The 130882-nt window shown below is 35.4% G+C and overlaps 1 pseudogene; it reads left to right on the top strand.

Annotated features, from left to right (window-relative positions):
- Positions 1 to 10117: 10117 nt before the first annotated feature.
- On the top strand, positions 10118 to 111462 carry LOC116645998 (annotated as a pseudogene).
- Positions 111463 to 130882: the final 19420 nt, after the last annotated feature.

Below are 130882 nucleotides of genomic sequence, written 5' to 3'. Positions count from 1 at the left end.
AAAAGAATAAAATGGTAATAGCAATTATACACAGCAATAGAAAAGTCATTTCCTAATTTTTTTTTTTATAAAAAGAAAGAGATTTTATTTTTGTGGGGAGCAGTTTTAGGTTCACAGTAAAATTGAGCAGAAAGTGGAAAGAGATCTTGTATACCCCCACTCTAATACAAACACAACATTCCCTGCTATCAACATTTCCTACCAGAGTGGTACATTTATTTCGATCAGTGAACCTACATTGGCATATCATTACCACCCAATGTCCACTGTTTACATTGGGGTTCACTCTTGGTGTCATATATTCCATGGGTTTTGACAAACATAAATGATGTGTATTCACCACTATAGTATCATACAGAATAGTTTCACTGCCCTTTAAAAAAGGTCAGCTTAAGCTAAAATTTATATCAAATTCCAAAGGTCTTCAAGTAGCAAAGACAGTCATGAAAAAGAAGAAGAAAATTGGAGGACTTAGATTACTTTATTTCAATACTTTCTATAGAACTACCAAAATTTACAAATTGTGATATTTGCATAAAGATAGACAATAGAACAAGACAGAGTTCAGAAAAAGACTCACAATTATAAGATCAATTGATTAAAATTAGGCAATGATACATTTGAATGGAAAAGATATTTTCAGCAAATAGTGATGGAACAGCTGTTTTGTACATGGGTAAAATAAACCTCAAACCATACACAAAAGTTATTTGATACAAATCATAGATCTAACAATATGAAACTTCTAGGAGAAAAAAATAGGAGAATATCCCCACAATCTTGAAGGAGGCAAAGTACCTCTAGAAAGCACTAACCAAAAACAATTTATAAATGGACTTCATAAAAAATCAAAACTTTTACTTAATAAAAACAGAAAGAAAATTATACATGCTACAGACTGTGAGAAAATATTTGCAAAATATATATATATTTTTTTAATTTAATTTATTATGTTAGTCACCATACAATACATCATTAGTTTTTGATGTAGTGTTCCATGATTCATTGTTTTCGTATAGCACCCAGTGCTCCATGCAATATGTGCCCTCTTTAATACCCATCACCGGGCTAACCCATCCCTCTACCACCCTCCCCTCTAAAACACTCAGTTTGTTTCTCAGAGTCCAGTCTCTCATGGTTCGTCTCCTCCTCCGATTCCCCCCCCTTCATTTTTCCCTTCCTTCTCCTAATGTCCTCCGTGCTATTCCTTATGTTCCACAAATAAGTGAAACCATATGATAATTGACTTTCTCTGCTTGACTTATTTCACTTAGCATAAGTGAAAATAGCCAAACTGTGACTCAGCCATGTTGATGTAAAAGTTGGGTATTCATCCTTTCTGATGGCTGAGTAATATTCCATTGTATATATGGACCACATCTTCTTTATCCATTCATCTGTTGAAGGGTATCTCGGCTCTTTCCACAGTTTGGCTATTGCAGACATTGCTGCTATGAACATTGGGGTGCATATGACCCTTCTTTTCACTACATCTGTGTCTTTGGGGTAAATACCCAGTAGTGCAGTTGCTGGGCCATAGGGTAGCTCTATTTTTAATTTTTTGAGGAACCTCCACACTGGTTTCCAAAGTGGCTGTACCAACTTGCATTCCCACCAATAGTGTAAGAGGGTTCCCCTTTCTCCACAACCTCTCCAACATTCATTGTTTCTGCAAAATATATATTTGACATAATATATAAATGACTTCCAGAACTCACTAATATCAAAATAATAAACCCATTTATTAAAGGTCAAAAGGTTGAAAGACTTGGTAATGTACATCAAAAAAAGGATTTATGAATAACCAGTAGGGATAAGAAAATGTGCTTGACATCGTTAGTCTTCATGCAAATACAAACATACTATTATATACACCATAGAATGATAAGAAAACTGACCACTGTAAATGTTGGTGAGGATGTAAGCAACCAAATTTATCATATGGTGATAACATATGATATGTTATGATATATGGTAAATTCCTATCAAGGGAGTAGAATAAAATGGTAAAACCTCTTTGGGAAGTGGTCTGGCAATTCCTCATAAAGTTAAGCATGACCTACTACTCAGTATTTATACAGGAAAAGTAAAAACATATGCACAAAAAATGTGCATGTTTTGAAGTATGATCATAGCAGCTTTGTTCAAAATAGCCAAAATCTGTAAATGAACCAAATGTCCACCAAAAAGAGAATAGATTTTTCTAAGATTTATTTATTTTAGAGAGAGAAAGAGAGGGGAGGGGCAGAAGGAGAGAGAGAGAGAAAAGCAGAATCCCCACTGAGCCTGATGCAGGGCTTGATCTCAAGACCCTACATCAAAAACTAATGGTATATTGTATGGTGACTAACATAACATAATAAAATAAAATAAAATAAAAAAAGACCCTGAGATCATGACCTGAGTTGAAATCAAGAGTCTGACGCTTAACCAACTGAGCCACCCAGGTGTACCAAGAATAGATTTTTAAAAATATAGCTTACCCATCAAATGGAACACTATTCAGTATTAAAAAGGAACTAATAATGTACATACAACATAATGGGCAAACCTCAAACCATAGTAGTTGTCAAGTTGAGACAATTTGGCTCCCCTCCCCCAGTATATTGGCAATACTTGGAGATATTTTTGGTTATCACAATGGGCAGCAGTGGGACATGCTATTGGCATTTAGTAGGTAGAGGTCAGGGATGTTGTTAAGCATCTTACACATAGGATACCCTCACAACAAATAATTATCTGTCTCAAAATATCAATATGCTGCTTGTTAAGAAAGCCTGAGTTTTGCTGAGAAAATGAAGGCAGACAAAAAAGTGCCTATTTAATTATTCCATTTAAAAATGTTCTAAAACTGGTGAAACATCTATGTTGGAATAAATCATTAAAAAACTTGCTTCTTTAAAGTATAGGGCAGGGATTGATTGGGAAAGAAATGAAGGATGTTCTGGGGTAAAGGAAATGTTCTATATTATCAAATAAGAACAAATCTGGACTTAAGTAAGCAGAAATTTCGTTTGAAAGGATTATTGCAATAAAGGAAGGGGGCTGTTAAAAAAGGGAGAACACTAGGACCATACAGTCTGAGTATCTCAATGGGTATTCAGAAAAGGGCTTTTCTTTTATAGGGAATGAAAAAAATAAGTGGAATGATCTGTTGAACATTTTGTTAGACTGACATTTGTTGGATGGCCTTAGAAATCCAGCACTTGATGACGAATGGCTAATAATATAACAAAATAATTACTGAAGGCTGAATAAGGGAGTAAAACTGAATCTTAAGGCCTCAGGTTTACTAATTAAGAGGATGCCAGTAACGAACTATAGAAAAGAGGATGCCAGGATATTGGCCCTGATGTCTCTCTAGATGGCAGAGTGAAGGTATCATCATTACCCAACACATTTCTTTATTTGTATCTATTTTGCAAATATTTTTTAGTGATGACATAGATATCGGGGTTGTTTCAGAGACCACATGCCCAGCAGCCACTTTTGACCACTGTACAAGTGTCCCCTCTCAAAGTCAGACTCTCATGCCATGCCTAATGGTTGTGAAAGAATGTTCCTTGGAATTCTTGCAGTTTTAGGGTGATGATATTGGTAGTTTCAGTGAGATTGTCCATAATTCTTGTTACTTTCTAGAACAAATATTGAAAAATGTTGGAGTTTTAATATACTTTCTAAGTGGCTCACCCAAAGAAGGCTCCAGGCGAGAATGTTGCCTATGCATGATCCTCAATAGCAGGTAAATCCTCTAGTTTTACTCACAGTTCCTTGGCTTTGCATTTCAAGGACTCTTCACAGCCAATGAAAAGGGAGAGTCACAGTTTCCTTTAGAAGCTGGAATCTTCTGTAAGTAAGTGGAGAGGTTTTAGATTGGTTAGTTCTGTTGGAACTAAAAATAGGTCTAAGTCAGAGGTATCAGAAAGGTTAAGATGAAAGAAAGGACATTGTGGTTAAAGACCTTGTAAGGGCTAATGAGATTATCTAGATAGGAGGATTAGGTCCAATAGGAAGGTAGATACCAATAAAATTGGTTTCCACAGGCAAAATAAATATTACTGGGGGTTGTCTAAAGAGAGTAAAAATAATTATTAAGTAACTTTCCAGTTCAAGCTCTGCAGAATCAGGCTGAGATTTTGTTTCTTCTAAGAATGGATCTGGAGATGTGAGTTTTAAGGAAAAGGGCATCAAATTGTAAACAAGTCTAGGAACACAGGGAAGGGGGTTGATGTTCTGAAGAACAGTGTTAGAAACCAGGTGGGTATGTAAAATTGAAAAAGGCAGTGGATACTAGGACTTAAGAGCTGATCAAGTAGTAATTCCCTCCTAAAGAAGGACTCAGTGAAATTGCTATAAAAACACAAGTTTCTATAAACTTAAGAGACAAGGATATTTAAAATATCAGGGCCCTCTTCAGAAATAAATTCATGGATAATCAACTGATCTTCAACAGTCTACTAAGGACACACAATGGGGAAAGGATAGTTTCTTCATTAAATAGTATTGGGAAAACTGGATATCCACATGCAGAATAATGAAATTGAACCCTTATCTACACCATATAGAAAAATCAACTCAAATTGGATTAAATACTTCATTTTTAAAGATTTTATTTATTTATTTGAGGGAGAGAGGTGAGCGAGAGAGAACATGAGCCAGGGGAGGGGCAGAGAAGCAGACTCCCCGCTGAGCAGGGAGCCTCGTGTGGGACTTGATCCTAGGACTCCAGGATTATGACCTGAGCTTAACTGACTGAGCCACCCAGGCATCCTGAAATACATATATCTGATAAAGAGTTAATATCTAAAATTTATAAGGAACTCATACAACTCAATAGCAAAATTAAAAAAAACCTTAAGAAACCCCTAAAGATGGGCAAAGGACTTAAATAGACATTTCTCTGAAGAGTACATACAATTGGCAAACAGGTATATGAAGAGTCTTCATTATCACTAATAATCAGTGAAATGTAAATCATAACCTTGGTGAGATATCACTTCACACCTGTTAACAGTGTCTGGCTATAATCAAAAGGACACAAGATGAGAAATTCTGGCAAGGATTTAGAGAAAAGGGCACCTTAGTACACTGTTGGTGAGATATAAATTGGTACAGCTATTATGGAATACAGTATGGAGATTCCTCAAGAAATTAAGACTAGAACTACCACACCTTCCAGCAATTTTATTTCTGGGTATATATCCAAAGGAAATCAAATCTGGATCTCAAAAAGTTTTCTGTACACCCATGTTCATTGCAGCATTATTTACAGTAGCCAAGGTATGAAAACAATCTAAATGTTAGTCAACAGATGAATGGATAAATAAAATGTGGTCTATATATACACAATGAAATATTATTCAGCTTTAAAAAATAAAGGAAATCCCACCATTTGCAATAGCCTGGATGAACCTGGAGGACATCATGCTAAGTAAAATAAGCCAGACACAGAAAGACAAATATTGCATGATCTCACTTATATGTGGAATGTAAATTAGTCAAACTCATAGAAGCAAAGAATAGAATGGTGGTTTCCAGGGGTGGGGAGAAGAGGATATGGAGAGATGTTGATCAAACATTATAAAGTTTCAGTTATGCAAGATGAATAAGTTCTGGAGATCTATTAAACAGCATGGTGACTACAGTTAACAATAGTGTATTATATACTTGAAATTTTCTAAGAGGGTAGATCTTTAGTGTTCTCAGCACAAAGAAAGAAAGAAAAGAAAATGGTAACTATGTGAGGTGATGGATATATTAATTAGCTTGATTGTGGCAGTCATTTCACAGTATATACATATATCAAATGGTCGTGTTGTACATCTTAAATATATACAATTTCTTTTTCTGAGTTTACCTCAGTAAAGCTGAAAAAAGTATTATGGCCTTCTGTAGCTTATAATTGTGATTGTAAGCAGAGTGTATTCCAAGAACAGTGTAAAGCTGGAAGATCATGTCTATAGTATTGTTTCCAGGTAGGGGAAGGAGTACTTGTGGAAAGCTGGAAAACTCTAGGAGCACATAACCAACAATCAGAGCTAAGGTTATAGGTTATAGGTATAAGCTGGGTAAAAGAATGCCATAATTTGGGGCGTCTTGGAAAGGATGGAGGAATGATCAGAAGAGGAACAGCTTGGGTAAAGGGGAGAGTAGGAAAATAATACAAGTGGAGAATCATCATGGAAAGCTGTGGAGAATTAAGTGGATGTCAAGGATGATGGTGGTAACAGAGAAGAAAGATGCAGCAAAGAAGGAAAATGAGAATGGTATAGATAGGAAGCAGACACTGAGAGGTCTTATTCTGACATTTTCAGTAGAATCTGTGTGGAGATGTCATCTGCTTGATCTGCAGTTCTTAGGAAAGCTGTTTACTTCATGAAGCCTTCTATTTCTTGGGCTCTTGGGAGGGCTTCAGTTTAAGATCTCCAGGTGGAGTAGATTTCCATTCTATGTATATCTTGTGCCTTCTTAATTGTGTGATGTGGAAACAGGGTTAGATCCCCTGAAGTTTGGTTGGAGTGATAGTGGTAAGAAAGATGGTGGGGTGCCTGGGTGGCTCAGTTGTTAAGTGTCTGCCTTCAGCTCAGGTCATGATCCCAGAGTCCTGGGATCGAGCCCCCCATCAGGCTCCTTGCTCAGCGGGAAGCCTGCTTCTCCCTCTCCCACTCCCCCTGCCTGTGTTCCCTCTCTCGCTGTGTCTCTCTCTGTCAAATAAATAAATAAAATCTTAAAAAAAAAAGATGGTATAGATGCCCTACCAGAGTATTTCAAGGTTAGTTTTTTGGTGATGTCATCTCCAGAGGAAAAAGTGTCCAGTTTCTAGATTGTGAAGTAGTTTTGGTGACTGCAGGAAAAGCAACCCTAACTTACTTACTTACTTACTTACTTACTTATTTATTTATTTATTATTACATTTGGTTAGCAAGTATTTAGTATATAGTTTTTTTATGTATTTATTTATTATTTATTTTTTTATTATGTTCAGTTAGCCAGTATTTAGTACATCATTTTTGATGTAGTGTTCGATGATTCATTAGTTGCATATAACACCCAGTGCTCATCATAACACGTGCCCTCCTTAATGCCCATCACCCGGCAACCCTAGCTTATTAATAATAAATGTAGGTATAGTTAATAAGTCCCTCACAATTTTAAGAATATTTGAGTTAATTAGATTGAATTCTTTTATCGCCCATGTGGAGTATGGATTTCTTACAGGCCTGCCAGTAATTATTTCCTAGGCGAATAAAGGTGAGGTTCAGTAAAAGAGGACCTGAGACTAATCAGGGCCAAAGTCAAGATGTTGGGCCATGAAAGATTGAGTTCTTCCAAGAGTTTTGCAAATTTTAGTTTTAATTGTCTGGGCACTCAATCATTTCAGATAACTAGGTGTGGTAAGGACAGTGTTATTTGTAGGACAAAGGAAGAACTCAGATTTCTATGGTAACTTTACCAGTGAAATAAATTCCCTGTTCACTTGAGAGGGCAAGTGGAATGCCCTAGGTGGGGAAAATTCCTGCTACAGAAGTGTGACAGTAGTAATAATGGCCCTTTTACATGGGGAAGCTTCTAGCCACTGAGAGGACATGCAAAAAATGGTAAGGAGAGCCATCAGATTTAGGGAGTTAAAGAAAATCTAATTTTCAATGGAGAAAGGGTACCACTGAAGGTGTGGCTCTCTTCCTTAATCTACCCTTACAGCTTTGCCAAGATTTTGGTTTTTGGCAGATGTGGCAAGAGAGTACCACTTGTTCCAGGTAAGGAGTGAAGTTTACATACCAAAATTTGTGGAAAAATTGATTTTTTCCCATGATTGGTAATCTTGTGAAGGTCATAGGGCAAATTTGGAGTAAGGGAACTGAGTAGAGATGAAGTGGTCTTCTGGGTGTCTCAGAATCTCATCTGAGTGGATACAATATCCATTTTGTTTCTAATTGACCTTTTAATCTTCAGGAGCCTTAAAACAAGAGATTTTGATTTCCTTGATTAGAGGATCAGGTGGTAAGTGGAATGAATAATATCTTGTCTGATTATAATGGGATTAGGACAGATTTATAAACTGCTAACTCACATATTATAAGCTAATGAGTTTCCCCTTGCCTCAAGTGTTTTATTGCCAATATGAGCATTGATTTTGAGTATAATCACCTCTTATGGTAATAATAAGGCTTTAGAAGGTCAGCCAACTATTTCCCATTTTTGATTGGTGTTCTAGCTGCACTCATAAATCCCTTGGCTTTCCATAACATACTGAGTCATGGAATACTCCAGGCAATTCGTGTAGACATTAACTCTCCTATCTTTAGCTAAAGTAGAAGCTCTGGCAAATCCATGAATTTTGCTATCTTAGTTGATTTTGCATTAGAGGTTCATATTCTACAGGGTTTTGGAAATTTGTGATGGCATATTTTACCTGGAAACACTGTTTTGATCTGTGGAGGTATGAACCATCAGCAAAGAGAATGGGATCTGGATCTACAAGAGGAATTTCAGCAAGACCAGGGTGGGGATGGGTTGAAGTTTGGGTGGCTGCAATGCATTTCATGTGATCACTCTGCAGTCAGAAGAGAAAGGTTATGGGATTAAGATTTTAAAAACACTTTAAGAATGTGAGAAACAGTAGAAAATAATGTTAAAAATAGAAGCAATATGGATCTCACTAGAGAAGGGAAGAGTTTGAAAAATGTTGCATATTTTCAGTCAGGAGAAAATTTTGGACAACATGGGGTGTATGAATATTCAAAGTATGACCTAGCACATAAACTGTGGTTTGAGCACAGATCTAGAATGAGGGTAAGTATCCAATGTGCCTCTGGTTCGCATTATGATTCTGAGATGCTTAAAGTATGTCCTTTCTTACAAACAAATAGAAAAAAGGGCAAAGGAATTTGGGAGCTCCAAATTGAAGGCAGAGGAGAGGGAGATTTTTAAGGATTCAAATGCTCTTCACATATTGAGACCCATTGTATGGATTCAGACACTTGTGCCTTCTTAATTAACATAATTCAGATTATGTTTCCATAATCATATAAAGGAAATCTTATAGTAGAGAAATTAGGAATCAACATCCTACAATAGCTAATCAATCCCAGAAAGCTTGGAATTTATCTGTTCATTTCAAATACAGGCTAATTCAGAATGACCTTGGTACACTCTGGGGACAAAGTTTTTCCCTTAAGGAAGATATCATGTCCTAAATAATGAGCCTAAGGACTGCAGTATTGTATTTTTTTTTCTCAAAACTTTATACCCCTTTCAAGCCAGAGCTTCTAATAGGTATTTGCCTATCTGTCAGTGAATTATCAATTTTACTGGAGAAAAGAATGAGGTGATCTACATATTGAAGGAGTGTTGAATTATGTGGGAAAATAAAATCCTTTAAATTAATTTAATACCTGAGGAAAAATAGGTGGGGGCTTCCATAAACCCCTGAGACATAACACTGCAAACACGTTGTTTTTCCAAAGTGAAGGCAAATAGGTCTTGGAAATCATAGTGGAGGAATATACTGAAGAAGCTGGAACATAAGTCCACAAGAGTGAAGTAATGGTAACAGGGAGTATAGAAGTGAGAAGGCTATTAAATTTGGGACTAGAAGGAATCTAAGTCTTAGTAGTTTATTTTTGGCCCCCAGGTTTGGAACCAACGGATATTCTTTTTGTTAGGCTTTTTCACAGGAACAGTTGGGGTATTACAGAAGCTTGAGTAGGGACCAGGAATTCTTTGCTAAAAAGTCCTTAAATAATAGGTCTAAAACCTTCAATTGCTTTAAGTTTTAAAGAATACTGGGGTAGCTTAAGGAGGGACATAGTGATACCTATTTCCACTTTCAAGGACTCTGATTGTCAAAATATATTCTGTGTCGGGGCGCCTGGGTGGCTCAGATGGTTAAGCATCTGCCTTCGGCTCGAGTCATGATCCCGGGGTCCTGGGATCGAGCCCCACGTCTGGCTCCTGACTCAGCGAGGAGCCTGCTTCTCCCTCGCCCTCTGCCTCTCCCCTGCTCGTGCTCTCGCTCTCTCTCTGTATCTCTCTGTTTCAAATGAATAAATAAAATCTTAAAAAAATATATATATTCTGTGTCTGTTGATCCTATATCCCAAAGAGACTCAAGAATATGAGCAAACATATTCTGAATGCAAGAACTGTCAAGGGATTGGGGAAGTACAATGAGAGCAAGGAAATTCGGGGTGACAAAGCTGTTAGAGAAAAGGTGAGTAGGGGAGGATTCCAGGTCTTCAAGAGTTAGTCCTTCAGGGGGTGCCTGGGTGGCTCAGTTGGTTAAGCATCTTCCTTTGGCTTGGGTCATGATCCCAGGGTCCTGGGATCGAGCCCCGCATTGGGCTCCCTGCTAAGCATGGAGCCTGCTTCTCCCTCTCCCTCTGCTCCTCCCCCTGCACATTCTTTCTCCTGTTCTCTCTCTCTCAAGTAAATAAAATCTTTAAAAAAAAAAAAAGAGTCCTTCAGTAGAACATACACATTAATATTCCAATTAGGAAGTAAATATCTGCCTAACAGATTAACAGTTTGTAGAATTATCTATGTTGGGTGTCATGATCATGGAGTCCAAGAAATAGAGAAAGTAGTTTAGAAAGAGACAAATCATGTTTATCTAACACCACCACCAGGATGGTTTGTGTACTCTGAGCCATCATGGTGGGGAATTGTAAAGTATTAAGGGTGGAATAGGTGGCTCCAGTGTCTACGAGGAAGTTGGTTGGGAGCCCACTGGCTGGGAATTATTTTATCCAGTGTGTTTAAGAGTATTTGGGGGCAGACAGAAGCAGATCCCTTTGAGAGAGTCATTGAGACTTCGATTTATTTTTCTTTTTGGTTAATCTTTAGTCCAATAAACCTTTTTCCTTACAGTATCTACAGGTCTTCTGATCTATGGGAGATTGAAGGGAAGCTGAGGATGGCTTAAAAGTCCTTCGTATGATTACCCTCAATTGGTTTCAGTTGGAGAGCCATGAGTAAATACTTTTAGATTAAGTTTTAGTAGCCTGTACATCTTCATGGTATTTTGCTAAAGCATGGATCTCAGAGAGGGATGCAATTAATGCAGTATTTTTAATATGTTCTCTCAGTTCAGCATGGAACCCATTAACAACACTGGTGACTAAAGTGAATGTCATGTGATCATTTAGGATTCTATCTGAATGATTCTTCCAAATGTTTTCTAAGCAGTGCCTACAGTTAGAAACTGATCCATCTCTTTGCTGTCTGCACTCCTGAATCTTTGACTATTTACTTTTAGATGGGAATGTAATCTAACATTTTTCCTTTTATTTCCTTATCCCTGTTGTAGGTTATGGATATATTTTGGTTTAATTGTAAGTCATCATTAATTTTGACACATTTGGCCTTAAGGCCATAGGACCACAAGGCCATAGGGACATCTTCAAGTCCTTGAAGAAGTTGGACTAATTGGCACAAATCAGGAAGCTCAGGAAAATATACCACTAGCAGTAACTTAAATTTTATAGAAAATTCATCCCTATTCTTTTTTGGATAAGGGAAATCCTTTATGATGGCATATAAGTCAACTCAAGACCAAGGCTTGACTTGTTGTGGGGGCTGGCAATTGAGGTTCTGTAGCTTCTTGTCCATGGGAACCCAGCACTGGGGGAACAGAATCAAGGACTTGAATAACTGTAGGAAGTTTGAGGGCTGGAAAAGCAGTGTTAAATTCAGGAAAGGCAGGTAAATACAAGGAGAGTGGAACCTGGAAGTGAAGGAGACAGAAACAGATTTGGAGGAGCTGAGGATGAAGGAGAGGGAATTGAGGAACATGTAAGTGCTTTTGTGTTTGGAGTGGGTGATAGAGCAACAGTTGAGGTTGGCAGATGATCCTTCAGAGACCGAATGGACTCAGATAAGATAGACTAATATTACCAAATAGGCTGATTAAGCTTGGACCGAGAAAGAAAGTACTTATTCACCTTCCTAATACCATGAGAAATATGCAAATTGTTCAGAGGGCGTTTTGGATTACCAGGATTCAAGGGACCCCCAGAGATGAACACATTTAGGGCAATCACAAGAATCCTAGAGAGTCATTCCAGTTCCAAATTAACCTTAGTGAAATAATGTTACATTTAGAGATGTTTAACTGAATTAGTGCCATAATGTTGAAGCATAGTCAGTGGGAGGAGCAGAGGGAGGGCAATTGATAGTTAGAGGTCCCCATGGGATTAGAAAATGGAATCAGAGCTAAGATCTTAAATGAAACAGTAAACAGTCCTGCTTGATTAATTTTCCAGCACAATGTTCTGGTCAGAGAAAATCCCCACCCCAAGCTTCCCATCCCTGCCAAGGAAATTTGTTCAAATGATCTCCAAATTTAAGAGCAAAGGAAAAACCAGGAGAGTTCACACAGAAGGGCCAAAGAAAAGTTTCTTAAGGAATCAAAGTAACTCCTTACAACAGATAGGACATGGCAGAACACTGGTTTGAGAGTGGAATTCATCAAATATAGTTGAATTGCTGAACAGAAGACCAGTTTGAAGGACCTACAAAGTGCCATTACTGCCACAGAGATGGTGGGAGTCTGTAAATGAGGCCCATTCTCCATTGGAGTCAGGGCACCAATAACTGTCAAGTGAAAATAAATCCAGATTTTGGTAAGGAGAGTACTTGAAAGACTTAATTGCAATAAGGGGAGGAGGACTATTGCAATAGGGAAAATTTTCAGACCATAAAATCTGCAATCATCTCAAAGGTTAGGCAGAAACGGCTTTTCTTTTTAGGGAGGAGTGAACAAGGCTTAGGGCTAGAAAGGACCAGGTAGAGGAAAGTGGGAGGAGAGAGAGGTGTGATTGAAAAAAAGATCAGAGACGATTTTACCCTGAAGTCAGCCTATTTTCAGAAGGGACCATTAAGCAGGGGCTACATGCTGATTCAGGGTAAGAGTGGGTCACAGTTCAGGAACCTAGGGAAGGAGAGAAACTTAACCAAAGTTTATGTAACAAATATTTGGTTCTGTTTGATCAGTGGGGACAAAACAGTTTAGCTAATCATTTATGAGGCAAAGAATGGACATTTGGAGGGTCTGTGTTTTTCCTTGTCATATAGGGGCAAGGGGACATTTATGAGTCTTAGGTCATATAAGGAAGGTTATTTCTTTGTGGTAAGCTGTTTCCTATAACACAAATGGGTGGGAATATTTCTATCTTTCTTTCTTATTATTGAAGTATAATTGACCTACAATGTTATATTGGTTTTAGGCGTACAATATAGTGATTTAACAATTCTATACATTACTCACTGCTCACCACAATAGCTGCAGTCACCATCTGTCACCATATGTTATTACAGTATTTGACTATATTCCTTATGCTGTGCCTTTCATCTCCGTGACTTATTTTATAACTGGAAGTTTGTACCTCTTAATCCCTTTTATCTATTTTGCTCATGTGCCCACCCACCTCCCTTCTGGCAATCACCAGTTTGTTTTCTGTATTTAAGAGTCTGTTTGTTTTTTATTTGTTTGTTTTGTTTTTTAGATTCCACATATAAGTGAAACTATATGGCATTTGTCTTTCTCTGACTCATTTCACTTAGCATAATACTCTCTAGGTCCATCCATGTTGTCGCAAATAGCAAGATCTCATTCTTTTTTATGGAGGAGTATTTTTCCATTGTATATACATACCACTTCTTTATCTGTTCACCTATCAGTACACATTTCATTCCCTCTCTTATCTTGGCTATTGTAAATCATCTGCAATGAACATAGGGGTGCATATACCTTTTCAAATTAGTGTTTTCATTTTCCTTGGATAAATACCCAGTAGTAGAATTACTTGATCATATGGTATTTTATTTTTAACTTTTTGAGGAACCTCCATACTGTTTTTCATAGTGGCTGCACCAATTTACATTCCTACCAACAGTGCACAAGAGTTCCTTTTTCTCCACATCCTCATCAACACTTATTTCTTTTTGTTACTAGGCATTCTAACTGGTTTGAGGTAATATCTCATTGTGGTTTTGATTTGTATTTCCCTGATGATGAGTGATGAGCATCTTTTCATGTGTCTGTTGACCATCTGTATGTCTTCTTTGGAAAATGTTTCTTCAGGTCCTCTGCCCATTTTTTAACTGGATTGTTTGTGGGTTTTTTTTTTTTTGGTATTGCGTTCCTTATATACCATTGGATATACCATTGGAAAATATCTTCATCCATTTACTAGGTTGCCTTTTTGTTTTGTTGATGGCTTCCTTTGCTGTGTAATTTTTTTTTATTTTGGTGTAATCTCAAAGTTTATTTTTGCTTTTGTTTTGCCTGAGGAGACATATCCATAAATATGTTGCTAAGGGCAATGTCCAAGAGATTACTGCTTATGTTTTCTTTAAGGAGTTTCAGGTCTCACATTTAGGTCTTTAACTCATTTTGAGTTTATTTTTGTGTATGGTGTAAGAAAGTGGTCCAGTTTCATTCTTTTGCATATAGCTGTCCAGTGTTCCCAACACCATTTACTGAAAAGACTGTTTTTTTTTCCCCATTGTACATTCTTGCCTCCTTTGTTATACATTAATTGACCATATAGGCTTGGGTTTATTTCTGGGGTGTCTATCCTATTCCATTGATAAATGTGTCTATTTTTTGTGCCATTACCATACTGTTTTGATGACTACAGCTTTGTAGTATATATTGAAATCTGGGATTGTGATACCTACAACTTTGTTCTTTCTTAAGATTGCTTTGACTATTCAAGGATTTTTTGTGGTTCCATACAAATTTTAGTATTATTTGTTCTAGTTCTGTGAAAAATGCTATCAGTATTTTGACAGGGATTGCACTGATTCTATAGATTGCTTTGGGTAGTATGTACATTTTAAGGATATTAATTCTTCCAGTCCATTAGCATGAAGTATCTTTCCATTTGTGTGTATCATCTTCAGTTTTTTTCATCATTCTCTTATAGTTTTCAGAGTATAGGTCTTTCACCTTTTTGGTTAAATTCATTCCTAGGTATTTTATTCTTTTTTGGTGCAATTGTAAATGGAATTGTTTTCTCAGTTTCTCTTTTTGCTACTTCTTTATTAGTACATAGAAACACAACAGATTTCTTTATACATTAATTTTGTATCCTGTGACTTTACTGAATTCATTTATCAGTTTTAATAGTTTTTTGGTGGAGTGTTTAGGATTTTCTATATATAGTATAATGTCATCTGCAAATAGTGGATTTTACTTCTTCGTTACCAATTTGGATGCCTTTTATTTCTTTTTGTTGTCTGATTGCTCAGGCTAGGACTTCCAGTACTATGTTGAATAAAAGTGGTACAAGTGGACATCCTGATCTTAAAGGAAAATAGTTCAGTTTTTCATCATTGAGTATGATGTTAGCTGTGGGTTTTTCATGTATGGCCTTTATTATGTTGAGATATGTTCCCTCTAAACTCATTTTGTTAAGTTTTTATCATTAACAGATGCATTTTGTCAAATGCTTTTTCTGTATCTATTGGGATGATCATGATTTTTATCCTTCATCTTGTTCATGTGATATGTCACATTGACTTGCAAATATTGTACTATCCTTGCATCCCTGGAATAAATCACATTTGATCATAGTGAATGATTTTTTAATGTATTGTTAAATTTGATTTGCTAATATTTTGTTGAAGATTTTTCCATCTATGTTCATCAGAGATATTGGCTTATGGTTTTCTTTTTTATAGTGACTTTATTTGGTTTTGGTATCAGGGCAATGCTGGCCTTGTTAATAAATTTGGAAGTTTTGGGTGTCTGGGTGGCTCAGATGGTTAAGCGTCTGCCTTCGGCTCAGGTCATGATCCTAGGGTCCTGGGATCGAGTCCCGCATCGGGCTCCCTGCTAGGCGGGGAGCCTGCTTCTCCCTCTGCCTCTGCCTCTCTCTCTCTCTCTCTCTCTGACTTTCATGAATAAATAAAAAAAAAAAAATAAAAAATAAATTTGGAAGTTTTCCTTCCTCTTCCATTTTTTTGGAATAGTTTGAGAAGAATAGGTATAAACTCTTCTTTAAATGTTTGGTAGAATTCACATGTGAAGTTATAGCATCCTGGACTCTTGGTTGTTGGGAATTTTTAAATTACTGATTCAATTTCATTGTTAGTAATTAGTCTGTTAAAATTTTCTACTTTTTCCTGATTTACTTTGGAAAATTGTATATTTCTAGGAATTTATTCATTTCTCCTAGGTTGTCAAATTTGTTGGCATACATATATTTTTTCATAATATTCTCTTATAATATTTTTGGTGTTTCTGTGGTGTAAATTTTTATTTCACCTCCTTCAGTTCTGATTTTATTTATTTGAGTCTTCTCTCTTTTTTTCTTGATGAGTCTGGCTAAAGGTTTAAAAGTTGGTTTCATTGATCTTTGCTATTGTTTTTTAATCTTTATTTCACTTGTTTGTGCTCTAAGCTTTATTATTTCCTTCCTTTTACTGGCTTTGAGCTTTGTTTTTCTAGCTCCTGTAGGTGCAAGGTTTGGTTGTTTATTTGAGATTTTTCTTGTTTTCTTGAGTTAGTCCTGTCATTGCTATAAACTTCCTTCTTAGAACTGTTTTTGCTGGGTCACAAAGATTTCAGACTGTTGTGTTTTCACTTTCATTTCTGTCTATTTTTTTTCATCTTTGAGTTTTCCGTTGACCCATTGGTTGTTAAGTAGCATGTTGTTAACTTCCATGTGTTTGTATTTTTTCCAGTATTTATTCTTGTAATTGATTTCTAGTTTCATACCATTTTGGTTAGAAAAGACACATGAATTGATTTCAGTCTTTTTGAATTTGAGACTTGTTTTATGGTATAACATGTGATCTGTCCTGGAGAATGTTCCATGTGCACTTGAAAAGAATGTGTACTCAGCTGTTTAGGGATGGAATGTTCTATATATATGTATGATAGGTCCATCTGGTCTAATGTGTCATTCAAAGGCTCTGTTTGTTGATTTTCCATCTGGATGATCTATCCATTGATGTAACTAGGGTATTAAAGTCCCCTACCATTACTGTATTACTGTCAATTTCCTGGGGAAATTTCTTTAATTGTATCTGTTTATAGGATCACAGGGCCTGAGTAAAAACAACATTGTCAATATCTTGATAGCTGTATACATTACACCCATGTATTATAAGCTATTGTCAAAGCTCATCAATCTGTTCATTTAAGATCTATATATTTTATTGTATGCAAATTTTCTTCTCTAAGAGGGTACTAAAGAGTAGGAATATTATGGATATATGTGTGTGTGTATGTGTGTGTGTGTGTTTATGTGTAGCACTGAGGAAAGGAAAACGGAATACTTTCCATTCTAATGATTTAAAAGAAAAAGAAAATGATCAATGATGATCTCAGAGATGTTGTATTTTTTGACAGTCAGTTTTTCTGGAAACTTCCAAGGTGTCCCTGTGAAATAAAATTCTTTTGAAAGATCAATATACATTGACAAACCAGGGGCTGAAACTTTTGTAAAAAATCATAATCTATATTCTGCATCTGTATTCAGGCCTGAATTATCCATGCTGATTATCTGCTTTGATCTACATTACTGGGTAATTTCTTTCATTGTGGCTAACTTCTTTTCATTCAGATCATATTCACATATGCAAACTGAATGGGCCACCCTCCTGACCCATATGATTATTTTGGCTGTCCTTATGATCTGTGCAGGTTATTGCATGATTAGTCCAGCTGTGACCAACAGTGCAGATTTTAAAGATGGAATTATTGAGTCTGCACATATACTGACCCAGTCATGTGCTGTTCACTTTTTCTCCTTAGAATCCATATTATTTGTTTTTTCTATTTATACTGATGAAAGAAATGGACAGTTAATTCCCAGTTCACTGTATGCTGTGAGGATACAGTAAGTATTTTAAGCTAAATGTTTCATTTGGTGTTGTATTTTATAAATAATAATGACCCAATTACATATTTTTGCATTAATAGAATTTTGAATCATTATACTTTATATGCAGTTCATTTTTTACCCTAATAACATAACATTTCAATCCCAATTTCTCATTTTCATTAACACTAGGACAATTTTCTTTGTGAGAGTTAAAAAGATAAATATAATTGTAGGTTTTATAACTTGAATAATGGACTTTTTCCTTAGATTTTCTAAGCAATAGCTCAACTTTTTAAAGAGCACTTCTTATGCTAATCCAAGATTTAAGGCATCTCTCCATGTTGTTTGAGGACTGGATAAATAAATTTTTTGTGGTTTCTTTTGAGCCAGCATAATTTATATTTTCCCTTTTACTATATTTGGTGGATCCAGGAAGACACACACCTCTTTGTCTTAAGTGACTATTATAGTTAACATTGTCTTCATGTTCACATCTTTATATTCTTTTAAGTTTTAATAATAAATTACTTAAAGAAAGGGGATATCTGTAAAAGTTAAATATGTGTTAGCTTTTTCCATTGTATTTTTCTATTACTGTTATATAGCTACTGTGTTTATGGCCAAAGTGAAGATTGATGTAGGTTCAGGTACACTGATGATTACAATTGCACAAAACAAGGAGTTTTCAATTCCCATGGAATTTCAGCCATCCTGTTAGTTGTTCCTTCCTATGAGTATGCACACTCTTTCAACTTTGAAGTGTGAGATTCTGACCATAGATGAATAATGTTCCAAACTGTAAAGTTATGATTAATCCATAACTTTTTATGACTTTGCAGAATGATGCAGAACTGCATCATTCTGCAAAGTCATAAAAAATTATGGATTTCATAGTCAGATTTCTTAATGCCTGAAATCAGATTGGTCATGAGTCATCCTAGAGAGGGCTTCCATAAAAGAAAAGAAAAAAAGGTGGGGAAAGATGTGTTATTTTATTTTGATTGTTGTTCTGTATTTGTGGGCCCCCCTGGTTAAAGGACATCTGCTTAAGAACAACAGAGATTCTTTTAAGTTTAGAAATCATGAAAGTTATTTTAAAAAAAGCAATTTGCTAAGAAGTACTTATTTCACTTTATGGAATTAATCATATGTAAATACCTAACAGCCTCAACTTCAATATACACTACAGGTATACAGCAGGGTAAAAAAAAAAAAAATCATACTGCATGGTTGCTAATTCTGATTTCTAACAGTCATGGCATAATCCATATCCATAGGAAGCAAAAATCTATACTGCTCTTTTCAAATTACAAAGACCAATGGGGGAGAGAGAAAAATACATGCAATTTTGCAGTTGCTTCCAATTGTTTTCTGATACTAAAAGTGGAAACCCAGTTATTATGGCCCTTTGTCAAAGGATGCACAATGAGTCCTTACAGAAAGTGTACTAAGAATAATTGAGCCTCTGACAGTAAGTGCAAAGACTTCCTGAAAATGGAGGAGTAAAGAGAAATGAGTTATCTTGAAGGGAAAGAAAGAATTTAGCAAATTGTTCTGGAGCCTGTTAAAGGTTAAGTTTCAGAAAAGTTTATAATCATGACTTTCACACAAATATAAAATGAACACATGTTAAAGATATTCTTTAACTCATTAATTAATAAGGAAATCAGTAAGATGTTACGACTAGTTTAAAAGAGATTTCAGGGAACCACCCATATACAAGCAATAAGTAATGCTTAAAAACATTTACAATGAAATGTAAAAGTGATTTATAGTGGGAGAGATCAATTGCATTTCTGCTGGACAAAATTTACTTATATGTCTGTGGATAAGAGTCATTTGTATTGATATCTATGTGTGCTTATACAATGTCTAGCTTTCCTTTGAAGACATTCAGCAATTTTTTAGAACCCTTATCCTGAGAAAAGTGGCCAGTAGAAAAACACCCGTCAAGTACTAAAAAAACTTTTGCAAACTGCAATTAATATCTAAATATAATATATTGCTTGATATAAATCTTCTTCATGACTCCAAACTTTTTGTAAAATATGCTACATACAGAGATGATGTAAGCGAGTGATTTTTTTTTTTTTTTCCCAGTAATCAAGGAACACAGGCTGAGTTGCACATCTGCATATTAGGTAACAAAAAGAAGACAAGAGCAGTGAAATGTAAGATCTGGAGTTTGCTAGTGGAAGGTACTAGGAACAAGACTTTACCATGAGAAAAGAAATTCTAGGATATTTACATAAGTCTGGAGGAGGCAAGTGAATTTCCCAAAGAATTAGAGATCTTAGACTTGAATCAATTATATATAAATGTGAAATAACAAGAGTGGTTTTAATTGCCATCTGTATTTCAGTGCTTTTGTTGTTAATTAGTAAAACTTTTTACGAGTGTATTGGCAAAATCCTTAGTATTGAATGATTAAGATGATCTCTTTTCTACCCCAGTTTTTATTCCATCAGTCTAGTTGAGCACACCAACAGTGTCTTCCTGTTTATGTGCTTCCCTGGCTTGTGCAAGTTGTATTATTTCAGGCCGAGAGCTTCTCTAGGTCACCCCATCAAATTTCTTTACTTCTAGAGTTATTTCTTGTCTCATTTCAAACATCCAGGAAGTTATTTGCCTGTGGGATTGAACTTCGACTCACCAGTTGAAGTAACACTTTGCTGTTTTGTGGTTTTATGCCAGCTACATTTGTGTGTATGTGTGTTTGCATGTTATAAAGTATCTTGCAGAGTTGCTAGATTGCAATAACATTTAATTCCCTGACCATACCTGCCTTGTTTACTGCTGTATCCCCAGTGTATAATGTAGAGCCTGGCACATGGTATGTTAAAAAAATCCTAGTTTTGTAAATGCATGCAGTAAAAGGTCACAACCAGAAGTTGTTTACAAAGCTAACTCTAGGGAAACAGATGGCAGATAGTGTCAGATTTTTTTTTCTCTTTCTATTCAGAGAATGGACATAGTGTACTTGAGGAAAACGAATCAATTAATAAACTTGAAGCAATCCTTTATGACTTTCTTTCTTTTTTATTTTTTTATTTTTTTTATTTTTATTTTTATTTTATTTTATTTTATTTTTAGAGAGAGAGAATGAGAGAGAGCACATGAGAGGGGGGAGGGTCAGAGGGAGAAGCAGACTCCCTGCCGAGCAGGGAGCCCGATGCGGGACTCGATCCAGGGACTCCAGGATCATGACCTGAGCCGAAGGCAGTCGCTTAACCAACTGAGCCACCCAGGCGCCCCCTCTTTTTTAAAAAGATCTATTTATTTTTGAGAGAGAGAGAGTGAGCAGGGGGGAGGGGCAGAGGGCAAGAGAAACTTAAGCAGAATCCACGCCGAGCACAGAGCCCGACACAGGACTCAATCCCATGACCCTGAGATCACGACCTGAGTCAAAACCAAAAGTTGTATGTCCAACTGACTGTACCACCCGAGCTCTCCTCTTTTTTTTTTTTTTTTTTTTAGAGAGAGAGCGTGTGAGAGCTCGAGGGCATGGGGGCACTGAAGGAGTGGGAGAGAAAGAATCTTAAGCAGGTTCCACACTCAGCATGAAGCCTGACACAGTTCTTGATCTCACAACCCTGAAATCATGACCTGAGCTAAAATCAAGAGTTGGACACTTAACTGACTGAGCCACCCAGGCACCCCTATGACTTTCTAATATATATATATTTTTTATATTTCAAGATGGTATTGCAGGTGGTTTGAATAAAATGTCCATGTTCAGCAATTTTTTTCAGCACATGTGATTAATATTAGTCCCATGACTGTATTTTGACAAATAGAGCCTGTTTATAAAGTGGCTGCCAGTGTGAGAAGTACACTTACAGAGTGTGGATAAACATAAGGCTAATAGGCTGGGCTTTCTGGTGCTGTAGATCATGGACTCAGTATAACTTAAAACATGCATACTTACACATACATATATATAACGTCCTGACTTTTAATACATTAAGAATGATGAGAAACAACAAAATGGTTTGATTCCTCTTAGCACATGGATGGCCTTTCAGAGTAATACTCCCTCTCACTCTCTGATATTAGCACATGTCACATTCTTTACTTCTAAGAGGCAGAGTATTAAACAGTTGAGACAGAAACATTTATGATGACGATCAGCAATACAATGAGCAGGATAAATTTTGTGTCTTTTTTTTTTTTTAAAGATTTTATTTATTTATTTGACAGAGAGAGAGACACAGCGAAAGAGGGAACACAAGCAGGGGGAGTAGGAGAGGGAGAAGCAGGCTTCCCGCGGAGCATGGAGCCCGATGCGGGGCTCGATCCCAGGACCCTGGGATCATGACCTGAGCCGAAGGCAGATGCTTAACAACTGAGCCACCCAGGCACCCCTAAATTTTGTGTCTTAATAATATGAGCCAAAATTCTCACTTAAGAATGTGTTTTCCAGGGACACCTGGGTGGCAGAGTTGGTTAAGTGTCCGACTCTTGGTTTCAGCTCAGGTCGTGACCTTGGGGTCATGAGATTGAGCTCCATGTCAGACTCTGTGCTCAGTGGGGAGTCTGCTTAAGTTTCTCTCTCCCTCTCCCCACTCTCTCTCTCTCTCTCTCTCTGTCTCTAAAATAAATCTTAAAAAAAAAAAAAAGAATGTCTTCTCCATTGCTTAAATATAGTCACTTTTCTAAATGGAGCCCAGGTAGTTCTTCCCTGAAAGATGAGGAAAATTTACAAATTTGAACTTTTTCAGGCCTTACAGCCTAACTTGGGGTGAAAAACAATATGGTATCTTAATATTGTCAAGTGGAAAGAGCTTCAATTTATAACTTCCTAAAAGATGGCTGCTCTGGCAATACTGGCCTGTCATCTGACCTGCATATGGAAAATCTAATAGTGAGTTGGGTTTTGAGTCAGACTGACTGAACAGGGTGATGTTGCATTCTTAGTCTCCAAAGCTTACAAGTAATCATACTAGTTTTCCATTGAAATTTGTCATCGAAGTACAAAACATCAGTTTATGAGATCAGAAAAAAGATAGGACAATGAAGGTCACAGAGCCTACATTCTGTGTCTTAATTAAATATTTTCTGACACAAACATTTTTCCCCTAGGCCAAGTTCATTTCAGTGAAGAACACTTTAAAAGTCTTGTATAACAAGCAGCTTCTCTATAAATAAATATGATTTTTAATAAAAGCCAAAGAAGTAAACAAGCAACAAGTATATTTTACTCTTGTCCAATTCTAATAAAGTGATGTTATCAACATAAATGAAGACAAAATTTTATACATGCCAAACCTCTCATATAGTTACTTGCTAATTCTACACACATTTGGTATCATCATAATTAAGGACATATTACTTTTATTTTATTTATTTTTAAATTTTTGGACCTTTTTATTTTTTTAATTTAAATTCAATTAGCCAAGGTATAGTACATCACTGGCTTTTGATATAATGTTCAATGATTCATCAGTTCAGTATAACTTTTAAATCTCAGATTAGTAAAGTTTGGTTGCAGTAAAATACGATAATCTGAAATAAGATGACCAGCATCAATTTTAAGGAAATTGTTGAGGTCTGTCTTTTTTTTAAGGTTTTATTTATTCATTTCAGAGAGAGAGAGAGCACATAAGCAGGGGTGAGGGGCAGAGGAAGAGGGAGGAGCAGGCTGCTGGCTGAGCAGGGAGCCTGATGTGGGACTCTTTCCCAGGACCCTGGGATCATGACCTGAGCCGAAGGCAGATGCTTAACCTACTGAGCCACCCAGGCGCCCTGAGGTCTGTCTGATGCCTATTATCAAGTCCATCAACCTTTCATTACCATTATTATTTCTTCTAACATATAACCATTTTTTTTGTTGTCATATGACTACCAAATGATCCATTACAGCCCCCTATATAGGTCTTTCCTTCTTTCTGACACATTATTAAACAAATACCAGAATTGTATTGTTCTTTTGCCACTCCTTCATATGCTGTCCCTCCTTATATTTTGTCAACTTACTTCTTAATAAAACTGATTAGCATATTTGTTATATATCATTTATAGATATTGAAGTATTAGTATATTACCCTTCCCAGTTGACTAGCATGTATTATATAGAGACCTTCTGTGTGCAACACCAAAAAATTTTTAAAAAATATCTCTAAATTTAAGCATTATTGCATCCAGTGAGGGATATGCTCAAGGGGAAAATGGGACCATTAGAACACATAATATACACCATATAGTCAATGTAGATGCAGAAGATTATATCGCCTATATTCTATTTGTTAACAATCCCATTCTGGCTCTTTCCCTTCTGGATCATAAAAATTTGCACTATTCCTGCTGGCCTTCTTTTTAAATCCACTCCTTAGCTTTATAAAACAAAAAGCATTGTAGTTTTTCCATGAAAAAATCTCCACGAAAAGGAAAAAATAGTCCCTCTCTACAGATACAAAAAAAGGACATTCTTTCTTCATCTTAAAGCTTTTCTTGCTTAAAATTTTCCATACATCTGACAAAAATATTTAGGGCACCCTGAAACAAGATGGTTGCTAAAGCTTTTAAATGCTAACCTTTAAAAAGTTTGTAATTCTAATTGGATATCTAACTTAGTAACTGCAGCCCCAGTAATTCTGTTTAAATGGACATCTCTGTCTGATAGCTATAAACTTATCTGTTTTCTTTGCTAGGCCAGAAAAGCCTCATTCATATTTCACTTTTCTCTTATATTCATGGGGAATCCAAGTCTCTGTGGATTTCTTATTTAAAAAGAGTGACTGAGGGGTGCCTGGATGGCTCATTCGGTTAAGTGTCTGACTCTTGATTTCGGCTCAGTTCGTGATCTCACCATTGTGAGATCGAGCCTGGCTTCAGGCTCCATGGTCAGCGTGGAGTCTGCTTGAGATTCTCTCTCTCTCTCTTCCCATGCCCCTCCTCCTGCTTGCTCTCTCTCTCTCTCAAAATAAATAAATAAAATCTTTAAAAAAATAAAAAGAGTGAGTGAACTTTTTATCATTCAAATTAATAACAGTTATAGTGGGGACATTAGCACAACTCCCTAATATTTCCAGTTTTTCTCTTTTTGGGGATACTGAAGCATTGCATGGTCCTATTCCCCTTTAAAGCTGAGAGGGGCCACATGACTTGCTTTGGCTAAAAAAGAGTGAGTGGAAGAAATATGTACTACTTTCAGATGAAAGTAAGCAAGAACTTTAACTTGGTTGACCAACCTGCTTTTTACTCTTTCATGACATAAGGTGTCATAAAATCCATGCATTCTGGAAAGCTGAGCCAACACATGGAAGACAGCTGAACTGGAATGTCAGTCAGAAATGCAACATACTTTGTACAAGATACTTTTATTAGATTAAGCCACTGAGATTTGGGGGCTGCCTGTTAATACAGCAAAGCTCATCTTTTGCTGCCTCTATCTTCTATACCTGTAAAATATCTATGGTGATTATTAGAATATGTTTGAATATAGCTGAACTTACTTTATCAAATATTAAATGCTGTGTTCTGATTAGGTGAAATTTGGAAATCTCTTAGTATCATGGATTTTTAAATTAGCACAAGTATTTGAAACACAGAGAATAGTATATAAGCATGGCAGTGATAGGACACGTAATTTAGGAAGCTTGCTTTACTGTTTACAGTGCATCTATCTGGGCACCTAGCTAGCTCAGTCAGTAGAGCATGACACTCTTGATATCAGGGTCATGAGTTGAAGCCCCATGTTGGGCGTGGAGCCTACTTAAAAATATAAAATAATATAAAGTGCATCTATACAGTCTTTATTATCCTGAAATATTTAGTTCATTGAATACAATAGCATTATAGTAGAGAAAACATCATGAATAGATAAGATGTAGTTATTCATTTATTTTTTATTTATTTGTTCACCAGGAAAGTTTTTCAGTGTGTTCTTTTATTTGTAAACATCTCCTTGATAACTAAGAGACATTAAATTAAAAATTAAACTGACTTTGCCAGGTGATAAAATTCTGATCCATAATAAACTTTGTGTATGAATAAACAGCAGATCTGTTTTTTCCATCCAAGAGGTATTTCTTTACATTTCTAAATCCAAGTGTCTCAATATTTACTCCTTGTAGAATTTTTATAAGTGTATAAAGGTAAATGTGCAAATAGTCAAAGAACTATAAGAGGGTATTGTGGATTATTTGCAATGATGACTAGAATTATTCTCTCCCATTACCCATGCCCCTTTGAAATGTGACTTTGTAGCTCATCCCATCAAGAGAAAAATTCTGTTCCCCACCACACGGATCTAGGTTGTTCTTGTGACTTCTTTCACAGATAGAATGCAGCAAGAGTGACCTGACAGTTATAAACCTAGAACTCAAGAGGCATGGCATGCTTCCACTCACTCTCTTGGAACTCTGTCATTATCAAGCAATGACCTCCAAGATAACCTGTTGAGTGATGAATGACATGTAGCTCAGCCACCCTCGTCCCTGCCACCACCTATTTGTCCTATCTCCAGACATGTGAAGGAGACTATCCTATAAGAACCAGCCTATGGCCAACATATTTGCTAAACAAAGACATAGGAGCAAACCATCCAATATCAGTCATGGCTGGCCCAGATCAGCAGAACTGCCAACTCAGTCATAGGTTCAAGAACAATGACAAATTATTGCTTTAAGCAAATATATTTTTTATTCTCAATGCATAATTATTGATACAGACCATTATTTTTTTTAAAGATTTTATTTATTTATTTGACAGAGAGAGACACAGCGAGAGAGGGAACACAAGCAGGGGGAGTGGGAGAGGGAGAAGCAGGCCTCCCGCCGAGCAGGGAGCCCGATGCAGGGCTCGATCCCAGGACCCTGGGATCATGACCTGAGCCGAAGGCAGACGCTTAATGACTGAGCCACCCAGGCGCCCCAATACAGACCATTAATTTATATAGTTATCCTGTTTTTGTAAGATTTGGATAGCTGGAATGACATGCAACAGTGTGTGAAAATTATGGATATAAAATTAAAATATGTGTTCAGATTATACATAGAATCATTAGCATCATGACTTGGTGATTGATGGCCAGAAAATATAAGATATTTAAAATTAGTCTGGTATGCTATATAATATTAACAGAGATGTTTAGAAAAAGGTCAAAATTTATCTTAATTCTTTGAAAAGTGAAAAAATCAGGAATTATTAGAAAAGCATATTTTATATAATCCTCAATTTTTTTTTCCAACAGAGTTTTCTTATCTAAATATTTACTCAAAAAGAGCAAAAAACAATGGGAGTCTGGTAAAATGAAATATTATTCTTTCTTTCTCTCCTCATTTAATTTAATTATCCATAAGAGATCAATAAAACATCCAAATGGTAGGAATGTACCTGTAGACAGGAGGGCACAAGGAATTCTGGGAGCAAGGACCCATGTAGAAGTTGTAAAGAGAAGTACAAAGCTACAGACTTTGGTTATAGTGATTTACTAAATAATCTCCAGTTACCTGAAAGAAAATACAGCCAAAAAGGAATATTAAATACATCTTTGAAAGGTAACATGGAAAACACCTCATGATAATGGTCTCAATTTAATGATGTTTCCATATAGTCAAAGCTTACTTTTTAAATGAAAAAATAGATTAATATTAGCCATTTTGCATAGGAAAAATTAAAAGTGTTATATACATGCCAGCCTGTTATTGTTTATTTATTTAACATATTTTAACCTGAAAATTTGATTCATTTTATTGTCAAATCCAATAATTTGAGGGTAATAATAATTATAACAGTTATATTTACATAGCTCTTTCCATTTCATCTAATTTAAGGTTCAAAACAATCCTTTGAAGTAGATACTTTATTATCTGAGCAAACACTAAGGCACAGAGATGTTAAGTAACAGAGCTACTAAGGACTCAAATTAGGGAGCGAGGTTCTGGATTCTGTGTCTAACACCGACACCCTAAAGCAGATACATGGAGCAGTGTGGAGAGGATGATACTATGTTCTCATTTAAGTCAAAGTGTTAAATGTTGCCATAACGGACTAGCTATGTCTTTCATGGATGAAGAAGGATAGAATGGCAATACTTGTGTTTTATATTTACTATTCCTCTGTATAAAGTAGTATAGTATTTATGCATATCTATTCAACTTGTGTGAATATGAGTCATAGCAGTTTTCATTTGCTTTTGAGATTTTTGTTCCTTTTTTTTTAACCTTTTTCCCCCTCTGTTTTTCAAGTTATCAGCAGGATCTGTTCTGTGCTGTCTGTAAACCAGATTTTAACATCTTCCTCTATTTTACTGATCATAGTCTACCCTTCATTATGATTTATGCATATCATTAATAAAAATTGAGAAAACACAAACATATTTTGAAATTATTTGGTGAAATGTTTATTATAATTAAGCATATTAATTGAGTTAAATAAAATAGCTGATCCTGTGTGCCTACTATACTGAGCTAAGAGAATTACATATATTTCTACGTAAATACTTCACCATAGTTCACCAAGAGGATGCAGGGGGAGATGGGGGTACATGGTAACTAGAGTTAAAATGGTTGAGGAACTTAAAATTTGCAGAAGACAATTTGAATTTGGCATTATAGAAAACTAATTGAGCTGCTTTTCCTTAGGATTTGAAATTGGAAAAGCCTTCGTTTGAAGCCAGGGAGCCCAGTTCTTGATCAGTGCATTATGTTGCCATTCAAGGAGAACACAAGTTTCCTCTTGGAATATTGTATCAGTATTTTGTGTGCTTAAAATTATTTGGCTCTTCACTCTTGTTTTGGGGCATTGTGTGTCAGAATTTGTAGATACAAAAATCTGATTTCTGAACCAATTAGTTGTCACTTTAATAACAAAAAGGCAACATAATGGATATGGAAACAATCTTGTTCAATTTTATATTACCTTACTATAAAGGGAAAAAATGGTTTTAAAATGCAAATATTTGGAATCTTTGTCAAGTACTCATCATCACAAAGAAGGAAATATAGTTTTTTACTACCATGGCCCTAAAGAATATGCCTTACACAGAGTAGGTGTTTAATGTGTTCACAGAACACATACAAATAGTTACACACATGTGCACACATATACACACATAAGTATCTTTTTTAAATATTTAAATCTATGATACAAACCATGTTTTCTTTTTTGCAAATCGAGATACTCAAAATGATGATTTATGAGTAAAGAGAAAATGTTATAGCATTGAAGGGATTAAGAAATGCTTTGATTTCTGTGAAAAGAGCTATCACATACAGATTTACAGATAAGGTGCATAACATAATTCAACAGACTGCCTAATGTTCATGGGAGAGAAAAAATGGAATGAATTTTTAAAGTTTGATTTAATCAAAGAGATTATAACTGGATGTGAAGGAGTGCCATGATTGAAAACAATCTTGTTTCTTAAAAGTGAACAATCTGTAGTAAAAAGAATATACTCAAATTAGATGAATGGTAGATTTTGTACTCTAATAAGCAGTCTTTATAGTGGAATCAACTGGAATCAGCAAAACAATTATTGGAAATCTATGTATGAGATAATGGTCCAGGGCCAGGTATAATTCTTTATCCTTTGTTTTATTTAAAATGGTAAAATTTTACTCTTCATGGATAGAAATACAAATGGAAACTTCCTGTAACATTAACAGTTTGATTTGATTCATTCTCTAAGAAGTGAGAATGTCCGTGGATTCACTTATCTATTTTATATCTGAAAGCACATATAATTTCAGTCCCTGCAAAAATCTGTGTGAGTTTTGTCTGAATGAACATCTAGTAGTGACTTATTCACACATCCAGTTAATCCTTTTGGCATTTATAGCATTAGAATTGTATTAAAATGAGGATAATAATTTTCATGTTTAATCTAGTGTAGTATCTAATGAGTGTCATCTCTAATATTTGTAAAATACTAGAATCCAATAATATCTTAGCATTATGACACAGCTCTCCAATAACATCAGTGCTTTTATTGTACATATGCTAATGGAATGTCATATGTTAATGAATCCTTCTTTTTATGTTGGATATATTGACCTGAAACCTAACCAGCTAAAGGATGGTGATTGGGAAAAGCCCTTTTATTTCCCTCACATAATGTTGTTTATTTATGTACTTCTGTAGGCTTTAGAAATGTTAGATATGGATCTACTAAGTACAAAAGGAAATTGGAGTTTTATTGATTGCAGTTTCTTTTTTTTTTTAATTTTATTTTATTATGTTATGTTAGTCACCATACAATACATCATTAGTTTTTGAGGTGGTGATCCACGAATCATTGTTTTCGTATAACACCCAGTGCTCCATGCAGTACGTGCCCTCCTTAATACCCATGACTGGGCTAACCCATCCCCCCACCCCCTCCCCTCTAAAACCCTCAGTTTGTTTCTTAGAGTCCATAGTCTCTCATGGTTCATCTGTCCCTCTGATTTTCCCCCCTTCATTTTTCCCTTCCTTCTCCTAATGTCCTCCATGCTATTCCTTATGTTCCACAAATAAGTGAAACCGTATGATAACTGACTTTCTCTGCTTGACTTATTTCACTTAGCACAATCTCCTCCAGTTTCTTAAAGTCAATAGACAAAATCTAAAGAACAGTGGCTGAATTATTTTTCTAGGTAGACAATTTAAAGTTCTCCTTTGTGAGCTTTTATTTTCTTAGTTATTTTGATTCTATTTGCCAGGCATCCATACCTTCACCTGAATCCTAGTACTGGGTCTTCATTTAGTCATGCCTCGACTAACCCAACTATTTCTTCACACTGAGCAAACATATGAGAACCCCATGACCATCCAGTGGAACACACATGTCCTAAGTCCAAATCCATTGAACTCCCTATTCCCTTCACTACATAATAGGTTCACATTAAAAATATGTAGTAAATTGACCTCCAGGGAAGATGGTAGAGTAAGAGGAACCTAAGCTCAACTCGTCCCACAGATAACAACTAGATAACACTTACATCAGTGTAAATAACCCAGAAAATGACCTGAAGACTGGCAGAAGACCCTCCGCAGCTAAGTGTAGAGAAGAGGCCACATTAAAGAATGTAGGAAGAGAAGAGACATGGTCCGGACCTAAACAGACACATGGGACTATCTGTGGGAAGGTCACCATAGGTGCAGAAAGGGGAGAGGACCAGACCAGACCCTCATAGCAAGCACATCAGGCACAGGGAACCCGCATGAAGACCAGAGGGGCATGATTTCATGGGTTTTTACAGTCAGTGGGTCTCAACACCGAGAACTTTAAAAATCAGTGGGCTTGGCTCTGGGAGAGCCAGGAGGGCAAGAGGAAACTGAGTCCCTGCCCTTAAGGAGACAGCACAACAAGCAGCCCCACTGAGATGCAGCATAGAAACAGTAGTTTGAGGGCGCCTGGGTGGCTCAGTCGTTAAGCTCTGCCTTTGGCTTAGGTCATGATCCCAGGGTCCTGGGATCGAGCCCCACGACGGGCTCCCTGCTCAGCAGGGAAGCCTGCTTCTCCCTCTTCCACTCCCCCTGCTTGTGTTCCCTCTCTCGCTGTCTCTCTCTCTGTCAAATAAATAAATAAAATCTTTAATAATAAAAAAAAGAAACAGTAGTTTGAAAATGAAAAGGAGGGAGATTTATTTACTAATCTCAAAGCATATGCTGGAAGGACACAGATCATTGGGAGACCTCCCCAGGAACGAAGGAGCTGGTGGGCACCATTTCCCTCCTCCACCCCCCAGCCTAGACATAGGGACACCTGCCGGAACCAACACAGCACCCAAACTCTCCACCTAACTCACTAACAACAGGCCCACTGCTGAATTCTCCTGCAAAATGCCCCCTCCAGCCAGGCCCCAGCTCCAAGTCCCCTCCCACAGGAGACCATGCAAAGCTTGCTAACACTGTGCACCCCAACCCCATGTTTTCCTGTCGACCCGCCCCGTCCAGTATGCCCTTGGTCAGACCCCATCTAAAGCAGTACCACAAGCCTGTCAGTGTGCAAGCAGCCCTGACGGGCCAACACCACTCCAAAATGACTTGGGCCCTGGGGAGAGGGGACAATAACCACACACACACACCAGTCTGACTACAACCCCAGCCGTGGGCTGGGGGCAGACATCTGGTATGTCTTCAGGTTCCACTCACCAACTCCAAGCTTCTCAGGGATAACACAGGGACAGTGCCCAGCAGTACAGTGCTACTGTATCTCTGGAAAATGCCTGGTCTGACTCAACTTAAGCCCAAGGGGGCCCCAGACTGGCCCACTAACAACACAGGGACTAAAATCTTCCCACAACAGGCAGAGAGCCATTGTAGATGACTGGACTGAAGGTAAAAGTGGCTAAGCCACAACACCGGGGTGCATGCAACACACATAGGAGATATCCCTGAAGTGCCAGGTTCTGTCAACAGGGCACACTGCACTGCAGGGCAAATATTGGGAAAAACCTTAATAATGCCCATACAAAGAAAGCGGTTGAATAGACTATGGCACATATGCAGAAATGAGTACTAAAAAGGTATAAAAAAGAATTTTGGAGATTTTTATGACTTGACATGGATTAATTTCCAGTATATATATTGGTAAGTGAAAAAAACAAAGTACAAAAAGTACCTGTAGTAGGCTGTCATTCATGTAACAATGAGGATGCACACAAGCACGCTCAACATAATTATGGAAAGGACAAAATAGAATCTGATGAGATTGATTACCTATAAGAGGTGGGTGGTTGTAAGAATGGAGGATGAGAATTGGGTAGTAAGGATAGAAGGGTGACACTTCTCTGATGATACCTATTAGTATAGCTTTGACTCTAAGCTGTGTTAATGTTGCACATACTCCCAAAATAAATAAAATTAAGAAAGAGTTAAAAGCAACCCAAAATATGGGAACCAAAAAAATAGAATGCAAACAGTAATAAATGAATCTAACCCTATTATAATTGAAACTTATAGCCATACTGAAGGGAAAGAAGAAAAGAACTAACCCAACTAATTTTGAAAAACAGTAAATGTATCCTGTAAGGCAAAACAGAAACTGAAACACAAATACTCTAGTTAATAAATTTGCACTCAAAAGAGTATGAGTTAGAAATACTAAACTACAATATGTATATACTAGAAATAAGTAAATATTTTGTGGATAATGGGAATTGGGTTTCTCAATGTCAGAGAAAGTTGTTACAAATAAGGAACGAGAGAAGACTAAAATGGACCCTAGATGTTCTATTGGAATTGGATGTGTCAGTATGAAATAATGGGTATTACTATATATACTGATCAATAGATTTAGAAATAAATAAAGATGATTGTGTGTGAAGATGGATGGATGGATAGATAGATAGGTAGATAGATAGAGAGAGAGATTTCTTAGCTCTGTCTGATGAATGATCTAGAAGCAATGACAACCCAGTAGCAATAAATGGTCAAACTTAGTGCTACTGTCTTAGTTTTTAAATACTATTCTCTAATTAAAGGAACCAAGGATTCTTGGAGAAATAGTTGATACCTGGGAGAGAGTAAGGAAAAGGGAAGATGATATTTCTTGGTACTTCTGGTACTGCCAGAAAGTAAGAAATCACTAAAAAATGATGGGTTTGCAGTAGGATGAATGTTTGTATTCCATCAAAATTCATGTGTTGAAATCCTAACCCCCAATGTGATGGTATTAGGAAGTGGGGTCTTAGGGAGGTGATTAGGTCCTGAGGGTGGAGACTTCATGAATGAGATTAGTGCCCTCATAAAAGAGACCCCAGAGAACGCTCTAAATCTGCCATGTGAGCATACAATGAGAAGTTAGCAGTTTACAACCTAGAAGAGGACTCTCACCAGAATTAGGCCATGCTGGCACCCTGGTCTGGGACTTTCAGTGTCCAGAATTGTGAGAAATAAGTATCTGTTATTTATAAGGCACCCAGTCTATGTTTTTTTGGTATAGCAGCCCAAACAGGGTGTATGACTAAAAGGTACACAGAAGCCAACTTCTTGGAGTTCCTAATGACCCATATGGGAATAAACATCCATGAGTCCATACTGACATAAATAATCATGTAAATAAATAAATAACGGGGGGGGGGGAGGGACAGCTCTTCCTTACAGTAGAATTCCAGTTATTAAGTACAGGAAAAAATGATAGAAAATCATAATTAGGTAAATACTGCAATAATAATTTTTTTTTTTTTAAAGATTTTATTTATTTAAGACAGAGAGAATGAGAGAGAGAGAGAGAGAGCACATGAGAGGGGGGAGGGTCAGAGGGTGAAGCAGGCTCCCTGCCGAGCAGGGAGCCCAATGCAGGACTCGATCCAGGGACTCCAGGATCATGACCTGAGCCGAAGGCAGTCGCTTAACCAACTGAGCCACCCAGGCGCCCTGCAATAATAATTTTTATAAGCAGGAATCATTAATGGTTACTAAAATTTGTGGGTAAAAGCAGGCGGGACACGATATTTATAGTCTTAGCTTATCATCATAAAGTATACTTATTAATGACAAAGGCGGAAAAATTGGCCAATACAACCTAAATTAAGGGACTAAATTAACATAACCAATAATAATACATGTTGATATCACATAGCCCCAGAAATGATGCACTGGCAAAGGGACATTGTCACTTCTGTTGTATTTGTGCCAAAAATGCATAATCTCTATCTAATCATTTTACAAAATAATTGGCCAGTAATCTTTAAAAGTGTCAAGATGTTGAAAGACAAAGTAAGGCTGAGGAACTATCATATAATAGAGGACTTAAGGAGACACAAAAATTTCTGTGATCCTGAATTAGAATCTAGACTACAGAAGAGGCATAAAGTAGAAAACTGGGCAAAAATAACTCTAGATTAGTTAATAGCATTGAATCAGTGTTAATTTCCTGATGCTATAATAAGGTTATGTAAAATAAAACCATTTTGGTTTAGCTCAATTAAGGACATTTAGGTATCTACTATTTTTGCAACTTTTCAGTAAAATTTAAAATACTTAAAATTTTAAAAAGTAAAAAATCATTCTGTGTTAAATAATAAATCAGATGAGCCTCAAGAACAAGACATAAGTCATGAGTTTTTGGATAAACTAGAAATATGCTATCCCTATATGATGAGCCTTTAAAATTTTATATTACAAACATAAGAAGTATTTCAGAAAATAAAAGTCATTATAATTAAAAATTATATATATGATAAATAATATTTACAACATATTCATATTCAGCAAACAAGAATTAGAAAAATATAATTCTTCAATATATTATTCTCCATATAACAAAATATCAACATAGCTATAATTTATTCTGTAATAGCAAGTTCATAAAAATGTAGATTTAACAAAAATAAGATAACTATTATATTTAGAGATAACATTTGAATCTGTAATTTTCAGTTGAGGAATATTTCAAATTTCACATTATGTACATTGTCCTATGAGTTAGGAGAAATATTGATATTATTGCAACTTTCATATTTTCAATTCAAAATTTTGGAGTAAGTCCTTAAAAACTTATTTTGGAGTTTTGGGTTTTATTTTCCCTGAGTAGCTGACTCATTCAAAGTTTGATATGAAATGCTAATGTCACCTCCATATCCTATTAAAAAAATCTCTGTCCTGCCAGAGGTATTTTTTCATGTAACATTCTGCCTCATAGCAAGAAGTAAAATAAATCAAGTCACACTTACATAACACTTTTCCTCTAGAGAGCCTAAAAAGTTTCCACAATTATTTCACAGTTCAGATATTTTACCTATATAAATAACATCTGTCTGAATGTTTTATTATATATATTTTCTGACTTACCATCGCCTTCTCATTTAACTTACTTATCATCATTTTGACTAATGTGTTCCTCCTCTCCTAGCTTTCTTCTCTGTCATCTTTTACCATGTCAGACTTATTTCTCCTTCCTTTAATTTCTTTCCTTAGCCATATTCTGATCCATTGTCCTGTGTAGCACTGCTTGCCTGAAATAACTTATTATTTTCTAAATCGGAAATCTACTTCCTTCTCTTTGGATGTGACCCACTTATTCTGGAACTGCTTTCAAAAATTGGAAAAGGACAATAATAACTGTAGTTCTTAGACACTTTCAGGATTATGTATTTATTGTATTTATAGTTTTGTTTTTTCATATAACACATTTAATGTAAATTTATGAATTCGAGCAATTTTGGAAATTGATGTTTTTGTTAGATCAAACCATTGGCTATTTTTTTTTCAATGTAGCATACCATAGCAACTAGACTACCAGAGGTCAAATCCTGCCTCTAACACTTGATATCTGTGTAGACTTGGGAAAGTTAGAAAAACATGTTAGTAGTTATAAAGCAAAAGAAATGATTTCTTGAAACTAAAGCAAAAAAATCTACAATTAATAAATGGTATATGATTTTTTTAAAAAAATGAACAAGGTCCACTTCCAGTAAAAGTGGAGTAACTTGCATAATAATCCTCTCACAGATAATACCTATAAACTCCGGATAAAATAGGAAAACAAACAAAACCAAAATGAAGCAAACAAAAACACTTGTTAAAATAATGGAGAATAATCAAAAGCAGGCAGAAACTCAGAAAGTGGAAGGAATCCACACTTGGAAGAAGGGATTTACACTGGGTAACATTAGAGTTTAAACAGCTTTTTATAAGAGCGGCCACCCCATATTATGGACAAGATGAAATCACTAGGACTCAGAAATAAAGCTGTTATCTTGTTGGCAAAAGCAGTCAGAGAATGGAGGTTAGGGCTGCAAGAACATCTAAAATGTGATGTAGGAAATCAGAAAACAAAGTGAACCACAGAAGAGAAAGCATCAAAATATGCATAAGATCATAGAAGAAAACAAGAAAAGAAGGCTTAAGGAACTGAGCAGACATTTCAACTACTTCCCACAACAAAGAAGACAGATTTGACAGCCTTTTAAAACAAAAAATAAAATCAACATTCATCAGAGGAAGATAAAATCAGAGTATTTACAATGTAACATTCACAAGTCAAGCAAAGAAATGGGAAAATGTGACCTGTAGTGAAGAGTCAAAGAGTAAAAGCAGTTAATAGACACAGACTCTGAGGTAACTCAGATGTATTATTTTTTTAAGATTATTTATTTATTTATTTGGAGGGGGAGGGGCAGAGGGACAAGCAGATTCCCTGCTGAGCAGGGAGCCTGATATGGGGCTCCATCCCTGGACTCTGGGATCATGACCCGTGTCGAAGGCAGACACTTAACTAAGCCACGCAGGTGCCCCAACTCAGATGTTTTAATAAACAAACTAGGACTTATAACTATTGTAAATGTGCTTCAGTATTTTAAGGAAAAAAAATGGTCTAAATGAGTGAATAGATATAGAAAAATAAGTGGACACAGAAAAATAACAGAAATTCTAGATTTAAATGTACAAAATACAAAATTAAAAATCTCTTTAAAGGATTAACAGGAAAAAGGAGATGACAGAAGAAAAAGTCAGTGAATTTAAAGATAGATCAACAGAAAGAATAAAACCTGAAGAAAATGGAGGATAAAGAGTAAAAAGAAATGAACACTACTTCAGTGATATGTAGGACAATATCAAACAGTTTAACATACATGTTTGCACTCCCCAAAGGAGAGAAGAAAGAGAATGGGATAGAAAAATATATGAAGGCATAATAGCTGAAAACTTACCAGTTTTATGAAAAACTCAGACTGAAAAATCCAAGTGTCCCATCAAGCCCAAAGAGGAATAAATAAGAAAATCAGATCTAAGTACAGCATATCTGATTTCTCATCAGAAACAACAGAGGCCAGATATCAAAGGAATTACATATTTAAAGTGCAGGAAGCAAGAAAAAAAGTCAACCTATAATTTTATACCCAATGAAAATATCTTTCAAAATACCTATCTTAAGATGGGTGGCTCACTTGGTTAAGCGTTTGCCTTCAGCTCAGGTCATGTTCCCAGAGTCCTGGGATCAAGTCCCTAATCAGGCTCCTTGCTCAGCGAGGAGCCTGCTTCTCCCTCTGCCTGCTCCTCTCTCTCTCTCTGACAAATAAATAAAAGATCTTAAAAAAAGATAAATGAAAACTGACAGAATTTATTGCCAGCAGAAATAGAATACAAAAGTTTCAAAAGAAAGTTCTTTGGTCTAAAGGGAAATTGTACTAGATGCAACTCAAATACACAGAAGGATAAATAACACAGACATGGTGAATATATGGAGAAATTTAGTGTTTTCTTTTTCTAAAATTAATTAAAAGTATTTAAACCTTTCCAGGAGAAAAATACAATATTGTGAGATTTATAATTTATGTAGATGTAATACATACCATAATGATAGCTTATAGGGGCGCCTGGGTGGCTCAGTCAGTTAAGCATCTGCCTTCGGCCCAGGTTATGAACCCAGGGTCCTGAGATCCAGCCCTGCCAAATAATAAATAAATAAATAGATGATAGAGAAAATCTTTAAAAAATAATAGCATATAAAATGGTTACTGAATTTTCTGTGAAGTGGTGAACTATTAACTTTGAGTGAACTTTATAACTTAAGTATGAACATTTTAATCCATAGAGAAAATACAGTAAAAAAAGAATAATGCAAAGGGGGTATTGCTAAAAGACCACTAAATGAATTGCAATGGGTTTTAAAAAATACTCAAACAATCATAAAGAAGGCAGTTAAGAAAGAAAAGAAAAACGAACAGATGGGCTAAATAAAAAATAAATAGTAAAATAATAGATACGACTCAAAACATATCGAGAAAAAGAGTAATATCACAAATGCAAGTTATTTCATAATGATCAGACTTAATACATCAGAAAAATATAAAAGTGACAAAGTGTATTTGCTTATTAAAAGAGTTAAAAAATGCATTGTAAATGGGTTGAATTGTGCCTCCCCCAAAAGAAGATATGTTGAAGTCCAAACCCCAAGTGTCTTAGAATGTGACCTTTTTGGAAATACTATCATTGTGGATATAATTACTTTTGTTAGCATGAGGTCATACTCAGGTAGGATGTACCCTTAATCTAATATGACTGGTGTCTTTATAAGAAGATGGCCATGTGAAGACCCAGAGACATAGAATACCATGTAAAGATGGAGGCAGAGATTAGAGTTATGCTCTACAAAACAAAAAATGCCAAGGATTGTTGGCCATCCCTAGGATTCAAAGAGAGGCCTGGAACAATTTCTCCCTTAGATCCCTCAGAAAAAAATCAACACTGCGACAGTCTGATTTCAGATTTCTGACCTCCATAATGTTTAACAGTAAATTTCTGTTGTAAGCCATTAAGTTTGTGATACTTTGTTATGGTAGTTTAGGAAGCTAATACATACATGAAACAAAAAGTGACACAATCAAAAAAGCTGACGAATCCACAAAGTTAGAGTTTTATTATACCTTTACAAGTGATTGATTAGCAAAAAAAAAAAAAGTAAGAATTTAGAAGAGATAAAAACATTCTTTTTTTTTCATCTTAATCAACCCAACCATATTGGCTTTAATCATCCACTACAATCAATAATTTTAGAATACACATACTTTTTAGGTTCACATAGAATGTTCAATAAATATAAAAATATTTAAATACTACAGATTATCATTACTAGCCACAAGGGAATGTAATTCAAAATAATAAGAAAAAACATAAAATCTTCAAATATTTAGAAGTTGATCAAGACACTTTAAAATTCCCACATGTTAAAGAATAAATCATAGAAGAAATAAAATATTTCAAGCTAGATGACAATAAAAATAAAACATCTGCTTTTGTTATGGAACAAGTCAAGCAGAAATTACAGGGAAAGTTGTAGCTTTATTTTTTATTTATTTTTATTTTTTAAAGTTTTTATTTTAATTCCAGTTAGCTAACATACAGTGTTACATTAGGTTCACATGTACAATATAATGATTCAACAATTCCATACATCACCCAGTGCTCATCGTGGCAAGTGCACCTCTTAATCTCCATCACCTATTTAACCCATCCTCTTATCTCCCTCCCCTCTGGTAACCATCTGTTTGTTCTCTATAATTAGGAGTCTGTTCCTTGATTTGTCTTTCTCTCTCTCTTAGATTTTTCCCTTTGCTTGTTTTGTTTCTTAAATTCCACCTGTGAGTATTGTATTTGTCATACAGTATTTGTCTTTCTCTGACTTATTTTGCTCAGTATTATACTCTCCAGCTCCATACATGTCATTGCAAATGGCAAGATTTTGTTCTTTTTTATAGCTGAGTAGTATTCCATTGTATATATATACTACATCTTCTTTATCCATTCATCAATCGATTAACACTTGGGCTGCTTCTATATCTTGGCTATTGGAATAAAGCTGTAATAAACATAGGGATGCATGTATCCCTTTGAATTAGTGTTCTTGTAATCTTTGGGTAAATACCCTGTAGTGTGATTGCTGGATCATGGCGTAGTTTTATTTTTAACTTTTTGAGGAAATTTCATACTGTTTTCCCGGGTGGCTGCACCAGTTTGCATTCCCACCAACAGTGCATGAGTGCTCCATTTTCTCTATATCGTTGCTAACACATGTTGTTTCTTGTGTTGTTGATTTTAGCCATTCTGACAGGTATGTGATTATATCTCATTTTAATTTTTTAAGTATGTATAATTAATTTTTTATTATTAACACATAATGTATTATTTGTTTCAGGGGTATAGGTCTGTATTTAATCAGTCTTACACAATACACAGTGCCCACCACATACCCTCCCCAATGTCCATCACCCAGCCACCCCATCCCCTTACCCCCTCCCCTCCAGCAACCCTCAGTTTGTTTCCTGAGATTAAGAGTCTCTTATGATTTGTCTCCCTCTCTGGTTTCATCTTGTTTCATTTTTTTCCTCCTTCCCCTGTGATCCTCTGCCTTGTTTCTTAAATTCCACGTATCAGTGAGATCATATGATAAGAAAGTTGTAGCTTTAAATGCTTATATTGAATTATAAGCACTAGTGGTTTGATTTCTGTTTCAAGAAATCAGAAAAGGGGAGAGCAAATTAAATCTAAAATAAGAAAAAAAGAGGAAATAATAAAAAATAAATGATATAGAACACAGATGAAAAGAGAAAATTCGATAAAACCAAAAGTTTATTTTTCTGAAAGAGTAATAAAATTGTTAAATTGCTATCAAGAATAATCAGAGAAAAAGCATAATTTACCAATAACAGAAGTAAAAGAAATTATATCACTACATAGCCTACAGACACTGAAAGATAAAAAGAGAATTTTTTAAAAGCATTATAATAAATTTGATTACTTGGGTGAAAAGGACAAATTTGCCAAAATCACAGTTTTCGAAAGGTGACATAAGAATTAAGAGAAAATATGCATAATCCTAAATTTATTAAATAGGTTGAATTTTGGAAAAAAAAAAAAAAAGATCTAGGCCCAGATGGTCTCAGTGCAGAATTCTATAAATCACTTAAAAAGAAAATAATATCAGGGATGCCTGGGTGGCTCAGTCGGTTAAGTGTCTGCCTTTGGCTCAGGTCATGATCCCAGGGAGCTGGGATCGAGTCCCACATTGGGCACCTTGCTCGGCAGGGAGCCTGCTTCTCCCCCTGCCTCTGCTACTCCCCCTGTTGTGCTCTCTCTCTCTCTGACAAATAAATAAAATCTTTAAAAAAAAAGAAGATACCAATCTTACAAAACTATTTTTTTATTATGCTATGTTAGTCACCATACATTATGTCATTAGTTTTTGATGTAGTGTTCCATGATTCATTGTTTGCGTATAACACCCAGTGCTCCATTCAGTACGTGCCTTCTTTAATACCCATCACCAGGCTAACCCATCCCCCCACCCCCCTCCCCTCTAGAACCCTCAGTTTGTTTCTCAGAGTCCATAGTCCCTCATGGTTCGTCTCCTCCTCCGATTCCCCCCCCTTCATTCTTCCCTTCCTGCTATCTTCTTCTTCTTCTTTTTTTTTGTTTTTAACATATAATGTATTATTTGTTTCAGAGGTACAGGTCTGTGATTCATCAGTCTTACACAATTCACAGCACTCACCATAGCACATACCCTCCCCAATGTCTATCACACAGCTACCCCATCCCTCCCACCCCCCACGACTCTAGCAAAACTATTTTTAAAAATCGAGGAAGTAGGAAAATTTAGCAACTTGTAATAGGACACCAGCATAACCCTGTAACAAAACCTGAGAAGATCCTAAAACAGAAAAATTGCACAGCAATATTTGTCATGAACCTAGAAGGAAACCTTTTTATTTTTAAAGATTTTATTTATTTATGAAAGAGAAAGAGAGAGTGAGCACAAGTGGGGGAGAGGGGCAGAGGGAGAGGGAGAAAGAAGTGGCTCTATCCCAGGATCCTGGGACCATGACCTGAGCCGAAGGTAGATACTTAACCGACTGAGTCACTCAGGTGTCCCTAGAAGCAAACCTCCTTAAAAATAAGAAAATTGAATCTAATATTATATGCTTCATGACCAAGTGAGATTCATCCCAGGAATGTATGGTTTGTTTAACATTCAAAAATCAGGTAATATTTTTCTCCACATTAGCAAAATAAGGCAGAAAAACACTTGGTTGTTAAATAGAGAAAAAAGCTATTAAAAATGCAATACTCATTTATAATAAAAACTTGCAAAAACTAGGAATAGAATATTTTCTCACTTTGATATAAGTTATGTATGAAATTCCTTCATCTAAAATTATGTTGCAAAAGGGCGCCTGGGTGGCTCAGTCGTTAAGTGTCTGCCTTCGGCTCAGGTCATGATCTCAGGGTCCTGGGATCGAGCCCTGCATCAGGCTCCCTGCTCCGTGGGAAGTCTGCTTCTCCCTCTCCCACTCCCCCTGCTTGTGTTCCCTCTCTCGCTGTCTCTCTCTCTATCAAATAAATAAATAAAATCTTTAAAAAAAATAAAATAAAATAAAATAAAATTATGTTGCATAATGAAATATTGAAAACATACCTCCTAACTTCCAAAATAAAGGAAGGGTGTTTAGCCTAAACACTTTTTTTTTAATTCAACATTCTCTGGAAGCTTAAGCTAGAACAATAAAGCAAGGACAAAAAAATAAAAATCTGAAGGTTGAAGAGGAAGATGTAAAATTGACTATATTAACAATGTGATTATATGTAAAGTCCTATATAAAAAGTCCTAAGAAATCAACAAAGCAATGAGTATAATTGAACTTAGCATAGTCATGGTTTATTAGGTCAATATATCAAAATCAGTCGTATTTCTCTATACTAGCAGTGGTAGCGCCAAAAGGACTGCTATACTAAAAATTACAAAGCATTAATGAAAAATATTAAAGATGACCTAATTATATGAAAAGATATATCATTTTCAAACGTTAGAAGACATTATTTTTAATATGTCACCTCTTCACAAATTGATATATGTAGAATCCATTTCAATGACAATAATAACCCCATGAATCAACCAGAACTCATATATTGCTGGTGGGAGAGTAAAATAGTATTACTACTTTGGTGTACTATTTAATAGTTTGTTATAAAATTGAACATACACCCAATTTAGGTGCCAGCAATTTCAATTTAGGTATTTATCCTATAGTAAAGAAAATACATGTTTACAAAAGACTTGTACAGGAAAGTGCATCACAGCTTTTTTCCTAATTATGAAAAACTTTACAAACAATCCAATTTTCCATTAACATGAGACTGGATAAACCAATTGTAGTATATTAATATGAGAAATAAGATTCTGTAATTAAAAGGAACAAATTATGCATTCCTTCCACCATAGGAATGAATCTCACAGACATCATGCTGCACAAAAGAAACTGGTTATAATAGCACATGCTACATTATTCCATTTCCATGAAGTTCTAGTATAGATAAATCTAATCCATGTTGAAAGCAATCATCAAATAAGTTGTTTTTTTGGAAAAGGGAATTGATTGGAAAAGGGCATGAGGGGATATTCTGGGGTGATGAAAATGTTCTATATCCTAATTTATTTGTGGGTTATACAGTTACATATATTTGTCAAACTCATTAAATTGTACAATGAGGATTTGTATATTTCACTATATTTAAAAATAAAATATTGAACTATAATTAGTAGGGTGATTTTCAGCAGTAGCATGGGCTTGTCAATTCTGAAATTATTTTCTGTGTATTCTAGACAAGTAAATATATTGCAGTTAATTGGGATACAAGTTTCTCACTATTGGAGAATGGGGTTGCTGATAGGAAAAAAGGAAGATATACCTTGTACTATTGGACTGGAATCGGAAGTTTTTATATAAACTTAAACTTCTTGCTAAGAGACTTAAGAAGGAATGACATATGAATAGCAAAGAGCATACCCAGGACATTGACCTTGGTTTCTAAACACCATTTATTCAGGGCTAAGATAGGAAAAATGCAAGATGAGCCTAGAACATCCTTTTACACCAGAGAATAGTAAAGACTCAAAGAAATACGGATATATCAAAAGAACACAAGAGACTAACCTGAAAATATATGAACTCAAAATAAATAATAGTATTTATGGGTTATAATTGATTAAAGGAAATAAAAATCCATTAGTCCATGCTGTTGAATAAATAATCAAATGGATTAGGATTTACAACTTTCAATTAATGCACAAATTTTATAGGGTAGGAATCATAGGCATTTATTTGATCTTATAATTATGTTGCAAGTTAGGAATAATTATTTGTGTTATACATATGAAAAATAGAGACTGAAATATTTTGAGTAAATTTGTAAATAATACATACTTAATGCTAGGCAATCCAGGATTTATATGCTACTCTGTCTTACTCTGAAACTTAATTTTCTCTATTCTGTACCATCCTTTCTCTTAAATAAACAGCTAACCTATTGGTTCACTGAATTGACTTCTTTTGAAACAACTTCAGTTAATATCTGAAAATAAACTTTTTTAAAATAAACTAGAAAAAAATACGAAAAACTCTACCATTCCATCTAACAAAAACAGTATTAAGTATATAAAAGTACTCCCTATCTTGGAATTCTAATAGCAAGAAAATCTGAACACTTTGGAAGATTTAAATTTTTTTGAATGATTTCCTGGTTATGAAGATATCCATAGTAATACCCCTCCATACACACATATACACATACGTAGTTCACATATATGCTTTAACCTCTTTTTTTAAAATGAAATAATTGTAGAAATCACTCATTTTGAAACACTGATAGGATGGATTGAGTCTTTTTCTTTCAGAGAATCTTCTCTCCATGTTTTCAGGTGGTTTCTTCATTGGGTTTTAAGTGCAAACTGGCTACCCCAAGTTTGCCTGTCTAGAACCCATGTATTTTAAAAGGTGTTCCAACCAATATGACTCATAAGTGACCCTAATGTATCTACTTGGAATTGCTAAAAAAAAATATGATTTGTAGTGAATTCAGATTCTAAGAGAGATGACAACCTAGACTGCAGAACTCCCAATATGTTTAGAGGTTCAATAAAAACATTTTAATATATATAATAAATGGTTTTGTTGTATGACCGAACTTTAAGCTTTGAGTTACTTTTAAATGACTAACTGCAAACCAGTTGTAGGGTACATCATTTTGCTAGTAAGTCTATTTTTACATTAAATACACATGATAAAATATTTGTAATTTCTATTTTCTTATTGGCATAACATGCAAAATTGATTTTGCATTCTAGATTTGTCATTTACCTATTTTAATAACCAGTCATATTTGTGATTTCCCAGATCTCACAGACACCTTAAAGTATTTGCTTTTTACAGACATCTTTACTTTTAAGCACTGCCGACGTTCAACAAAAAAAAAGGAAATTAAAAGGTAAAAAAAAAACCTGAATATATATACACATAAACTATAGATAACTACCACTAAATATTTTGCGTATATAATCAGAAAAAATGTGAGAATACAAACATTTCACCTATAAAATTGGCCCTTGCTATTTCATACATCTTGTGGAAACTCAACACAGCTCTAATCTACTAGCTTCTAAAAGTTCCTAATTTGGACAATTCACTTCCAATTTAGCAAAATGTATTACATCCAGAAAAAAAGTCTATTTACTAACACTTTTCTCAACTATATACAACTAATCTTTCCAGTCAGAAACATTGAGGTTTTTCACCAACAGAAACTCAACAACAACAACAAAAAATACTTGAATTTCTACTGTTTTCAACATCAGAAATATATTTTATGAATTTAATTTAGTAAATATTAGCAAGGTTTACCTCTTTATTGCTAAGTTTTGAGGTATTCATAAGTTCCTTAATTTCTAGGTTTAAAAAATTCTTTTCATGACTTTTTACAGCAAGGTGTTCTGTTTTCTTGATCACTTAATCTTACCGAGTTCAAGGATAAAATCTTGTGTGTATGGGTGGTGCGTGTGTGTGTGTGTGTGTGTGTGTGATGTGTATATGTACCCGAGTGTTCTCTGATTAGATCATAGCAATACAGAAGAAAGTCTAGAGTGAACCTCTTTCTTTTCTAAAACTGTTAGTCTCTAAATTTTAAGTGGCAGTCAAGTCTAAAATGGCTTAATACACAAACCATGCCTGAAACACTCTAGAATTTCAATATTCCCAAAATTTAAAAATGAAACATTTCTACATTGATGTATCAAGCTTCTGATAAAGTCTTTCTAAGTGCAGATTAGGCAGTGATTTCAAAAATGAAGGAAAAGATCAGAATCAAAGTACTGTCAAATAATTCTATTCAGAAAGTAGAGCCATCTGGTTGTATATATGTAATTTAGGGCCTTTCTCTAGATGTGTTCCCTTATTCTACCAGGCAAAATGTTATTTCCTCATCAGCTTAGACCCACTAAAATAATTAATAAAGGAGAAAAACAGATTTGTTTTTCCCCTAAAATATGCACTCTTTATTACTTAATTTCATTGGCATAAAGCAGTATAGTATTTATATTTCTGAATATGATTTTGAAAAAAATCACAAAACAAATATGTATAGGATACTATTGATGTCCCTTTCAATACTTTGTTGGTTACCTGAGTAACATTACAGCTGAGAAAAATGCCTAGCATGCTGAAAGCTTTCATTCAGAACACCTGTGTCTATATTTTTTCTTCTCTGTCTGAAGGATTTGTCCAAGAATATGGAGCTTGCTCAGTTGCAAGCTGTTCATGTTGGGTATTTAAGCCCATGCATCTCTTCCCATACAACTCTCAGTCAGTAAGGGATGGGAATCAATAAAGAAGTGCCTACAGCTGCTTCAGCTGTACCAGCTGCCCTGGCTACCAGTGAGGTAATTCCAAGGCATGTTCTATGTGGTACCTCAGAGGACCCCTTTTGGACTAAGTCCCAGTTTCTCTCAACAACAACAACAACAACAACAAAATGTACTTGTTTCCACATCCTTTTTTGACTTTTCCTTATTTTTTGCTATATCTTCCTCATTCGTTTCCTTCGATCACCTCCAAATAAATGATCTATACTCAAATCTTTGTTTCACCCTTTGCTTTTGAAAGAACCCAAACTAACAAAGTGTTTACCCAACTTAGTTAGAGAAGTTAATATCTATGGATGCTTTCATGGTAAAAAAGAAGGATGCAAGTTCTTATTTGTAGTGAAATTTCAATCACCGTTACCAACTCCCTGAGCCGGGTCCGTGCCCTTTTCTGTTTCACTTCCTGTGCAAGAGGGATGCATTACATATCTGGGAAGTTCGATCCAATGCTTCAAAATCCTATGATATACTCTCCTGTAGTAATGCTGGACTCACGCTGAAAGCATTAAACATTTCCATCTCATAAAGGGAAGTCTTTGTAGCAAGTTTTCCTAAAGGTTAATAGTTTGCAGCCCTGAGAGATTTGTGTAAGATATACTAAAAGAGCTTGCATTGACAAATAAAGAGAACAGTAAAGACCTAATAGGAGATGCACACTACAAGGCTCTAAATGGCACTTATAATCACAAAATTGTGCCTGGATTTACATGTGTCATCAAATTTCTTCATGACTTGACATTTAGCTACTTCTAAAAGCCAGTCATCTTACCAGGGAAATATATTTTGATAAAGGAGAATTTGAATTTATCTAAATCTTTTCAGTCTTCTCACTACACAGAAGGCCTTCCAAAATGTATGAAATCATTGGTCAGTGGTTACTTCCTGTGGAATACAGATCTCTGACTCCTGACAACAAAGTGTTGGGATCATCTCATTTAATGATATAGTTTATAACGTACCTTTTATTGCCTGCTTGGTTTTTGACAGATGCTAATTTCATAACCCACTGAAATGAAGCAAGAGAGTTTCTCGTTACTGCCATATTTTTTGTGTGTTCTTTCTGTTCATTTCCACTTTTTTGTCATTTTATGTCTATACAACTTGCATAAGAACGTCCTTCTGAGCATCACTAATACTCTGCTCTTCATAGCAAGATCTTTAAGATCTAACTCAGCAGACAACTGATTTCATTTTCCATGTTACTCTTATCTAGTCTATTGCACTGAAGGAAATATACATCTTTAAGATTTTGACTGTCAGATGTTGCAACACCTTGAATGTTTTGCTGTTGTACCAGGCACTTAAGACTGTCATATTAAGACTGAAGTGATGTTGTACAAACACTGTTAGTGTCAAATCTCTTTTGTATTGAATATTATCCTCTGCATGTCCTACATTGCAGTCAATTATTTTCAGCCCATTGACAGTTTTAAACCCCCTTGGATTAAGCACCTTGCTAATTAGTCACACCATGAAAGTTCTACTGAAATGTGAGGGTCTGTACAACAGGATGCCTCTAACGTGTTTGACACTAACCTGTCTGTTCCACTTCTCTGAAGGAAATATGGGCATATACTGCAAAATATCTCCTTCCAATAACATTTTGCTGGCAAACTATCCCTTTGATTTTAGTGCTTCAAATTGATAGAATATGTTTTTACATCATACAGTATTTCTGGCCAGTGTTTATATGTGACTTTTCCCTTGTAACTAAATGCATTTGAAAAAAAATGATGATAAAGTCTTGAATTACAGTCCTAATTCCATTGGTACAACATCAGAACCATGAGGAAATATTTTGAAATCCATATCAAGTATCAACAAGGGCAAGAACCTATCTATTTTGTTTGACATTCCTAGATCACTAATACCTAAAGTATGTGTTCAGAAATGTTTTCTAACTAAGTAATTAATTTAAAATGGATTACTGGGCCCCCAAACCTTTCATGTCCTATTCACAGTGAAAAAGTCAATTTTCCAATATTGCTTATAAATTAGGTTGATAATTTTCACATTTCAACTTAAATCCTCCCTTCATTCTTAGATGACATGGCCCATATTACTATTGCACTGTAGGTCTCAAATCAATCTGTGAGTTAGCTTGCTGGTATGTGCATGATGCAATGGCCATTAACGGCATTATAATATTCAAAAGAAATAACTGAGAGAAGAGTCCAGAAAAGGCCCTGAAATTTTTATGAATGCGGTTTTCTGTAGTCAATTACTTTGGTCAGTACCATCATGTAGGTGCTAAAAGCCATGTCTTTTTGGTCTCTGGGGCTCTCTTGGAATTTTCCCAGATCTTTGGGAATCTCAGTATTGTGTTTTATGAACATTTCTCTTTATATCTGACATACCAGAACACAGACTAAAATAATAAAGACACAGATTATTAAAATAAATACTATACAACTTGAAAATGTATTTTGAATTTTATTATCTATATCCATGTATGATAAAGTATATTGTAACATAAATGTGCTGTAATTATTTACCTGCAGAATGCCCTAGAACACAACATAAAATCAGCATTATGTTCCATGGTTCATTTTATAGAAAATTACTGGACCATCTCACTTTATCCCAGTCTTGCCTTTTACCCCATTTCAATTTCTAAATCTCCCCCACTTTAACTATCATAGTTTGATTTCTGCTATTTGTTTGTTGTTAGCCCCTTTGTTCAGCTTTTCTTGTTTTCATTCTCAATGCTTTCTTGCATTTACTGCCTGGATCTTCCTCCTTCCAGCCACTGATCCTGGTAATTGCTACACTTAGACAAGCCCAACTCCGTGAAGGTAAGGGAAAATTTTCTCTCTCTCTCTCCTCCTGTCTCTCTGTCTCTCTCTTTCTCTCTCAGTATCTCTCTCACAATGTAGTTATCTTATTTTTATTTAAAAGATTCTTTTTCAAACAAAATATGCATAATTCTGATTCCTAAAAAATTAATAGTAAATTCAAGACAATAATCTTTGTCAGTTTAGGTGCACCCAGAAACAAACACAAAGATAGAAATAAAAGTGTAAGAGATTTACTGGGGGAAATGCCTGTGAAGGAAGAAGTGGCAAGGAAACAGGAGTAGGAAGGGAGAGACATAGACCATGAATCAGATCTGACACCAATGAAAAGAGAGTTGAAAAGAAGGAAGATTAGATAAGAAGAGCCCCAGACTATATTTCAGATCTTCATATTACCCACTATAGGAGTCACACACTGAGCAGGAATGGGCATGCTCTAGTTAGTACCTTTGTTGTGTTCAGTCATTGGCTAGAAGCAGTCCTAGGGAGAGCTTGCCTTCAGTGTAAACATTGCGGTGAATTTCACAGGTGCTGCAGCTGGAGGCTATCAGCTAACTTCATACCTTGCAGCTGCCACATATTCTAATATTGAACCATTTCTTTATCAAATATTTTGGAAGGGTCTAAAACATGGTTTTAGGCACTAGGGAAATAGCAGTGAACAGAACATGATATATGATATCCTTTCTCTCCTGGAGATTACACATAGAGAGGGGAATAGAAATTAAACAAATGAAGAAGTAAATTTATTATATGACAGATGATGACAAGTGATACGAAAAAGCATGAAACAGGTTAATGGTAGTAAGGATATAGCTTACTACTTTACATAGGGTATTGAAGAAAACCCTTTCTGAACATGCAACATTTTAGCAGAGACACAAAAGAACCTATGGAGACTCGCAAATATCTGAAGGAAGATGATTCCTGACAGAGGGAAAAACAATTGCAAAGGCCCTGAGGCAAGAATATGCAGAGTTAATTGGAAGAACAATAAGGAGACTTCTGTGTCTAGGGCCTGGTGACTGACTGAAGAAAAAATTATGTCACAAGGATAAGATGGAATAAGCTGGATAAGATAACTTCAGTTAGGGTGGTAGCATTGGGAAGAATAATAATTGGTTGGATTTTTTATTTTAAATTTTTTGAAAGAAACTGACAAAGTTTACTGATGCATTTGATTATGAATTATCAGGGAAGAATAGTTGAGAACACCTCCAGTATTTTGGTTTGAGCAGCCAGTAGCATAGAAATACACATTCTCTGTGTTGAGGAAGACAGTGGGAGAAATAAGTTTTACTGTCACTATCACTTTGTTTTTGAGGGACTCTTGGGTGGCTCAGTCAGTTAAGCCTCTGCCTTTGGCTCAGGTCATGGTTCGATGGTCCTGGGATCGGGTCCCAAATTGGGCTCCTTGCTCAGTGGGGAGCCTGCTTCTCCCTCTGCCTGCCACTCCCCCTGCTTGTGCTTTCTCTCTCTGACAAATAAATAAATACAATCTTTAAAAAAACGAGTGATGTTTTTGACATGTTAAGTTGAAATGTTTACTTTATCACTTCAGTGAATAATAGTGTTTTGATATATAGCCAAAAATGACAGCAGTAAGGCCATTCTCATAAAGACACATTTTAATTATGTGTTTAATATTTTAGTGTAATATCAGTGTTATCATCAAATTTATTTTTGTGCTTTTTCTAGTTATATGTAATTAAGACTGTCCTGAATCTCACAAATACGTAGTTTTGTTTCCACTTCTACTAGTTTGAAAATGGAACGTTATAAAGGCCTAAAATTAAAAATAAGGAAATGGTAGATGAAATTTTCTTCATCAGAAGATCTTTTTTTAATTTGCAGCAAATATCCAATGTGTATTGTTTATACATATTACTCTTTTTTTTAAGTTAACATAGTGTTTTATTAGTTTCAGGTGTACAATATAGTGATGCAACACTTCCATACCTCACCAGATGCTCGTCATGAGAAGTGCTCAACTTAATCCCCATCACCTATTTAACCATCCCCCCACCTCCCCTCTAGTAACTATCAGTCTCATCTTTCTAATTACAAGTCTGTTTCTTGATTTGTCCCTCTTTCTTCACTTTTTTCCCTTTGTTCATTTGTTTTGTTTCTTAAATTTCACATATGAGTAAAGTCATATGGTATTTGACTTTCTCTGACTTATTTTGCTTAGTATTATACTCTCTAGCTCCACCTATGTCATTCCAAATAACAAGTTTTCTTTCCTTCTTTATGGCTGAGTTATATTCCATTGTATTCTTTTTTTTATTTTTTACTTTAAATTTTAGGCGGTTAATATACAATGCAATAATAGTTTCTGGAGTAGAATTCAGTGATTCATCACTTACATACAACACCCAGTGCTCGTCATAACAAGTGCCCTCCTTAATCCCCATCACCCATCTAGCCCATCCCCCACCCACTTCCCTCCATCAACCCTCAGTTTGTTCTCTATTTTTAAGAGTCTCTTATGGTTTGTTTCCCTCTCTCCCTGTTTTCTTTGCCCCCTTCCCATAGGTTCATCTGTTTTCTTTCTTAAATTCCACATATGAGTGAGATCATGTGGTATTTGTCTTTCTCTGATGGACTTATTTCATTTAGCATAATACTCTCTAGCTCCATCCATGTCATTGCAAATGGAAAAATTTCATTTTTTTTCACTAGCTGAGTAATATTCCATTGTGTATATATACTACCTCTTCTTTATCCATTCATCAGTTGATGGACATTTGGGCTCTCTCCATAGTTTGGCTATTGTTGATAAAGCTGCTATAAACATCAGGGTGCATGTATCCCTTCGAATCTGTATTTTAGTATCCTTTGGGTAAATACCTAGTAGTGTCATTGCTGGATCATAGGGTAGTTCTATTTTTAACTTTTTGAGGAACCTCCATACTGTTGTCTAGAGTGGCTATACCAGTTTGCATTCCCACCAACAGTACAATAGGGTTCCCCTTTGTCTGCATCCTGACCAACACCTGTTGTTTCTTGTGTTGTTAATTTTAGCCATGCTGACAGCTGTGAGGTGATATCTCATCGTGGTTTTGATTTCTATTTCTCTGATGAGTGATGTTGAGCATCTGTTCATGTGTCTGTTAGCCATCTGGATGTCTTTTTTGGAAAAGTGTCTATTCATGTCTTCTGCCTATTTCTTAATTGAGTTATTTGGTTTTTGGGTGTTGAGTTTGATAAGTTCTTGGTAGATTTTGGATATGAACCCTTTATCATATATGTCATTTACAAATATCCCATTCCATAGGCTGCCTTTTAGTTTTGTTGATTGTTTCCTTTGCTGTGCAGAAGCTTTTATCTTGATCAAGTCCCAATAGTTCATTTTTGCTTTTGTTTCTCTTGCCTGTGGTGATAGGTCTAGTAAGAAGTTGCTTTGGCCGAGTTCAAAGAGATTGCTGCCAGTGTTCACCTCCAGGATTTTGATGGTTTCCTGTCTCACATTAAGGTCTTTCGTACACTTTGAATTTATTTTGTGTTTGGTATAAGAAAGTGGTCCAGTTTCATTCTTCTGCATGTTGCTGTGCAGTTTTCCCAACATCATTTGTTGAGTAGACTTTTTCCCATTGGGTATTCTTTCCTGCTTTGTCAAAGATTAATTGTATAGTTGTGGGTTCATATCTGGGTTTTCTGTTCTGTTGATCTGTGTGTCTAATTTTGTGCCAGTACCATACTGTCTTGATCACTACAGCTTTGTAATATACCTTGAAGTCTGGAATTGTGATCCCCTCCAGCTTTGCTTTGTTTTTTCAAGGTTGCTTTCCTATTCAAGGTCTTTTGTGGTTGCATACAAATTTTAGGATTGTTTGTTCTAGCTCTGTGAATAATGCTGTTGGTATTTCGATAGGAATTGCATTAAATGTATGGATTGCTTTGGGTAGTATAGACACTTAAGCAATATTTGTTCTTCCAATCCATGGACATGGAATGTCTCTCCATCTCTTTGCATCATCTTCAATTTCTTTCATCATTGTGTTATAGTTTTCAGAGTATAAGTATTTCACCTCTTTAGTTAGGTTTATTCCTAGGTATTTTATTGGTTTTGGTGCAATTGTAAATGGGATTGTTTTCTTAATTTCTCTTTCTGCTGCTTCATTATTGTTGTATAGAAATGCAATAGACTCATGCTTTTTTTTATTATGTTATGTTAATCATCATACATTACATCATTAGTTTTTGATGTAGTGTTCCATGATTCATTGTTTGCATATAACACCCAGTGCTCCATTCAGTATGTGCCCTCTTTAATACCCATCACCAGGTTAACCCATCCCCCCACCCTCCTCCCCTCTAGAACCCTCAGTTTGTTTCTCAGAGTCCATAGTCTCTCATGGTTCATCTCCCCCTCCGATTTCCCTCCCTTCATTTTTCCCTTCCTGCTATCTTCTTCTTTTTTTTTTTTTTAACATATAATGTATTATTTGTTTCAGAGGTGCAGGTCTGTGATTCAACAGTCTTACACACAAAAAAAGATATGGTAATAACAATAAAAAAAAGAAATGCAATAGATTTCTATATGTTGATTTTTGTATACCACAACTTTACAGAATTAGTTTATCAGTTCTAGCAATTTTTTGGTGAAGTCTTTCTGGTTTTCTATATAGAGTATCATGTCATCTGCAAATAGTGAAAAGTTTACTTCTTCCTTGCAAATTTGGATGCCTTTTTTCTTTTGTTGTCTGATTGCTGTGGCTAGGACTTCTAATACTGTGTTGAATAAAAGTGGTGGGAGTGGACATTCTTGTCTTGTTCCTGACCTTAGAGGAAAAGCTCTCAGTTTTTCCCCATTTATGATTATATTAGCTGTGGGTTTTTCATAGATGGCCTTTATTATGTTGAGGCATGTTCTCTCCAAACCTATGTTGTTGAGAGTTTTTATCATGAATGAATGTTCTTTGTCAAATGCTTTTTCCTCATCTATTGCAATGATCATATGGTTCTTATACTTTCTCTTATTTATGTGATGTATTACATTGATTGATTTGTGAATATTGAACCACATTGCAACCTGGGACTAAATCCCACTTGATTGTGGTGAATGATTTTTTTTAAATGTTTTGTTGGATTTGGTTTGCTAGTATTTCGTTGAGGATTTTTGCATCTATGTTCCTCAGGGATATTGGCCTGTACTTTTTTTTTTTTTTTTTGTGGTTTTGGTATCCAGGTAATGCTGGCCTCATAGAATGTATTTGGAAGTTTTCCTTCCTGTTCTATTTTTTTGGAATAGTTTGAGAAGAAGAGGTATTAACTCTTCTTTAAATGCTTGAAGGAATTTTCCTATGAAGCCATCTGCTTCTGGGCTTTTGTTTGTTGGGAGTTTTTTTGATGACTGATTCAGTTTCTTTGTTGGTTATTCATCTGTTTAAATTTTTTATTTCTTCCGATTTCAGTTTTGGTAGGTTATATGGTCCTAGGAATTTATTCATTTCTTCTAGGTTGTCCAATTTGTTGTCATATAGTTTTTCATAATGTTTTCTTATTATTGTTTGTATTTCTGTGGTGTTGGTTGTTATTTGTCCCCTCTCAGTTGCAGCTTTATTTATTTGATCCCTTTCACTTTTTTTCTTGATAAGTCTAGTGAGAGGATTATCCATTTTATTGATTTTTTTTTCAAAAAACCAGCTCCTCATTTCATTGATCTGTTTTATTGTGTTTGTTTTGTTTTGTTTGTTTTTTTTAGTTTCTATTTCATTTGTTTCTGCTCTGATCTTTAATATTTCCTTTCTTCTGCTGACCTTAGGTATTGTTTTTGTTCTTTTCCTAGCTTCCTTAGGTATAAGGTTAATTTGTTTATTTTGACACTTTTCTTGCTTCTTGAAGTAGGCCTGTATTGCTATAAACTTTCTCAGAGCCACTTTTGCTGCATCCCAAAGGTTTTGGACCATTGTGTTTTCATTTCCATTTGTTTCCATGTAATTTTTTTTTATTATGTCCATGTAATTTTATATTTCTTCTTTTATTTCGTGGTTGACCCATTCATTGTTTAGTAACACATAACTTAACCCCCATGTATTTGTAGTCTTTCCAGATTTTTTCTTGAGGTTGACTTCTAATTTCAAGCCTTGTGGCTTGAAAAGATGCATGATATAACTTTGATCTTCTTGAATTTATTGAGCCTTGTTTTGTTGACTAATATGTGATCCATTCTGGAGAGTGTTCTGCATGCACTTGAAAAGAATGTGTATTCTGCTGTTTTAGGATGGAATGTTCTGAAATTTCTGTTAATTCCATCTGTTCCAGTGTGTCATTCAAAGCTATTGTTTCTTCATTGATTTTCTGTTTAGATGATCTGTCCATTGATGTAAGTGGGGTGTTAAGTCCCCTAGTATTATTGTATTATTATCAATTAGTTCCCTTATGATTGTTATTTACTGTTTTATGTATTTGGGTGCTCCCAAATATTTGGTGCATAAATATTTATAACTGTTATATCTTCTGTGTTGGATTGTCCCCTTTATTATATCTTTCTTTGTCTCTTGTTACAGTTTTTGTTTTAAAGTCTAGTTTGTCCAAAATAAGTATTGGTACGCTGTCTTTCTTTTGACATCCATTTATGTGATAAATGTTTCTCTTCCCCATCACTTTCTATCTACAGGCATGTTTGGGTCTGATATGAGTGCCACATATAGGCCACATATAGATGGGTCTTGTTTGTTTATCCATTCTGTCACCCTTTGTCTTTTGATTGGAGCATTTAGAAGGAATTATTAGAAGGAATTATTGATAGATTTGTATTATCATTTTATTATATTTTTTGTATTTTTTTCTGAGGGTTTTCTCTCATCCTTTTTGTTTTTCTCACCTTCATGGTTTGCTTATTTCCTTTAGTGATATATTTGGGCTTCTTTCTCTTTATTTTTTGCAAGTTCATTGGTGGTTTTTATATATGGTTACCATTAGGCTTGTATATAACCTTTTCTGCATATAACAGTCTATATTAAGTTGATGGTTGTTTAAGTTTGAACACATTCTTTTCAAGTCTCCCCTCCATGTTTTAGGTATATGTTAGTATATATGTCCTTTGTCTTGTGAGTTCCTTGACTGATTTTTTTACAGAAATATTTTTACTGCTTTTCTGTTTCCTGCTTTATACTCTCACTTTTGGTCTTTCTCTTCCGCTCAAAGTGTTGCCTTTAATATTTCTTGCAGGCCTAGTTTAGTGGTCACAAACTCCTTTAGTTTTTGTCTAGGAAACTATTTCTCCTATTCTGAATGATAGCCTTGCTGGATATAGTATTCTTGGCTGCAGATTTTTCCCATTTAGCACTTTGACTATATCGTGTCACTCCCTTCTGGCTTGCCTAGTTTCTTTCTGTGAAAAATCCCCAGCTTGCCTTTTGTGTTTTCCCTTGTGTGTTACTGTCTTCTTTTGTCTTGCTGTTTTAAATTTTTTTTCTGTATCACTATATTTTGCCAACTTAAGTACAATATGTCTTGATGTGGATCTGTTTTTGTTCATTTTGATGGGAATGTTCTGTGCTTCCTGGATATATGTTTTTTTCTCCTATTAGGGAAGTATTTTGCTATTGTTTCTTCAAATACATTTTCTGCCCCCTTTTCTCTCTCTTATTCTTCTTTTCAGACTCCTGTAATAAGAATATTATGTTTGATGGAGTCACTGATTTCGCTAAGTGTATTCTCATTTTGCATAATTATTTTTCTCTTGTTTCAGCTTGATTACTTTCTGTTACTCTGTCTTCTAGGTCATTAATTCATTCCTCTGCTTCTTTCAGCCTGCTGTTCATTCTGTCAAGCCTGTTTGTCATTTTGTTTATTGAACCCATTATCTCTACTATGCTGCTCCTTATCTCTGTGTTAAGGGTCTCACTCATGTCTTCCCCTCTTTTCTCAAATCCAGTGAGTATCCTTATGATCATTACTTCAAATTCTCTATCAGGCATGTTATTTATATCTGTTTTGCTTAGGTCTCTGGCTGTGGCCTTGTCCTGTTCTTTCATTTGGGATAAATTTCTCTGTCTTCTCATTTGGTCTGCCTTTCTTTCTCTGTTTCTGTGTGTTCAGAAAGTCAGCTGTATCTTCTGTTCTCGAAAGTAGTGACTTTATGAAGAGGACCTGGAGTGCCCTGCAGTGCAATGTCCCCCACTCACCACAGCCTGGCACTTCAGGAAAGTATCCTCTGTGTGTTGCTTATGCCCTACTGTTGTGTGTGACTCATTTTTCCTTTCAGTGCAGTCATCTATACTGCCTTTCTGCCTGTGGTGGGCTGTGCTTGCTCTCTGTGGTGTTAGTGGGACCCAGGCAGGCCAGCTCAGAGGAGGCTTACCCACTGGGGAACTTGGGAGTGGGGCAGTGTTGTTAGCAAAATTTGTGCTGGGCCACTAGTCCTATGCTGGATTTGGTAGCACTGGGGCAGCCGTGGGTATAAGGCTAGTCACAGTGCATCATGATGGCTGCATGCGGCTGGGCTCAGCATGCAGCTGGGTGTAGCAGCTGGGTGCTGTGTTAGGTGGCAACAGTGCACCAGGAGCCTGGGCATGGTGTGCACACATAGCTTTAACAAAATTTGCCCTGAGCCCTGGGCCAAGGCTACAAATGGCTGTGCAGCCCTGCCCCTAGCAGGTGGCTCTGTGTTTATGCTGGGAGTTGGGAGGGAAAATGGTGCCTGCCACCTCCCTTGTTTTCAAAGAGGTCCCTCAACACATGCCAAAATCAGTATGAACAGATCTGTCTCCTCTTTGCCCCCTGCATTGTGCAAACTGCCATTTTTATGTTGCCTCTCTGTGCAGGCTGCTGTCTTTTTTTTTTTTTTTCTAGGATTTTATTTATTTATTTGTCAGAGAGAGCACAAGCATGGGGGATGGCAGGCAGAGGCAGAGGGAGAAGCAGGCTTCCTGCTGAGAAAGGAGCCCTATGTGGGACCCAATCCCAGGACCTCAGGTTTATGACCTGAGCCCAAGGCAGATGCTTAACCAACTGAGCCAACCAGGCATCCCAGGCTGCTGTCTTTTTAAGGGTGGCAACACAGCTATCACTTGCCCTCAGGTTTGCCCAGTGCTGAGTCAGCTGACTTACAAAGCTCCAAGCTCCAAGACCCACTGGTCATACAAACTCATGGAATTCACCCCATCTAGTTTAAAAAACCAAATGTTATGGGGATTAGTCTTCCCTGTGTGAGCTCCCTGCTGTGAGGGCCTGTTTTTGTGCCCTTTCTGTGCACACACCTCCCTCCCTCCTGGAGGAGACTCCCTCTGCTTTTCTGACCTTCCCAACCTTTCAGATGCAACTTCTTCTCTATATTTAGTTGTAAAGTTTGTTCTGCCAGTCTTTGAATTGCTCTCCTGTTTATTTACTTTCATGTGGATGATATCTAGCTGTAAACATGGGATGAGGTAAGCTCAGGGTCCTCCTACTCTGCCATCTTCCCAAAGTCCTGTCTCATCAAAGATCTTTTTTATTTCATCATCAGGAAATATGGTAGGGAAACTTTTTGTTAAAAGGTATTTTATTTGTTCAGTGGCATTAATGGATTACTGGGAGTTTGTTGCCAGATTTATAATATTTAAAATTTCTTGAGATATTACAATTATGGGGCATTGAGTCAGGAAGTATCTATTAATATTTATCCTTTATGGTGTTTGTTTCTACTCCTGAACACAATGAAACATGTATAGATTGAAACCAAAATGGCCCAATTAATGTGGTCAGTCTTTGGTGAATAATGTAGATCTTGGCTAATAATATCGGAAGTGGAATAGTGGACTTTGAGTCATATCTGAGCATCTGGCAATAGTGCATTGGAATTTTAGTTTTAAGGGATCTATAACCCACTGGTCTCTAGATATATGTTCTTCAAGATAAGACCTGTATTTTGTTCTCCTTATTCTAGTACCTACCACAGAACATTGCCCCCCAAGTTTAATGAATGAATAAATTCTTTAAAAATTACTTAATTTTATTATCTATGAAACTGCACTCATTTTTTATTAGCCATCATTTCATTTCCTGCCAATTTGATAACCTCTCTTTGTTTATTTTGTTTCTGTCCTCAGCAGTTTGCCACAGAGTTTTTCCATTTCCTATCATTTAGAAGTCTAATTAAATGCTGTTATTCTCCACAAATGTAGAAACGAGAGAAAAAAAAGAATATAGGAAATGTTATGGAGGTTTTTTAATCAATAATACTTACCTGTGTGTTTTGTTGTCTATGTGTCAGTAATAGATGCTTGCATATTTATGGACCAGAATAGAAAAGAATTTAAGTTAGGGCATTGGTGTGATAGTCTTTGCTCAAAAAATGTAATGAAATGAAATGAGGATATCCTATGAGTTTTTTATATTTTAATTAGATCATAGTAAATAAATATGATTAATGTTACAACTTAGAACAATATATAGAGATTAATAACTCTCAAAAATAAATATGTATTAGTATAAACAAGAATTATCTTTTTTAAGAAAGAAAAGAGGGAAATTCAGAAGCCAACTTAAACACAGGTTTAATGGTCTTGGTAGCTCTTAAAGAAGATCATTATGAAAATAGAAGGAGTATAAAAAACAATGCATGAAGCATTTCAGATATAGTACAGAAACAAACCAATCAACTAACCAACCAACCAACTGGGGCGCCTGGGTGGCTCAGTCGTTAAGCATCTGCCTTCGGCTCAGGTCATGGTCCCAGGGTCCTGGGATCGAGTCCCACATCGGGCTCCCTGCTCGGCAGGAAGCCTGCTTCTCCCTCTCCCGCTCCCCCTGCTTGTGTTCCTGCTCTCGCTATCTCTCTCTCTGTCAAATAAATAAATAAAATCTTTAAAAAAAAAACCAACTAACCAACCAACCAACCTACCAATAAACCAAAATTCTAAAATACCAAATAAATGGAGGTTTGTGATAAAATATTATGATAACAGAACAGAGTTATTTCAATTATGCTTAGAAAATAGAAAAAAATCACTATGGGGGAGTTAATGTTACTAGAGAACTAAGAGCATAAAAAAGAGAAAGTTAAACTGCATAGCTCATAATTCTTTCCATCTTCCCTGTCATAGGAAATAGAGGATGCCAGTAAGAAGACATTGAGTTCCAAAATAATCAAGGTGATTTTATAGAGATTGCTGAAAACTTTCTAGATTTTTTAAAATGGAAGATACTATAGCCTGTCAAGATTGATATTAACCTAAGATATAAATCTATAGTAGATTATGAAACAGATCATCGGTATTTTAAAATATAGGGAGTCATGCCTAGGATGTAAGATACATTTAATAAGAATAACCAAAATGAGGTGCACCTATGTGGCTCAGTTGGTTAAGCATCTGACTCTTGGTTTTGGCTTAGGTCATGATCTAATGGGTCCTGCGAGCCATGCCCCTGCATCAGGCTCTGTGCTTAGCAGGAAGTCTGCCCATCCCTTCTCAAATAAATAAATAAGTCTTAAAAAAAAGAATAACCAAAATGAGGGTAAACATATTTGTTTTTAAATATTTTCTGTATCAAGGAATAATCACTGGACATGTATTATTGATTTCAAATATATTTTAATACATTTTTAAAAATTAAGTTATATTAGTTATAGGAAAGTAAACTAGGTACATTAATACTTAATTGAGATATATTGTTGGTACATAAGCATAAAATTATGACACTTCAATATTTGGGAACAATAGTTCTTACTAAACATAAAAATGTGGAAGAAATAAAGGCAGCATGTAATAGTTAAGATTTTCCATTTGTAGAAGCATTCCAAATTTAGCTAATAATCCTTAAATTAATTATTTCACAGTATTGGTGTATAAGTGATCTATTGTTTTATAGTATATTATCTCAAAATTTAGGGCCTTAAAACAATAAACATTTATTATTGCACAATTTCTGTGAATCAGGAATCTGGTCATGGCTTAGCTCGATGCCTCTCCTCAAGGCATCTCATGAAAAACCTTAACATTGGCCAGGGCTGTGGTCTTATGTGAATATGTGACTAGAGGAAGAACTGCTTACAAGCTCACTTACATAGCTTTGACAGGCCTCAGTTTTGCCAGAGACATCAGTTCATTTTCATATGCATTATCTCCATAGGGTGACCCATAACAGGACATCTTTTTTCTCCCAGAATGAAGGGAAGAACAGGAATGGAAACTACAGTCCTTTTGTAACCTAAACTTATGAGTGATATCTTACCATCTTTGTGAGATTCTTTTTGTTTGAAGGAAGTCACATAATCCAGCCCACATTCAAGAAGTAGGGGATTCATAAGGGTGCAAGGACAATAATACCAGGAGGTGAGGATCATTAGGGGACATCTTGGACATTGCCTACTGCTCTCAAATTATTCACATCCCCCACATGCAAAATATACTAATCCCCTCTTCATTCTCACAAAAGTCTTATCCCATTACAATATGATCTCAGAGTCCAAAATCTCATCATAAAAAATAGGTTCAGGAATAGACAAACCTTTTGGATGTAGTTCAGCTATTTCTGCACAATTCTCAATTTGTAGACCTGTGAAACTAAAGAGACAAGTTGTCTGCTCCTCACATACCATATATACATTGGTGAGACAGGCATGAGATAGGTGCTTATAGACACTCCTGTTAACAAAGGGGCAAAATGGGAGTCATAAAACTTCATTGCTCCATGGAAATTCTGAAATTAACCTGGATAAGTATTGGAAGTTCCTTAATAATTGTCCACGGCTCTCACCTCCACCCTTTGAACTCTACCTTATGCATTGGTGGGAGCTGGTTAAGCAGTATCTGAGAACCTGTTGTTTTTACATCTGATGGTGGTGGAGCTGGAAATACAGGGTAGGCTGTCAGGTAAAAAAAAATGGGTGTAAATGCTGAGAACAAGAATTAATTGGAATCCAAAAGCACAAGGTAAAGACAATGAGGACAAAACCAAGCCAATGTCCGTTCTTGCTTCCCCTGAGCTTGGTAGTTTGAATATCCTGCTGAAGCTAGGGTTCTTTGTCATGGAGATTAACCTTCACACCTAGCCCAGGAGTTGGAGAAGCTGAAGAATTGCAAGGGAATAAATTTCTGTTGATTTTAGCCACCAAGTGTGTGGTAATTTTTTATACCAGCCTCTGTAAACTAGTACAAAGGCCAGTGGTTCCAAATGGCCCCTTATCAAATTGTACCAGTATCTCTATTGGTCTTATTCAGTCTTATTTTATTCTATATACTTTTCAGTGGTTCTAACAGGGGTAAGAATTACATTTTTGAATGATGAAAGCTGAGAGTTTCTCAGTAATTTTAGATAGTAGAAGGGATTTCAACCTTATCTACCAGCACTTCAATTTTTCGTGTGTACTACAACTACTAGCACATGCACTAAGCTTATATTAAAAAAACTTGATTGGTGTTACCAGTTCCAGAAAAACTTGTCACAAATTGATAGTAATATTCTGTCTTTATGTCCAAGATTCAACAGAAAAAATACAATACTAAAAAGACATGACCTAATAAAAGGGGTAAAATTATTCAGTTTTTTAATGAACTCAAACTAAATATGAGTCATTGTGGTGACTAAATTAAATAAAAATGGTGGCAGTAAGGGGATGAGACTTAGATTTCAGTGACTGGTTGATTATGTTTTCTACCCAGGGCATCTCCCTTCCAGTAATAAGGCCTTTGAGAAATCAAATGAATAATCAGAAAGTCTCTTGGTGACCAGGAAAAAAAAGGATAACTTGAGAGATATTTCATCTAGGACATTCCTGTACCATTCCTGCAACCCAAATCCAATGTCTGATAAAACTGGAAAATTCTTTACATTCTTTTCAAAATTCCATACTGACTACTCCCTTAAATTAATACAATTTTTACTCACTTAGGGTACAATGTAATTGATTTTTTTTCATTTTGCTTAGCTAAAATGATATTCTTGCCCTGTCTCCCTGAGATTTCATTGATAAAATGTTAAGGAGAGATTAGGAGGCTAATGGCATTGTATTCTTCTGCCTCAAAATTCTTGATAATTACATAGGTGAGATCCTAATTTTTTTTATTATATTTGATCCTTTCTAATTTCATCCATTCTTAGGAACTGGGGTTTGGGAGGAAAAGGTGACCAATTTCCCATTATCAGGTTTTGATTCCACACAGTAAGTAAGGAAAACCAACTTTTATTTTATCAAATCACATGAACACTTCTCTTTAGTTACTACAATTTAAGGAGAACATTTTCAAATTGGAATACCCAGAGGAGAGCAATCAGAACTTTTAATGACTTGCAAAATCAAGATTTATGAGGATTCATCGAAGGTTTGGGGGATATTTGGCCTGAACAAAAAGAAACCTAAGAAGTCTATTGTAACTATATGTTATGTTTTAAGGCTATCACATGAAAAGGGATGAATAAGTATCAGTGAATAAAATTACAAAAGAATCAGATTTCAGTTAAGTAGAAGGAAGAAGCTTTTTTTTAAACAATTACATATATCCAAAAAATGAAAATATTGCTGACACTAGAGGTATTCAAGAATGATCAGATCATCATTTATGTAGGTGATGAAGCTGATTAATGCTTGTTATAAAATATATGGACTGGCTAAATCTAAGGCAGGGTTTTTTAACCTGGAATATATGATCCCTTAGAGATCTTCAGAATTTCTTTAAACTACCTATAGTAAAGCAAGATTTTAAGTACGCTTCAGGTGTACACTTTTCTAAAGAGAGAGCTCATAGCATTAATCAGACGCATGAAAGAATCTTGTCTCTTGAAAAAGTTAGAAATCCTTGCTCTAAGTTTTCTTGTAACGCTAAAGTTCCAAGATTGTACTCAAAGTAATAATGTGCCTTTAGGTATATAGCTCTGTGGTAATTATTTTTTCTTTGATCTTTTACGATTTTAGAAAAATTCTAGCTTTTTTTACCCACATTGTTGTTAGTTCCTTTTGGCCTCTGCCCAGTAAGTGTTTATTTTTTATTTTATTTATTTTTTAAAAGATTTTATTTATTTGAGAGAGAGTGAGTGAGTGAAAGAGAGAGAGAGAGAGAGAGAACAAGCAGGGGGAGGGGCAGAGGGAGAGGGAGAACACTCCCTGCTGAGCAGGGAGCCTGACATGGAGCTAGATCCTGGGACAAGATCTTAGGACTCGATCCTGGGACTCTGGGATCACGACCTGAGCCAAAGGCAGATGCTTAACCAACTGAGCCACCAGGCACCCCTCTGCCCAGTAAGTGTTTAATTTCGTGTTTATTACTTTATTTGCCATAGAAAAGTAAATGGCTTCTACTTGGAATTACTTTAAGAATATCGGTTGTTTATTTTCAAAGTTATGAGGCATCTGCTGCATCAGAAAGTTATATTGAATGAGTCCACATAATATACTCAATAGCTCTGGAGCTTTGAAACTGTTAAATAAAAATGGTTAATAATTGTCACAATGGGCAAACTCAGGGGAAATAGATTTCTAAACTGTTAAATATAGCTGAGAGACTATTAAAAATGGCAGTTGGAATGAGCTCAAATGAATTGAAAGATCTTTTTATGAATTTATATATGGAATAAAATGTGCCTCTAAGGGCAAAATTGTTCCCCATAGTACCCAATATCAAGAACTTTAGTGCACTTTGTACTTCTTTATAATTATTGCTGGGAGTTGAAGGGCTCTGTTTTCTGTTAGCCACTGGGGAAATCAGATGAAAATGACCTTTAAATAAATAATTATAAACTAGGTTTCATTGCAATCTTCAATCACTTCTCTCCTTTTAAATGCACTTTTAGTATGTTTTTCTGATTATTCTGAAGAGTAGATTTTGAATAAATTTGGGCTTTGAAGTACTTTAGAAAGATTTCTATCCAGATTCCTCAAATAAGTAAAAGAGAGAGGAATATAAACTGATGCAATAGCTTAAGTGCATCCAGAATAAGCAAGAAAGAAACATATTAAATTTAATTAGGATGAAAAAGTGGCTTTTATCTCATACTTATATGGATGAAGAAATGATTCTAAATTATAACTTTTCTTTCACTAAATTAGCCAAATGCATATCCAGGGAGATAGAGTTTTTCAGCTTGAGATTTCTAGACCACTTGGCTAGTTATCTTACCTCCATCAAGATAAGTGGGGACTTATAGCTCACTGTGGGTTGTTGCTTCTTTCCCCTTTCATCAAAAATGAGAACATCTGTAATCATCACAGCAGGTTGCTGACCTGTGCCTCTTGGATGGTGTCCAACAAAGACCTCCATTGGGCAAAGCTTGGATAGCCCCACATGAGGAGAATAGACAATTACTGAGAACGGCTGAGAGAAAGAAAATTCCGAGTTTGTAAAACAAAAATAGCTCACACTGTAAAACAAACTAGAATGTGCAATATGAATGCAAAGAAATGAGATATATTCAAGGATAAACTTAAAGATGTATTTTCTAAGAAATGCATTTTAAAAGTTCAGAAAGAGATTATCATGATAATTTCCATTATTATTACATAAAAATGTACAAAGTAGGAATACATTCATGTGTAAGCTGTAGCTTAGTGTCTACACACAGGGAAATGATTTTTGAGAGGAGAGGGAGTGATATGGGGGTGGGCTTAGTTCATATTTTACAATGAGGTAAAGTGATAAGAATTTAGTGACTGCATTCATGTTTAAGAACAGACAGTATTGTTATGTGACAGGGAATGGAATGACAGACAAACCCAGGGAGAGAGATATGAAGAAAGAGGAAGCAAATTATGGAAGAGAGTGATAACTAAAAGGTATTTTAAAAAACAGAAAAGGGAGAGAGGAAAGAAATGAAAGAGATAATAGAGGTGTGAACAGAAAGAATGAAAAAAAGTATTTATTTTTATGCCTGGTTTGTATCTGTACTGACATGTTTCTCATATTGCACCTGCAATCCTAATTTCCTTATTGGATTACCTGCAGTCGTGTCAACTATTCCTTTGGGGAAAAAAACAGGCAACAAAGACTTTTTTAAGGATAGTTTCAGCTAGGCTTCCACAGTGCTCTCAAATTATAAACATAAGCTGTAATTTACATGGGATAAAATATATATTTATTTTAAAGTTCCAACAGAGAAAACCTGCAAAAAGAAAAATACGTATTGTTCAACCATTGCTATGTTCCATCTTATCCTAGAGATTTGGCCGTAGTGTTTTCCCGTAAGCAGCATTAAAATGCACAAGTAGATGATCCCTGAATTACTGCCCAGATCCTTACTCTAAGTGGTTTTACCCTAAGTCTTCTGTATATCTACCTGGACTCACAAAATATACAGTTAAGACATAGTCCTTCATCTTTTGTCCCATACTCCAGATTCTGAACTGTCACTAAGCTTTACTTTACTCTTGATGTGTACCATAGAGGTAATGACGTAAAGCTTAGAAAAAGATCTGAATATGAATTCCAGTTCTGCCTCTGTTAGCTCTGTGACCTTAGAAATTTACTCAATCTCCCTATAAAATGCCAAGAATATTAGCTACCTTGAGGTATTGTTCTGAATATTAAACACTTAAAGAACATACCATAGCACAATGCATGACACATAAGTGTTCAATATATATGGGCCATTGTTTTTATTATTTTTTTGAATTTTTAAAATTTTTTATTAACATATAATGTATTATTTGTTTCAGGGGTACAGGTCTGTGATTCATCAGTCTTTTTTTTTTTTTTTTTTAAGATTTTATTTATTTATTTGACAGAGAGAGAGATAGCGAGAGCAGGAACACAAGCAGGGGGAGTGGGAGAGGGAGAAGCAGGCTTCCCGCAGAGCAGGGAGCCTGATGCCGGGCTTGATCCCAGGACCCTGAGGTCATGACCTGAGCCGAAGGCAGATGCTTAACGACTGAGCCACCCAGGTGCCGCTTTGATTCATCAGTATTACACAATTCACAGCGCTCACCATAGTACATACCCTCCACAATGTCCATCACCCAGCCACCCCATCCCTCCCACCCCCCCCTCCACTCCAGCAACCCTCAGTTTGTTTCCTGAGATTAAGAGTCTCTTATGGTTTGTCTCCCTCTTCTTTTTTTTTTTTTTTTTTTTAAAGATTTTATTTATTTATTTGACAGAGAGAGACACAGCGAGAGAGGGAACACAAGCAGGAGGAGTGGGAGAGGGAGAAGCAGGCTTCCCGCGGAGCAGGGAGCCCGATGCGGGGCTCGATCCCAGGACGCTGGGATCGTGACCTGAGCCGAAGGCAGACGCTTAATGACTGAGCCACCCAGGCGCCCCGGTTTGTCTCCCTCTTCTTAATGGTACTCTGTATTCTCCAGCTAACCTTAATAGATTGTTCCTTAAGTTCTGCATTCTGGCCAGAATCATCACATTATCTCAAAGACACTTTTAACTGTTTGTAGAATTGGTGGTGGAAGACAGGTGTGTCTGTCTATTGTGTTCAGTATCTGCAAGAAATAAGCAAAATATAGGGAAGCCTTCTACATAATACTTTAATACTTCCAACAACATCTGTTTCAGTTTACCCCTAAATTATTGTAGCAGGCAATAATATGAAATCAAATGGAACTTAATCCTTAAAAATGCCCAGTTATATTATTTTTCAAACTTTAAATGATATGTTTTATTGAGATAATTACAAATTCACATGAGGTTCTAAGAAATAATAAAAGGAGATTCCATGCACCCTTTATCCAGTTTCCCCTCATGGTAACACTTTGAAAAACTGTGGTACAATATTAAAACCAGGATATTAGCATTGATACAATCCATCTATTTTATTTAGATTTCCTCAGTTTTATTTGGTCTCATATGTATGTGTGTTTGTGTGTGTGTATTTGCTCATGTTTGCATGTTTATTTAGTCTTATACAGTTTTACATATGTGTACATTTTTCTATCCGGCACTAGAGTCAAGAAACTAAATAGTTATATATCACTATGAGAATTCTTTGTATTGACTTTTGACAACCACAACCCACCTTCCCATTGACTATACTTTTTTTTTTTTTGCCAGAAAGCACTAATCTCTTCTCCATTTCAAAAAGTTTGTCATTATTTCCTCTTTATACATTAGTGAGAATTTTTACAGCAAAGGAGAGACTGGAGATATATATAGATAAAATAAGACTCTTCCCCTTTAGAAGAAAAGTCTTGGCTAGAAGAAGGAAGGATTATGACACTCATGCATTATTAATATTTGGTCAGGTTACCATAAATAATATTTGACTCTACTATATATATAAAATAATTACATGGCCCCTGACACATGGTTATCATTTGCTAAGTGCTCTTTACTTGGGTCATCATCATATTATTATTATTACTATAAATAATAAATATTATATATAATTTATTCTTCTACTTCCTTAAATACATTACTACTTTTCATGCCACTGTGACTTTGCTTTCTTGAGTATCTGTTTGTCATTATTCAATGGCATAATTTTTATCTTCAAGACCTAGATTTTAAAAGCTCTCTCTGAACTGTATCCTTTCTCCTTGTAGTGGATATAGTGGGTTATAGTGGATGACATCAGGTAGAGTCCAGATCATTCCTCAGGGTGGACTCACTCATTCTCCTAGCTGCTCATAGTCTTCAGCTATGGTGGATATTTCACTCATTATAAACAAGTATGGTATTTAGTAACACACCATTTCAGGTGAAAAGGCAGCATGACTTGTGTAAAAAAGATCTACCCTCAAATATTAAATGAATTTTTAAAAAACCATTAAATACATTAATTTTATAAAATGCTTGAAATTGCTTATCTACTTAAAACTGAACACTTAGTTGGCATTGAAATTTGAATATTTTTGGTCTTATTTCTCCCCTTTTTGTTAAACATCCATGTGGTGAAAAACTGACTTGTACACATTGAAAAATTGTTCTATATTATTTTATGTAGACTTTTATCTTCAAAGAGTATACTTGTAATAAGAAAGAGTTTAATGATGATTTATGAAATACAACTTTTTAAAAAGTTTGTGATTATTATGATTAAAACTTTTTAAAAAGTTTATGATTATTATGATTAAAAATTTAGGGGGCACCTGGGTGGCTCAGTCGGTTAAGCATCTGCCTTCAGCTCAGATCACGATACCAGGGTCCTGGGATTGAGCCCAATTTAAGGCTTCCTGCTCAGTGGGGCTTTTCCATCTCCCTCTGCCCCTTCCCCCACTTGCGTGCTGTCTCTCGAGCTCTGCTCTCTCTCTCAAATAAATAAAAATAAAATCTTTTAAAAAAATTTCAAATCTACTAAACCTTCAACTTGTGGGAGAGGAACTATGTCCCAACACAAAATTTAATCTTTTGTAATCATTAATAACAGATGGTGTAGTGTTTGTCTATAGACAGTCTCTTTGGACTTATGAAATATAGGATCTCTGAATAGCCTTTGGAGTACATCCTCTCTGTATTCTGCTGCTCATTATGATGGATCTGCCCCCTCATTCACCATTTGGTATTGTATTGACAAAGTGGCTAAATTCAAGAGAAGAACACAAAGTCATATAAATAAAATAATTTTAGATGGAAAATAAGGTACAAGTTAATTTTAAACTATTCTCTGTATAACTGACTAGATTTTGAAAAGACACATGAATATTCTCTAAATTTTCTTAGTGTCCTGAGTGACTTGATAAGAAACTGTTTTAGAAACTGATACAAAACTGGAAGAACTTTAGAGATCACTATGATAAGATGACTTGTAAGCAACTGCTTTTCCTTTTTAAATATCCTAACATATTTTTCAAACTATAATCAAATCAAAGAAAGTTTTAGAGTTAAAGTCTTTTTCAACATCAGAATCATAAGGAAACTCATCCAATATATCTTACTTTTTTTTTTTTTTAAAGATTTTTATTTATTTATTTGACAGAGAGAGAGACAGTGAGAGAGGGAACACAAGCAGGGGGAGTGGGAAAGGGAGAAGCAGGCTTCCCGCCGAGCAGGGAGCCCGATGCAGGGCTCGATCCCAGGACCCTCAGATCATGACCTGAGCCGAAGGCAGTCACTTAACCAACTGAGCCACCCAGGCGCCCCTATCTTACGGTTTTTTATACTAGAGCATTTTCCCCCAGATGCCTAAAAGTACATTCTATTAATTTGTTTCTTCTTACTAAATCCTTGAGTGATGCTAAATGAAACAGGGAGAAAAAATATGACCAATTTCATAATGATTCACCACTCCAGTAATGATTGGATTATATAGAAGAACTTCAATGTGAAAATCTATAAAATGGTGATATATGGCCTACATATAAATACACAATTTTAATTATGAATCTGACAGGATATAGCATGTGTTACATCTTTTAGATAGGGTGGCCCTCTCATCATGTTCACCTTAGCTTTTCCCTTTCATAGTCATTTTCTGCCTTCCATTCTCAATGAAGCATTTCCTTAATAATTACCAGAAATAACACATTGTCAAGTTTCTATGCTACATCTACTTGACATCACATTTTCCAGCCACTCTATAAATGCTCTTATCACTTTGTTCTTAGCTAATATAAATGTTTTCCTTTAGCGTCTACATACCCAATATTTTCTAAATTATTCTAATAATGCAGTAGAAATATTTCTGGAATTGGAGTGAGAATATCCATGCCAAATTCTACCTCAACTAGGGTTTGAGAGAACATGGGCAATTCACTTATACCTTGTGTTTTAGTATCCTCATTTGTAAAATGGAGATGACATCTACCTTACAGAATTATTATATTAAAATATTAACTCATATAAGGATGTAATTTGTACAATAACACTAAAATGATATACACAAAACACATGCAATACAAGTGTGTCTTATATTCAATGTAAAAAAAATCACTATATTGTATACCTGAAAAAATAAAAATAAAAATAATTCTGATATTGGGCCTTTGCTCTTGTGCCCAATTATAGCTATCATTAATTCTGTGATGCTTTCTACCATCAAAGGTGTCATAGAATCAAGGAATTATAATATATATGTATCTGAGATAAAATGCTATTTAAAGTCACAGCTGACACAGACATGTTTGCTTCCTAAGATCTCAGCATAATCTCACTCTCAGGTGTGTGGCCTTTTGTTAAAGAAAATACCTTGATAGACTATTATGAATACAATAGAGAAAATCTTTAGGGCACTCTCTGGAAGCCCTTAAAGAGAACTAAATTACTTTGTGTAATGAAGTATCAATTTTGAGCAACCCAAATTGTCCAGGAAGAAGACAGTTTGGACTTCAGTGGGTGAGAGGATGGCTTATACAAAAGGTGAGACACAAAGGAGAGATTCAGGATCAAGGGGGCAAGAAAATGAAGCCAGAGATAAGGAAGAAAAATGTAAGATATCCAGGGATCCTCAAGGATAATATGTACACTGGATTTTATACCGTGAGAAGTATGATCAGTTTTATTGCAATTTTAAAGTTCAAAGTGACTCCAGCAGGCTAGAGGACACAGAGAATTTTGGCAGTAGATACCTATGTCACATTGGACTCTATCAGTCAGGAGATTTATAATTTTATTCCATTTTTATAGCAAATGGATACTAAGAATGGATACTAAGAAATGGATTCAAATGGATATTCAAATGGATACTAAGAAGTATGTTTTGAAAATATACTACCATGTAAAGATAAAATACTTAACTTACCAAGAAAGTGGTCATCCATATGTAGAAAAATGCATAACCATTCAGATAGGTAAATGAGTAATGTCTAATACCAAAACTGGCAAAGAAACAATTGAAGAATTGGAAGGGATCTACCATTTTGACTAAAAGCCTTACTTTTATATATATGAATTAACATATAATCTATTTTATGCTTTAGAAAAAATTAAAAATTAAATATAATTGACATGTAATAATAAAAATGACTGACCTAAAAATTTAAGAGATAAGATTTATTTGTTATTTATGTGTCCTAAAGTGAAAAGTGAAAATTTTTAGATATAAAGGCCTTATTTTCATGAAATTATTATTCCTTAATTTGATGGCTCTTTGTAATATTTTTCCATTTATGATAGCAGTATATTTTATAAAATCTTATTTAAGGAAATATAACTTAATACTGATATTTAATGTCAGTATTTAAAAATTTAGTGTTTGAAAACATTGGAAAAAGTTTTTTCTAAGATATCACACAAAATATACAAAATACTGCAAATATTAAATTGATTTTAGTGCCACTGTTCTCCTTTGTGTTAATATATTTAATTCTGAAAACAATGGTTCTTGAGATTGACAAATGCAAAATTTATTATATTTTTCCCATGCATGTTATTTTAAATAGAAATTTTCATTTTTTATATCTCAAAATTCTTTTCTTTTTTTTATTATGTTCAGTTAGCCAACATATAGTACATCATTAGTTTTTGATGTAGTGTTCAATGATTCATTAGTTGTGTATAACACCCAGTGCTTATCACATCATGTACCCTCCTTAATACCCATCTCCTGGTTCATATATACAATGGAATATTACTCAGCCATCAAAAAGGATGAATACCTACTATTTGCATCGGCATGGATGGAACTGGAGGGTATCACGCTAAGTGAAATAAGTCAAGGAGAGAAAGACAATTATCATGTGCTTTCACTCATATGTGGAGTATAAGGAATAGCACAGAGGACCATAGGGGAAGGGAGGGAAAACTGAATGGGAAGAAATCAGAGAGGGAGATAAACCATGAAAGTCTCTGGACTCCAGGAATCAAAATCCTTTCAATTAGTGTCTCACAGCATACTTAGGATAAAAGTAAATGTAGGCAATACCTTCCTCATTTTAGAGATGAAAAGTTGGAGATTAGAGAGATTAAGTGATTTTTGAAATGTGTGCTTTTCAAATTTCACTGGATTTGCCACACAGAAATTCCTACCATTGTTTTTTCGTTAGGTTGCATTGACTAGTAATTCTTACTCTAATGACCTACACCCCCTGTTTTCTCACACTCTCAACTCCATAAGATTCCAAGAAGCTCCTATTTCTCACCAGCAGATTCTAAGAAATATGAAGAAAATGGTAATGAGATAGATCTTCTACCTAAATACGGGTTTGGCATTCAGTGCTGTTTTTTTTAAGATTTATTTTTTTATTTTAGAGAGAGAGTGCATGTACGGGGGCAGGGCAGGGGGAGTGTGAGAGGGGAAGGTGACTCCCCACTGAGCATGAAGCCTGTTGCAAGGCTCAAGGAGGGGACTCAACCCCAAGCCCTGAGATCATGTCCTGAGCAGAAACCAAGAGTCTGACACCCAACTGACTGAGCCACCCAGGCACCCTGCAATGCTATTTCTATTTTGAATTGACAATGGTAGAAACAGAGGCTATTTCCTCCTAAATACCAGGATTGCAGTTAGTCTGAGCTACCCTGGGGTGAGCCTATATGCATATTAAATTAAGGCAAATGTGAAGGTAAGCTATTGCTACAAACTGTGTAACAAAAGAGAACACTTAAGTAAAATAGTGACTTCTAACACCTATTAGAATTATTTTAATCCTGAAAGCAGAAGGTAGTGTTTGATAGAACTAACCTCATTTTAGTTGCTGACTTTATTTAGCATGTGTAAGAAATTTAGTTTTGACAGATCCAGTTTATTCATTTTAATTATCGTATCAGCCCTATTCAGAGTATCTCCTTAGCTTAAGTAGCATTTTATTCCATTTATATGCTGTTATTTCAGCAATGTACGATGCCAAAAACTTAAAATCATCATCATTCTCATTTGACAGATTTTTAAAACTGAGGTTTAGGGATACTGAGTGACTTGACTTCTTAAAGCACACGCCACAAATATGTAGCATATTTAAGGTAAAAGCTCAGTTCCCAAATATAAAAATACATGTTTTTCTTTCCTACCATAATATCCAATCAAAGAAAGACTTGATGAATTTTCAAACAACACCTCAAAACTTATACAAGCATTTATTCTATGTCAAATGCTGTTTAAGGTTCTAAGTGTCAATCAAAGAAAGACTTGATGAATTTTCAAACAACACCTCAAAACTTATACAAGCATTTATTCTATGTCAAATGCTGTTTAAGGTTCTAAGTGTAAAAAAAATAAGTAAGAGCCTATACCTATTTTCAAGGTGCTTATAATCTAGTGAGAAATACCAAATATTCAACAGATCACACTGTATTAAATAAAAACTACAGCAGAAAGAAGAAACAGACTGACAATAGTTACATACAGTTGACCCTTGAACAATATGGGTTTGAATTGTGCAGGTTCACTTATATGCAGATTTTGCATAGTATAGTACTATAAATGTATTTTCTTTGTCTTACGATTTTCTTAATAACATTTTCTTTCTTTTTTTTAAAAGATTTTATTTATTTGATGGAGAGAGAGTGAGAGAGAGCATGAGAGTGGGGTGAGGGGCAGAGGGAGAAGCAGACTTCCTGATGAGCAGGGAGCTCGATGTGGGACTCAGTCCCATGACTCTGGGATCATGACCTGAGTTGAAGGCAGTCGCTTAACTGACTGAGCCACCCAGGCACCCCTTAATAACATTTTATTTTCTCTTTTCGCTTAATAACATTTTCTTTTCTCTTTTCTTTCTTTTCACTTACTTTATTGTAAAAATACAGTATATAATATATATAACATACAAAATATGGTTAATTTACTATTTACATTATCAGTGAGGCTTCTGGTCAACAGTAGGCTATTAGTAGTTAAGTTTTTGAGGAATGAAAGGTTATATATAGATTTTTGACTGCACAGGGGGTTGCCCCTCTCTAACCCCCATGTGGTTCAGGGTCAACTGTAATGTACTTGTTGATAGTATTGTTTTTGGAATCCTTACTCTGCCATTGTGTGATTTTGGACAAGTGACTTAAACTCTAAGTCTCCATTCCCCAAATTTCATATCCAGTAAATGAAGAAAGCTCTGCATGATAGTATTGAAAATTAAGCATTAACAAGGTGATTGATATGTGGTACATATTCAATAAAAGTTTAACAAAAGTTGGGATATGGGGAAAAGGGGAACATTTGATCATTTGAGATATATGGAGAGAGAGAGTGAGTTCAGCAAATAGAGTGGGGGAACATGTGTAGTCCAGATTACAGGGAGATCTTATGCTAAGGTATAGAAAGAACAAAAATCCATATACTTTGGCTACAACAAAGGGTATAAGGAATTGAGGGACAAGGAGAACATGGGCTGTGGGAGGAAGATAAATCTGGAAAGGTAGCATGGAATCAGCTGACTAATTAAAATAAATAATATGGAGGAGTTGAGGATATCCCCAAGATTTCCATTTTGTTCATCAGGATAGATAGTGATGGCATTACCATATTTTGTCAAGTTTAGGTATTATGTATTACAGGGTATAGCAGTAATTTAGTCACACTGTTTCAGGGTGGGGGAATTACATATTATAATTTGCTATTCACCAAAAATCACTGATGTTTACAAATATAATTATATACATTCTGTTTTTAAAGTATCTTAAAATGTGAGGACAAAGGCACTATTCTTCAGTTTAATACATTTCTTGAGCAAAAAAATTATAATAACAGATATTCATTGAGTGTTTACAATATGTAAGACATTGCCTAGGGGTGTCATTTCTTTATTTCCTAAAACTTTAATACAGCTCTACAAGTAGTATTAGCTCATTTACATATGACAAAATTCAGAAAGCACTGCCACGATTATTTTGTAATCTTCTAACATTGATTTTGTTATGCATTAGACTTAGAGAATCTTTAGAATGATTCAATAGGACTAACAAGTCAAGGAATTATAATTATTCTGCATAAGAGTCAAACAAGGAAATGGGGTGGTCCAAGATGGTTAGCAAGTGCAAATGGATGTGGCATTCTCCTGCTCCCTTGCTAAAGCTGGCAAGGACAGGCAGTTGCAGCACTCTCCCCATTTCCTGGGCTGGGACTAATGAGCTTGAGTTGTCACAGCATTTTCCTTCTCCCTTGCTAAAGTTAGCAGGCATACACAGACAAAGCCCTCTCCCACTGCATTGCTGAAGCTGACAGCCATATGCAGTCAAGGCATTTTCCTGCTGCCTTTCTCAAGCCAGTGAGTACACCCCACGCCCCACACTTTCCAGCTGGCTTACTAAAGCTGATGAGTATGTGCATTTTACACAGAGTACATCCCTTGATTGCATGGCCCATGTGGCCAAGAGAGCTGGTGTTCCACAGCTCCACAGGACTGAAACAATTGAATAGACAGTTCTTGGCAGGCCACCACCCCCAGGGCACTGTAGACAGCAGACTGAAACAGTCTCAGTCTTCCTGAGAAGAAGGCCTATTATCTTGTCCCAGAGCTTCAGCCTAAGTGACAAGCTTCAGATTTGTCAAACATCTAGAGGCTAAAGAGGTACTCCCAAGGAATGTAAGCCTTAAAACCTTGCTCACTTCCTTGATGTCACCACAGCTCAACAATACCTACCAGAAAGGAGCTTGCAACTGTTGCCCAGGGGCAAATCCAGATCTCTTGGTTTGGAGGCCAGCAGGGATTATAACTGTGGTCCCACAAGACTGTATATATTTGCATATTTTAAAATTTGTTGCTTGAGGCTCTGGCTTCCATCAGCCTGAAACTAAGTGCTAAATGATATTCTTCCCCTTGGATCACTGATAGGTCTTGGAATCCTCAACAATGGGAGCATATCAAGAATAAATTTGAATGCTTAGACAATCACAATGGTTTGAGAGACAACCAAGAGCTAGCATAAGGATGAACAATAAAGTTCATCACCTACAGAAGGCTACTTCTTGAGGACTGGTAGAGGTAGCTGCTCACATAATAAATAAAAACAAATACACAGAGTCAAGCAAAATGAGGAAACAGAGGAGTATGTTTTAGATAAAAGAACAAGATAAAACCTCAGAAAAAGATCATAATGAAAAGGAGATAAGTATTTTACCTGAGATTGTCACTGAACACGGAAGAAGAATGGATAAACACAGTGAGAATTTCACAAAGAAATAGAAAATATAAATAAAAACCAAACAAGTCACAGAGCTGAAGAATACAATAACCGAACTGAAAAAATAACACTACAGGGGTTCAAGAGCAGACTAGATAAAGTAGAAGAAATCTCACTGGTAAAGGGAAATATATAGTACAGGTAGTGGATTAATTACTTATAAAACCAGTATGAAGGTTAAAAGACAAAAGTGATAAAATTAGCTAAAACTAAAATAATCAGTTAAGGGATACATAAAATGAAAGGATGTTAAGTGTGACATCAAAATATAAGATGATAAGATGTGTGGTGAGGAGCAAATATGTAAAGTTTTGGAATGTGTTCAAATTTAACTTCCTATCGACTTAAAACTGACCATATGACATAGGACGTTATATGTGAATCTCATGGAAATTACACAGCAAAAAACAAAACAAAACATAAAACAAACAAACAAACAAAAAACCCACTATCACAACAACAAAACCTGAAAAACATACAACAGCCCTAATACATGTTATTATATTTTACTCTCTGCAATTATATCTTCTCAAAACTGGTCATGCCTTAATATGTGACTTAAAATCTCCTATAGCCTCATATTTTTCAGTGTAGTTTCCTTCAATCTCTTTTTGTACTAAAATCTAGCTTTTCCCTTTTGAGACTACTTCTGTTTCAGTTTTTACAAGTAATGACTGGTTTTCCCATATCCTCCTGGAACTAAACCTGGAAGAAGCCTAAGTGTTCTGTTTCCTGTTGTGACTTCCAAAGCATTCTCTCACCCCTCCATAAAAGTTTTCAACTATGAAGTTTTCAATCTCCTTATTAGAATATAAAACCTAAATTCAGTATTGTTTTTCTCCTTGTGGTATTTGCCAATTCAGAAGGAGCAGTTAGTTGGCATAGAATTGAGAAGAATGTGACAGCTAGTAAACTAAGAATCTATGAAAATCTTTCAAAAGTTTTGTGGGGTTGAGGAAAAGTGGAAGTTCAGAGTCTTCTTAGTAAAGGAACCTAACTAGAACCCTAAACTTTCTGTTGATATTCCAAAAGCCTATCTTCAATAAGGACTAAAGCCCAACTTCCAATTATAAGGTCATTCCCATTTGATAGAAGCAATATTCCATCAGCATAATTGCCTAAGAAAAGCAAAAGTAAATCTCTTAGGTGAATAATATCAAATAGAGCTTCAAAGTTTCAATACACTTTTTATACATACTATCCTATACTCAATAGAAAGTAGTAAGACATAGGAAAAGATACAACTTAAGGAAAAATTAAGAGGGAAAAACGACAATCGTAGATAATCTACAATATAGTCTAATAATGGAGATATTAGACAAAGACTAAAATTACTAACATTAATGACATGTTGGAAAATTTTAGCATAAAACTGAAACTCTTTTTAAAAAATTGATAGCCTAGGAGGGCAACTGGGTGGCTCAGTTGGTTAAGCACCAGACTCTTGGTTTCAGCTCAGGTCATGATCTCATGGGTCATAAGATGGAGCCCTCTGTTGGACTCTGCACTCAGCAAAGAGTCTGCTTGAGATTCTCTCCCTCTGCCTGTCCCCCAACTCTCTCTCATTCTCTTAAAATAAATAAAATCTTTAAAAAATTGATCCTCTAGAACTAAAATATATAATAAATAATCAGAAGTACTCAGTGAATGGGTTTAATACCAGGTTCAATAGCTTAAGAGAAAAATCCATGGCCTGGAATGTAAACCAGAAGAGAATGTCCAAAATCAATTGTTTATTGAAAAATGGGATATATACAGGGAAATCAATGTAGGGGACATTTGAGACATGGTGAAAAGGTATAACAAATGTATATTTAGAGTTCCAGGAGAATAGAGGGAAAGATGGTATAGCAACATTTGAGAAAAAGGCAGAAATTTCCAAAGCTGGAGAACATTACTGACACAGATTCAAGAAATGTTACACAGTACAAGAAGGATAAGTAGAAAGAAAGCCACACCTAAGCACATAGTATTAAAACTGCTGAAACCAAACATAAATATGAATATCTTAATATTTTTATCTTAATATCAGCAGAGAACAAAACATTGATGAAAGAAAAACTAAACAAATGGAGAGACATTGTGTACATTAACTAGAAGATTCAAAATAATAAAAATGTCAGTTATCCACAAATTGCTGATAGGTTTAAAGTGATTCCTATAAAAATACCACTCATATTTTTGGAGATATAGATAAGATTATTCTTAAATTTTTATGGAAAGTTAAATATACAATTTTGAAAAAGAAGAAAAATGTTGGATGTTTACTATTCCTTTTTGGAAGATACATATATGTCTACTCTATAGTTACAGTAAATAAGATTATGGTATTAGCAGAGGGATATATACATAGAACAATGGATAAGATTAGAGAAGCTTGGCGTATATATGTACAAGGATGGACAACTGATTAATAACCTCAAATGACACGGTAATGTTGCCTCAGAATGCCTTCATTCCTCCCAATTTTCTGGATAACCATTTTATAACTCTTCTCTTCAAACCTCCATCACTTCCCCTAACTTGACCTAGAGGTGATGATGTTGCTTTCCATATGACAAAATAGATGGAATCTACTGATAATTGCTGCGGTATCCCATTACTCCATCTACCAACTAAACTGCTCTTGTGCATATAAACTCTGTCTTGCCTCTTGTTATGTTGAATGAACTTTCCATGAACCTATCTAAGTTCAAAAAATCTTTTTATGTAGTATGTATATCCACTTTCTCATACTCAAGAATTTCACTGCACAATGTCTCCTTCATCATTTTTAACTATTGGATCATTTTCAGTATTATATGTATTCTAATTTTCCCCATTACAAAAATGACCTCACTTTCCATTTAACTACCTTGAAATTCCTCTGCTCAACTTGGCAGAAAAATTACTTAAGGATTTGTAGTCATTGCATCCTACCTTTCCAAATTTCTATTGAACCTACTTCAATCAGGCATCTGGCCCCACTATTCCACCAAGTTTTTTATGAAGGTTATCTGTGCATTTTTTTTTTAAATTTTTATTTATTTGACAGAGAGAGACACAGCGAGAGAGGGAACACAAGCAGGGGGAGTGGGAGAGGGAGAAGCAGGCTTCCCGTTGAGCAGGGAGCCCGATGTGGGGCTCGATCCCAGGACCCTGAGATCATGACCTGAGCCAAAGGCAAACGCTTAATGACTGAGCCACCCAGGCGCCCCGGTTATCTGTGCATTTTTAAGGCTAATTACTAAATCTCTGTCTTCATCTTATTTTGATACAGATGGTCAGTCCTTCCCAAATTAAATGCTTTTTCACTTTGTTTCTATGACACTATACTCTTTTGATTTTTCTCCTAAATTATTGGCTGCTTTCAATTTCCTGTCCTGATTCTTCCCTATTCTATGTCTTGACTTCAGAATGTCTCAGATTTTTTTGTATCTCCTCTTTACTCTGTGTGTACTGACTGGTAAATTCACTATTCATATGTTTTTTGTTTTTTTTTTAAAGATTTTATTTATTTATTTGAGAGAGAGAGAATGAGAGACAGAGAGCACGAGCGGGAAGAGGGTCAGAGGGAGAAGCAGACCCCCCGCTGAGCAGGGAGCCCAATGTGGGACTCGATCCCAGGACTCCAGGATCATGACCTGAGCTGAAGGCAGTCGCTTAACCAACTGAGCCACCCAGGCGCCCTCATATGGTTTTAATATCTATATGCTGATAATTCCAAAGTGTCCAGAAAGACCTTTTCCTTGAACTTCAGATTTGAATTACTAGTGATTTAGATATATAGAAAGCATTTCAAATTCAACATATCTGCACTGGATTATTCTATTTTCAAGTTGGTTAAGCTTGGAACTATGATGCATGAAATCTGTTTCTCTATGACTTCAAGTTAGAGTTGTCCAAAAGATGAACTTGTACAAAATTAAGGAGGGTATTACTCTCTGAAGATCATCATGGTTAAATATGGTGATAGATGGATAAAGAATTTCCCCGTAATTTGCATCTTGTCCTTGTTCTTCTCTCCTCCATGTCTATCTCTTCTTTTTCACTGCTTGACCTTGAACTATGGTCTGGTAGATCATCTTTGTTGTTACAGATCTAATCTCCTTTTACTCATTTTACCCTTGTAAGAAACATCAGTGGGCCTCCTTTGCCCTTGGGTTCCAGTTAGTTTCAATCAGTTAATTGCCCTGGCAGAAAATTGGAGAACAGTAAGAAAATTAATTTATGATATTTATTCATCTGGCTCCCACTCTTTTGGGCTGTCAATGGCTATGTTCCTCTGAAGAAGGTAACAGCTGATTTTGTTTGAAATCCTGTATGTGTAGCTACAGTCTCAACCACAGCTCTTTCTGGCAAGCACTGTTTTCTTTTCCCCTTCATTGAATCTAGGGTGGATATGTTTTTTCCCAGTGTTTTTACTACCATGATTCTTCAGTTTGCAGTGACCCGTAACTTCCCTTGTCCAAGTCTGTTCCTTAAACTCTGCACTGTTTCCCCATTTGAATGTGACATCACTTTCCTATTGACATCTAGATTAATATATACTTGATGTTTTTCATATTAAAGATGACACTTATACCCTTTGAATCGTGATATAATAGGAAGAGCTGTATGAATTATACCTTATTAATGTGGAATGCATTTAACTTCATTTTCACAACTGTCCTGGAAAACATCATACATGTAAAGATATTCATGATTTTTAAATTGCACCTTTATAAGTCACATACCATTTTCTTTTGTTATTGGTTTTCTCTGCTGATTTTCCTTTAGTAAAGTGAAAATAAATAAGTACATAATGAACATGATACTTTTGCAAATAAGTAGTCTGGAGATCTTAATTCTAGTCACAACTCTGCCATTATTAGCTCTATGGCCTAAAGTAATTTAATCACTTTGGAGCTCATTTTTTGTAATCTGTAAAAGATTTAAACTAGTTGATCTTTAGGGCCTCCCTACTCTAACATTTATGATTCTAATATAAATGATTTTCACATTTAATATTCTGAGATGATTAATTGTTTACCATAAATGGATAATGGTTAAACAAACCTTCAATAGAATTGCACTATATATTAGCAAAAACTATGTTAGTAGCATCCCCAAACATTTTAGCTTAAAAAGATCATAACAGCTGAAAAGAAAACGAGATACTAAGATCATATCCTTTCAATTATAAAACACACCAATCCTTTCTTCCTCCATAACTGACCTCTTGCTCCCTAGCTAATAATACCATTTAAAAATTCTCTTTAAACTTTCTATTTATTTTTATTTTACTATTAATATTTATTTTTAATTAATTCAGACATACAGAAAATATCCTGAAAGCATGTCAAGCACCTACCACTGAGATTTAAGAATTGTTAATATTTATCATATTGAGAATGACATCAGCAAAATTGTACAATAAGAATTTTATTTTTTATTATGTTAGTCACCATACAGTACATTCATAGTTTTTGATGTAGTGTTCCATGATTCATTGTTTTCATATAACACCCAGTGCTCCATGCAATACGTGCCCTCCTTAATGTCCGTCACTGGGCTAACCCATCCCCTCACCTCCCTCCCCTCTAAAACCCTCAGTTTGTTTCTCGGAGTCCATAGTCTTTCATGATATGTCTGCCCCTCCGATTTCCCCCTTCATTTTTTCCTTCCTTCTAATGTCCTCCATGCTATTCCTTATGTTCCACAAATAAGTGAAACCATATGATAATTGACTTTCTCTGCTTGACATATTTCACTTAGCATAATCTCCTCCAGTCCCATCCATGTTGATGCAAAAGTTGGGTATTCATCCTTTCTGATGGCTGAGTAATATTCCATTGTATATATGGACCACATCTTCTTTATCCATTCATCTGTTGAAGGGCATCTCAGCTCTTTCCACAGTTTGGCTATTATGGACATTACTGCTATGAACATTGGGATGCATATGGCCCTTCTTTTCACTACATCTGTGTCTTTGGGGTAAATACCCAGTAGTGCAGTTGCTGGGACATAGGGTAGATCTATTTTTAATTTTTTGAGGCACCTCCACACTGGTTTCCAAAGTGGCTGTACCAACTTGCATTCCCACCAGCAGTGTAAGAGGGTTCCCCTTTCTCCACAACCTTTCCAACATTTGTTGTGTTTTGCCTTGTCAATTTTTGCCATTTTAACTGGTGTAAGGTGGTATCTCGATGTGGTTTTGATTTGAATTTCCATGATGGCTAATGATGATGAACACTTTTTCATGTGTCTGTTAGCCATTCGTATGTCTTCTTCAGAGAAGTGTCTGTTCATGTCTTCTGACCATTTTTTGACTTGATTATTTGTTTTTTGGGTGTGGAGTTTGAGAAGTTCTTTATAGATCTTGGATATCAGCTCTTTGCCTGTAGTGTCATTTGTAAAAATCTTCTCTCATTCCGTGGGTTGCCTCTTTGTTTTGTTGACTGTTTTCTTTGCTATGCAGAAGCTTTTTATCTTGAAGTCCCAAAAGTTCATTTTTGCTTTTGTTTCACTAGCCTTTGGGGACATGTCTTGGAAGAAGTTGCTGTGGCCAATGTCGAAGAGGTTACTGCCTTTGTTCTCCTCTAGGATTTTGATGGATTCCTGTCTCACATTGAGGTCTTTCATCCATTTTGAGTTTATCTTTGTGTATGGTGTACGAGAATGGTTGAGTTTCATTCTTCTGCATGTGGCTGTCCAATTTTCCCAGCACCATTTATTGAAAAGACTGTCTCTTTTCCATTGCATATTTTTTCCTGCTTTGTCGAAGATTATTTGACCATAGAGTTGAGGGTCCATATCTGGGCTCTCTATTCTGTTCCATTGGTCTATATGTCTGTGTTTGTGTCAGTACCATGCTGTCTTGGTGATCACAGCTTTGTAATTTAGCTTGAAATCCGGCAACATGATACCCTCAGCTTTGCTTTTCTTTTTCAACATTTCCTTGGTGATTCGGGGTCTTTTCTGATTCCATACAAATTTTAGGATTGTTTGTTCCAGCACTTTGAAAAATGCCTTTGGAATTTGGATCGGGATGGCATTGAAGGGATAGATTGCTCTGGGTAGCATAGACATTTAACAATGTTTATTCTTCCGATCCATGAGCATGGAATGTTTTTCCATCTTTTTGTGTCTTCTTCAATTTCTTTCATGAGTGTTCTGTAGTTCCTAGAGTATAGATCCTTTACCTCTTTGGTTAGGTTTATTCCAAGGTATCTTACGGTTTTTGTTGCTATTGTAAATGGAATCGATTCTTCAATTTTTCTTTCTATAGTTGCATTGTTAGTGTATAAGAAAGCAATTGATTTCTGTGCATCGATTTTGTATCCTGCCACATTACTGAATTGCTGTATGAATTCTAGTAATTTGGGGGTGGAGTCTCTTGGGTTTTCCACATAAAGTGTCATGTTATCTGCAGAGAGAGAGTTTGACTTCTTCTTTGCCAATTTCAATACCTTTTATTTCTTTGTGTTGTCTGATTGCTGTTGCTAGGACTTCTAGTACTATGTTGAACAATAGTGGTGAGAGTGGCCATCCTTGTTGTGTTCCTGATCTTAAGGGAAAGGCTCTAAGCTTTTCCCCATTGAGAATGATATTTGCTGTGGGTTTTTCATAGATGGATTTTATGAAATTGAGGAATGTGTCCTCTATCCCTAAACTCTGAAGAGTTTTAATCAGGAAAGAATATTTTATTTTGTCAAATGCTTTTTCTACATCAATTGAGAGGATCATATGGTTCTTCTCTCTCTTCTTATTAATGTGTTCTATCACACTGATTGATTTGTGAATGTTGAACCACCCTTGCATCCCAGGGATAAATCCCACTTGGTCGTGGGGGATGATCCTTTTAATGTGCTGTTGGATCCTATGAGCTAAGATTTTGTTGAGAAATTTGGAATCCATGTTCATCAGGGATATCGGTCTGAAATTCTCCTTTTTGATGGGGTCTTTGCCTGGTTGTGGGATTAAGGTAATGCTGACCTCATAGAATGAGTCTGGAAGCTTTCCTTCTGTTTCTATTTTATTAAACAGCTTCAGTAGAGTAGGTATTATTTCTTCTTTGAATGTTTGGTAGAATTCCCCAGGGAATCCATCAGGCCCTGGATTCTTGTTTTTTAGAAGGTTTTTGATCATTGCTTCAATCTCGTTACTGGTTATTGGCCTATTCATGTTGTCTATCTTCCTGTTTCAGTCATGGTATTTTATAGGTTTCCAGGAAGGCATCCATTTCTTCCAGGTTGCTCAATTTATTGGCATATAGATGTTGATAATAATTTCTAATAATTGTTTCTAGTTCCTTTGTGTTAGTTGTGATCTCTCTCCTTTCATTTATAATTTTATTAATTGGGTCCTTTCTCTTTTCTTTTGGATAAGTCTGGCCAGTGGTTTATCAATCTTATTAATTCTTTCAACGAACCAGCTTCTAGTTTCATTGATTTGCTCTACTATGTTTCTGGTTTCGGAATCATTGATCTCTGCTCTAATCTTAATTATTTCTCTTCTAATGCATGGCTTAGGCAGCATTTGTTGTTTTTTCTCCAGTTCTTTAAGGTGCAAAGATAGTTGCTGAATTCGGGATTTTTCTATTTTTTTGAGTGAGGCTGGGATGGCTATGTATTTCCCCTTTAGGACTGCCTTTGCAGTATCCCATAGGTTTTGGACTGATGTGTTTTCGTTCTCATTGGTTTCCATGAAATGTTTAAGTTCTTTGATTTCCTGGTTGACCCAAACATTCTTGAGCAGAGTGGTCTTTAGCTTCCAAGTGTTTGAATTTCTGCCAAATTTTCTCTTGTGATTAAGTTCCAGTTTTAAAGCATTATGGTCTGAGAATATGCAGGGAATAATCTCAATCTTTTGGTATCAGTTGAGATATGATTTATGACCCAGTATGTGGTCTATTTTGGAGAAAGTTCCATGTGTGCTCAAGAAGAATGAGTATTCTGTTGTTTTAGGGTGGAATGATCTGTATATATCTATGAGGTCCATCTGGTCCAGTGTGTCATTCAAAGCTCTTGTTTCTTTGTTGATTTTCTGCTTAGATGATCTGTCCATTGCTGAGAGTGGAGTATTGAGGTCTCCTACAATTAACGTATTGTTATCAATATGACTCTTTATTTTGGTTAACAATTGGCTTATGTAGATGGCTGCTCCCATGTTGGGGGCGTAGATATTTACAATTGTTAGATCTTCTTGTTGGATGGACCCTTTAAGAATGATATAGAGTCCTTCTGTGTCTCTAACTACAGTCTTTAGCTTAAAATCTAATTTGTCTGATATGAGAATTGGTACCCCAGCTTTGTTTTGAGTTCCGCTGGCATGGAAGATGGATCTCCATCCCTTCACTTTCAGTCTGGATGTATCTTTAGGTTCAAAATGAGTCTCTTGTAGACAGTATATGCATGGGTCCTGTCTTTTTATCTAATCTGCAACCCTGTGCCGTTTTATGGGAGCATTTAAGCCATTCATGTTGAGAGTGATTATTGAAAAATATGAATTAATTGTCATCATGTTGCCTGTGAAGACGTTGTTTTTATAGATTGTCCCTGTAAATTTCTGTTGTAGATCACTCTTGGGGTCTTTCTCCTTTTATAGAACCCCCCTTAATATTTCTTGCAGGGCCGGCTTAGTGGTCACATATTCTTTCAGTTTCTGCTGGTCTTGGAAGCTCTGCATCTCTCCATCCATTCTAAATGACAGCCTTACTGGATAAAGTATTCTTGGCTGCATGTCCTTCTCATTTAGTATCCTGAATATGTCTTGCCAGCCCTTTCTGGCCTGCCAGGTGTCTGTGGATAGGTCTGACATTATTCTGATGTTCCTCCCTCTGTACGTAAGGAATCTCTTTCCCCTAACTGCCCTTAAGATGGTTTCCTTGGTTCTAAGATATGCGAGTTTTACTATTACATGCCAGGGCATTGATCTCTTCTCCTTGATCTTGGGAGGGGTCCTCTCTGCCTCTAGGACACGAATGGTTGTTTCGTTCCCCTGATTAGGGAAGTTCTCAGCTACAATTTGCTGAAATATATATTCTAGTCCTCTCTCTCTCTCCACCCCCTCAGCGATCTCAATAATTCTTACACTGGAATGTTTCAATGCGTCCCTTATTTCTCTAATTCTGTTTTAATGGATTTTAAGCTGTTTCTCCCAGGCCTCCTCGTTTTCCTTCTTTTCTGTCAGTTTGTCTTCTAGATCACTAATTCATTCTTCTGCCTCGTTTACCCTAGCTGTTAGAGTATCTGGATTAGATTGGATCTCATTGATAGCATTTTTAAGTTCTGCCAGTTCAGCTCTCATGTCTGCCCTTAGAGACTCTATGTTGCCATTAATCGATTTCTCCATTCTAGCTATTGTCTTCATAACTGCTACCCTGAAGTCTATTTCCGACATCTTTCTTATATTGATATCCCTTATGTCTGCGAGAGAGGCCATCGTCTCTGGGTCTTTTCTTTGTTGGGAGTTCCTCCTCCTAGGCATTCTGTTGAGTTGAAAATATCAACCACAATTCAGGCAAGGTGCACCCTGGGAAAATTTGGAGCAATTGGAAGCCAGCACCAAAAATCCAGGCAAAATGAAACCCAAGAATAAGATTTATAAAGTACAAAAATAAAAACAAACAAACAAAACTCACAAAAAAACCCACCCAAACCCATCAAAAAAACAAACAAATAAAAAAAAAAGGGGGGGAGGTGCAGGGAAGGTGGCTATAATTCCTCTATGTGGGCAAGGTAGAGTGTTTGAGCTCTTCCTGGGTGTATTTTGTTCTCTTTGTTAGAGAACAGTACTTCCCAGAGATATTAAAACTGGTATATATATAAAGGTAGTATTGAGTAGGGAAAAAAGGACTACATTGAAGCTTATATCTATATATAAAAAAAGAAAAAGAGAAAAGTATATGTATGAAAAAGTTCAAGTTAAAAAGTTACTATGGAATATGTTGTATTAAACATCTGGTTGAAATGATAAGTAGGAAAAAAAAACCAGAAGAAGCATGAGAAAGAATTAAAATCAAGAGAGAGAAAAATTGTATCTAAGAAAAACACAGGCCGTGAGGCAACACCAGGAGCTTAATATACTAATTTTCCCCTGGTGTTGGGGTTTTACAGTTTTATGGGGACCCTGCGGTTGTTGTCCTCTTGTTCTTCCAGTTTGTCTTCTGGAGGAGGGTCTTGCCACCCGGGCCACAGCAGTAGCAGTGGCCGGCCTGGGGTCTGTGGGCAGAGTTCCAAGCTGGGTCCTCTCTGGCACGGGTGCAGGTGCAGGCAGCGGTTGGTGGCTCTGCAGGCCACTGGTCCCAGCATTTGCCCCTTAAGCCCCTGTGTTCTGTTTGATCACTGTTATCATTCTTTTGCGTCCCTTCGCCACTGCTCTCCAAGCTATTGCTAGTCCCCAGGCACAGGATGCCTTTGCACTGGGGTATTACTTTCCAAAGGCTGGCTTCTGGCAGTCCCCTCCCCCTTCTGTTTATCCTCTGACATCTGTCTAAGCAATCCCAACTCCGTCTTCTGTACCTCTGGACTGATGATCCTCTGCCCCTGTAGAGATCCAGACGTATAATCTTATATCTCAGGCTGATTTCGTTGGTGTTCAGAGTGGCGTGGTAGATATCTAGCTAAATTCAGGGGACTATTTGAAACGGAGTCCCACACTCCTCTGCCATCTTGCTTCCTATCCAATAAGAGTTTTCTACCATCTTTTCTATCAAAGAACACTAATTAATTAATTAATTTTTTAAAGATTTTATTTATTTATTTGAGAGAGAGAGAGCACAAGCTGGCAGAGAAGCAGGAGAGAGAGAAGCAGTCTTCCCGCTGAGCAGGAAGCCTGATGCGGAGCTCGATCCCAGGACCCCAGGATCATGACCTGACCTGAAGGCAGACACTTAACTGACTGAGCCACCCAGGCACCCCAAAGAACACAATTTAGATAGCCACCCATGGACAAGAGTACTTTTGTGGAAGCTGAGAGTCCAGAGAAGAACTTTCAGCACAGCATTGGAGCAAAAAATATGAGGTTAGATGCACTGAAGAGAATAAGGGGAGTAGTTTTATTTTATCCATGTTACTGCTCCCCCAAGAAGGCACAATTCAATGCCACGGGAGACCCTCCTGGCCTGGTAATTTCTCCCATGGGGGAAAGTGAAAGTGTGAGAGTGAATGCCTGGCTTCCCCAGCTATGTAGGATGCTTCCAGTGAGGCCCACTCTTTCTCAACCTACCCATAATACTGAGGCAAACTGAATGACTGATGTGCAGAGAGGAGCCAGGAAAATAGGCAGGGCTTAGAAATTATCAAAGTGACATAGATGCTATAAACAGCTTTTGCACACTCCATTGGAAAGCCCACCCATGGGCCACTGGGGATGCCTCACCTGTGGACCACCCCAACTGGCCCATGAACACACCCATCACTTTGTAGGTATCTCCCATACCTGTCCCACACTGTGGCTGGCTTCCTGTGCATGCCCCTGAGGACAGCGAATATGAGCCCTTGCAGATGGCTGGTGAATATATGCTGAAAACCAACCCAACCCTGTGGGACTGAAAGAAATCACATAAATTTAAACATTCAGCACCACCCTAGAGAAAGCAAACAGGAAGTTGTTGAAACTTGGCCTGGCTTTGCAGGATCAACTTGTCTCCCCTCTGCAAAAAAAGAGAATTCAAAATAGCTGTTTTGAGGAAGCTCAGTAAGCTACAAGAAAACACAGAAAGACAATATATTGAAATCAGGAAAACAGCACATGAAAGAAAACGAGAGAGATAGATGATAAAAAAAAGGACAAACCAGAAAATCTGGAACTGAAGAATTCAGTGAATGAAATGAAAAATGCAATGGAGAGCATTGACAACAGACTTGATCAAACAGAAGTAAGAATCTGTAGGATTGAAATAGGTCATTTGAAATTATCCAGTCAGAGGAGAACAAAGGATAAAAAAGAGTGAATAAAACATACCCAAAATATGAGAATCAATCAAATGAAATAACTTACACATTGTTAGAATTCTAGAAGGAGAGAGGGAGAAAGGGACGGAAAGCTTATTTAAAGAAATAAATGCTAAGAACTTCCCAAATCTAGGGAGAGGTTTAGATATCCAAGTTTATGAAGCTATAATCTCTCACCAGATTTTTAACTCAAAACAATCTTGTTCAAGACACGTTATAATAAAACTGTATAAAATAGAAGAGAGAATTTTATTTTTTTAAATATTTTATTTATTTATTTGAGAAAGAGAGAGAGAATGAGCAGGTGGGAGGGGCAGAGGGAGAGAGAGAAGCAGTCACCCCACTGAGCAGGAAGCCTCACGTACAGATGTAGGGCTCTTTCCCAGGACACTGAGATCATGACCTGAGCTGAAGGCAGACGCTTAACTGATGGAGCCACCCAGGTGCCTGAAGACAAAGAATTTTAAAAGCAACAAGAGAAAAAAAAAATTCCTCACATTTGAGGAAACTCCCACAAGCCTATGAGCAGATTTCTCAGCAGAAACCTTGCAGGCCAAGAGAGAATGGGAAGATATATTCAAAGTGCTGAAAGAAAAAAAAAACCTGCCAGCCAAGAAATCTTTCCCTAGTAAAGAGATTTTTCAGAAATGAAGAGGAGAAAGACCTTCACACAAAAGAAACATTGAGGGAGTTCATTACCAGTAGATATGTCTTACAAGAAATGTTGAAAGGAGGTCTACAAGTCAAAATGAAAAAATGGTAATCAGTAACATGAAAACATGAAAATATGAAATACTTGGATAAAGATAAGCCTATAGTCAAATTTAGAATACTCTAATACTATAATATGTTGATATGTTAGTCACTTTAGTATAAAGGTTAAAGGACAAAAGTATTTAAAGGCAACTATAGCTACATTAACTTGTTAATGGATAAACAATATAAAAATAGGTGAATTGTAACATCAAAAGTATAATGGGGTGAGGAATAAAAGGGAAGTTTCTATATGTAATTGAAACTAAGTTCTAGCAGCTTAAAATATACTCTTATAAGATGTTTTATATAATCCTCATAATAGCAAGAAAACAAAAACATACAGCTGATCCACAAAAGATAAAGACAAGGGAATCAATTTTTTTTATTGTATCTGTATGAGGTGATGGATGCTAACTAAACTTATTGCAGTAATCATTTCATAATATTTTTAAGTGAAACATTTATGCTATACACCTTATACAGTGATGTATGTCAAATTTATCTCAATAAAACCAGAAAAAAAAGACATGGGAACTACAGCATACCACTATAAAAAATCATTAATTCACAAAGGAAGCCAACAAGAGAGGAAGAAAGGAGAAAAGGAAATACAGTCCAGCTATAAAAAAATTAATTAGATGGAATTAGTAAGTCCTTTTCAATCAATAATTACTTTAAATGTAAATAGATTAAATTCTCCAATCAAAAGACATAGTGTGGCTGAATGGTTACCCATGCAAAAGGATGAAACTGAATAACTATAACCCATCATTATCAAAAACTAACTCTAAATAGATGAAGGACTTAAATGTAGGACGTGGAAAGATAAAACTCATAGAAGAAAATAAGGAAAAACTTAACATCAGTCTTGGCATTGATTTTTTTTGAATGTGACACCAAAAGCCCAGGCAATAGAAGCAAACATAAATAAGTGGGTCTACATCAAACTAAAAAGCTTCTGCACAGGAAATGAAGCAATCAACAAAGTGGGAAGGTAACTTATGTAATGGCAAAAAATATTTGAAAACTATATATCTTATAAGGGGTTAATATTGAAAACATATAAGGATTTTATACAACTCAATAGCAAACATAAATAATCCAATTAAAAATGAATAAAATTCCCAAATAGACATTTTTCCTAAGAAGACATAGAAATGGCCAATGGGTGCATGAAAAGATGCTGAACATCAGTAATTATCAAGGAAATTGTTATGATTTCTTTTATTAAAAAGAGAAGAGATAACAAGTGTTAGCAAAGTTGTGGAGAAAAGGGAACACTTATACAATTTTGGTGGGATGTAATTGCTGTAGACATTATGGAAAACTGTGGAATTTCCTCAAAAAATTAAAAATAGAACTACCATATGATCCAGCAATTCCACTTCTGGGTATATACTCAGTGGAAATGAAATCTGGAATTTGAAAAGATAGTCTGCATTCCCATGGTCATTGCAACATTATTCATGATAGCAGTGATATGGAAACAACCTAAATGTCCATCTTTGGCTAAATGGATAAAGAAATAAAGAAAATGTGACCACACACACACACACACACACACACTACAATATTATTCAACCTTAAAACAGAAGGAAATCCTGTTAACTGTGAAAATATGAGTGGACTTGGAGGACATTATGCTAAGTGAAAAAGCCAGACAGAGAAAAATAAGTCAAAGACTGGAGAAAGATACATCATGCTAACAGTAATCAAAAAGAACCTGAAGAAGCTATATTAATCTTAGACAAAGCAGACTTCTGAGGATGAAAAGTTATCAGGGATAAAAAGGAGCACTGCATAATGATAAAATCATCACTTCCCCAAGAAGATGTAATAATCTTTCATGTGCATACAACTAACAAAAGAACATCAAAATACATGTTGCAAAAACTATAGAACTGTAGGGAAAAAGATGAATCCACTATTATAGTTGGAGACTTTAACACACTTCTATCAGTAATTGACAAATTCAGTTGGCACAAAATCAGTAACATAAACTGAACAGTATCATTGACCACTTGGATCTAATCTACATGTATAGAATAGTTCATAAAACACGAACAGAATACACATTCTTCTGAAGCTCTCCTACAACATTCACCAAGATAGACTATATTCTGGATCATAAAACAACCACAATTTAACTAATTTAAAAGAATACATATCATACAAAATATGCTATCATACCACAATGAAGTTAAACTAGAAATCAATAACAGAAGGATAGCCAGAAACTCTAACATACTTGAAGATTAAACAACACATTTTTAACTAAGTTTTTTATTTTAATTCCAGTATGGTTAACATACAGTGTCATATTAGTTTTGGGTGTACAATATAGTGATTCATCAATTCTGTACATTACTCATTGCTTATCATGATTAGTACACTCTTAATCCCCATCACTTATTTCACACATCCCCCCACCAAACTCCCTCTGGTAACCTTCTGTTTATTCTCTATAGTTAAGAGTCTGGTTTTTGGTTTGTTTCTTTTTTCCCCTTAAACAACACACTTTTAAATTACACATTGATCAAAAAAGAATCCTCAAGAAAAATTGAAAATATTTTGAACTAAAGGAAAATAAAAACACAATTTATCAGAGTCCATCGTCTCTCATGGTTCTTCTCCCCCTCCGATTTCCCCCCCTTCATTCTTCCCCTCCTGCTACATTCTTCTTCTTCTTTTTTTCTTTCTTAACATCTATTGCATTATTTGTTTCAGAGGTACAGATCTGAGATTCAACAGTCTTGCACAATTCACAGCGTTTACCAGAACACATACCCTCCCCAGTGTCCATCACCCAGTCACCCCATCCCTCCCACCCCACCCCCCACTCCAGCAACCCTCAGTTTGTTTCCTGAGATAAAGAATTCCTCATATCAGTGAGGTCATATGATACCTGTCTTTCTCTGTTTGACTTATTTCGCTCATAATACCCTCCAGTTCCATCCACGTCGTTGCAAATGGCAAGATCTTATTCCTTTTGATGGCTGCATAATATTCCATGAGGTTTCTAGAGGGGAGGGGGTTGGGAGGATGGGTTAGCCTGGTGATGGGTATTGAGGAGGGCACGTTCTGCATGGAGCACTGGGTGTTATGCACAAACAATGAATCATGGAACACTATATCTAAAACTAATGATGTAATGTATGGGGATTAACATAACAATAAAAAAATTAAAAAAAAAACAACACAATTTATCAAGTTTTGTGGGGTACAATGAACAGTGCTAGGGGAATTTTACAGAATTGAATGCATACATTAGAATTGAAGAAAGATCTAAAATGAATAATCTAAGCTTCTACTTTAGAAGTAACAATAAATTTCACCACAAGTAAGAAGAAAAATTTTAAAAATAAGATTTAGAGCAGAACTCAATGAAATTGAAAATAGGAAATCAGTACTTTAATTCTGCTAGTAGTATAGATCTTAAAAACTCTCCCCACACACACCCAAAATATGTGAAGTAATGGATACGTTAATTATCTTGATTGTGGTAATCATTTCATAAGTTATACATATATCAAAACATCAGGTTGTACACAGTGAGTCAATCAAACCATAAGCTTATTCTTTGAAGAGATCGATAAAATTGATAAAACTCTACCCAGGTTAAGTAAGAAAAAAAGCAGTAAGACATAGATTACTAGCATCAGAAATCAAAGAGGGGACCATCACTACTAATCTAATGGACATTAGTGAATAAAAAACATTATGAACCATTCTATGACCATAAATTTGATAACCTAGATTTTGTCAAATCATAAAAAAATCAATCATAAAATTGATAACCAATTTCTTAAAAAATACAATTTACCAAAAATCACAAAGGAGAAATAGTCTGAAGAGGACTGTTTTTTCAAAGGCATTCGATCAATAACTAATAACCTTCCCAAATAGAAAGCACTACAGAGCAGTTCATAAAACAATGGAATATACATTCCTAGTCTGATAATCCTCAAATCCCTGCCATATCTGAGCCTGGTTTGATGATTGCTTCATCTTTTCCAACTGTGTTTTTGTCTTTTACTATGATTTTTAATTTTTCTTGAATGCCAGATATGATGTACTGAATAAAAAAGAATTGAAGAAAATAGTCCTTTAGTGTTAGGTTTTAGATTTATCTGGCTAGGCATTAGGCTGTACCTGTAGGTGTCAGAAGCTAATATTTCCTCTGGTGGTAGTGTTTTTGCCGTCCCTGTTGTCTTCGGGTTTCCGTAGAAACTTATTCTTTTTTTTCTTAAATAAGTCTGAGATATGCTATTCTTTCGATTGTATTCTCCTATTGTTATTGTTATACAGGACTCCTACTGATGTGGTAAAATGTGGGAGGAGAAGTGTTCTGTAGTCCCATGATTGGGTCTTAGACTATTGGTGAACCTTTGCTCTGGTTTGGGACCTTCACAAGTGCTTCTCAGGGACTACCACCCCTTTAGATGAGACAGGAAGGTCAGAGGGGGCTGAAGTTGGTGTTATCCTCCCCCCTCCACAGAGAAGGCTAAATGGGGTTGGAGTTAAAGTAGTTTGACTCTAGTAAAACTGATAATCTTGAAGGCAAACCTTGTTAAGAACAAAGAAGCTCTGGGTGAATTTCAAAAGAGCAATTTTTTCTTCTCTACTTGCTAGAAGCTTAAGGGGATTTTCTTCTGATCTTCACTGTGAAAACCCAGGAGGCTCCTTGAGGTAAAACTCACCAAAGTATGGGGCCCTCTACTGAAGTTTTTAACCTTCAACTATGTCCGCACTGGGCCTCCAGAAATTCATCATAATAGCATATGTTTGTCTACTTTGTACTAGTTCCCATATTTGTTTTTGCTCTTGAACTTCTGCTCCCTTAAGTTATGATTCTTTGTATGTACCTTCCTGTCTCTTCAATTATGGATCCTGTAGTTTGCTCTGTGGCCTTGATTCTCTGATGGGTCTAAGAAGAGGTGTTCATTTTTAATTTGTTCAGCTTTTTTCTTGTGAGGATTAGAGTAAAGACTTCTAAGCTCCTTACATGCCAGAACAGAAACTAGAAGTCTCTATTATTTTTTAAATTTAATCATTTCTTAAACTCAGAGTTATATTGAGATCACTGAATTCTCACTTTTAATAGCCTCTGTTGTTATTTCATAGATGCTTTAAGGTCTCTTATTTTTGAGGAAATTTGTATTTGTTATTGCTTTATTTTCTTCTATTTCAGAGTTTCTTAATCTTGGTCCTACAGACACTTTGAGCAAGATCATTATTTATCCTGGGGGGATATTTTGTGAATTTTAAGATGTTTAGCACCATCTCTGGCCTCCACATACTAGATTCCAGCAGCACCTCAGTAATTGTGATAATCAAACTATCTGCATAAATTGCAGAATGTCCGTTGGGAGAAAAATTGTACCCAGTTGAGAGCCACTGTTCAACCTATACTGTCTCTTCATTTTTTAATTTTCTTTTTCAGATTTTTTGTCTTGGTCTCATATGTTAAGGCTCTCCTAAAAATTTTGGAAGCTTTAAAAGAATGAAGAATTAAAAAGCCAATTGTAAGCCTTAAACATGTGAGTGGGGCTTATTGAGCCCAGTGCTTTATGGTAATGACAGTGGTTAACTATTGATAGGTCCTTTCCTGGATCCATTCAGTTTTCCAAAGGTCAATTTTCTCATATCCATTCTGGCACATTATATACCTGGCTATAGTAACTTCTTTTCATTTCACCCTTAAAACTTTCTGTTCCACTAAATTTTCTAAATCACAGCTCTAATCAAGTTATTCTCTGTTTAAAACTTCAATGGTTCTTCACTACCTAGAGAAGTAACAGTGGTGCTCTTGACTTTTAAGGCAATGTACAGTATGACAATTCATTCCATTTTCTACATTTATTTACTGCTATTTACTTTATGTCAAATAGAACCTGTGCTCTTCCTCCCTCCAGAGCTTTTGTTCCTATTGTTTCTTCCTGGTGGAACTACTTTTCTCTTTCAGAAAACTAAAATCCTAACCTTTCCTTTGAACACCATTTGAAATGCCATGTTTTAAATGCCTTGTCATTTTTCTGAATTTTTTTATTTACTTGTGATAACTCCCTCCTCTGAACTTTGAATACTTTTATTCTATATTTTGTTTCATTTGCAACATATGATATTTTGCTTTATATCCCAGTTATTTGTGAACTCATTATTCTCCTGGATTATAAAATCTTTGAGGACATGGTTCAATCATTTTTATATGTTCTGCACCATATAGCACAGAATCTCACACATAGATGGTGCTAAAATATGTTGTTTGGATATAAATTTTAAAAAATTGATATCAGCGACAGCAAAAATGCCATTCTCTTTCAAGAAGACTTCCTGATCATTCAAGTTTTCTTCTATTTCTCTCTAGTCTGAAATTCTATAGTACCCAATCTTTGTACCAGTTATTTCAGCAGTTAGTTACTTATTTAATGGTGCCATGTGTCATCCCCAGTAGTTTAAAAGTTGCTTGAGGGCTGGGGCAGTTTTCATTATCTCTTTTGTATTCTTTATAGTGCCTTGAATACATAAGTGGATTCATGAATACTTGTTGAATCAGATTGAACATAGTAGTCTTTCATACTTCTTTCAAAATGCCACACATTTGGCATGCAAATTAAGCATCAATAAATTAGTGGACTATTGTGAAAATATCCTGAATGTTGCACATAAAATTCAGCTTCTTGAGAGGAATATTTTTCTCATCGAGATGGTCGGCTAACTCCATTACAGCTTCATTTACTCTAAAATGATTTATTACAAAGCTAGAGTTTGGTGTACAACTATTATTCTGTATAACCAGCCATTTGTTCATCCTTTAAGTCTTTGTTTCAAAAGGATTTTTCCCCATTCCTCATTTCTTTGTACTTTACAAAATATAAATATTGTACCTGCTATCTTGCCTTTGCCTTCTTTTTTGTCAGGATTCCAGTCACAGTAAATTATCCTCAAAATAATAAGTACATTTGTCAATCAAGAGAAAAACTGTATGTAAATAAGTCTTCCTTAAAGTTTCTCATAACTCCCAATGTGAGAAATACATTCTCAAGAAGTAATGTACAATCTGGTTACAGAGAGGAATATGATTCCCTCTTTAAGCATTCATCTGCCATTTATAGGTTTTATAGGTTTATATAATATGTGACTTCAGAGTTGATCAGGGCAATACTAATACTGTTCCTCCCTCTTGAAGTTGATAGTTATTGAAAGCATTATAATTAACAAAACCCCCTATTATTTTTTACAGACAATTAATATTTTTTATTTTATTTATTTTTTTACAGAAAATTAATAATTAAAAAATCTTCATAGAATTTGATTATATTGTTTTAATGAAACCAGTGAACTTGTATAAATCTAGAAGCTAATTATGATGCTTTATTATCATTAACAATTATTAAATCATCACATTGTGATAATCAGAATTTTTAAATTACTAATTACTTCTTAATTTGATATGTCCTGAGTGTTAACATCTGGGTCTAGACAATAAAAAATGCTAAACAATATATATGACAGAAAATCACTGACCACACTAACCATAGTTTTTTGACATATATGCCACTTTTGTAAATCAGGTCAGTATATTTTACAAAGGGCCAGAGTTGCTCAAAATCATTACTCCTCAATTCACATTAATCAATATGCTAGATGCTTTTTCTGATATATTTATTACACACACATACACACACACACACAGAAAAAATCCTTCAAGATTTTTATTTCAAAGATTTCAAGAGGAAGCTGCAGGGAAATTTGCCAAAAGTACCATAAAAATACCACTGTGGAATCTTCAAATTTAAAAGAGAAGAATGGAAAAAGTGTAAAATTAATTGTATTGTTTTCTAGTGATGACCAGGATGTTTAAGTATAAAGACTTCATAAAAAATGGGCCTCATTTCCATTATCATTTTAATATGCTTTCAGACATATGCAATATTATTGCTATATCACTAATGGTGTTCTTTCAAGCCTGCCTTCACACCCAGTGCTTTTAAACTGCTATTATAATGTTTTTTTTTATAACAATTTCTATTTAAATGCAAAGTCCTATGGAGCTAAGCATTGCTGGCTTTTTCTTTTATGTGCATTTTTAGAATACAATTCAACTTAACATTTCCTCCATTTATTGATTTTATGATGAAAATAAAATGCCTTAAAATATTTTGTAAATAATATTATTTTTATATTTATTGCAAAATATCAGACTGGAAAATTAACATATAACTAAAAATTTTTACAATTATTGGAACTTTTTAAAGATTATTACTCACCTACTGTCTCTTACTGTTCTAAGCAAAACCTTTATTTCATCATAATGTCTGAAATGTGTCTCTTCAGAGAATATATACTTTTGTGTTGCTTTAAAATACTATTCTCTTTATAGCTGTGAGCATCCATAAGATTGTACTATGGCTTGTTATATGAGCTAAAATTTTCACTGTGTGAATTCTTACTTGCTGGCAACTTTTAATTAGCTATGCAGGTAGACCAAAATACTAATAAAAATTTCAATTAGAATAAAAGTTCTGCCTTAATCCGGTGTTTTGAAATTTAAAATATTTTACTCTGTCCCTTCCCTTTTTGTTTGGGGTTCTATAAGGCACTGCATCATTACAGTTTGTTTCCCATTCCTTATTATCTCATATTGAAAGTCTCCATCCTTTCCTAAATTTGCAATCCCTGTCCAATTTCATTGCTAGTCTATTTTAGCTCCCATTCTTTCAAAGACTGGAGAAATAGTAAAATAAAATTCATGAAGAAGAAAGTGGAAAGGAAAGAAGATGGCAAAAATAGAGGGAGATTCATAGAATGCTTGAACTTTCAGCTCAGAACTTTCAATTTTGGGTTAAGATAGAGTAAACTCGGGACGCCTGGGTGGCTCAGTTGGTTGGGCGACTGCCTCCGGCTCGGGTCATGATCCTGGAGTCCCGGGATCGAGTCCCGCATCGGGCTCCCTGCTCGGCAGGGAGTCTGCTTCTCCCTCTGACCCTCCCCCCTCTCATGTGCTTGCTCTCTCTCATTCTCTCTCTCTCAAATAAATAAACAAAATCTTTAAAAAAAAAAAAAAAGATAGAGTAAACTCATTCCATTGCATTTCTCTCACTGTATACAGCTATAAAACCTGGATAGAATGCATAAGGCAGCTATTTGAGATTTCTAAAAGGTAAATATTAACAGTCAGGTTAAGGAAAATGACTGGAATTTGAAATGCCCCCAAATTGGTGGCAAATTTACCATTTTCTCTTTACCAGTATCTCCCAGCCTAAAGTTAATGAATCAAAGTGTCACCAGAATGCAGAAAGAGACCAGAGAAGCCCTCTAATTCTAGCTAAAGGAGAATGAAAGGGAACTCCTAAAGTTCAGAGAGTGTGAAAATCCCTCATAAGTGTGTGTGTGTGTGTGTGTGTGTGTGTGTATAATTTTCTCTGTTCTTTCACTCTCCAATCCCCAAGTAATTCTATAATTCTATGGTGGTTGTGGCAGCAGGAGCCAAAACTCTGATTAAGAAGAACCTTCATTTCTTTTCAGTGGATTTGTGGTTCCAAGAGTACGAGGACAAAATTTGTTTCTCTTTTTCTCTTTCTTCCTACAGCTTGGCCCCTCTCATACAGGTAAAACTGCGTAAGTGTATAGTAGAATCAGGAAATCAAAGCCCAACTTTCTGGACAGAGAACTAAGAGGAGCCTCAGGGGAAAAGAGGAGATGTCATTGAGAGGGAGGAGCTGGGACAGTGACCTCATAACATTGTTTTGTGAAATTCTAGGCTCATCCTTAAATGGCTCATACAGTGGATCTTTTCCTATTCAGCACAGCAAACCTTTGAATAAACTAATAAACTAAACTGATGAATAGACCAAGGCTTAGATTCCAGATTGTTGGCACACAGTAGACAAATTAGAACAGTACCACAAATGCTTTGAAAACTGAACTGTCATTGGAACCATAGCCCACAGAATGCGAGATGGAAATGTGAGATGGAAATTTGAGATGGAAAAAAATAGGTTGATTAGCTTCTAAAACAAAAACATCAATGTTATCTTGGAATTTAAACAAGACTCAGTGTTTCATAATATATTCAAAACATCTAGGATATGTAAGTGAAGCCAATATCAATGCATAGGGAAAAGAAGCAAATGCCAAGATGACACAGATGTTGGAATAATCTGACAAATATTTTAAAAAGCTATTACAAAAATGACCTAGGAGGCAATCACAAACACTCTTAAAACTAAGGATATCTCGGGAAAAAAATTCAATTATAAAAAGGAATCAAATGGAAAGTTTAGAACTGGTAGTGCTTTAACCAAAAAAGAAAAAAAAAGGAAATACACACAGAAACAAAGATGAAAACAAAACAAAAAAAATTCACTTGATAGAACAAAACAGCAGGATTGAAATAATGGAAGAAACAGTGAATGCAAATAAATCTGTAATTACATCAAAATTTTAAAAGTCTGACTCCTCTAATTTGAAGACAAAGATTATCAGACTGGATCAAATTCCAGCTGTATGCTGCTCAGAAGAGACAACCATTAAATATAAGTAAGATAAAAATTTTAAATAAAATAATAAAGGTATGTGATGAAAACATTCAACAATAAACTTGTAGAGCTATACACATTTCAAATAAAATTGTCTTAAAATTAAGAATTGTTATTAATTATAAAGAAAGATATCATAATGATAAAATGGTCAATCAACTAGGAACATATGACTATTCTTAATTTTTATGATCTTAATTACATATTTTAAAAATATATAGAGAAAGGAAATGACAAAATTAAAAAGATAAATAAACTTCACAATCGGAGTGGGGGATTTTAACAGATGTCTCTCAATACGTGTTAGGCAAAAAATCAGTAAGCATACAGAAAACTCAGGACACAGTTATCAGACTTTATCTAATTTGCACAGAGCACCTATAGGCAACACATCCTAACAAAGTCTGTATTTCTGAGATTATAGCATTTATAAATTTTCTAAAATTAATTATATGCTCAGTTATGAAGCAGGTTCCAATAAACTTTATAGGACTAAAATCATACTGAGTATATTATTTATGCTCAATGGAATTAATAAAAAAACTTCAAAATAATAACAAACCTCCAGTAATTTAAAAATTAGGCACTACATCTCTATATTACCCAAAATTCATAGAAGAGGACAAAATATGAAGTAGATCATAATATGAGCTAATGATATTGGAAATATGTTTCAGTGAAACTTGTTGAATACAGCTATAGCAGTGTGTAGAAGAAAATTAATAGCTTTAAAATGCATACAGTTGGGGCACCTGGGTGGCTCAGCCAGTTAAGCGGTTAAGCATCTGCCTTTGGCTCAGGTCATGATCTCAGGATCTTGGGATCAAGCCCCACATCAGGCTCCCTGCTCCTTGGGGAGCCTGCTTCTCCCTCTCACTCTGCTTGTGCTCTCGCTCTCTCTCTCAGATAAGTAAATAAATCTTTAAAAAGAATAAAAAATAAAATGCATACAGTAGAAAACTACAAAAAGTAAAAAATGAATTATCTATATAGTAAATAATTTGTAAAGCAGAGAAAGTAAGAAATAAGTTAGACATGAGCAAAAATTAATAAAACAGAAAACAATATAAAATACAGGAAATCAAAGCTAAAAGTTGGTTTTTGGAAATTTCTAATGCAGTTTATAACTGCTTGTCATAACTGACCAAGAAACAACAAAGGACGGCACAGACTTCCAAAGTCAGGAATAAGAATGGGAGTAATACTACATGTCATACAGAAGTTACCGACACAAAAAGATGTAAATGGATTTATTCCATTTATTTTAAAAATGTGATACAATGGAACAGAAAAATAGAAAATATGATTGCTTGATAAATATAATTAATCTTCTGACATAGAAATTCCAGGATCAGATGACTTGCTTTGAGAATTTTACCAATAAATTAGGCAAGAAACTTGACTCTTAAAGGAATTATTTGAAAAAGAGAGAAAGCAGGAATAGTTCTTAACTCACTTTATGATGCTAGCAAAACTTTGATTCCTAAATCTGGCAAATACATTTTAATAAATGGAACAAATCCAGATCAATCTCTTTCACAAACATAGATAAAAAAAATCCTAAATAAACGTTTTCCTACACCAATCAATAATATATGAAAAGGAAAAAAATCACTATCTGTTTGTATTTATTGCTAGAACACATAGCTTAACATTTAAATATCTGAAAACAGAATTTACTATATTAATATTTGGTTCTACCTCTCAATATTGGGACATGCTCATTCAGCCAATATTTGTTCATGAATTCCACAATCAAAATTCTTTGATATGCTTATCTTGTTAAAAAAAAAAAAATCTCAGAATCACGTGACTGTTTTGATCACTCCTTCCTGGACAACTGTTTCAGTTGCAACAATGTAGAAAAAAAACTGTTACTTTTTCTTCTCATTTCTATCTTTTGAGCAATATAAAACAAACAATTCACTCAGAGTTTTGGTGGGCATGAACTCCTAACTATAGGTTACATTTTCCAGAAGATTTTGAAACTGCATGTGGCAATTTGACTAACTTTTGGCTATTGTAGAGTGAATAGAAGTGATGTGTGCAACATTCTGCTTACATTATTTTAAAAATAAAATTTCTTTCCCTCCACTTTTTCTTTTACTCCCCTTACGGGTTAGAACAGTGATTGATATGGCCATCGTGTCAATGCTGTCCCTGTTGATGAGGGCACCACCAATGGAGCGGGGAGGGATTGACAAAGAAATGAAATAGGATACACCTACTTTCTTTCCCAGCATTGTAGAATCAAGCAGCCTACTCACCCTGGACAGCCCGTGCATCACTGTCCTGTTACATACAGGAAAATAAAACCTCATCTGGTTTGAGCTATTATATTTGTGGTTGTCTTTGTTACAGCAGAGTAATTTATATACTAGTTAATAACTAAAGAAAATAAAACTCTACAATAAAGATGTTTAATTATTATATAACAAGAAATTTGGAGGTTCCCAGATTTGGCAAAATGCCTAAGAAATGGTGGCAGATAGCTAGGCTTTTTTTTTTTCCCCCTATATATCCCCTATGCCACTCTCAGCACATTATTCTTAGTTTTATACTCTCATGGTCCCAAAATGACTGAAGCATCTCCGAATATCTTTTTCTCATAAAATAAATTTCATTTAAAGTTAAAAGGAGTATAATTTTCCCCAAATTTCCAGTATCCTTTACCTTATGGCTCTGTACAGAAGTGTGTTTACCTTCTTACCCCTAAAAGGAATCACTCACAAAATGGTAATGGGATTATTTTGCTTGGTTTAGGTTAATCATGGTTTCCCTAAGGCTTGGAGAATGACATACATATTGCCAGTGACATGTCCACTTATTTCCTGTTTAAATATACAGGTGCTTTCCCCCAATATATACATATTAATGTTTTTCTTTTCTTTTTCAATGCATTTATAGCCTTTCAAAGTGAGAAATGCTGAGAGGCTCATCTAGTTAACAAATCTAGCTTGAAACAAATGATGTTTGGTTTTTGTACTTATTTGTTAAGTTCGGATGTGGCTCCTCTATCTAAAAAAGATAAATTTTCCACCCCCAATGTATTCATTATACAATAATGGAGAAGGAATAAGATAACTTCATTTTAAGTGGAAGGGGAAGGGATTCACAGTTGTTAGTCCACAGTATGTATCATAACTTACTGGAAAGGATTAGTATTGATTTTCTGCCTTCAGTGGGATAAGCTATTTGCTGATGTGATGGATTAATTATATTAATTGATTTTTGAATATTGAATGAGCATATTATATCTGGAATAAATCCAACTTGGTCATTCTGTATTATTCATTTTATACATTGTTGAAATCAGTTTGCTAATATTGTGTTGAGGATTTTTCCATCTATGTTCATTACAGATACTGGTCTGCACTTTTCCCTTCTTGTAATGTTTTTATGAGGTTTTGGTATTAGAGAAATGCTGGCCTCATAGAATGAGTTAGAAAGTATTCCCTCTGATTCCATCGACTGGGAGAGATTGTAAAGAATTGGTATGATTTCTTAAATTATGGTAGAATTTACCAGTACAACCATCTGGGCCTGGTGCTTTGTTTTGGAAGGTAATTATTAATTCAATTCCTTTCATAGATATAGGCTTATTCCAATTATATATTTCTACTTGTGTGAATTGTGATAGCTGTCTTTTTCAAGTAATTTGTCCATTTTATCTAGATTATCAAATTTGTGGGCATAGAGTTCTTCAGAATATTCTATTATCCCTTTAATGATTTGGGATCAGTAATAATATCCTCCTTTTTTTCTGATATTAGGAATTTGTGTCTTTTTTCCCCCTCTGGGTTAGCCTGGCTAGAGTTTTATCAATGTCTGGAATCTTTTCCAAGTACCAACTTTTGGGTTTACTAGTTTTCTATTGATTTAGTGTTTTCCATTTCATTCATTTCTGCTCCGTTTTTTTCTTCTCTTTGCTTTAGGTTTATATTTCTCTTCTTCCTGTAGTTTCCTAAGGTGAAAGCTTGTACTATTAAATTTAGATATTTTTTCTTTACTAATATATGCATTCAATGTTATAAATGTCCCCTTAAGCATGCTGTTTACCAAATCACACACAGTTTGATGAGTTGTGTTTTCACTTTCATTTAGGTCAAAATAATTTTAAATTTCTCTTGGGATTTCTTTGACCCATTTGCTACTTAGAAGTTTGCTGTTTACTCTCCAATTATTTTCTAGCTACCTTTCTGTTATTTTGTAGCTTAATTTCATTGTGGTCTGAAAGCATGATTTATCTTTTTAAAAAGTTTCTTAAAGTGTGTTTTATAATCCAGAAGGTGGTCTATTTTGTTGAATGTTCTATGTGAGCTTGAGAAGAATGTGTATTTTCCTGTTGTTGGATGAAGTGTTTTATAAATGTCAATTAGATTCGGTTGATTGATGGCACTGCTCTGTTCAACTGTAACCTCACTGATTTTCTGCCTGCTGGTCTGTCAATTACTGATAGAGGGGTTTTGAAGCCTCCAACTATAATAGCGGATTCATCTATTTTTCCTTGCAGTTCTATCAGTTTTACCTCACTCATTTTGACATTCTCCCATTAAGCACATGCACATTAAGATTATGTTATATCATTTTGGGAAAATGATCAGTTTATCATGATAAAATGTCCCTTATTCCTGATAATTTTCCTTGTTCTAAAGTGTGGTTTACTTGACATTAATATGGCTATGCAAGCTTTTTTGATTAGTATTAGCATTATAGATCTTTCTCCATCCCTTCACTTTTAATATAGCTGTATCTTATATTTAAAGTGGGTTTCTTGGGGCACCTGGGTGGCTCAGTCAGTTAAGCGTCTGCCTGGGGTCATGATCCTGGGGTCCCGGGATCGAGTCCCACATCAGGCTCTCTGCTTAGCAGGGAGTCTGCTTCTCCCTCTGCCCCTCCCCACTGTTCATGCTTGTGCTCTCTGTGTCTCTCTCTCTGAAATAAATAAATAAAATATTTGAAAAAAAATAAAAGTGAGTTTCTTGTAGACAACATGTAGTTGGGTCTTGTCTTTTTATCCATTCTTTAAGTCTCTGTTTTTTATTTGGCATATGTAGAACATCACAGTTTAAAGTGATTATTGATACAGTTGAATTAATATGTACCATATGTGTAATTATTTTCTATTTTCCTTATTTTTTTGTCTACTCTTTTTTGCTTCTTTGGTTTTAATTATTTTATATAATTCCATTTTTCTCTTCTCTTAGCATGTCAATTATACTTCTTTTGAAAATTTTTTGTGGTTGCTCTAGAATTTATAATACATGAACATTTATGAGTAATTTAAGTTCATTTTCATACAACACTCCACAACTTCATGGGTAGTGCAGGTACTTTATGACAGAGTATTTCCAATTTGTCCCCCTCATCCCTTAAATCATTGCTGTCATTAATTAACTTATCCATAAGCTCTAATTACTTATACATTGTTGCAATAATTATTATGAACAGGTAATTCTGTTAAATCAAATAAGGATGAGAAAAATGAAAATTTTATTTTACCCTCGTATTCCTTCTCTGATGTGTTTCCTTTTTCACATAGATTTTGGTTTTTGACCTATGTCTTATTCCTTCTCTTTGAAGAATATATTTTAACCTTTGTTGCAAGGCAGGTCAATTGGTGACAAAATCCCTGTTTTTATTCGTGTGAGAAAGCCTTTATTTTTCCTTCACTTTTTAATTTTTTTTTTAAATCTAGGTGAAATTCACATAACACAAAACTATTTTAAACTATACAATTCATTGCATCACCCTAAAGGGAATTTCCATACCCATTAAACAATCACTCTTTATCCACCCCCGCCCCCAATCCCTGGACCCTGACAATCACTAATCTGCTTTTTTTGTCTGTGGAGTTACCTATTCTGGAAATTTTCTATAAATGAAAGCAAATTATATGCCGCATTTTTGGTCTTGATTCTTGCATTTAGCATAATGTTTTTAAGATTCATCCATTGTATTGTGTTGAATTGTTATCCTGCTGCTTTGCTGAATTCATTTGTTAGTTCTAACAATTTTTTTTTAGACTTTTTGGGTTTTCTACATATAAGGTTATATCATCTGCAAACAGAGACAATTTTACTTCTCTTCCAATTTGGGTGCTTTTTCTTTCCTTTTCTTGCCTAATTACTCTGGCTAGAACTTCCAGTACTATGTTTAATAGAAGTGGTAAAGCAGGCATCCTTGCCTTGTTCTGGATTTTAGTCGAAAATCTGTCTTTCACCTTTGAATATGATGTTCACTATGGGATTTTTATATAGGGCTTTTATTATGTTGAGTAGTTTCTTTCTATTCCTAGTTTCATGTTTTTATCATGAAAGATTACTGAATTGGGTCAAATGCTTTTTATGTACCAGTTGAGATGATTTTTTCCTCTTCATTCTGTTGATGTGGCATATTCCATTAATTAATTTTTGTATGTTGAACCATCCTTGCATTTTAGGAATAAGTCCCACTTGGTCATGGTGTATAATCCTTTTAATATGCTGCTGAGTTCTGTTCACTAGTTAGTACTTTTTGGGGAGTTTTTCATCAATGTTCATAAAACATATTGGTTTGTACTTAACTTTTCTTCTAGTATTTTTGTCGGCTTTGGTATCATGGTAATGTTGGCCATTTGGAATGAGTTAGCAAGTATTCTCTACTCTTGAATTTTTTGGAAGAGTTTGAGAAGGAGTATTATTAATTCTTCTTTAAATGTTTGGTAGAATTTGCCAGTGAAGCTATCAGATTCAGGGCTTTTTGTTACTGGGAAATTTCTGATTATTGATTTAACCTCCTTACAAGTTATAAGCCTATTCAGATTTTCCATTTCTTCATAATTTATTAATGGTAGGTTTGTGTTTCTAGGAATTTGTCTATTTCATCCAAGTTCTCCAATTTGAGTTTTATTGATTTTGTCTATTGTTTCTCTCTTCTCTATTTCATTTATCTATGCTCTAATCTTTATTATTTATTTCCTTCTTCTAGCTTTGGGTTTCATTTGTTCTTAATTTTTAGTTCTATGTGACTATCCACATTTAACCTAAGCAGCCCTCTCTCTTCTGGAAGCTTCAAGAAAGAGACAACACATGATAATACCCTGAAATTTCCTCTTACTTCTTATGATATGTCATCATTTGGCATGTAGGTTGAATCACAGGATATAACAAGAAAAAAATTGACCACACATTTTGCTCCATATAAAAAGAGTAACAAGTTTCTCATCCTGATATGATTGGGTCACCACTTGCCCTCATTTGCCCTCCTTTACTTATCTATTTTGCACAGTTTAGGGACTGTTGTTTATACCACCCATTTTTTTAGTAATCAAGGTGTTTATCAAGTATGGGATGTTTGGATAAAATTAATAGCAAATATTACTATTAGTGGCTTAAATAATAAAGATCTCTAATTACATACAATCACAGAACTGTAATCCTTTTTTAGAACCCTCCAGAAGATTTCCCCTGACTTCTCATTGACTAGCATTTTGTCACAAACAAATCTATAAAATAATCACCAGCAAAGGAGTATGAGATTAGCACACTTTATTAAGACCAATCATGATTCATCCTTTGTGGCTATAGATATTTCCCCCCTTCCCTGGGCATATTGCTGACTCAACACAATTTAGAGTTTGTAAAATTATGTTGAAGGAGGGAATGGCTATTAGGTAAGCGACCAACTCTATATCAAGCATATATTTCCTTTGATTTGATTATATCACAGTCTCCTGAGTTTTCTCCCATTTCTCTAACTGCTCATACTTATTTTATGAGGCTTGCTTCTGTTTAACTCTTAAATACTGGTGTTATTTAGAACTCTGGCTTTTGCTCCCCCCTCCCCCATTTTCCTACTCTACAGATTATTCTACAATATACTCATCTAGTTTCTTGGTTTCAGTTGCCTCGTAAGTGCTGACAATTGCTATATATATATATATATATATATACACATACACACACACCTGCACTGAATATATTTTACTATTTAGGACTGTATACCCAGCTAGTTACTGAATATTTCTGACTTTCAATAACAGGCATCTCAAACTCACGATGATCAAAACTAACAATTATTTTCTTACAAAACCTGCTTCTTCTGTTGTCATTATAATAGCAATTCATTAAACTGCCCAATCAAGGACCATAGGTATCATCTTACATTCCTATCTTTCCTCAATCTCTACATCCAGATAATCACCAAGTCAGGATAAATCTAGTTTTGAAAAGGTGGGAGAAGATAAGATTAACCAAAAGAATGTATAGAGTAAGAAATAGACCTAGTAATAAGTCTAAGAAATGCTAATATCTAAAGAATAGCCATGGAGAGGAACTACAAAAGAATGCATAGTAATTATAAATAATAATGTATTGTATAATTGAAATTTGTTAGGAGAATAGATCTTAAGTGCTCTCTTCACACACACAGAATCGAACTATGTGAGGTGATGGATATATTAGTTGAGTATGGTAATCGTTACATGAGGTATATTTACTTCAAAACACCATATTGTATACTTTAAGTATATACACTTTTAATTTGTCAAACGTATCTAAAAAGCTGGAAAAAATTTAAAAATAAAGAATATACCTAAGTGACAAAAAAAAAAACAGGTATATATAAAGAGAAAAATATGACTTTCTGAGAGGAAAGTGAAAAAAGACTTTCAGGAGGGTAGAAATAATTCTTTCACAGCCGGTGCTGATAGGGGTGGGCATCTCTTGGGACTAGTGCCACAAACGCTGCAAGACTGGGGGCAAGAGAAAGACCTTCCACAAGAAGCGAAAGTATGAGCTGGGGTGCCCTGCTGCCAACACTAAGATTGGCCCCCACTGCCCACACACAGTCTGTATTCTGGGAGTCAATAAGAAGTACCATGCCAGGGACCTGGGTGGTTCAGCAGGGAATCTGCTTCTCCCTCTCCCTCAGCTCATACTCTTTCTCACTCTCTCTCAAATAAATAAATAAGATTTATTAAAGATTTATCTTATTTATTTATTTGACAGAGAGAGACACAGCAAGAGAGGGAACACAAGCAGGGGGAGTGGGAGAGGGAGAAGCAGGCTTCCTGCGGAGTAGGGAGCCCGATGCGGGGCTCGATCCCAGGACCCTGGGATCATGACCTGAGCCAAAGGCAGACGCTTAACGACTGAGCCACCCAGGCACCCCTAAATAAATAAAATCTTTTAAAAAAAAGTACCATGCCTTGGGGCTGGACATGGGGAATGGCGAACTTCTCCTGGGGCTCCAAGTGTTGTATGTGCAAAACAAGGATTATTGATGTTGTCTGCAGTGCATCCAACAATGAACTGGTCAGCACCAAGACCTGGTGAAGAACTGTATTGTGATGTCAATCACACCCTACTGACAGTGGTACGGGTCCCACTATGCACTGCTCCTGGGCCTCAAGAAGGACTCCCTAGGAACAAGAGATTTTAAACAAAAAACGATCAAAGGAAATTCAGAAGAAATATAATGAAGGAAAAAGAATGCCAAAACCAGCAGTCTTCTGGAGGAGCAGTTTCATCAGGGCAAGCTTCTTGCATGTATCACTTTAAGACCAGTCCAGTGTGGCAGAGCAGAAGGCTATGTGCTGGAGGGTAAAGAGCTAGAGTTCTAGCTGAAGAAAATCAAAGCCTGAAAAGGCAAATAAATCTTCCTCCCTCCTATCTTCAGTCAGGTAATAAAAGTGTTTATTGTTCTGAAAAAAAAGGTAGAAATAGTTATTTTAAAATAGGGCAAAGTAATTTAATGTAAGTGCAGCAAAATGTCCATTGTACTTAGCAAAAAAAAAAAAAAAAAAAAAAAAGATGTTGGGACAGAAACCTGATTTTGGTTGGCCAAAAAGTGAATATAGAAAGGAAATTTGGGGATATGGTGATCTGAATACATGTTATTTTTCTCATTTTTTAATTAAAAAATATTTTTTGAATATGTATTCTTCTTCATCTGTTCTTACACTCAGCTTCTTGGATGGAAAGTTTTAGCTAAAATGTGCTTCATGGTAACATATATTTGTTGGAAATTTTAGATGTATTTGTGGAAAGTTTTCTACAAAAGAGAGTAGGTTTTAAAAGTTCATTGTTTGTAATAATTAGTATTTCTCCTTTAGAGCCTGGGGCGAAGAGTACAGCTTCCCAGCTATTCCAGAGACGCAAGGTTGCAGTGTACAGGAACTCTAGGCAGTATAAGTAGCTATATGCAATCTTTGAAGAAACTACCTCATCATGAAAATATAGGCAGCCTCCAAAGTTATTTATCCTAACAAACTAAATTGATCCTAGTCAGGACACTTAGGAGCTGACTGCCTTTCTTTTGTACTAATAAAATAAACATTATTAGATGGTTTACCGAAAATAAGATGAAAGAAAGAAAATCAATTATATTAGTTATCGTAATAAATTAGAATAGACTAATTCATCCTAAATGCCAGAAATTAAAGTGAAAAAATATTTGGGCAAATATTTAGTTCCCAAACATCACTTTTGAAAGATAACACAGATATGTTGAAAAAAAAAAGAATGAGAAACAATTCACCAGACAAATATGAACAAAAATCAATCAAAAGAGGCAATATTTATATCATAAAAGGCAGCATTCAATACCAGAACCAAGATCATTAATTATGACAAAAGAGAGAATATTCCCCCATCCCAACATGTGGATGCTCCAGCCCCTGTAATTTGTGAATATGTTAAACTAAAAAGAGAGATTTTGGAAATGTGACTCAGGTTAAGGATCTGGAGAAGGAGATTATTTTGGATTATCTGGGATGACCCAACCTAATCATTGAGTCCTAAAAGCAGAGAACCTTTTCTGGATGTGATCAGAAGGAGATGTGATTACAAGAAGGATCAGAGTTATAACATTACTAGCTTTGAAGATGAAGGAAGAGGGCCATGAATCAAGGAGTGTGGGTGGCCACTGGAAGCTGAAAGTGTCAGAGACACTGATTTTTCCCTTAAAGCCTTCAGATAGGAATGCAGTTGATTTAAAGCCAATGAAACCCATGTCAAACTTTTAATCTACAAAACTGTAAGATAGTAACTGTGCATCATTTTAAGCCACTGAGTTGTAGTAATTTGTTACAACAGAAATATAAAACTCATACAGGTTTTTACAATAACACAATTAATAATCAGCAGAGAATATAAAACAGCCACAATTTTTATGCTCCAAACAAAAAAGCAATAAAATACATAAAGCAAAAACTCCTAGACAATACCTAAATCCAGAAACATTATAGTAAAATGTTTTAATATATTTGTTTAAGCCAAAGGAGTGTGGTTGCTTGGGATTTAAGCACTACAATAACATTTTTTTTTTTTTTTTATGAGTAGAGACAGTGAGGGGAAGGGATTAGCCTCTGTAAGAAGGTAAGTTTTTACCCTATATAAGAGAGTATATATTAATCTATTTTATTTGTGTAAAGCTTACAAATATAAATTTTGAGCTTGGCTGCAAACAAAAATTGAATATATTCTCCCAAACAAATTTTTATAGGCCATATTCCCAGACCTTAAAAAATCAGATGACAAAAGCAAGGAATCCAATAAAAGGTATGATCCTCTGAAAATAATTTTTCTTTACTGGGAGATAATGAATAGTCATCTAAATACCTTATGGATTAAAGAGAAAATATATAAATTTTGAAACCAAATAGCATAATGTAAAAATCCATTGTGTTTAAATGGAATTCCATTTGGGTTTTTTAAGGCTGTATATTTCAACTATGTAAGTGTATAGCTCATGTGTAGTTACTCCTGTCCTTTCTGGGTGATTGCTGTTCTCATTTTATTGAATAGTCCTTGCTTCTTTAAGATGGGTATTAATAAATTTTTTCACATGGCACAGGAAATTTCCACCTGATCTATTTCTGATAACCTTATTTGTATAAGGTAGGCATTACATAAACAGTGTTTAGTAGTTACAGCTTAAAAATGATCAACTCAAGAGAGAAATTTTCACTTTTTGAAAAATCCAAATCTATAAAAAGTTTAAATAAAAAGCAGAAATGTTTAGATAAATTTGGAATTTCTTATAATTTGTAAGGACGGGTTTTTTGTTATAAACTAATTAATTATTAATTTCCAAGTAACCAACCATATTTTTAACTTTAAACTTCAAAGAGACTGAAATAGTAATAAAACAGCTTCCTCTCCCATTTCCCAAGTATCCAGTAACTGTTGGAAGGTATGTGATGATCTACACAATGAGACATTTTTACACAACAGTTTTAAAAATGGTTCTGTAGAATTCCCTCAATTCACTCACAAATCACTCATCTTATGGAATAAAATGAAAGTGTCAAAGCAGAATTGTTTCTTCTGTGGGATTTTAGAGGCATTCATTCACTGCAGAAAACATTCTTGTCCAAACAGGAAAAGTCATCAACTAGAGGTCTGAAATTACTCACCGTGATGCTATTTTCAGTAAAGAAACTAGGAACAATGGCCTTGACACAGAAAATCTGAATGTCTTAAAACCTCCTCGCCTGGCATTTTGGGACTTCCAGATGTGGTTGTCTTATTCTAATAACAAAGAATGAAATAGCTGGCAAGGTACATCTAACCATCTAGAGAAAGCTGAAAGCAGTATAAATGGGTAGGGATTCACTGACTTTTAATAAAGGTTTGAACTTTATTTTAAATATAAAATGAATTAAATGTATAACCTATAGGCCACATATCAAATTAATGCCTATTAATCCTTTACATTTAAGAGATAGCTTTCTGAAGAAAATTGCAAATATAAATACTGGTATATTTTTGCTCAAGAGTGTCACTTTTTTTTCAGGCAATCAAGGCTGGATATCTTGATGTCATTTTTTGATGTGTTTAATGTGTTCCCTACATACAAGCTGTTAAAAGTTGAAAAATTCTTTCCTTGAATTTCCTCTTAATTATGTCTCCTTCTTTCTTTTTTTCTTGCCATTGTCTTTGTTCTGAATTATGTTAGCCTATGTCTGGATTACTATAACAAATTATTAGCTGGATATTTTTGATTGGTCTTCATTACTTCAAGGTCATCCCAAATAGCCCCTGTTTAACTGTCCTTACAAAATAATATCAACTTTACTACAAATGCTTTTCATGGAAAACAGTCCCAGAAGCTCTCAAAAATCTCATTTATCAGGCATCTTCACTTTATCCACAAGGCTAAAGGAGTCAGCATCACTTCTGATGTTCCAAGGGTAGGCATCATCTTCAATCTACTGGAATGCACAGGACTGCTATCATCAAAGGCTTATGCTGAATGGTGTAATTGACTTCCTAGACTAATCTGTCAACTTCTACTTTCTTGTCAACTTCCTTGAGGCCTCTCCTTCAAATATATCTTTTCATATAAGTGTGTTACTTGAGCAATAGTTATTTTTTAAATTATATATACAAAAATGTGTGTATTTATAGATACACACACACACATATCCATATAAGCTTTTCATATACATGTGTTGCTAGAGCTATGATTACTTAACTTAATTATATTTGCATATGAAACAAATACACTCACAGGTTATAAATATGGAAATCTCTCAAGAAATAGTTGATGGCCTTTTGTCTGGCATTACACATGATGGCTGGGATTCTATTTTTTTTTTTCCCTAGCAAATTTTTATTTATTTATTTGTTTACTTATTTATTTATTTATTTATTTTATTAACATATATTATTTGTTTCAGGGGTATAGGACTGTGATTCATTAGTCTTACACAATTCATAGCACTCACCATAGCAGATAACCTCCCCAATGTCCATCACCCAGCCACCCCATCCCTCCTACCCCCCTCCACTCCAGCAACCATCAGTTTGTTTTCTGAGATTAAGAGTCTCTTATGGTTTGTCTCCCTCTCTGGTTTCATCCTGTTTCATTTTTCCCTCCCTTCCCCTATGATCCTCTGTCTTGTTTCTCAAATTCCTCATATAAGTGAGATCATATGATACTTAACCTTTCTCTGATTGACTTATTTCGCTTAGCATAATACCCTCTAGTTCCATCCACGTCATTGCAAATGGCAAGATTTCATATTTTTTTTTGATGGCTGCATAATATTCCATTGTATATATACCACATCTTCTTTATCCATTCATCTGTTGATGGACATCTAGGCTCTTTCCATAGTTTGGCTATTGTGGACATTGGTGCTATAAACATTGGGGTGCATGTGCCCCTTCGGATCCCTACATTTGTATCTTTGGGGTAAATACCCAGTAGTGCCATTGCTGGGTTGTAGGGTAGCTCTATTTTCAACTTTTTGAGGAACCTCCATACTGTTTTCCAGAGTGGCTGCATCAGCTTGCCTTCCCACCAACAGTGTAAGAGGGTTCCCCTTTCTCCACATCCTTGCCAACATCTGTCCTTTCCTGACTTGTTAATTTTAGCCATTCTGACTGGTGTGAGGTGGTATCTCATTGAGGTTTTGATTTGGATTTCCCTGATGCTGAGCGATGTTGAGCACTTTTTCATGTGTCTGTTGGCCATTTGGATGTCTTCTTTGGAAAAATGTCTGTTCATGTCTTCTGCCCATTTCTTGATTGGATTCTTTGTTCTTTGGGTGTTGAGTTTGAGAAGTTCTTTATACATTTTGGATACTAGCCCTTTATCTGATATGTCATTTGCAAATATCTTCTCCCATTCCATGGGTTGCCTCTTGTTTTGTTGACTGTTTCCTTTACTGTGCAAAAGTTTTTATCTTGATCAAGTCCCAATAGTTCATTTTTTCCCTTGCTTCCCTTGCCTTTGGTGATGTTTCTAGGAAGAAGTTGCTGCGGCTGAGGTCAAAGAGGTTGCTGCCTGTGTTCTCCTTTAGGATTTTGATGGACTCCTGTCTCACATTTAGGTCTTTCAACCATTTGGAGTCTATTTTTGTGTGTGTTGTAAGGAAATGGTCCAGTTTCATTCTTCTGCATGTGGCTGTCCAATTTTCCCAACACCATTTGTTGAAGAGACTGTCTTTTTTCCATTGGACATTCTTTCCTGCTTTGTCGAAGATTAGTTGACCATAGAGTTGAGGGTCCATTTCTGGGCTCTCTATTCTGTTCCATTGATCTATGTGTCTGCTTTTGTGCCAGTACCATACTGTCTTGATGATGACAGCTTTGTAATAGAGCTTGAAGTCCAGGATTGTGATGCCACCGGCTTTACTTTTCTTTTTCAACATTCCTCTGGCTATTCGGGGTCTTTTCTCGTTCCATACAAATTTTAGGATTATTTGTTCCATTTCTTTGAAAAAAGTGGATGGTATTTTGATAGGGATTGCATTAAATGTGTAGATTGCTCTAGGTAGCATAGATTTCACAATATTTGTTCTTCCAATCCATGAGCATGGAGCATTTTTCTATTTCTTTGTGTCTGCCTCAATTTCTTTCATGAGGATTCTATAGTTTTCTGAGTACAGATCCTTTGCCTCTTTGGTTAGATTTATTCCTAAGTATCTTACAGTTTGGGTGCATTTGTAAATGGGATCAACTCCTTAATTTCTCTTTCTTCTGCCTTGTTGTTGGTGTATAGGAATGCAACTGATTTCTGTGCAATTGATTTTATATCTTGCCACTTTACTGAATTCTTGTATGAGTTCTAGCAGTTTTGGGGTGGAGTCTTTTGGGTTTTCCACATAAAGTATCGTATCATCTGCAAAAAGTGAGAGTTTCACTTCTTCTTTGGATGGCTGGGATTCTTGCAGCCATCTTATGATCTTGAGTATGGGAGCCATGTGAAAAAGGATAAAAGGCAGAAATATAGAAAAAGCCTAAATCATTGATGTATCCTTAGAAAACAAGATTAGCACTGGACTGAGCACCTCAGGTTTTTTTTTGTTTCTAAGAAATTGTATTTAGGTTTCTGATAAGAGTAGCCATAAGCTATTCTTACCTATGATACAGCATGATCTAAATTGCATTAAATTGGAAACAGCCATTAATAGGTATTTGGTTTTGCACGTTATGTTCAATGAACATATAGATTTTGGTCAAAAGATCCAGGAAAAGGATTTTGCATGGGATAACTCTTTCCCCTTTCTTGAGTGTGACCTATACTCTGAATTCCTGCTTAATCTTGTTTCTATGCAGCCTTTAATATAACAATTTTGGAGTATGTCGATGCATAAAATATATTTATTTTTATATTATGTAATATACACACATATATATGTGTTACATAATATATACATCACATATAACATGACAAGTTATGCAGAATATCTATGTACATAAAAAAACTTAAAGCTTATATGCAAAAATGAAAATTGTTGTGTTTAGCTTGTGGGATCATAACTGATTTTATTTTTGATTTTTCAAAATTATTTTTGCTATTTTTGTAGCCTTCAAATTAAACATTTAAAGATTTTTATAAAGCAATTGATTGTGATTATGTCTGGGATTTGGGACTGTTGGGGATGAGGAATGATTTTCTATATGTATGTTTTATATTATTTAATACTTAAATTTTAGCTAAGTGTATCAGGAGAGAGAAGTGTGATTAGAGTTTGGAGGTTATAAAGCAATTACATGGAAAGGAAAAATACAATATAACTCTATAAACACAGTAAATTGAATGGTAACATTTTTTCTTCTTCAATTTTGACACTACTGATAATTTCTTCAACATTTCATTTTAAGATATATACTGTCTTCTGAGATGTCAGTCTAAAAATGTTATATCCATGTCTATATTATGCTTGCTGCAAAAGCAGTAAAGTTAGCAGAGTTGAGAGCTTTCACAATGTAAGAGCTCTATCCATGAATTTCAAGTAATAAGCATCCTTTATCTAAAAATGTTCCTTTCCTTTTACCTTTTGAAACAAGAATAACATGAAAGAGGAATGATTTGTTTAAGAGGAAATACAGTCCTCCACAAAGTTCAAGCCTTGTGAGCATTTTCATTGCCCTTGAATGTTAGGTTAATAGCCAGGAGGCAGTAAAAAATTCTATACAGCACACTAGATTAATACGTGCCTAACAGAGTAATATAAAAAACATTCAGGACTAGTGTGTTAGTTAGGGTTCTCCACAGAAACAGAACCAGTGTGTGTATGTGTGTGTGTGTGTGTGTGTAGAGAGAGAGACAGAGAAATGTCAAGACATTGAAATATATAATTGTGGAGACTAGCAACTCTGAAATCTGTAGGGCAGGCTGGCAGACAAAACTCTCAGGCATGAGTTAATGCTGGAGTTTTGAGGCAGAATTTTTTCTTCCCTAAAGAAAACATAGTTTTGCTTTTAAGGACTTCCAACTAATAGGCTGAGGCCATCCCACATAAGAATGATCTCTTTTGCTTAAAGTCAATTGATTATAGATGTTAACCACAACTACAAAATACCTTCACACCAACACAGTTGATTAGTACTTGAATAACTAGGTACTACAGCCTAGCCAAATTGATACATAAAACTAACCATCAGTCTATCCCTTGTCAATTTGGCACCCACATACATCTTCTTAACAATATTTAATCTATAAATAAACACAATAACAATGCCATAATTCCATCTAACATGAGACAACTGTTTGTGTACAAACAAGAATATATAACTCTTTTCTCAGAAGGAGATTTGAAATCTTTAGGAGATATTCATTTTTCTCCACGTTATTCTGTAACTTATATTCTGTCATGTGAACTTAACTATTATGAATACATCTTATGATGTATAAGTAGTTAAGAAGAGGAAGATAATAAAATATTTTTTGTGTGTATTATATATGCGTACAGATATATTTACAACAAAATAAGGAAAAAACACTCTTAACAGTTACAGTCTTCATTTCCTCAAGTAGTCACATGATCATAGCTGGTATTTATAACTACTTTCTTTCACTACCCATTCTATATTTCCTTTGTCTTCAGCAAGTCCTGCAGCTGGTAACGGTTCTTTGCCTAATGGGGTGCCCCAAACCTTCATTCATAATGTGTCTGGGTCATTAGTAGTTTTTCCTGATTTGGGGTTGTTGAAGTTTTCTATTGATTATAATCACAGGGCATGGTAGTACTGAGATACCCTAAGGGATCTCCTATATTACAGACATAGTCTTCTTTACTTCTATCATGTGGAAGCAAATCAATTTCCCCTTACTAATAAGAATAAATTAACCCAGCAGGTATAGTAATTATTTTCTTAGCCCATCAATTCAGAGACATGAGGAGTCAAATTGGTTACAATTTTTAAATCAGGTTCCTTCCAAGTCCCTGACCATCCAAACCACTGGCCACAGCCCACGAAGAAGTATACAAATCACACATGTGGCCATTTTTCTTTCCAAAAAAAAAAAAAAAAAAAATTAACCACCAGATATACTGCTTGAATTTCTGCCCACTGGAAGGATTTCTGTATACCACTGTCCTTTAGCAAGGTTCCAGAAAAGGGCTTTAGTGCTGTAGCTGTCCTCTTTGTGGTGGTGCTTGTATATTGCACAGAACCATCTATAAACCAGAGCTGAGTTTCTCTTCATCAGCCAACTGCTAGTAATGAACTCCCCATGAGCACATACATGCAGACTGGGAGAGAGAAGAAAATGCAGCAGAAATGGGAACCATGGGCATTTGGGCCACTTCTTCATGTAATTATTGTGCCTTCAGGACCCGCTCAGGCCCAGTGTTTTCTATACCACTTCCATTTGATAATGGAATACTGTTGTGCATCCCCAACTTTGTGGCTTAGTGGGTTAGCTAACACCCAGTTCATGATGGGCAGCTCAGGTTCCATGGGAATTTGGTGACCCATGTTTAAGTGGGTCTCTACAAGCCCTAGTAGTGAGCCAAAAGCTGCTTCTTAAAAGAAGAGTAGTTACCTGCAGAGGATGGCAGAGCTTTACTCCAAATTCGTAAGGATCTGCACTGTGATCCATCTATAGGGACCTACCGAAGTTTCCAAATAGTATCTCCATCTTCCACTGAAACTTTAAGTATCATTGGATCTGCTGGATAATATGGTCCACATGGTAGACAGATGGCATGGTGGCCTGGAGCTGTTGCAGACCCCTTTCTTCTTCTCAAAACTAGCCCCATTCAAACCTAGCAGCCTTTTGGGCCACTCAGTAAATGGGGTGGCTTAACACAACCAAATGAAGAATCCGTTACCTCCAAAATCCAGAGGCCTATTTGGCATTGGGCTCCTTTTTTTTTTTTTTTTTTTTTTAATCATAGGAGGAATCAGATGCAATACCTTAGAAAGGTATCTCAATATGCCCCACACCACTAGACACCTAGAAATCTCGCTGGAGTGGAAGGTACCTAAATTTTGGTTAGATTTATTCCTCACCATTTGGCAGAGTTTGGCCAGAGTTGTTGCTATTACTTATTCACTAGGTCCAATCAGCAGAATGTCATCAACTTAATAGAATAGTGTGATGATGTCTTGTGGAAGGGAAAGGTGAGCAAGGTCTCTGTGGACTAAATTATGACAGAGGTCTGGGGAGTCAATATACCTCTGAGTTAAGAGAGTGAAGATTTATTGTTGGCTTGCCAGATGAAAACAACCTGTTTCTGGTGGTCTTTACCAAAAACAGGTTTAGAGAAAAAAGCATTTGTCAGATCAATTCTATATACCACGTACTAGGGATATGTTAATTTGCTCAGGTAACAAAACCACATCTGGAATAGTAGCTGTGATTGCAGTCATCACCTGGTTATGTTTATGATAATCCACTGCTCTTTTTCAAGATCAATCTGTTTTCTACATAGGCCAAAGAGGCAGATTTAATGGGGATGAGGTGAAAATCATGACCCTTGTTTTCTTCTAGTCCTTGATGGTGGCACTAATTTTTCCATCTATCCAGGAATGAGGTATTCCTTTGGGTTTACTATTTTCCTTAGTGGAAACAATTCTAGTGGTTCCACTTGGCCTTTCCTGCTATTACATCCCTCACTCCATAGGTGAGGGAACTAGTATTTGAATTCTGTCAGTTGTTGAGCATGTCTCTTCCAATTATGTATTCCTGAAGGGTACAAATAACCACAGGGTATGTTTAGGGACTCATTAGACCCACTGTGAGGTGGTCATAACCTAAAACTCACTTAGCTCCATAGCCCCTGCTCTGACTGGTAGACCATGATGATGTTTCAGCTCTCTCGGAATTAGCATCAATTCAGTGCCAGTGTCCAGTAATCACTAAAAAAATATATCTCCTTTTCCTCAAAGCAGAGTTACTCTGGTAAAAGTCTGTATGTCCCTTGGGGAAGGCTGGGAAAAAGACTAAAGGTATAAACAGTATAGTAGAATTCTTCTACAAGGGTACCCAGCCTCTCCTTCATTCAAAGAGCTCTGGGTCTGTAAACTAGCTCAACTCTGGGAATTGATTGAAGAGTCATGATTCTGTTTTGGTGATTCAAGTTAGACTTCTGTTCATTCCACCTAGAACTCTTCCATATATACAGGTCAAATAAGAATTTTGTAGACTGCCCATCTATTTCTCTTCTGGGGATGCCGTAATTAACTAGCCATTGCCATAGGTCTCTGTGAGTTAGACTATTCTGATTATTGCTTTAATTCTGCTTTCCATTATGGTAACCATACCCACCTATCTTTGGTGAATATATGCTACCACCTGGTGCCTGCTACTTTGGGATACAATTACCACCATTGTATGTAAGAATCTCAGTTAACTGGCATCAGTTTCTGCTGTAATTTCTGATCTACAGAGAAGAGTGACTATAGAGCTCTACAAGAATGCTGTGGCTCCCCTCACAAATTTATTTCTCATAGTTGTGGTGAAATGTGTGTCCTCTGGACCCTACCCAGATGGGTGAGCATTTCTTACATAAAACCAGGCCAATATCCCAATCTCTCTAAGCCTTTAATCTACAGTATACCAGTGCAATTATGGCACTGAAATTCATGTTTAGTAGGCACCTTTTGGTCCATATTTCAGCCAACCAACTAAATAAACTGTTAGATCCCTTTCTAACCCTTCAAGCTACAACACTGAATTCAAAGTCTCTCTTTAGTGGACCCATATCAGTAAATTGGCCTAAACCAACTTTGTTTTTTTCCACCCTTAGCCCACACCCTTAATCTCCATTCTCACATATATTCTCCATGTCCCTATCTATATAAATTGGAAAAAATCATTCAGTTCTTTTGGAGCACACTTCCTCATGGGCCAAACTTTATTTCACCTTCACCTTTTAAGTCTTGCTGGAAATTGAGTCTTTAGGTCTAGAAGCAAAGACAGTAGAGTGGGTCCAGAAGAGAATCAATAATATCTTGCAAGGCAGGTACCTCATTGTGCATGTACTTTATGATCCCTCAGGTAAAGCAGTGTTAACCTCCTCAGATGGGGGGTAGAAAGACTGCCTCTACTGACAAAGTAGGTTTAACGGAACTTAGGGATTTGATGTACCCAGTTTTATTTGGGATCTACTCATATGTGCCCATTCCAATATTTACTATCTGGTTCTTTCCTAACATATGACCTCACTTTAAGATACCTACAAGATTAGTTATTCAATTTGTGATGAATTTAACTACTCACAAGATGAGGTTCTGTGTTTGGTTTTCAACAATGTCAGCCCTGTGGCTATAGGAGATAAAGGTTTCTTTCAGGTCAGACATAATAACTCATATGGACTGAATTGTGCCCTTCTCCAAACTCATATATTGAAGCCCTACTATTCGGAAATAGGGCTTTTCAGAAACAGTTAAGATTAAACAAGTTCATAAGGGTCAGGTCCTATACTAAAAGGATTGGTGACCTTTTAGAAGAGGAGGAGAGAGACATGCATCAAGGAAAGACCATGTGAGGACAAAGCAAGAAGGTGACTGTCTACAAGTCAAGAAGAGAGCCCTTATCGGAAGTCAAACCCTGCTGGACCTCAATCTTGGACTTTCCAGCCTCAAGAACTCTGAGAATAAATGTCTATTGTTTAAGCCAATCTATGGTATTCTTTAAATAGCAGCCTGAATGGGTTAAGATGCAGTTTAGCTGACTAATACAGACATTTTCCTTCATTTATAAGGTGCTTGAGCAGGGAATTTGAAGCCCTGCATTCATCCGTGTCTTTCCCCACTTTCTTCAGTACAGTTAGGACTAAGCAGCCAGTCTCATTATACTTGAGAGTTTGACAAAAATGTTCTAAGGTATCAAGTTTATGATAACCTAGAAACTTGCCTTTTTATAAATATTTTAAGTATTCAATAGTGATATTTTACATATATCTATTGCCATTACAGCATGGACTTTTAGGGCCATCTTTACACTGGAAATAGAGTCATTAGTGCTTTAAATCTAATCAGATTACAGAACCAATTTCAGAAACCCCAAAATCAATTCCCTCAACTCATTCTGAAGTTTATGTTCCTTTAGAGCTACTGTTGGTACCAAAATCTGTATCAGTCATGGTTCTCCAGAGAAAAAGAAACAAACAGACCAGTAGGAGGTAGATGTAGATAAACATGTTATATATATCTTGATAGTGATACAGATGTAGGTAGATCAATCTATTTCAGGAAATTGGCTGGCCGTTTGTGCAGGCTGGCAAGTCTGAAAAGCTTTGGGCGAGCCTATAGGCTGGAAACTGAAGCAACAGTTGATGCTCCTGTTTGAGGCAGAATTTCTCTTTCTTCAGGCAAACTTTGGTTTTGCTTTTACAGTATTTCCAGTGATTGGATGAGGCCCACTTACAATATTGACAATAATCTCCTTTACTTAAAATCTACTGATTGTAGATCATACATCATCCACCACAACATCACCACATCTACAAAATATCTTCACAGCAATATCTAGAATAGTGTGAACTGTGCACTATAGTTTAGGCAAGTTGACACATAAAATTAACTTTCATAAGTAATATATGATAACTTATTGGATTTGCACTATCTGATGGCCTGATTCTCACTGGTCTTCCTATACTTTATGCATGCTTATTTGTGAAAATTTACCTAACAATTTTGTATTTAACTGTTTTTGCTCTAGTCAGAATTATATATGCACTGTGTATATTGCTTAATGAAGGCATAGTAGAATTTTCATTTTCTGAGGACTAATTATAAAATTCCTCTGCTTAATAAGGTTGTGTTTGGGAAAACATTTTTAAAAAATACAAAGATATTTATGAACAAAAATAGTCATAGTAATTTATAAATTATTCACTATCCTGGTAATCTTCCTCTCTTAAAACAAATATCTCTTCTCCTGCACTATGTGAGCATTATTCTTAGTCATCTCTCATAAAATATTGTCAGTTTATAAAGTATATTTGCATTGCCTGTTGATATTCCAATGTAAGAATATTCCATTATATATTTATCCATTCTATCATTGAAAGATGTTTAGGAAGGTATCACTTTGGGGCTATTATAAATAATGGTGCTATGAATATTACTGTGCATACCTTTTGGTCAATACATGCATGCATTTCTTTTGTGTATTTGTGTAGGAATGAAACTGCTAGAACAAATGGCATGTTCATATTAAACTTCAATAGAAGGCAGATTCCCAAAGTGATTCTATGTATTTACCTATTTAAACTTCCAACAGTGTGTGGGAATTTCATTTGCACTGCATCTTTGCCAGAGTTTGGTATTGCTAGCTTTCTTTTCCTTTCTTTTGAACCATTCTGGTGGGTGTGTAGGAGTATCTCATTGAGATTTAATTTTCATTTCTCTGATGAATAATGAGGTTGATTGCCAGTCCTTAAGTTTATTAACCATTGGGAGAACAAATATATATATGTATTTGTTAGCCATTGGGAGAACAAATATATATATTTATTATGTTAATATCTGTATTTAATCTATATAGGTACATAAAGATATATATATCTTTATATAATATATATGTATATAGTGAGGTATCTCTTCATTATTTTGCTTGGTTTTGAAATTCAAAATTTACATCTTTATATGCCAAATCTTCCAATCTAAGGACCTGCTATATTTATTAGGATATATGAACTTCAATTTCTCAGAATGTTTTTAGTTTCCTGTGTAGAATTTTCACTTCCTATACTGTATAATCAGGTATTTGATTCACTTCTTCATTCTAAGAGTTCATCAGTAGAAACTTTTCAACTTTATACACAGACAGCAGTGTTTTAACTCTTTATGTCCACTCTTCCTTATCCCTTGCCTTATTGCATCATCTAGGATTTCGTATGGTAATTAATGCAGGCAGTTGGTAGATAATAATCAGATTACAGAAGTTCCATTCTATTCCTAACAGATTTTCCTTCTAGTTGCTATTTTTTGTTTGCTATTTCTATATATATTGAAATGATAATATTCTTTTTTAATTTTCTTCTTTTAATAGGGGGGATTACATTGATTCCTGTAATATAACCAACTTGACCATTATGTGTTAGTTTTCATCTAACACTGTATTTGGTTTATCAATATTTTGTTTATGATTTGGCACCTATTCATGAGAAAAAATAGCATGAGTTGGGATTTTTCCTTCTTATAATGTCCTATGTCAGGTTTTGAGATAATTATACTATACCTATACAGTAAAATAAATATTCTTTCATTTTCCTGTCTTAAAGAATTTATTTAAAAATAGGTAATATTAAGGAGGGCACATTATGTGATGAGCACTGGGTGTTATATGCAACTGATGAATTATTGAACTCTACATCGGACACTAATGATGTACTATATGTTGGCTAATTGAATTTAAATTAAAAAAATTGGTGATATTTATGTTAAAATATATATAAGAATTTACTTGTGAAGTCATCTGAGTATGGGGTGTACTTTGTGAGAAGTTCTTTAAAAGGATTGATTTTAATGGAATTTGGATTATGACATCTTGTATTATTTGTGTTTCTTTAGGATATGGCCTATTTTATGTTAATTGTTAAATGTATTGGCATCAAGTTATACATAAAATATTCTAATTTTCTTATAAGGACAATCTTTTTGCTTTCACTTTATTAATAATGTATGCCTTATCTATCATTTATTCATCAGTCTAACCCTAAGTTTATTAATTTTGTTACTCTCTTCAAAGAATCAATATTTACCTCTATTAATTTTTCCATTTTTTAAAAAATTATAAAATACACATAACATAGAATTTACTATTTAGCCATTTTTAGGTATACAGTTTAATGGTATTAAATATGCTCATGTTGTACAGTGTACTTCACTACCATCTATCTCCAGAAATCTTCTCATCTTGTAAAACCAAAACTCTGTACATATTAAATAATAATTATTTATTCTTCTCTCTACCCAGGCCCAAGCAACCACCATTCTACTTTCTGTCTCTATAATATTGACTACTCTAAGTACCTCATGTAAGTTGAAACACATAGTGTTAGCCTTTATGTGACTGGCTTATTTCACTTAGCATAATGTTCTCAAGGTTTATCCATATTGTGAAATATTGCAGAATTTCCTTCTTTTTAAGGCTGAATAATATACCATTGTATGTATATACCACATTTTGCTTTTCCATCCATCTCTTGATAGACACTTGGGTTCCTTTTGTGAATAGCTATTGTGAATAATGCTGCCATAAACATGGGTGTACAAATATCTAAAGACCCTGCTTTCAATTCTTTTGAGTATATACCCAGAAACAGAATTACTAGATCATATAGTAATTCTATTTTTTAAGTTTTTGAGGAAGCACCATACTATTTTCCACAGGAACTATATCATTTTACATTCCCACTGACAGTGCACAAGAATTCAGATTATTCCACATCCTTACCAACAGTTGTTTTCTTTCTTCCTTCTTTGTTTATTATTATTATTTTTTGATAGTAGCTATCCTGATTGGTGTGAGATGGTATCTCCTGGTAACTTTGATTTGTATTTTCCTAACGATTAGTGATGTTGACCATCTTTTCATCTGCTTATTGCACATTTGTTTATCTTCTTTTAAGACATGTCTATTTAAGCCTTTGCCAATTTTTTAATCAGATTATTTGGGGTTTTTTGTTGTTGTTGAGTTGTATGAGTTCTTTTTATATTCTGAGTATTCATCCTTTATTAGATATATGATTTTCAGATATTTTTAGATTCTATAGGTTGCCTTTCTACTCTGTTGATTGTTTCCTTTTATGCACAGAATTCTAATTTTGATTTAATACAGTGGTACAATTAACTTCTACTTTTGTTACCTGTGTTTTTGGTGTCATATCAAATAAATCATTGCTGGATCCAGTGTCATAAAGCTTTTCCCCTGTTTTATTCTAAGGATTTTATAACTTTAGGTCTTACATTTAGATTCTTGATCCATTTTGAGTTAATTTTTACATATGGAATAAATGTTTAACTTTATTTGTTTCTATGTGGAAAGCCAGTAGTACTAATACCATTTGTTGCAAAGACTGTCTTTTCCCCCATTTTAAATTCTTGGCATCCTGGTAGAAAATTACTTGACCATATATGTGAGGGCTCTTTATCCTGTTCTATTGGCTTATATGTCTGTCTTTAAGCCTATACTACACTGTTTTGATTACTGAAGTGTTGTAATAAATATTGAAATCAGGAAGCATGCAACCTCTAGCTTTGCTCTTTTTTTCAAAATTATCTTGGCTATTTGGGTCCTTTGAGGTTCCATATGAATTTTAGAAAGGATTTTTCTTTTTATGTAAAAAACATTATTGCAATTTTGATAGGGATTGCATTGAATCTATAGGTTGCTTGATTGAATGTGGGGAATGCTGGGAGTGGGTTGCATATGAGTGTATGAGTTTTCCATGACTGCTATAACAAATTAACACAAATTTAATAGCCCCAAGCAACACACACTTATTATCTCACAGTTTCTATAGTTCAGAAATCTGGTATGTGATGAGGAGAACAAAGCCAAGGGAAATGTAGATAAAATTAAATTTTCTCACAACTTTCAGCCCACTAATGAATAATGAGGTTGATTGCAAGGTTGATTGCCTGAGATAGGCAGAGCTTAACATTCCTCCAGGAACTCATGGCTCTTTTCTTTTTTTTCTTTCTTTCTTTTCTTTTTTTTTTTTTTAAATTTAAATTCAATTAGCCAACACATAGTACATCATTAGCTTCTTCATCAGTTGCATATAACACCCAGTGATCATTCCATCACATGCCCTCCTTAATGCATGGCTGCTTTAATGTTTGTTAATGTTTTGCTAGAGTCTAAAAGCAAACTTATCTTGACAATAGCCAGACCTCCAGGATCCTATAACTCTTCTTTAACATACAGAAATCCTTTAGAGACTTATATTATCTCTACCCTCCCCCCGAAACTTAAAAGTATATAATCAGTCTCCTTACAATTACAAGTGCAGCTCTTTCTGCCCATGGTCCTGTCGCCATGCTATAATAAAAGCACCTTTTTGCACCATAAAACATCTCAAGAATTCTTTCTTGACCATTGCGCTCGGCCACCCCACATCATAGTAGGCTTGACTGATTTTTCTTGCTTAAGTTTCCAGAAGGCTAAGATCAAGGTGTTGACTGGCTTAAGCTATTTTCTGAAGCCTCTAGGGAAAAATCTTTCCAAATTCCTGTAAGTTGTTGGCAGAATTAAATTCCTCTTGGTTCTAGCGCCAAGTTCCTATTTTCTTGCTGGCTCTCAGCTGGGGTCACTTAACTTAATGGTTATCTCATCATGTTGCCTCTCCATCTTCAAATCAGAAACTATAGTCAAGTCCTTCTCTTGCTTCAAATATTTCTGACTTATCCTTCTGCTTCATTTCTTCTGCCCCAGCTGAAGAAGGTTATTTTGCTTTTTTTTTTTTAAGATTTTATTTATTTATTTTACACAGAGAGAGAGAGCACAAGCAGGGGGAGCGGGAGTGGGAGAGGGAGAAGCAGGCTCCCCGCTAAGCAGGGATCCAGACACGAGGCTCAATCCCAGAACCCTGGGATCATGACCTGAGCCAAAGGCAGACGCTTAACCGACTGAGCCACCCAAGTGCCCCAGTTATTTTGCTTTTAAGGACTCAAATAGTTAGATTTGGCCTACTTGGATAATCTTGGATACTCTCTCTTAATGTCACTGATTTGTAACCTTATTTACATTTTTAAAGTTCCTTTCGCTGTGTACCATAACATATTCACAGGTTCTGGGGATTAGGGCATGGACATTGTTGGAGAGTCATTTTTTTCCTACCACAATGAGGAATATTACTTTCTGTAGAGCCATGGGAGAGGAAACAAATGAAAGGAAATCATTGCACAGAAGCCTCAACTTCTTGCCAAGATGTTTAAAAGTGCTGGTTACATCACCAAAAAATTACACGGAAATTATAGAAGGGGGAAGAAAATAAACATTTCAAGAACTAAAGTATAATTTCATAAGAAACCACTAAGGAGACTAAAGATCCTTTTGCCCTAGGTAAGTGTGCAGGGGTGAAGTTTGAGGGGGTGTGTGCTTGCAGCCTGAGCTAGGAAGGAGCTGAGGTTGACAGTACAAGAACATGATTAGAGGAAATAATTTTAAAAAGGGGGCACCTGGGTGGCTCCGTTGGTTATGCGTCTGCCTTTAGCTCAGGTCAGGATCCCTTGATCCTGGGATGGAGCCCTGCGTTGGGCTCCCTGCTCAGCAGGGAGTCTGCTTCTTCCTCTCCCTCTGCTCCTCCCCCAGCTCAAATAAATAAATAAAATCTTAAAAAAAAAAAATTCTTCCCCTACTGCTGTCTCTCATTTCCTTGTGCTATAGTCTAAATATTTGTGTCCCCCTAAATTTATATGTTGAAATCGTGATGCCCAATGTGATAGTATTAGAGGTTGGGCCTTTGGGTTGTACCTAGGTTGGAGCTCTCATAAATGAAATTAGTGCTCTTAAAAAAAGAGGCTTCAGGGGCACCTGGGTAGCTCAGTCAGTTAAGCGTCTGACTCTTGATTTTGGCTCGGGTCATGATCTCAGGGTTCTGAAATTGAGCCCCATGTCAGGCTCTGTGCTAGGTGTGGAGCCTGCTTTAGATTCTCTCTCTCTCTCTCTCTTCTCCCTCCCCCCAACCCCTGCACACACCCACTCTCTCCCTCTCTAAAAATATTGAAAAAAAAATGGAGGTTTCACAGAGCTTCCTAGCCTCTTCCATCATGTGAAGATACAAAAAGTCTGTGACCTGGAAGAGGGCTGTCACCCAACCATGCCTACATCCTTATATTGGACTTCCAGCTCCTGGAACTGTGGGAAATAAG

The sequence above is a fragment of the Phoca vitulina genome, unplaced genomic scaffold, assembly GCF_004348235.1.
Source record: "Phoca vitulina isolate PV1807 unplaced genomic scaffold, GSC_HSeal_1.0 scaffold35, whole genome shotgun sequence".
NCBI lineage: Eukaryota > Metazoa > Chordata > Mammalia > Carnivora > Phocidae > Phoca > Phoca vitulina.
The sequence above is the reverse complement of the archived record's forward strand: the minus strand, read 5'-3'. Positions and strand labels throughout refer to the sequence as shown.